This window comes from Prionailurus viverrinus, chromosome C1, assembly GCF_022837055.1.
Source record: "Prionailurus viverrinus isolate Anna chromosome C1, UM_Priviv_1.0, whole genome shotgun sequence".
NCBI classification, from domain to species: domain Eukaryota; kingdom Metazoa; phylum Chordata; class Mammalia; order Carnivora; family Felidae; genus Prionailurus; species Prionailurus viverrinus.
The window spans coordinates 213,221,499-213,343,394 of NC_062568.1; the positions used below are offsets into that span (position 1 = coordinate 213,221,499).

At 66.5% G+C, this 121,896-nt stretch overlaps 4 protein-coding genes across 8 annotated transcripts in view; 2 read left to right on the forward strand and 2 right to left on the reverse strand.

The window, feature by feature from the left end:
- Positions 1-4,026, reverse strand: part of TNFRSF14 (TNF receptor superfamily member 14) — a 5,592-nt gene extending 1,566 nt beyond the window's left edge. The window contains exons 1-6 of the mRNA XM_047872210.1: positions 3,855-4,026; positions 3,036-3,144; positions 2,516-2,641; positions 1,197-1,352; positions 957-1,047; positions 1-174 (exon numbers count right to left, since the gene is read on the reverse strand). The exon at positions 1-174 is cut by the window's left edge and continues 5 nt beyond it. Coding sequence (XP_047728166.1) covers positions 1-174; positions 957-1,047; positions 1,197-1,352; positions 2,516-2,641; positions 3,036-3,144; positions 3,855-3,863 — 665 coding nt within the window. The 5' untranslated portion in view covers positions 3,864-4,026. The remainder of the gene's footprint in view (positions 175-956; positions 1,048-1,196; positions 1,353-2,515; positions 2,642-3,035; positions 3,145-3,854) is intronic.
- A 23,885-nt stretch (positions 4,027-27,911) lies between these two features.
- HES5 (hes family bHLH transcription factor 5) lies at positions 27,912-28,640 on the forward strand. The gene is made up of 3 exons (XM_047873730.1): positions 27,912-27,977; positions 28,063-28,228; positions 28,354-28,640. Exons 1-3 carry the CDS (start codon positions 27,924-27,926, stop codon positions 28,632-28,634), a joined length of 501 nt encoding a protein of 166 aa, XP_047729686.1. The 5' UTR covers positions 27,912-27,923; the 3' UTR covers positions 28,635-28,640.
- Positions 28,641-31,321: 2,681 nt separating this feature from the next.
- PANK4 (pantothenate kinase 4 (inactive)) lies at positions 31,322-48,022 on the forward strand. 3 transcript variants are annotated; one of them, XM_047872325.1, is made up of 19 exons: positions 31,322-31,460; positions 35,206-35,288; positions 37,570-37,784; positions 38,276-38,459; positions 38,664-38,756; positions 39,122-39,275; positions 39,388-39,569; positions 40,095-40,176; positions 40,756-40,856; positions 42,914-43,069; positions 43,651-43,763; positions 44,030-44,117; positions 44,750-44,901; positions 45,782-45,837; positions 45,912-45,961; positions 46,328-46,432; positions 46,738-46,838; positions 46,933-47,001; positions 47,562-48,022. In XM_047872325.1, the coding sequence occupies exons 1-19, from the start codon at positions 31,337-31,339 to the stop codon at positions 47,773-47,775; spliced, it is 2,322 nt and encodes a 773-aa protein (XP_047728281.1). In that variant the 5' UTR covers positions 31,322-31,336; the 3' UTR covers positions 47,776-48,022. The 3 variants fall into 3 exon arrangements, with proteins under 3 accessions (XP_047728281.1, XP_047728282.1, XP_047728284.1); XM_047872326.1 differs by having other exon boundaries at positions 40,756-40,841; XM_047872328.1 differs by lacking the exons at positions 31,322-31,460; positions 35,206-35,288 and having other exon boundaries at positions 37,652-37,784; positions 38,253-38,459.
- A 2,185-nt stretch (positions 48,023-50,207) lies between these two features.
- PLCH2 (phospholipase C eta 2) lies at positions 50,208-120,933 on the reverse strand. 3 transcript variants are annotated; one of them, XM_047871642.1, is made up of 24 exons: positions 120,887-120,933; positions 120,332-120,466; positions 118,869-119,130; positions 78,124-78,270; positions 75,956-76,199; positions 75,691-75,820; positions 71,825-71,995; positions 69,523-69,616; positions 69,128-69,331; positions 68,778-68,898; positions 66,842-67,013; positions 66,341-66,448; positions 65,040-65,198; positions 60,985-61,071; positions 60,603-60,685; positions 60,139-60,236; positions 59,864-60,046; positions 59,395-59,502; positions 58,690-58,814; positions 58,526-58,610; positions 58,167-58,313; positions 55,601-55,680; positions 52,677-53,457; positions 50,208-51,628 (listed from the first exon to the last, which is right to left on the reverse strand). In XM_047871642.1, exons 3-24 carry the CDS (start codon positions 118,945-118,947, stop codon positions 50,406-50,408), a joined length of 4,629 nt encoding a protein of 1,542 aa, XP_047727598.1. In that variant the 5' UTR covers positions 118,948-119,130; positions 120,332-120,466; positions 120,887-120,933; the 3' UTR covers positions 50,208-50,405. The 3 variants fall into 3 exon arrangements, with proteins under 3 accessions (XP_047727598.1, XP_047727600.1, XP_047727599.1); XM_047871644.1 differs by lacking the exon at positions 120,887-120,933 and having other exon boundaries at positions 53,160-53,457; XM_047871643.1 differs by lacking the exons at positions 120,332-120,466; positions 120,887-120,933 and adding an exon at positions 120,099-120,221.
- Positions 120,934-121,896: the final 963 nt, after the last annotated feature.

Here is a 121,896-nt window from a genome sequence, read left to right on the forward strand (position 1 = left end):
GACCGTCTGGTTTTCATCCTTCTCCTCAGTAGCCAGACGACTATGGGTATTGTGCCACCAAGCAGAAGTACGGAAAAGGTCAAGCCCACAAAAAGAGAAAGGCTCCAGGAGGAGCACTTGACATCGGAGCTGCTGGTCCCAGCATTTAAGAGGCTCTGAAAAGGGCCGTTGCACCTAGGAGACAGCAGTGTGGGGGCCTGATGCTCACTCGACCTGGGGGTGGGGGGTGTCCCCGAGGCGCCGCCAGGCTCCGCGAGGTGGAGGCAACCGCCCCGTGGCAAGGCGCTCGGCGGCTCTGGGTGTGAACTCGGGTCCCTCTGCCTTTCCAGGCCTCGCTGCTACGGGGAGACGGGTCGGGGGAGAGGGCCGGGGAGAGGCAGCAAGACAGAGAGGCACGGGGTCGGAGGAGACAGGGCAGAGAGACCCCTGGTCAGGGGGGCACGACCCTTAGAGCCGGCATGGCAGACAGACGGACAGACCCGAGGGAGGCAGGATGTCGCCCACCAGCAGCCACATCTGGTCACCCCAGCCCCCCCCACCCCCCCCCGGCCAGAGACACTGTGAGGGCCCAGGTTAGCTCTGGGCTCCGGGGATGGTCGCAGGAAGAATGGAGCCCTCACTTTGAGAACCTCCCTGACTCCAGATCCGCTGGGAGCCCCCATGGCCCCGATATCTGGGGACACCCCAGAACCACAGGGGACTGGGAATCTGGCGGCAGCATCCCTCCAGACCTGCCCCAGGGAAGAAGGTCCGTCCTTGGCTTCCAGGAAGCTCGCATCCACTGACTTTCAGTTCTCGGCTAATGTGATGGGGTGTGTGAGCCCCAGAGTCCAGGCAGGGGCTCGCCCGGAGGCTGGCGCACGATAGGGAACAGCAGGGTGGGGCCTCATCTGCCAGGGGAGCTGGAGGAGCCCCTCCCAGGGACACAGGGCTGAGACCACCCCGCGATCATCTACCTGGTCCAGGGCTGGCACTCCTCCAGGGTCCCACTGGGCGAGAAGGTCTCTGGAGGGCAGTCCTCACACACCCTATCCTGCCACTCGGTGCCTGAGAAATGACAGGGCCAGGCAGAGAGGATGCAGGGGATCAGGCCAGAGGGGCAGCTGGGCTCCCCCCACCCCGGGCTTGGGTCTGGGGTCCGTCTCTTAGAGGGTGCTGGGGACCAGGAGGCCGGCTGCCCGCAGTCTGCCGCTCACCTCTCTGCTGTACCCTCTGGCCCGGTCTGCAGGCCGTGTGGGGACGGCACTCCGCACAGTCGTCCCCCGACTCACTAACGCAGAAGTGGCCCTGGTCACAGACGCACACGGTGTTCTCTGTTCTGGAGCACTGTCGCCTGGTCACCAGGCCCATGGCTGGGACCCAAGAGAAGGAGCTAAGAGCAGCTGCCGCGGGCAGTGCTGAGCGCCCCGTCCCAGGAGGAGGCCAAGCAGAGGCCCGGACGGCACCGCGGGCCTGAGGGCTCCCGCCTGGGGACAGGTTGGCGACAGGCCCCCAGCCCAGTGGCGCAGCCTGGTGCGTGTGTCTGGGGCCAGCTCTGCTCCCGCCAGAGATCCCGCCGGGCGCACTGCCCTCTCAGCCCGAACCCAGCACCTGCCGGGGAGCCGGCCTGGTGGGGAAACGGAGATTGGTGGCAGCAGGCGCACACAGGAAGTAGGAACCACAGTCAGCCACCGGCCCCAGCCCCGGGGCAGTCCCAGGAAGCGGACCGGCCCGCAACACCCACACCTGAAGACCCCGCCCCTCAGGCGGTCTATCAGGCTGGTCAGATGGCAGCGACAGAGCAGTGAGAGCCCCCTCCCCCAGCTGGCAGTGGGGGGGAGGGGGGCGGGGATAGCGCTGGGCCTGGGCTCACCCCTGCACCCCTGCTGAGGGGCAGCCTCTGTGCCTCTGCACCCCAACCTCAGCCCGATAAGACAGGTGTTTTGTTCAGCGGCATCGCAGGATCTGTGGGTGAGCCCGAGGCTCCCAGCCCCTGACCCCACCTGGCTGGACCCAAATGCATTCCAGCCTCCACCTGTGCCCCTGTCTTTCCTCCTGGGGTCCCTCCACCCCAGACCACCTGGCAGGAAGAAGGTGAGGGTCAGAGCGCTGAGCCGCGAGTAGGGCCCGCCGCGGTGTGGTGTGGAGGCTGGGGGGGGGGGGGAGGGGGAGGTCGCGAGAACCCGCACGCTGCGAGTGGGCGAGGTCCAGACCCTCAGGACCCGCGCGCGGGGCAAGCAGTACAGGACCCTGGGGCTCCATCAGGGCTGGCCGCAGGCTCAGGTGTCCATGTGACCGACGCGGTCCCTGAGCTCTGGAGGGCCTGGCTAACGGGGTTACAAAGGCACTGACCCCACTCCGGGGAGAGACGGGGGTGGACAGAGGCCCAAGGCTCCCTGAAGGATGTGCCTGCAGACCTCTGCCCCGGAGGCAGACCGGCCTGGCCCAGCACCTGGTCCGGTCACGTGGGCACGCCCCCCACAGCGGGATGCGGGACGGGACAGAGGCGGGTAGCCTTTGGGGCCAGTGTTCTTACCTGGGTCACACACACGACACTGAAGACACTCGCTCAGGCCATTGAGGTGGGCCGTGTAGGTCCCCGGGTCGCAGGGGACACACAGCGTGCCGGTCAGCTCCCCGCAGGCCTCCTGCACCCGGTAACCTGCACCCCAGGGGCTCCGTGTCACTCGGGCCTGGGGAGGGCCCTGCGGGGGCTCACGCGTGCTGCCACCCAGAGGCCCCCAGCAGGTGTGACCACACCCCCAGGCCCGAAGGACACCCGAGCTGCTCCCCACGCCACACACGGTGCCCTGCTGCCTCTCACCAGCGAGCCTGCTCGGGGCCGGGTAGGAATGCTCTGGAAGGAGGTGTGGGCATGACTCTGGAAGGAGGTGTGGGCATGGCCCAGCTCCTGGCCATGAATGGGCTGGCTGGGGCCCCCGGGCCCCATCCCTGTGCAGGAAGGGACCCCAGGGTCTCGGGAAAAAGAGTGGAAGAGGGGCTGAGGGGGCTTCACCCGCCCCTGCCTGTCCCCCTGCCCCCAGGCCTGCACGTACCTGGGCCGCACTTCGGGCAGCACTCGGCCCCTACCGGATACTCCTCCTCTTTGCACGGGGCCGCAGCCAAGGAGCAGCGCAGGGGCCCCAGGAGGAGCAGGTACAGGGTCTGCGGAGACAGGGCACAGCTGGGGAGGCGAGGCGGGAGCTGCCAGGGCTGTCCCCGGGGCCCCGGGCTCACCCCCTGTGAAATGTGGGGGCAGCGGCCCTTGGGGAACCGCACGGACAGAGCAGGGACGCCCCGAGGAGTCACAGGCCGCGCAGGGGAGGCAGGGTTAGGGTTACAGGCGGCTCTGGGCAGGGGGTGGGGAGGAGGGCTATCTGGGGGGCCCCGGTTCCCGGGCTGACTCAGCCCACAGCGGCGGGGGTGGGGGCCCTCCTGAGGAGTAACTGCCCGGGGGGCTAGCCGCCAGCCGGGCCAAGTCCCGGGTCCCGCCCTCTCTGCACAAACAAGGACTTTATCACGGGGCACCGGGCTGTGGCTGGTGGGTGGGGAGGAGTCCGTTGCTGGAATCCTGCTTTCCGGGAGCAGCGCCCTCCAGTGGGGGCGGGGGGTGCTGGCCCTGAGGCCCAGGAAAGGGTGGTGGGGGAAGGTGGACGGAGAGGAACACTGCTGCTTGGGGGGATGGCTTCCTGCCAGTCTGTTCACCAACCGCTGGTAGCAGGGGCCGAGTGCCGGGGCCTGAGTCAGCCCAAGAGCTAGGGCAGCTGGGGAACAAAAGCCTACAGGAGACAGGAAGTGGCTGTGGCCCAGGGCAGGTCCCCGGAGAGGGCTGGGACACACACACGCACACACACGCACGGGCTCAGAGGACTCACCAGGCTCATGTCATCAGCCTCGGGTGCCCGGCTCCAGGGGGGCAGCCCCCAGCCTCAGGGAGGCTCTGTGCTCCCCCTCAGGACCCTTCATTCCCCAGCCGCGGCCCCAGGACCCCTGTCAGCAGATTCGACTTGCGCTCAGCTCAGCCCGGAACCAGCCCTTTCGAAAGTAAAAGAAAAGCTGTTGTGGGCCAATGAGGAGGCGTGTCGTCTCTTAGAACTTTCCTAACTGCCCCGGGGAGCAGGGACTGGAGCCCACAGTGGAGGCTGGAGTGGGGTGCAGGAGACGGGAGGTGACCAGGCCGAGTGATGAGGTTTTTGGGGTGACAGTGGGGTTCGCGGCCAAGAAAGAATTCTTGAAGCCGTCTTTGGTGCAAAAAAGGTGATTTTAGTAAAGACGGGGACCTGACCCCTGGGCAGGAAGCGCTGCCCCGGATTTAGGAGGAGACACTGGGCTCACAGCCAGCCCGGAGTCTGGAGTCAGGGGAGGTGAAGTCCAGGGGAAGTTTCCAGCGACACTTTCACATGCTAAAGACTCCCCGGGTCCTGGAGGCCTGGCTGCTGTCAGGCTAAGGTTGTTTTCCCAGCGGGGATTTTGTTCCGCCGGCCTAAGTATCTCTCCATGGGCTGCAGGTTAGAAGGAAATTTAGTTCTATCTGCCGTTGTCCCCACATCACCATGGAGGGCGACGGAGACTCAGGTCCTGCAGGACTGTGACCTCTGTCGGCTAACCCTTTCCTGTGGCACTGGGCAGCCGGGAGTGTAGAGGAGTATCACACACATGCCACCTGGGGGCAGGGGGCGCGGCCCGTCAGCCCCCTCATCGAGAGCAGAGGTAGAGGGGAGGGGGGGAGGGGTGTGCAAAGGCCGGAGGCAGGGCCACAGGGGCAGAGCCTGGGTGCCTTCCTCCTGCCTGCGCGCTGAGCGCGCCCTAAGTTCCGGCTGGGCAAGTTCCCCCTGCCCCTCCCCGGGCCGTTAGCAGCCCCCCTTGAGTTTCCTATAAAGGTGGGTGCCCACCCCCCAGCGTCTACCCGCCCTTCCTCCTCGCTGCTCTGCCACCCAGGGAGCCAGCTCGCCCCTTCCCTGCAACACCAGCACCGAGGCCACAAAAGGAGTCTTCCTGGTTTCCTGTCCCCTGTCTCAGCTTCTGCTGAAGCAGGGTGACCGTCCCCTCCGTCCCCTCCGTCCCCTCCGAAGGAACCCGTCTCCCACACAGGGCCCTGCAGGGCACATCCCCTCCTCCACCGGGGACTGGGGTTCCTGCTTTCCAAGTGCGTATTTCTGAGCACAGCTCTGCAGAAGGGTGTCTCCCCGGACCGCTGGAGCCTGGGTGTAGGGGGGAGCCCCCTGAGTCTCCCGTGGGGATGAGAGAGGGAGGCCACGCTTTGCTTTCCCTGAGCCCACCCACTGTGTCCACACCTCACCTGTCCCTGGGAAGGGGCTGGGCTGGTTCATTCTTGTTCCCATTTCACAGATAGATAGATGGGCTCGGAAAGCAACAGGTCTGGCCCAGGTTCTCTTGGTTTTCTTTTTTTTTTAATATTAAAAAAAATTGTTTTAATGTTTATTTATTATTGAGAGAGAGAGAGAGACAGCGCGAGCAGAGGAGGGGCAGAGAGAGGGGAGACAGAGGATCGAAAACGGGCTCTGTGCTTACAGCAGCGAGCCCATGCGGGGCTGGAACACATGAACTGTGAGATCATGACCTAAGCCCAAGTTGGGCGCTCAACCAACAGAGCCACCCAAGCGCCCCGGGCCCAGGGTCTCTTGGGTGCACACCGTGCTGGGACCCAAACCCCAACTTCCCGTCCAGAAGGGGCCCTCCCCACCCAGGCTTCCCAGCACCATGGCTGCCCCTGGAGCCGGTGGACGTGTGGACAGCTTAGGGGTGGGGGACCACCACATGCCCGGTGCCCTAAGAGGCCGGCGGGGGGCTGGTGCGAGGCACCCGGTGGTTAGCCCCACCCCACCCCCGCTGGCGCCTCGAATGGGAAGTATCTTGGGGAGTCTCCCCCGGAGCCCCATGACTCCCACATCGCTTCAGCCCATGGTCATGTGACAGGCATGACACCCTCTGACTTCCCTCGTCTCTGAGGCTGCAAATCAATGAGACCCATCCCGGCCCTGATGTCCAGCTCCACAGGCCCCGGGTAGGTTCCCCATCGCCACACCCAGGAACCACGCCCTCCACTGAGCTGATCGCTGGTCTCCCAGCCCAGACTGACCTTGGCACCAATGTCCCTGGGGTCGCTACCTCTTCCATTTCTCAGGGGACACTGAGGAGGACAGCCTGGGTGCCGGGAAAGGAAGCGGGCAGGGGTGAAGTCACAGGGATGGGGTGGGGGCTGCCGCTGTCCTGTTGTCAAAAGCCTCCCAGCGCTCAGAAGCGGGGTCCACCTCTGATCACCATCCCCCAGGACGGCGTCCTCCAAGGCTGGGGCCGGGGGGTGTCAGGTGGGACCCAGGGGCTGGGGAGCCCCCGCGAGGCCCCCCGTGAGCACAGGCTCGGCTCCCAGCCCTGAGCGGCTGTTGGAGGGAGCCCCCACCTGGACAGTCACCACAGGTCCCCTAACTGTCATCAGGAGCGCACCAGGACCGCTATATTTCTTCTTGGTTTCAACTCCATCACTGGAAATCATCTTACAAAGAAATCACCGAACAGGTCGGGTCACACGTTGGTGTGTGACGTTTTAACGGACACTCCCCAGCCTCTGGGACCCGGGCCGGGCAGGGAGGGGAGGGCTGAGCACCGTGTCCTCACGGGGGCCGGTGGCAACAGGGTTAACTGGGTGCCACATGCCAGCCGAGGCTCGTGGTTCCAAAGGTGTGGAAGCAGAGAGGTTAGGTGGCCCGTCCAGGGCCACTGGGACACGGGGCGTCCCCGGCAGCGCTATGCTCGAACCCCCAGCCTGACTCCACGTTGGGCCTCTGGGGTCTCCCAGCCGCCGTGGCCACCGCAGAGCCGGGCAGGGGGTCGGCAGGGAACTCAAGTCGCCCGTCCTGCGTGCACCGGGCTGAACTACCTGGGCAAGGACGGCCCCAGAGACAGTCTGGACCTGCCCGTCCTTGTTCAGAGGCTAGAGGACGTGGCTGATGCTCGCGGGGCTTGCTGGCTCTCCCCCAGCGTGCCCAGGCCGACCCGACGCCCGTGGGAGGGAAGAGCCCATGTGGGCAGAGTCCCGGAGCAAGGCAGGAGGACGTGGTCCTGTGTGCCTCCGACCTTGGACCCCGCCTGTGCGTGACAGCCGGGCTCTGCAGCGGGCACGCTGACGCCCACGCATGTGGAGAGGCTGGGACTCCAGGGGTGGCGGTGGGGGCCGCTCTCCTGCTCATCGCTCGGGAAAAGCCCCAGGCCTCAGTCACCGTTGTCAATTAAGCCCGGGCGCCAGGCGGCCCGCTGTTTTCTCCTTGTCCCTCAGCTGGCCAACCGCCCCCCCGGTCTGGGGCCACAGCACCAGGAGCCCTGGGGGGCGATGCAGAGGACACAGGAGAGGAGCCCCTGACCTCACGTTCCTTCTTGTGAAGGTGTCTCTGGAATGTCTGCCTCCCTCACGGGACCCCGTCCTCGCAGAACCAGCCCTGGCGTCTGGGGCTGCAGGTCTCCCCTGTCCCCTTTCTGCTCTCCTTGCCTGCAGCGCCCCCAGATGAATGCTCTCTTTCTGCAGTGGTGATCACGGTCCCCCAGGACAACCGGCCCTGCCCCTGAGGCCAGGTGGGGGCTTGGGAGGCCCCGGGGGACAGCCACCAGTACAGGCCATGTCCCCACACCGGAAGCCTGCTAGAGGGTACCTCCATGCTGCTATTCATGTGGGCGTGTACACCCTCCTGCCTGTAGGCCATCTGGGGGTTTCCAACGAAGGGGAAGGGGCACGCTCCACTCAGCCCTCATTTGCATCGGGAATGTTCTAGAATGTTCTAGGAACCCCAGCAGCACACAGGGGCCTCAGAGCACGCTCAAGGTAGGGTCTGGGGGTGCCGGCAACCACTGTGCCTCCTGTCACACCCCCACTGACCTTCCAACTCCTGCCATGCTCCTCAGGATAGGGGTGGCTGAGGGTCCCACTGGCAGCCGCCAATGCCCTCATGGTCACTACCTAATTCCATTTCTAAGGGACCCTGGGGAGGAGATCCTGGGAAGCAGGGAAGGACCAGGCAGGGGCACCTGACTCATCATTGAGGAGGTGAGACAGAAGGAGGAGGCTGGAGACAGGGCCCTCCGCTCCCCCGTTGCTGGCTGTCACCTGCCAGGTGTGGCCCTCCCCTTCCTCAGTGCTAGGCACCCAGGAATCAGCACGTCTGTGGCTCCCACACCCCATCTTTCCTGGGAGATGAGGTGGAGCCCACCCCCACCCCAGGCGTCTTCTCCCATAACCCCCTGAGACCTGGGTCCTGGGACCCCTGCCCCTCCCCCGTTTCAGCCGGAGCCTGTGCCCAGAGACCCACAGGGCTCACGCCGGGTGCCTCACCCTGAGGGCCCTGCCCGGGCCAGGCTGCCTGTTCCCTCTGCATCACAGTGACCTCCCGGTCAGGACACTGCACAGGGACTCCGGGAATCCCCCAATCACATTTCCCCTTTCTTCTTAAGACAGAGATCTCCAGGGTCTCTGGAGGGTAGGAGAGAGGTGGTGTGAACCACGGTGCTTGAGCCGGACTTCGGAGAGTGGGAGGCGGGGGCATCCTGACGCTCCACTACAGAAGCTCCCCCACCTCTCCCCTGCATTCTGGCCACCCTCAGCTTCCCCTGCTCTGTGCCAGCCCCAGGCTGGACAATGTGCTCACAGGCAAAGCAGCCTGGTCCTCGACCTCCTGGGGCTCAGGGTCTCAGGAGGGAGCCACATCTAAAAGCCAGAAAAAGAGGGGCACCTGGGTGGCTCAGTCGGTGAAGCGTCCGACTTCGGCTCAGGTCATGATCTCGCAGTTTGTGAGTTTGAGCCCCACGTGGGGCTCTGTGGTGACAGCTCAGAGCTGGAGCTGCTTCGGATTCTGTGTCTCCCTCTCTCTCTCTGCCCCTCCCCTGCTCTCTCACAAAAATAAATAAACATTGAAAAAATTTTTAGTAAATAAAAATAAAAGCCAGAAATAGAGTCATGTGGTGAGCACCCACTTGGGCGGGGGTTGGGCAGGGGCCAGGCGGGGCTCTGAAGGATGAATACGAGCCCTGGTGGGGGACGAGGTAGGGAAGGGCGTCTCTGAGAAAGAACCTAAGATAGGTTGGGCCATGCAGCTGGGAAGGCTTGCTGCTCGCGGGGCTTGCTGGCTCTCCCCCAGCGTGCTGGCGTCCGCTGTCGGTGAGGCAGGGGCTGGCCACGGGTGCTGGCCGAGGCCCGGTCCTACGCAGAGACGGGAGATTCCGGTACGTCCCGTGCCGTGAAGGCTGTGCAGTGTTCCGGCTGGTGTGCAGGGTGGACCGAGGGGACAGGAGCTTGACGAGGAGGCTCCAGTGGTTGTCCAGGTGGGAACTGGGGGTGGGGGGGGCAGGCTGCAGAGCTGGAGGGCGCCGAGAGAGGGACGTGGGTGATGCCCAGAGGCAGGGAGCCTCCAGGGGTCACGGTCATGGTGTGGAGGAGGGTGAATGGAACGCACTGCGGGGCCTCACACCTGCGGCAGAGGGAAGGACAAGGGGGTGAGGGCTCAGCCGAGGGCCAGAGGGTGCTCGGGTGGCCTGGGACTTCCCAGAGGTCGAGGGGCAGAACTGGGAGGTTGTCCTCTGCCCAGACGCCTGTCCCCCCCCACCCCAGCTCCAGAGCCAGCTGCTGACCCCCATCTGCCTGCGTCCCAAGCCTGGTGTGCCCGGCACCCCCACGCCTTCCCACTCCTCCCCGGCACTGGGTAGGGCCTTCTCCTCCCCCCCCAAAACCAGACCCGACCCCTGGGAGTGGCTGTGCTCCACTCTTCACAGCCCCACACCCTACGCCCCGCCCCTTCTGGGCTTGGAGACACTGCTCGGAACATCCTCACCCCTCCCTCCCCAGGCACACAGCACCACCCGCAGCCCTGTCTCTGGGCTGCCCAGAGCAGCCGCTGCCCAGGCTGGGCACCCAGAGCAGCCGCTGCCCAGGCTGGGGCACCGTTTCCAGCTCTAACTCGGGCCGGGTTTGCCCCTCCCCACACCCTCTGGTGCCTCTGACCAGAGCCCCTCAGTGCCCCGCACAGTCAGGCCCTGGCTGCCTCTCCAACTCCTCACCTGCGCCCCCTGCCCCCTCCCCGTCCTCCAGCCGCACCGACCCTCAGGTCCCGCATATTCCAAGTCCTCGTGTCCTGGAGCCTCATGCTCACTCACCCCCCACGGTTCCTCCCGGGCCCCGCAGGAAGGACAGCAGTTCGCCTGCACCCTGTCCCTGGTGCAGGCCTCATGCTCACCGCAGCCCTGTGCTGAACAGGGTCGGCACCCTGGGGACCATCACTTTACAGACAAGGAAACCGAGGCAGAGAGCAGGCCAGGCAAGGAGGCCCCACAGCTCTGGAGGAGCCAGCGAGCGCGGGCAGAGGAAGCATTCCCAGCCCTGGTCACCACTCGGCACTGCCTCTCGGCTTTCAGCTCAGGGAGAGAGTTCTGGAAGGCGGAGGGCTCCCCTGTTTCTGTTCTGTTCAGAATCGGACAATCCGGAGCACGACTAGCACTCGGGGGGGCGGGGAGCTTCAGGCAGCTGCACCTGACATCTTGGGGACCATCGGGCGCCTGGAGCATCCTCACTGAGGCTCACGGACGTGCTGAGGGAGAGGCCAGTGCTGCCAGAGCCACGGTGGGATGGCCATTCTGGAACAGGCGGCTCTAACCTGGAGGAAGTGGGTCAGGGGGGCCCGGGCCAGGGGTGGGCTCACATCGGGCAGTCACTGGGGCTGTCAAGACCGCATGCCCCGGGTGGGCGGCTCAAACAACACACTTCTATGTCTCCCGGTTCTGGAGGAGGGAAGTCCGAGATCAAGGCGCCAGCGAGGTGGTTCTGAGGCCTCTCTCCCCGGACGGTGGACACTGCCGTGTCCCTGGGCCCCCACACCACCCTCCTCTGTGCACACGCGGCGATAGAGACCTCGGATGTCTCCTCCTCCGAAGGACACCGGACCTGTGGGGTCAGGCTCTGCCCTTATGACCTCATATGACCCTAACGACCCCCTGAAAGCCTTGTGTCCAAATGCAGTCAAGTTCGAGTCAGGGCTTCAACTCATGAATTTGGGGGACACACAGTTCAGGGCAGTGTCCAAGCAGAATGTGAGTTCCTGGGGACAGGGAGCTGTGTCCCCAGCGCCTGGCACAAATGCCCCGGGCACACGTGAGGTGGAGGAGGGCCGCCGTCCGAGGAGAGCTGGCCCGCACCGGGAGCCGGGGTTGCGCTGTCCTGCTGCGTCACGTGACGTCGTGGTGCGTCGGCATCCACAAGGACACGGACCGGGTGTGCGCTCAGACAAAACAGAATCACGGTCAGGCCACGACAAGACCGGCTAATCCTGGCGGCTGGTCTCACGCACCGCCCCTGCCTCGATCCAGGCTGCTCACGACGGCGGCGAGGGGCGTTAAGACCCCCGGTCCCGGAGGTCCCTGCTCCTGGCCGCACTCAGGCGCAGCACAGCCCAGACCCGGTCCCGCCGACCAGCGCCCGCGGGAGTGTCCCTGGCTGTCACAGGCAATCCCCCGACCTCACGGCTCGGGCATGTGCCTGGCAGTCCGGCTGCAGGACGACGACCTGTGTTCTCGTTCTTCTGGTCGAGGGGCCACAAGAGGCAAGAAGCGTGGTTTCTCAGGCTAGCGCTGGTCACCTGGAGGGAACTCCGGCAGGCCGGTCCCGACAGCCACACGCAGACGGCCGCCAGCACCTAGGGCGTCCATGAAAACAACTCGTTCCCGCGCCCCGAGAAACGTCAGGCATCTTTCCGCTGGGGGCGTGGGGACAGCTCCCCCGAAGGGCCAACTTCCGCTTTCTGCTTTGTTCTCTCCTGCACCGTGTGGGTTTCACTTCTGCAAGAAAAAAGCTGAGTGAGAGATGTAGCGGCATCCACGGCGGGGGGAAGGCCGGGCCACCAGGCCAGCCTCAAGGGAGCCCACGCTTTCCCCAGAAGAGACGCCTTCCGGACAGTCAGGACGGTTCCGGTCTGCCACACACTCCACACCCCACCTCCTCTCCGGCCCCCGCACTCCCTGCCGTCCAGCCCTCAGCCCTGCACCGAGGGGTTCGGAGACGAATCAGGTGCAGGTCCTGCCGGCAGGGGCCGCCTCCAGGGCCTGCACGCCCGTGTTCACAGCAGCATAATTCACACGGCCCCGGGTGTCTGTCACACATGAACGGACCCATCAGGGGAGCGTCACTGGAGCTGGGACGTGCGCTGCGGCACGGCTGACCTAAAGGATCCCGTGCTCGGTGAACTAAGCCGGCCACAAGGACAGAGTCCCCCCGAATCCACTGGAACGAGGGGCCTGGCGTCACCGAGTGCCTGGAGAGAGTGGGCCCCAGGGTCTGGGGGCGGGGGGAGCGTCAGTTTGGGAAGACGGAAAGTTCTGGAGATGGACGGTGGGCCTGGCCTCAGTGTGGATGTGCTTAACGCCCCCGAGCTGTGCACTTACCAATGGTTAGGACGGCAAATCTTACGTATATTTCGCCACAATTTTTTAAAAGCAAATCAAGAAAATTGTAAAAAGAAAGACGGAGGGATCCTTGTGTTGACTGAACGTGCTGTGTCGTGACCATGTCGGCCGTAAACCCCGAACATAGTTTTGTAAGACGTTACCCATGGGGGACGTCAGGCAAAGGGCGCACGGAGTCTGTATGATTTCTTACAATTCCTGTGAATTACATCAAAATAAACAGAGATGCGCCCTGAGCTGACGTGTTGCACGTGGGGTAGCATGTGAAGCCCCAAGGCCACGGCCTCCGAGGGTCCTGCACCGTCCGGAGCCCGGCCCCAGCCGCACACGGCAAGCCCCCGCTGCAGGCGGCAGGTGCACCCCCTCCCCCCGCCCCCTGCCAGCGGAGAGGATGCGCCTGCGTTTGGGAGCAGTGGTTCTGTTTTCAGGACATTCCGTAACCTGTTTTCCCCTGAGCTGTCGTCATGAGACGAACAGTGTGCCTCTAGTTTCCTTTCTCTTTTGTTTAAACAAGGTCACTGGATGTCATTTTCTTTTAAGTTTATTTATTTATTCTGAGAGGGAAAGACAGAATCCCCAGCAGACGTCAGGCTCAGCGCAGAGCCCGCCGCGAGGCTCCATCACACAAACCGTGAGATCGTGAGCTGAGCAGAGGCCGAGAGTTGGACGTTCGGCCGACCGAGCCGCCCGGGGGGCCCCCGCGCCCCCACGCCTGACGTTCTGACACCCACCCGCCCGCGGGGAGCCAGACCGGGACCTGCCGGGGCACAGACTGCTCGTCCCCCAGTAAGCATCTCCAGGCCTGTGTCTCCGTGTCCCCTTCTGAGGGACCGAAGACCCTCGGACACAAGTGGGCTCGATCGGCCCCCAGATAAGGTAGGGAATCCGGAGACCCCGATTCCAATGCTGCCATATGTGGCACAAGACAGACGGGCTCCCTGGAATCACGATCCAGAAAGCAGGAAGTCAAGCCTGCAGCCCAGGCCCGCCCTGGGTTAGGCCCTGAGACAGGCCTGGGCCCCGTGAGGAGGGGCGGTCGCCCACGGCTGAGGGGCTCCGCCCAGCCCTGATAGGGAAGCTGGGAGGGTCCGGAGCCCTTGGGGCCTTGCCCTGACTCCAGAGCTGCCCCTGCCTCCAGGAGGCCACGGTCTGTTTAGCCCACAGTAACTAAGCGCCTGCTGCATGCCGTCCAGGCTGTCCCGCCCACACAGGAAAGATCTGCTGACCGATGGGGTAGCTCGAACCCTGACTGTGAGGTTGGGGAGCACCAAGGGGTCACCACGAATGGGGGCGGGCAGCTTGGGGCCCCACAAGCCGGAGCTGCACCTGGTGCGGAAGCCGCGACGGCATTAGGGAGGCGGGCTGGCGGCCCCCGTGGTCACCGTCCCCCCAGTGACCCGTCGTCTCTCTGGGTCCCTGTCTGTACGAGGGCAGCTTAGGTCAGAGCCGGTGCTTCCCCAGGAGACAGCTTCCCGGCTGGGCCGGCGTCTCCCCACCCCCTTTCCTGGAACCTACCAGAAGACCCGCCCAGACCTCGGCATTCCCGCGCCGCCACTGGGGCTGGGTTTGGGGCGGCCGTGCATCCCCAGGGATGCTCTCCTCCACTAGGGGGACACCTGGAGGCCAAGGAGCCAGGCTGCGCCCACGGTCAGGTCACAGGACACCAGGGGGCAGCAAACCCCAGACCCTGTGCTGGCGTCTGCTGGAGGCATCCGCTGCCCTCACACCGCCTGGTCAGGGACCCGGAGTGTGGTTCTCCGGCCTCACCCCCCTAAGACCGTGCCCCCGGCCCCGGCGCAGGCAAGGACGTCCAGCGTGGGTTCCGGGAAGGACGCTGGGTTGGGCCCAGGACAAAGCAATTTCTCAGCCGTGGTGCCGCCACGGAGAAGGCAGCGCTTGTCCTGGGAATAAGTGGGGGGCGACACTTGGAGGACCAGCCGGAAGATCGCTGCATGAGGCGCACTCCCTGCTCTGCTGAGTCCTTGTGGGGCCGGGGCGGCCACGGCAGGGCCGGCCACGGCCTCCCTGTGTGTCCTGTGTGCCCCAACTCTGCAGGCTGTCAGTGTGCTCATGTGTGAAATGGGGGGCAGTGAGGCTCCCGCCTCCAGGCTGCTGGGAAGGTGACTCGGGAACCCGTGACTTGGGCGGCTGGCACACGGCCCGTCCCACGGCAGACCCCAAGGTAAACGGGGGGAACCCCAGGAGCCACCCCGGTTCAGACCCGAGGGTCTACCTTGTCATTAGGAGCCAGGGGAGCAGGCCGGGCCTCAACCACGGTTCCAGAGAAGAGGCCACCAGCCCAGGATGCCCTTGACACAGGGCCCCGTCCCAGGAGGTCCCAGATCCCTCCCCATACCCCGGCAGTGGCCCTGCATCAGCCAACCTTGGGGGAAGGGGCAGAGACCCACCTTTACCCAAGCTCCGTGGTGGTCCCACTGGGAGGCACGCTCTGTGTGTGCCCCCACACACATCGCCATGGGCCAACAGATACACCTGCGCCCCGTGGGATGCCGCCAGGGGCCCACGCCCCCCTGCTGTCCCGCACACGGCATTCCGCACTCCCTCTCTCCTTGAACATAAAGCATCCGGTCCTTTGTCCTCATGGAAGAAACAAGTCCCCCTGCAGGGCTCACACACCTACACCCCCCTCCCCACCGTCAGCACCGCCCCCAGCTCCCTCTGTCACTGGCAGCCGTGGCCGTTTACAGCCTTCGAGAGGCACAAAGCCCTTGCCCCCGGGACCCCTGCTTCAAGCTGACGACGGGAGGCACGGCCTGCAGGAGAGGGTCCCACCAGTCCCCCCTGTCCGGGGGCCGGGCTGCTCAGCTGGGCAGGACACAGAATTCCCTGCTGTGAGAGCAGCGCTGTGCCCAGCCAGCCCCGCCCCCTCCGCTGGGTCCAAGAAGCCTGGCAGAGTCACCCCCACAGGCCACCTTGTGAACGGGGGCTGTACCCGCTCACGGTGCAGCAGGTGTGCGGGGAGGATCACGGCCCCTGAAGTGTCGGGGCTCAGGGGCCGCGGGAAGTAAGCCCAGTGGAGAGCGGGCTGGGGGAGCCGGCCATGGGTGGGGGCCCTGCCCCAGGGGCACCCCTCCGCCGCCCCCAGCCCAGCGGGTTGCGGTGCCCACCATGCCCCTTCCCCAGCCGCAAACCTCTCCAACAAAAGGGAGGCCGGAGAGGTGGGGGCTGCCAGCCCCGCCCCCCCGACCCTGGCGCCCCACATGCCGGCCCATCTTCACTTTGGGGTGCGGCCAGGCACGGGGCAGGAGGGTGGTCACAGGCAGCGGAGGCGGCTGGGTGCTGGGGCCTCGGGCTCGCGTGCCTTCCCGCGCTCCGCCACCGATCAGCAGCCCAGCTGGGCGACAAAGGGCGGGGGGCCGGGGGGGGCGCTCCAGACCGGGATGATGCCCCCACCCCCGGCAGGTGGGGGTGTGGGCGGTGGCAGGGGACACGTGGGGCCGTGCCCAGGACGTGCCCCGCGACCAAGTCCTGCTGTCGGATCCTCACGGCGCAGCCGCCCGCGGTCCAGCTGCCTGCCCAGGGGCGCAGAGGCCGGTGGGAGCGGCCGTCCCTGTGGCTCAGTGTCCGGAGCGGCTCTGAGCACACCCCACCTTGCCATCCATCCAGGCACCGTTCAAAGGTCCTCTCTGGCCCCCCTCTGACCGCCGCCTGCCCGCAGGAGCTGTGCTCGCTCTACTCCGGGCCTCTCACACCGGTGCAGTGCTCCCCGCCAGGCACCTGCTGGCCCCGACCAAGCTCCCCGGGGGTGAGGCGAGGCTCCGCAGGGGCAGCGGAGATGCGGCGTCAGAGACGGGGTGCTCGCCGGCGGAGGAGCACGGCGGCCCTGCCCCTGGAAAAACCCTAGCCTGCATCTCACTTTCCAGCTGTCACCTCCTCCCTCCCCCAGGCTGGTCCTCATATTATAAGGTCATCTCCGGAGGCGCTCTGGACAGCTCGTTCCCAGGGGGCAGGAGACGCAAGCTGGCCTCACCCTGGCTTCCCCAGGACCTGGTCTTTTTAAACCGCTGGTCTTAGGAGGCTCGTCCACCAGCCCGGGGAGGAGGCCTTGCCCAGCCCTGTGCCCCTACCACGTCACTGCCCTGTCACCCGCTCTGCATGTGGCGGAGCAGGGGTGGGGATGCGAGCCGGGCACAGGCCAGGGCCGGGAGCAGGGGTGCCGGGAGGGGATGAGGAGTGGCCAGGGTGTGTGACGTGGAGAAGGGGTGACCATGCCCGGCATCGCAGCAGGAGAGTGACGGGTCCCCCTGAGAGGCCCTGTGCCCCAGGTGACGGGGGTGAGTGACAGACCCGGGCACCGAGCCAGCCTCGGGCAACGCGGGGGGTGGGGGTGGGGTGGGGGAGCAGGCGCGTGGCTGGCCCGGGTGGCCGCGCAGGCTGCCCCCAAGCCCCGGCCCTGGGGACCTCCCAGCCCTTTGATGGTCAGCAGGCGGGCGCTGCCCCTGCGGATGCGGCCGGCTTGGGGGTGGCCAGGTAGGCCTCTGCCGCCCCTCGGCCGCCCCGCCTGCCTGCAGGCCCTGAATGGCTGGGAGCCTTTTGTGGGAGAGCAGCTGGCGGCCGGCCCTTTATGTGGGGCTGTGGGAAAGTCGGCGGGCAGCCTCTCACACCCTCTCCAAAGCCCGGATTATCTCGGGGCCAGCAGGACACCCTCTCAAGGATGGCCCCCCCAGCGGGGGTGGGGGTAGGGGTCCCCACAGAGGTCCTGTCTGCCGAGCACTGGCCCCAGAAGTCCCCCAGCAAGGAAGGGCCCCTGCGTGGAGAGCCCCTCAGACTGTCCCTGCCCCCACCCGTCCAGCTGCCCAGACTCAGAACTGCCCCCACACCAGGCGGGACTTTCAAGGAGCCCCCTCCGGCCCTGTCCCCCCCCCCCCCCGGGGCCCTCCCTCCTGACCGTCCGGGCCTCTGGCCTTCTTGGGCGGTGGTCAGCCAGGGCGTTTCCTTGGGGCTGGCAGACCCTACCCTTTGCACTGCCCGCTACGCCCACAGCGGGCCACGAGGCGGGCCCGGGGCTGAGGTCAGACTCGGGGGTGCTCAGGGGCATGGACGGGGAGGGTGTGGCAAGGAACTGCACGCTTATTTAGCACCGACTGCATACAGGCTGAGCAAGACACGTGTCTTCCTGGACCTGCTCAGGATCCCGAGGGGGAGGCAGGACTACACCTGCCACACTGGGCAGGGCACTGACCCCAGCTCCCCACCTGAGGTCACGCAGTCCCCGGTGCACTTTGGCCCCTGAAGCCCAGCCTTCCCCTGCTCCATCGGCCGCTCCCGGGCGGCCCAGGACTGGGGCCGGGGTCGTGCACCAAGTGGGTGGAGTGAGCCAAAGTCAGGGCAGAGCCTAGGGCCGGGGCCCCAGATGACGGTGACGGCCATGCCAGCCGCTGTGCTGTGAGGCCACCTGAAGGCTCCGCCTTTATTCGCTCGCTTCCTCCTCAGCGCGTGACTCAGGTGGACCGTTATTAACCTCATTTTACAGATGGAGAAACTGAGGTCCAGAGAGCCCAGCGAGCGGTGGCGGTCTGGATTAGAGCCCTGAGCCCACAGCCCTACTGGGCTGGGCTGACTGGGCTGGGGGGGGGGGGGGGGCGGGGGCGGGGCAGCAGTCGGCAGGCAGAGCCCGGGTGCGCGGGGGACAGCCAGGGGCCATGGAAATGGGAAGGCACCAGCCCGGCCAGATGTGCAACCTTCCAGCCTGTGCCTCAGGAGCTGCCGCTGCTTCCCCAACCTTCAAAGGCAGCCGGGGGAGCCCCGCCTTGCTCAGAGTGCTCCCCAGATGGCCTCTGGGCCCGCAGCTCGGCACACAAAGCCAGCACGCGCCTTCTGTGCAGGATGAATGTCCCCAGGAAGCCACCCGGAGAGGCCCTCCCGCCCAAATTCCCCTCTGGGCTGGGGGCGGGCCGCGTGCCTGACGCACCCCTGGGCCTCCTTGCGTGGCATCAGACTGGCAGGGGTCCATGGGGCCCGTGAGGCCACCGAGACCCCTCACACCCCATTTCACACACAGAGCAGCAGGTCCGAGGGGGCGGGCGGGGGCTGTCCTCTCCTTCCCGAGAGTGAGCTCCAGGGCGGCCGGGGACGGCTCCATGCGGCCCAGAGCCCAGTGGACAGGTGGTCCCTCACCAGAGCCTCCCGGTTGAGGCCAGGAGCCATCCCAGTCCTTGGGGGGGGTGGGGCAGGGGACCGCACATGAGGTCACCGCCAGACCCGGGGACAGCCAGAGGAGGAAGGGCCAGACTGTGAAGCCCCCGCCCACCTCCCCCACACCCTGCCCCACGCCCGGGCTCCGGGCGCCCTGCCTGGCATCTGGCAGCCGCTGAAAGTGGGTAATTGTTGCCTGGCTGGGGGTGGGCGAGCTTCTTGCTTCCACCCCTAAGTTTGAGGCCAACCAGGATCCCGGGACTGGCTTGAGCTCTCTGGGCTCCATCTGTGACCTGGGGTGCTGTGTCCTGGTAGGTGTGAGCGTCACTGAGGGGTCCCCATGCCAGGCTGGAGCCCTGAGCCCCTGACAGCTGGCCCAGACTACCGGTTATTTTTTTTAATTCTTTCTTTTTTAAGTTTATTTATTTTGAGAGAGAGAGAGAGAGAGAGAGAGAGAACTTGTGGGAGGGGCAGAGAGAAGGAGAGAAGATCCCCAGCAGGCTCTGTGCTGTCAGTGCAGAGCCCGGTGCGGGGCTTGAACCCACGAACCGTGAGATCACGAGCTGAGCCGAAATCAAGAGTCGGAGGCTCACCCGACCGAGCCCCCTAGGCGCCCCCAAACTACCAGTTATAAGGGGTGGAGTCTGTGGTATGTGGGTACCCAAAAGGACCGTTGGTGAAGTTGTTTAGAGTCAGGACAGGGCTCCCGTAGGAGGTTGGAGAGGAGCTGGGGGGTCCAGGGATCAGCTAGGAGCCAACACGGGAGGCGTGGAGCTCGAACCCCGATCTGTGACCCGTTGGGTCTCCACGATGCCTGGGAAGCAGGGGCTCCCAGCTAGGATAGCGGTGGCCAAACTGGAGTTCTTGGCCCCTTCAGCCATCACAGGATGAGGGGCATCTGAGTCACTATGTCACTTTGTGGGGCAAAGAGAAGGGACTTCCAAATCCCAGGGCTGCCCAGGCCCCCTCTGCCCCCACCTCAGCATCGCAGGTAACTGATCCACCAGTGGGTGGCCCCCAACCCTGCCCGGGTCACTGTCCTCTCTGTTCCAACAGTCACGTGCAAATTAGTTGCCGTCCCTCCAAGCCCTGTGCCTCGGGGTTGCTGCTGCCCTGCAGCTCCCACCCACCCGGCACTCCCACCCCCTGCTTGTGTCGGGACCCCCGGGGACTTGGCCAGGCAGCAGGGGAGCTCTTTAAAGACCAGCCAGGCCAAGCCTTCGGCAATCGGATGGGGGGCACAAGGCCCGGGGACGGCCAGCCAGGTCTCCTGCAGGCCCCCCACCCCAGGAGCATGGAGCAAGGGGGCGGGAGCAGCCAGCCCCCGACCCCAGTGAGCAGGACCCCAATGAGCAAACAGGGTCAGATTGTGCGGGAAGAGAACTTAGCTAGGGAGAGGGAGCTGGGGCGCTTTTAGAGCAAAACGGGTCTTCGTCGGGTGTAGAGTACGCTGAGAGCACGGAACCGCCGGGAGGGCGTGAGGGGAAGGTTCCCCCCCAGATTCCGGAAGGCGCGCAAGTGGTCGAGGTAGGGGCTGAGTGGCCAAAGTAGAAACCGAGCCAGGACGCCACTCTGGTCCTTTCCGTGAGGAGAAGGGGACCCCAACTGCCCTCACCCAGGGTCCAGTCCGGACTCAACTACCAACCGGCAGCTTGGCCTTGGGGACAAACCGGTCCTCAGTTTGCCTGCCTGTGCAAATGGGCGTGATGACGCTCGGCCCTGGCAAGGTGGCCGCTCCCCAGCGGGGTCCCACACGGGCCCCCAGATGCCAAGGGCGGGTGGGGCCGCCCCCCGGGGCGGGAGCCAGGACGGAAGTTCACAGACGGAGGGTGGAGCGTCCATCCCGCGCAGGTGCAACACAGGGTGTGGGGCGGTGTGTGCCCCCCTGCTCACTTCCGCCTTGTGTCAGGGAGGCAGCTCCCCTCCCCCGACCCCCCCCCGGCGCAGGAGTGTGCCTGGCCAGCTCCCAGCCCTCAGATTGAAGTTCCATCTCATTTTCATGCGTCACGAGATATTTTTCTCCCTTGGATGTTTTTGTCACCCTTGGGAGGGCACAGGCACGGACGAGGCTCTATCTCCCCAAACCTCAGGCCGCCCCGTCGGCACCCCCGTCCTACAGCCGAGGAGACTAAGGCTCGGGAGGGTTAAGAGCCCTACTTCCGGTCGCCCAGCGGGGAGACACCTGGGAGGGTCCTCTGGGAGCGTGGCTTCCGAGAGCCGGGGCTGGGGGCCGGGGGCCGGGCTCCCCCCCCCCCCCCCCCCCGCCCCCGGGTCCTGGATGCGCAGGGCTGTGGGTTCGCGCTGGCCTGTGGTTCCCACACTGCGGCGGCGGCCACGGAAGCGTGCCTGGGCCCCCCGCGGCATTAGTGCTGGGCTCTGCCTCTGAATGAATGGGGGCGGCCACGGGGGGCGGCGGAGGGGGGGGCAGCTCCCAAAAGGCCATCTGGCTCCGCGTTATAATAGAGCAATAAAGGCTTGTCTGCCTTTCAGAGGTTGGGAGCGAGCTGCTCTCTGACACCGCAGGGTTTTAACCAGCTTGGGACTGCGACCTGGGCCTGCCCCCGGCGGTGGGGGTGGGGGGGGCACGTGGGCCGGAGAGGCCCCTAATCCGGAGGGGGCCCCCATGAGACTCAAGGGCTCCGCACTTTCCCACACCACCCGCCCCTGCACGTCCACCCTAGCCCCTCTTTACACTGGGGAAACTGAGGCCCCGAAGGCCGGGGCCGGTCGGGCCCGGGGTCCGTGCCCTCCCTCAATGGTGACTAGAGCACATCCCGCCTGGGAACGGGGGGTCTGGTTTGGCCTGCAAAAGCTGGGGTCCCCAAATCTGACCTGGGAACTTAATGGGGCCACCGTCCACGTGTGATCCCCCTCGACGAAGGGCAGGAGCCCCTAAGAGCGTGAACCCCCCGGCCCACCCCACAGTCAGGTTGCTGGGTGGCACCTACCCTCGATCAGTGGCGAGAAGGGGCGGGTACAGAGGCTGCAGTCAGCACCCCTACTCTCCAGGTGGGGAACCAGCCCACCCCAGGCCCCCTGGAGAAAGAGGTGAACCCCTGAACCCCTGACTCGGTGACCCTGACTCAGTGTACTGGCCTCTGTTCAGGTGAGAATCACAGGCAGTCCCAAGCAGTCAGCCCCAGCAAGGGGGTCTCCTTCCGGGTCAGGGGCCAAGGGGGCCGGGTGGGGTGGGCACTACCCTCTTCTCAGCAATGCCCCACCCCCCCTTGGCCACCCTTGGTCATCTCCAGGAACCTAGAACCAGCCTTCCATCAGCTGGTCCGGCAGGGGAAGCCCATGGTACACAGGTAAACTGAGGCATAGAAAGGACCAGCATGAGTTCAACAGAACACAGACCCGCAGCCTGGACTTGCCCCTGCATTCCCCAACCTAGTGCCCGCGGTGCTCAGAGAGCAACCTCCAGGGTCTGGTTGCACCCTAGTCTGGGGGCTACTGGAATGCACAGCACAGCCATCTTTGGGGAGGACCCCAGACTCTGTGGGAGCTGGGCCGGAGCCACCATGGGCATGTCACAGAGGGCAGGGCACTAACCCCCCAGACGGTGCAGGAGAGGAGCTGCTGATGCGGCCTGTCCCCCACGCTCCCCCCCAGGCCCCGCAAGGTGGCGCAGAGCACCGCTCAGCCCAACCGGGACAATCTTCCATCTGGGGGGTTCTGACAGCCGGGCAGCGGGACAGGACCAGGAAGGGGTGACGCCCGAGCTGCATCCACACACTGACCCGCCAGGGGAGGGGGCCAGGCCGAGGGGCTAGGGAGCCAGTGCCAGGCTCTTTATTCCCGGGGCCCAGGGCACACGCACAGGCACACAGGCACAGGTGCCCACGCATGGGGAGCACACACAGGTGAGCACACACACTCGGGGGAGCACACACACGGGTGAGCACACAAGGGGAGCACACACGGGGGAGCAGGCACAGGCACACATGCAGGGATACCTCCTCCGGCCAGACTTGCAGACTCTGGTCCCCACTTCAACCGCCCCCCGAGCCCAGTTCCCACCCTCCCTTGGCCTGGAGCACACCCACCATCCCTCCAAACACTCCTCAGCCATCTCCTCCTCTAGGAAGCCCTCCCTTGGCGTTCTTGTCTTCCCCTCCATCCCCCCCAAGTCCACGGCTCTTCGGAAAAGCATCAGCGTCTCAGCACCCCCAAAGATGGCAAGCCTAAATGCATATGTGGCCCTTCAGAAACGACAGCAACAGTGGATGCTCGCTCGAGGGAATCTGGAAAATAGACATAATGAAAACTAACCAAACTGACGCCCCCAAACCGTTGGCATTTGGGGGGCTTCCCTCCACTTCTCTGCCAACGTCAAGCACGCATCCCGTTGGCCCGTCTTCGATGGAAGTCCATGGTGGGCCCGATCTACACCCCGCCGAGTTGCCCCCTACTGGTAAGGGTTTCCCCACTCCCCACCCACCCCCAGGTAGGGGCCAGGCCTCGGGACCCACCAGCCCAGCGTGCCCAGGCGTCTGTGCCTCCGTGAGGGGAGGCGGCCCCCAGTGGGGAGGGAGGAGCAAGAGGTCCCATCTCTGTATCCAATTCTCCGGTCTGGGGCAGGGGGTGCAGGGAGCTAGGGCAGAGGGGGCTGGGGTTCCCCCTGGCCTGGTGGTGGCCACTGCCCCCAGAGCGCCCCCAATGGGATTGGGGCCACACGGCCGGCAGTTCCCACTCTGCACCTTCACGGCAACAAAGGCAGAGCGTGCACCCCCCTGCGGTCCAGGCACGACCCAGGCGCTGACCTGACGGCCCGAGTGGCACACGGGTCCCGGAGGGAGGGCCGGCGCTGGGGTCCGTCCTCTGCCCTCCAGCCCCTTTCTAAGCTGGCTTCCAGCTGGCCGTGCAGACAGACGGACAGACGGGGCCAAAGGAGGAGGACCGCGTCCAGGAGGGGGTGGGCTCAGGCTGCAGCCACAGGGCGGCCTCAGGGCCCTCACTCGCAGCTGCCCAGGACGCCTTTCGGACCGCCACAGAGTCCTCGCACAGTCTGGCGTCGGGCCTGGCCGATGAGGAAGGCGCGGTCCAGCGCGGGCCTCTCCGGGTGTAGGGACACCTCCCGCCCGACCTCTGACCTCCGGGCATCAGGAGTCACCCGGTGATCGGTAGACACGGAGCCGCCGCAGGGAGCGGGGCGCCACCCCAAGGCGCGTCTCCCGTGAGGGTGTGGGCGACCCCCTGGGGCCTCGCAGGGAAGGAGTCGGCCCTCTTGAAAACGATCTGTGTATCTCGTGAGATACCCCTGACCTGAAACGTACCGTCTTAACCACCGAGCGTGAAGTTCGGAGGTATCAAGCACGTTCACACAGTTGCGCGGCCGTCCCCGCCGCCATTTCCAGAACCTTCCACCTTCCCAAACGGACGCTCCACCCCATGAAACACTGGCGCCCACCCCGCCACTCTCTCTGTGGATTTGACCCCCGCGTGTACTGCGCGTCCCCGGAGTCCTACGGGGTCTGTCCTGTGGGGACGGGCCGCTGTCACGGAGCACGGTGTCCCCGAGGGCATCTGTGCTCCTCCCTCTTAAGGGCCGGATGATCCTCCACGGCGTGGAGGGACCACGGCGTGGAGGGACCACGGCGTGTTCGTGCCTCCGTCGGTGGGCACCAGGGTGGCTCCCACCCCTCGGCTCCTCGAGCGCCTGCTGCCGTGCGCGTGGGGGGGGGGGGCGCCCAGCCCTCACAGGGCCTGCGCCCAGCTCTGCGGGCGTGGACCCACCACGCGGACCATCCTCTGGCATTAAGAGCAGATGCCCCTGGAGCCCTACCCGCCCCCCGTGGTGCCATGTGCTCTGCAGTCAGCCTGGGAGGGGCCGTGGGGGTGGGAGTCATTCAGGAGTTGGTTACCATCCCGGATCCCCGAATCCTAGCATCATCACGTCCAGCTAGGGGAGCCCCGCACATCCACAGGAAGACACGTGGCCTCACCCCAACCCGCCACCCCTCAGACTCGCGGGGGCTCTCCGGGGTGGGGGGCGCAGGACAAACTCTGAGCCTGGGCGGAGGGAGGACTCCCCTCCCCACTGCTGGGGGCAGCCCAGGCGGAGGATCCCGCCATCCCCTGCATTCTGGGATGCCTCTGGGCAGAACCCGCCCGCCTGGAGCCCGGCCTCGGCCCTCCCCCACCCCGCCCCTCCACGGCCCGCTCCCCCAGGCCTGGCGGGCCAGCCCCCCTCCGATGGTGTGAGCCAGGAGCCCAAGGAGTTTCCCACACTTTGGCCCCATTCACAGTGTTAAACGGCCCACAAAGGCCGGGCGTGTGCCTCGGAGGCCACAGAACTGCCATCTGGCCCGCACGCAGGGAGGGAGCGAGCCTCTCATCCGGCCTGGCTGGGATTTAACACTGTTCATTTCATATTTCCCACCACTGAAAAATGGACCAAAGCCGCTCCAGGTCGGGGGGAGGAGGGAAGAAGGAGGCAGCCCCCTCGGGCCCGCCACGGCCCAGCCGCCACCCTCACCTCGGGCAGGCCACCCTGGCCCACTGCGGGTGGGCGGGCAGCTGGGGCGGGGGCGGGGTGGGGGGGAGAAGCTGGACCACGTCTCCTGCACGTGTCTCATCTGGACCAAGAGCCGGCTTGGGGGAGGGGGGAGGGGGCCGGCAGGACGCAAGCCCCGGCCAACTGCCCCCCTCCGAAGCAGAGGAGGGGTGAGGCAGTGAGCAGGAGGGCTTGGCTGGAGCGCTGCCCTCACTTCTGGTCAGAGTCCTGCCCCCCTCCCCACCCCCACCGCCTCCCATTAGCAGCCAGGCAGTTAGGGCACACGTGGGCGTGAGTGGAGGCCATGGCCAGGGCCAGGGTGGGCTTGGGGCTTGCTCCTGGCCCTGCGTCCCCTCAGCCCCAGCGAAGCGCTTCCTTGGTGCTGGGTCCCCAGCTGGTAGGACGTGGGCAAAGGGGACACAGGTGACGAAGGCATCCTGTCCCTCCCCACCCCACCCCCCGGAGCCCATAAGCAGGCAAGGGGCACGACAGACTATGCCGGCTGTCCAGCACGAGCCCCATTCTGGCTCCAAAAATGGCCCCACTGAACATCACTGCCAGCCCACATCAAAGCCACTAGCCACTGTCAGCATCCCGGGCCACGGAGCAGAGCGGTGAGCACAGGGCCTCGACATGCCCGTCCCCAGCTGGCCCCAGTGCCCCCTGCCCTTTTGCGGCAAACTGGAGTCCAATAACCGTGGTGGGGTCCTATCTGCCCAGACGGGAGCCCCCGCTCGGGGTCACCGCCTCCCACCGCCACCCCAGGGGCCGTGTCCTCTTTAAGAGAGGTGCCGGGGGGCGCCTGGGTGGCTCAGTCGGTTGAGCGTCCGACTTCAGCCAGGTCATGATCTCGCGGTCCGTGAGTTCAAGCCCCGCGCCAGGCTCTGGGCTGATGGCTCAGAGCCTGGAGCCTGCCTTCCGATTCTGTGTCTCCCTCTCTCTCTGCCCCTCCCCCATTCATGCTCTGTCTCTGTCTCAAAAATAAATAAAAATGTTTAAAAAAAATCAAAAAAAAAAAAAAGAGAGGTGCCTGTAGGAGGAAGGAGCAGGTGCCAGAGGGGTGAGTAGGGGCTGCCTACCCTCACCCTCCAAAGCCACCTGAAGGTCCCACCCCGGGAGCTCCCCCAGCCTAACCCACCCCGGCGGGTGACCAGCTGGCCCACGGGGCACTCCTCAGCTGGCTCTGAGCCAAGCCTGCCCTGGCTGTCTTGACACTATCCTGCATGCCTCCCGGCTGAGCCCATTGCCGGGAGACCAAAGACTCCTTGTATGCGATGGGAGGGGGGGGAGGGGCGATTTCTGGAGCGGGCCCACCAAACGGGCCAGTCGTAGCCGTGGGTCACTGCTAAGACCCACGAGAGGGGGAAAGATCTGACCGGACCCTTGTTAAAGCCCCGCAATTCCCAGCCACACCTGGACGTGCTCCCGGATTCAAACTCGGGCTAACGTGCCCTGATGTCAGCTGCCGGCCCCCAGGGCAGAGGCCCTGCCTGCCTCTTGAACCTGGCTGGGTCCTGCCCTGCCCCAGGAGGAGGCCCCGGTGCCCCCGCCCCCCTCAGTGCCTGCAGGATTCCCGGTCCCGGTGAACCAGGGCAGGGCTGGCGGCGCCAAAGCAGCTGCGGGCCCTCAGCTTGGCTGGCCAGACACCAGGATCACCAGTCCTCCCATGCCGCCCTCGGGGCCGCCGTCTGAGCTTGCGCAGCGTCCACGTGGGCCCCAAGCCTGCCCTGCTCTGACCCTCACGTCTGCCACCTGGCACCCTGCCTCCCCACCCACTGGCAAGGTGCCCAAGCAAAGCAAACCCTGCGAGCGCCCGGCAGGATGGGCAGAGGGTGGCCCGCAACAGAGCTTCCCCCCGAATCTCACAGGTGCAGCGACCACACGTCTGTGCACCTGGAACCAGGTGCCCTCCCGTGTTCCCCAGACGGCCATGGTGGTACTTCCCGCCAGGTGGGGGTCGGGTGCGGCCCCGAGAAGCACCTGCCGGTGCAGAGCACCCCGGATGCTACTGCCTGGCGTGCTGCTCCCCCGAGGATGGGTGCAGCAGCTCCTGGGGGGACTGCCCAGGTGTCGGGCTCCAAGCTGGGCATTTCACGAACTCCGGTTCCCTGGAGCTACCCGAAGCTGAGCCAGGGAAGCACCACAGCCAAGTTTTTCTAGCTCTCGAGAAGTCAGTGAGTCCCAGGTGACAGCCAGTAGGTCTGATCCTAAGAGCTCGGGTCGCTCCTGCACTCTCCACCTGTTCCCCGGGGAAGGCCGAGGTGCCTGTTCTGGGCAAGTGTAGGCTCCTCTGTTCCACCCGCCCTGGGGGGGGGGCGCAGCAGGTCCCTGTCTAGGAGGTGCCCAAACCACTGGAAGCCGCGGCACTAATTCACTCTAAAGCTTTTCCCCCACCTAGTCTCCGCCAGCCAGCGGCAGCGGGGAGCCACCGGGGAGGGGAAGGAGAGGGGAGAGAGGGGCCGGGGAGGGGCACTACTCTTTCCTGCCCCCCCCCCCCATCCCCGAGGCCTGGGAAAAGGCAGCATATTGAGGCGCGGGGCTTCTAGCATCAGGCCCCGGGATGCTAATGAGGGCGAGCGCGTTCCCACAGCCCGGACATTGTGCGGGCGGCCCACCTGCTCCTCGGGGAGCACCCATTGTGCCCGCGCCAATTCACAGGCAATTTAGCGTGCGCTAATGGGCCGGCGCCTTTGTGCGGCCCGCGAGGCCATTGGCCGCCGAGTGTGGGAACGGCCGCGGCGCCCGGGCCCCAGGCGCCTGCCCGCCGCCGCGCCTATATAGGGCCCGCCGGCCCGCCGCCCGCCACTCCCCGCTCGCCAGCCGCCTCTCTGCGCCAGGCATGGCCCCCAGCACCGTGGCCGTGGAGCTGCTCAGCCCCAAAGAGAAAAACCGAGTAAGTGCGCCGCCCGCCCCGCGCCCCCGCGCCCCCCGCGGCCCCCGCGCCCTGGCCGCCGGCTGACGCCCGTGTCCCCCCGCAGCTCCGCAAGCCAGTGGTGGAGAAGATGCGCCGCGACCGCATCAACAGCAGCATCGAGCAGCTTAAGCTGCTGCTGGAGCAGGAGTTCGCGCGGCACCAGCCCAACTCCAAGCTGGAGAAGGCCGACATCCTGGAGATGGCCGTCAGCTACCTAAAGCACAGCAAAGGTGAGCCGCTGGCCGCGCTCCCCGCCGCCCCCGCGCCCGCCCGGCCCCAGCCCTGCGCCCCCTGTGCCCCTGCGCTCCCCGCGCCCCCGCGCCCGCCCCAATCACCGCTGCGCCTCTCCCTGCAGCTTTCGCCGCCGCCGCCGCCGGCCCCAAAAGCCTGCACCAGGACTACAGCGAGGGCTACTCCTGGTGCCTGCAGGAGGCCGTGCAGTTCCTGACGCTGCATGCGGCCAGCGACACGCAGATGAAGCTGCTCCACCATTTCCAGCGTCCCCCAGCCGCGGCCGCCGTGCCCGCTAAGGAACCCAAGGCGACCAGCAGCGCGCCCACGCCCGTGCTCACTCCCGCCAAGGCCACTGCAGTGACCGCGCGCCAGCCCACCTGCGGCCTCTGGCGGCCCTGGTGACCCGGCAGGACGTGCGGGTGGCCACCCCGAGGACCAGAGGCCAGCCTGCACCTCTGGCCATTCGTCTGTCCCTCTGGGGGCTTGGACAGGCCCCCTTCTCCGGAAGGCTCACTCTCCAGGCTGGCGGGCCAGCAGGAGGGTCCTTCTGGAGAGAAGGCGGTCACAGAGCCCTGGTCACTCAGGACAGTCGGGGCCGCCTTCGCACAAGTGTCTGACTCCACGGGGTTGTTCTGTGTTTGCATTTCAGCAAGTGACTTCTGGGAAGTCCCCGCTGCCCGGGGTTCTATGATATTTGTAGGCGTCAGGGGCTCGGTCAGCCGGTGCCTCCACGTGTAGAGGACTTTCTTCAGGGCCTGCTGCTGCCGGGCCAGGGGGCCCGGCGGACGGGCCGTGCCGTGGGCACATTTGCCTTTTGTGAAGGCGGAACTCAAGGTGTATCCTCATAGGAAAGAGTGTCAGCCTAGATGGGCACTGAAGGACCATGCAGAGCTGTGGCCGAAAGGCCCCTGCGTGCACGTGGTTGTCTAGTTGGGGCTCATAGTGGGCTTTGTGGGGAGGGTGGGCGTCTCCACCATGATCCTCAAAGGATCCCTCTGTGTGGGCGAGTGCGTGTGGTCATGACTTTGTACTCAGAATTTGAACCCTCGGTCATGTGGGAGCCCACGGGACTGCTCTGCAGACTTCCAATAAAATCTGACTAAGCAGCCCTCTGGGGTTTGTCTCTCGTGCCTGACATGTGTCCTCGGCAGCCACGCGGTGGGCGGGTCTGCGCGGGGGGGGGGGGGGGGGGAAGGGGGACAGACGCTATGGTGGTACTCCAGCATGGGTGGGAGGTGTCTTTGCCGGTGACCTTCTGCACAGGGAAGGAAGGGCTGGTCCTGGCTGAAGGAAGGAGGGAGGGAGGCCAGGAGGCAGGCGAGCAGGGGAGAGGCAGGCTGGAAGGAAGACAGGCCCAGACAACACATACCCCCGTGCGGAGCAGGAAGCAGTACAGTGGGAGACTGGGCTCTCTGTCCCGGGGCTTCTCAGCAGCTCCCTGCAGGTGGGAGGTGGGGGAGGGGGGGGAAGTGACAGCTCCAGGACCTTCGGGCTCTGTTCACCTGAGGGGGGTGAGACGACTACAGCCTGCGGGGGTGGGGGGCTCTTGCTGCAGCAAAAGGGGGTTCGCAGGGCCAAAGGCACAGGAGGCGTCTGCCTCCCCTGGCCGTCTTGCGTGGCCAGCGGGCCCTGCCCCTGGGTGAGCTCCTGGATGCACCCGCTTGGCTAGCCCACACTCGGGTGGCTGCCCGGCCCTCCCTGCAGGCCGACCGCTCGCCAGGGCCGAAACAGGTGGACCACCAGGTGTTGACTGAGTCTGCAAGGACCTAGGAGGGCCCTGGCTCCCCAAAGGACAAGTCCGCCCATGGGCAGTGGAACCAAAAGGCCTTCCCGTTTCTTCGGAGCGAGGGGGCCCGGCCGGGCCATCCTCCCTCTGGAGCTCGCCTCTCCCCTCTGCCCTCTGGAATCCCTTTCTGTCCAGCCTGACAGGAACATCTGAGGCGCCCCCTCCAGGCCGGCCCAGCGCTACATCCCACACGCTTACTGCATGTGGGGCAGGCATGTCAATGCACGGGGAGGGGGCTGTGCCTCCTGGTCAGGCCCACAGTGCCCCCCCTCCCCCGGCCCAGAGTCCTCGGCGCTCGAGGCCTGTGTGCTCTAGGAGCAGACCCCCTGCCCTCTTCCACCCAGCACACCCACCCCTTAGACGATGCTGGCAAGTCGGCCTCTTCCCAAGGCACAGGGGCCCCCTTCCGATCACCCCGGGGGCATGGGGTTCGTGCTGCTCTACAGGCCCGTGCTCCGGAGGCCTTGCCAGGCAGCTGGTAACATGCTCAGAGGCCGAGGTCCAGAGACAAGAAGTAACTGGCCCAGGGTCACCTGGGAGTCAGCTGCCCTAGGGACCGTCTGTCCACTGCCAGCACTGGGCTCTTTCCCGAAGCGTCCGGTGCCTCTGAGGTCTCATCCCTCAAGGGTCTTCTGGCCAGCAGGAGCTTCTCAGGGACTGGCCCTGCCTACCACCATTCGTGTCCATGCTCCAGCTTCAGGAATATTTTTCAGATGGTCCCCTACAAACTCCCATAGACTCCCCGTTTTGCCCAAAGGCAGCCTCCTCCAGGCGGGTTGTCCTGTTTTCCCCTGCACTGTCTGCAGATCTCACCATCAGGGTGAGTGTCTTCCCCACCTGCAGGTGCATCGTCCACCCCAGGCTGGGGCGCCTGGAAGGCAGGGTCCCTGACACCCCCATTTTGCATGTGGCTTTTAGAACTGTCCTTGGTCCCTAGAGACCCGGGCTGGTGGGTCACATGCGCCCTGGGAACAGCTGCACTCACTGAAAGAGGCAGGTCTCTGGGGGTCTGCAAGCCCCAGGTGCCTTCTCTGCACTAGCTCAGAGCACTGGAGGTCAGCATCTGGCCAGCTCGGTGAGGGAACAACAAAGACAACAGTCCAGACGTTTCGTGTTGGGCCAACGGCCGCGGGGACCCCGGCGCGCGGGCAGGCCAGTGGTCCTCCAGCTGCCGGGACCACAGAGGCGGGCTGGGGGGGGAGGGGGGGGGGCGGGCCCGGGTGCCTCATTAGCATAATATATGCGCGGGAGGCGTTTAGCAGTCAAATATATGCGCATATATCTCCATGGCTGATGAGGCTGGCCGGGCACATTCAAAATGGCGGAGTGCGGAGCGAGCGGCAGCGGGAGCAGCGGGGACAGCTTGGACAAGAGCATCACGCTGCCCCCCGACGAGATCTTCCGCAACCTGGAGAACGCCAAGCGCTTCGCCATTGACATAGGTAGCCGCGGACGGGCGCCGGGAGCTGAGCGGCGCGCGGCGGGCGTGGGCGCGGGCGGCGGAGCCGGCGGGCCGGGGGCGGTGGCAAGGACGAAGGGCGGGGCGCGGGCCGCCGGCGCGCACAGCCTGCCGGGCCTTGTAGTCCGCGGGCCGTCGGCGCCTACGCTGGCCGCGGCAGCCGGACTACAGCTCCCGGCAGGCGCCGCGGGGCCGGAGCGGGGCACGCCGGCCCTCGTAGTCCCGCGCGGAGAGGCGGGCGGCCCGGCGGCCCCTCGTTAGTCCACCCGGGTAGGGTCGGCCGCCGGGCGGGGCCTGTCCGAGCCACGAGAGCGATCTGGGGCCCGCCGTCTGGGGCGGCGCCGAGGGCGGGCAGCGGCCCGGCCTGGGGCCGCGGGAACCCTCGGCGGGCTGCCCGTCTGGGCCCAGCCCGAAGCCCTCCTCCCGCTGCCGCCCTCGGCTTCTGGACCGCTGACATTTGGCGGGAGTTTGGAGGACCTGGACGTGGACCTTGGGACCCTTGCCGGCATCTTTCAGAAGCCTCCCTGCCCCGTGCAGGCCGCAGGGGTGACCCCAGGACCTCGCCCAGGCTCTACCCGACCTTCTTGCTCTAGGCCCGTTCTAGACCCTCATCCCACGCTGGCGCCGGCCGCCTCCCAGCAGCCCCCTTTCGTAGATGAGGACGCTGAGGTCAGATAGGTGAACTAAGTTGTTTGAGGTCGGCTGGTAAGCGGCCAGGTGGGGCCTGAAATCTGGTCAAGCCTCGGCACTTGGCTGCTCTGTCCCCGTCGGCAGGGGATGAAGGTTTCCTGGGGGCAGCTTCACTGGGCGAGGCGCCCGGAGTAGGCATGGTGGCCTCACACGGCTCCCTTCTCAGCTGGCTCTCCGCTGGGGCCTAGGTTTGCTTGGGCCTGCCACTAGCCGAGTGTAGGCGGCTAAGCAGCCGGGCAGCGGGGCAGCCCTGCCTGACCTGTTGAAGCTGGCCAGTGATGCTAGAAGGGACAGGCATGCTTCTGTCCCCGCCCCGGGCTCTTCCTCTTGGAGCCATTTGCTTGTGATGGTCTTGTCTCTCCCCTGCTGCTGAGAGTCACTGAGGTGTCTCCGGCTTGGGTGGGGGAGGGTGTCCTCCGGGAGAGTGGAAAGTGGGCTGGACCCTCAGTGTCCTCAGTGCTCACCTTGCAGGCCAGTGGGGGTTGTGAGGGGCGGTGCCTTAGGGTACTGACCTGGTGGCAGGTGTGAGATGCCCGGAGGCCTGGTGGGGGGTGGGGACCCCAGCGTACAGCAGGATGTATTATGAGCGGGGGACCCGATTAAACTTGGCGCCTGACTGCACGCTGGGCTGGCAGTGGGAAGCTTGGAGGCCCTGCTCTGCCCGTCTTCTGAGACCTACCCGTGCCTTGATGTGACAGGGGCCCGGGCAGGTGTGTGCCCTGACGTTTCCGACTTTGTTTGGCTGCACTTAAACCTGGGTTCTGCGCCCTGGGAACAGGTTGGCACTTAACGTTCCTGAAAGTGCAGCTGAGAAATGGCTCGCCCGGGGTTACCCTGAGATGTTCTTTGCGGCTCCCAGGGGTCAGCTCGTAGCCACAGGGTGAAGGAAGTCGAGAGAGGAGCGCCGTGGCTCCAAGGGGCCCTGCAGTGGCCTGCCCTCCAGCGCCAAACCCAGGTGGGGTTCCTGGGCGGAAGGACACTCAAAGGGATATCTTCAGTGGCAGTGTTCCCTTCCCCTCTTTGAAGATTCCCCCTGGGTCTGAGTCCTGTGTTTGTTCTTAAGGACAGACCACGTGTTTGTGCGGCTGGTGGGAGATCACAGCTCGGACGTGGGTCCTCACCCCGGAAACCCACAAGTGCATGTGCTTGTCAGCAGTTGGCTTTAAAAACAGGCTTCTCCCATTTCCTCTTCCCTCACCCAAGCCTCCTGCTCCAGGAGAGCTCAGCTGCTCTGTGTCCTTGGCAAGCTTCTTCCTCTCTCGGACACTCGTGTCAGCCAAGCAGACTCCCTGCTTCGAAAGCATCAGGGACATTTTGTCTACGAACACATGCTTAAAGCTGACTTGACTTCAAGTCTCTGCTGGGCAGCAGACGGGTCCCTCGGGTGAAGAGCAAGGGCGAGGGGGCAGTGACCCGGTGCCCACGGTGGAAGGACTGGCCAAGAAGGCGGAGGAGAGGGTGGCCCTGCGCCCGGCCCTGTGGGTCTGGATGGACTGGGGGTGGGGGGGTCCCGGCTCAGGTGCTGGTGGAGGGACACGGGCGGGGTGATGTCAGTCCGGGTACCGTTGGCCCTGGAGTGGGGTGCGGGCTGGACTGGAGCGTCCTTGATGTCCACCACTGTGTGCACCCACCAGCGTGGTCACTGCACTTAGCGGGTGTGACATGCCAGGACCTGTGGCCGGCAGTCACTAAATCCAAGGGATCCTGCGAGCAGACGGGCTCCCCTGCTCTCCCCGGGCACCCGCCATCCTGCTCTGTGAGCTCACGATCTGAAACTGGACCTTCTGTGATCCGGGGTCTCGTTCACAGTAACTTTTGACAAGTCTCAAAATATATCTTCTTCCCTTTGCGTCGCCTGTTTAAGGTTTATCGTGTTTATTCACGGAGTGAAAGCTGCTCCGGGCCAGGCGGGGATTGAGGGCAGGGAGGAGGGATAAGGAGGCTTAGACCAAGTCCTGCTTCTTAAAGCCCATGGTCTGGGGATGAGAGGAAGCCTGTGAGCGGGCGTGCTGACCGTGGCCCGACAAGGGCAGGTCACGGGGCACCCTGGGAGGCCCTGTCCACGCTGCCTGGCAGGCTCCGGGCGGCCGCTCTCAGATTGAGATTTGTTACCTGGACGAGTTGCGGCCCTCTGATACCTGCCTTTTCCAGATGTTTCCTGACTTGAGCGCTTGTCACATGCTCCCTGGGGACAGCATCACAAAACAACTCTCAGAGATCGCCTCCAGCCTCGTCCTCACACAGGGCGTCCTGCTGGCTGCGCTGGCCACACGAACCCGTTCTGTGGCTGTGGCGACAAGCCTTTTGCTGCCCCCCCACCACCACCATCGCGGGCCTTGCGGGAATCCACCTGACGCCTCCCCAAAGCCACCTCTGACTCCCCAGAGCTTACCCTTGAAAGTGACTGCTCGGGTGTCTCTCTAACTGGCCCTGAACGTGTTTCAGGCAAATAAAGGCCTCTTCTGCTCCCTGGTGTTGGGGCTTCCTGGTGGTATTCACGAGATCCGGTCCGAGGGGAGGAGACCCCGCTGCCCCCGTGAGGCCCCCAGCCCCGAGCTTGGAGAGGGTGGGCGGCTAGAACGTTCCCGGTGAGACAGCCCCCTCCTCTGCCGGTGCACTCTGGGAAAATACCCTCGTAGTGGTTCCGCCCCGACCCGTGTTACCACGGACAGTCAAGCGTACTTGTCGGCGAAAGCCGTGCCCTTCTTAGCTTTGTCCTTTGGGTCATTTTCAAGACCACGGTTTGAAACAACTTTTCGAGACCCCTAGCGATCTCCAGGGCCTCCCGGAAACAGGACGCTCTCCTTTCTCCTCGAGGACTTGGTGCGCAGGGGAAGCGGGCAGTCTCAGGCCCGGTTTGAAAGACGGCCGCGTGCTTGGGCCCCACGGTTCCTTCCCTTCGTCCGGTCGGTGGCCCGCGGGGTTTTCGCACCAAGCGACGGCAGGCACGGGAGCTGGTGTGGCGGGGAGGCCGCGTGGACGACGAGCCTGGGCCCCCGTCCGCCGGCTCCTGACTGCTGCCCCGCGTCTCCCTGCAGGCGGGTCGCTCACCAAGCTGGCCTACTACTCCACCGTGCAGCACAAGGTTGCCAGAGTGCGCTCCTTCGAGTCCTCGGGCAGGGTGAGCCTCCGGGGGGCCCTGGGCGGGCGCTGTCACTGCCCGGCTGCCCTCCCTCTGCTGCTCGTGCACATCGGCCTAGCTTCCAGGGGGATTCCTCGCCCGACACCCCTCCCCGCCGCCAGTCAGGCCCCCCTCCGTCCAGGACCCCGTCAGGAGGCACCTGACACCCCTCCTGCCCCCGACACCCCTCCCTGCCCCCCAGCTCAGCTCCCCCCTCCATCCAGGACCCCGTCAGGAGGCACCCGACACCCCTCCTGCCCCCGACACCCCTCCCTGCCCCCCAGCCCGGCCCCCCTCCATCCAGGACCCCGTCAGGAGGCACCCGACAACCCTCCTGCCCTCGACACCCCTCCCTACCCCCCAGCTCAGCCCCCCTCCATCCAGGACCCCATCAGGAGGCACCCGACACCCCTCCCTGCCTTCAACACCCCTCCCTGACCCCCAGCTCAGCTCCCCCCTCCGTCCAGGACCCCATCAGGAGGCACCCAACACCCTCCCTGAACCCCAGCCTGGCCCCCCTCCGTCCAGGACCCCGTCAGGAGGCACCCGACACCCCTTCCTGCCCCCAACACCCCTCCCTGCCACCCAGGTCAGCCCCCTCCTCCATCCAGGACCCCGTCAGGAGGCACCCGACACCCCTCCCTGCCCCTGACACCTTTCCCTGCCCCCCAGCTCGACCCCCCTCCATCCAGGACCCCGTCAGGAGGCACCCGACACCCCTCCTGCCCTCGACACCCCTCCCTACCCCTCAGCTCGACCCCCCTCCATCCAGGACCCCGTCAGGAGGCACCCGACACCCCTCCTGCCCCCGACACCCCTCCCTGCCCCCCAGCTCAGCTCCCCCCTCCATCCAGGACACTGTCAGGAGGCACCCGACACCCCTCCCCGCCCCCCAGCTCAGCCCCCCCTCCGTCCAGGACCCCGTCAGGAGTCGCCCGACACCCCTCCCTGTCCCCGACACCCCTCCCTGCCCCCCAGCCCGGCCCCCCTCCATCCAGGACCCCGTCAGGAGGCACCCGACACCCCTCCCCGCCCCCCAGCTCAGCCCCCCCTCCGTCCAGGACCCCATCAGGAGTCGCCCAACACCCCTCCGTGCCCCCAACACCCCTCCCTGCCCCCCAGCTCGGCCCCCGCTCCATCCAGGACCCCGTCAGGAGGCACCCGACACCCCTCCTGCCCCCGACACCCCTCCCTGCCCCCCAGCTCAGCTCCCCCCTCCATCCAGGACCCTGTCAGGAGGCACCCGACACCCCTCCCCGCCCCCCAGCTCAGCGCCCCCTCCGTCCAGGACCCCATCAGGAGTCGCCCGACACCCCTCCCTGTCCCCGACACCCCTCCCTGCCCCCCAGCCCGGCCCCCCTCCATCCAGGACCCCGTCAGGAGGCACCCGACACCCTTCCCTGCCCCTGACACCTTTCCCTGCCCCCCAGCTCGACCCCCCTCCATCCAGGACCCCGTCAGGAGGCACCCGACACCCCTCCTGCCCCCGACACCCCTCCCTACCCCCCAGCTCAGCCCCCCTCCATCCAGGACCCCATCAGGAGGCACCCGACACCCCTCCCTGCTTTCAACACCCCTCCCTGACCCCCAGCTCAGCTCCCCCCTCCGTCCAGGACCCCATCAGGAGGCACCCAACACCCTCCCTGAACCCCAGCCTGGCCCCCCTCCGTCCAGGACCCCGTCAGGAGGCACCCGACACCCCTCCCTGCCCCCAACACCCCTCCCTGCCACCCAGGTCATCCCCCTCCTCCATCCAGGACCCCATCAGGAGGCACCCGACACCCCTCCCTGCCTCCAACACCCCTCCCTGCCCCCCAGGTCAGCCCCCTCCTCCATCCAGGACCCCATCAGGAGGCACCCGACACCCCTCCCTGCCTCCAACACCCCTCCCGGCCCCCCTCCTTCCAGGATCCCGTCACAGGCACCCGACACCCTTCCCTGCCTCCGACACCCCTCCCTGCCCCCCAGGTCAGCTCCCCCCTCCATCCAGGACCCCTTCAGGAGGCACCCAACACCCCTCCCTGCCTCCAACACCCCTCCCTGCCCCCCAGCTCAGCCCCCCCCCCCCACCGTCCAGGACCCTTCAGGAGGCACTTCCGGCCGCTTCCTGTTGCCTGGGAAGCCGGCTCCTTCCCCGCCCCTGCCCTGGCGCTGCCTCTGGCCTGAACTTAGCGTTAAGGGTGGCGTTGCTCATGGTCCCGGGGCCTCATCCCCGCGTCTTCCCCCTCCCCCTCCCGCCAAGGGCAGCAGGCACACACAGACCCCCAACCTGTATCCCCAGGACACAGAGCAGGACCACGAGCCGCCCTACGAGATCTCAGTCCAGGAGGAGGTCACTGCCCGGCTGCACTTCGTCAAGTTCGAGAACACCTACATAGAAGCTTGTCTGGACTTCATCAAAGACCACCTCGTCAACACTGAGACCAAGGTCATCCAGGCCACCGGGGGCGGGGCGTACAAATTCAAGGACCTCATTGAAGAAAAACTGCGGCTGAAGTAAGTGGGGGGCGCCGGCCGGTTCTCGGGGGCGGGCTCTGAAGGGGCCGCACCCGCCCCGCCCTGTGCTGGGACTAGACTCAGGGGCCGGGCCGGTGGGAGGGTTCTGGCGGCCGGACCCCGGGGGGCGGGGGGGTGGGGGGGCTGGGGGGGGAGCCGAGGGGGCACAAGGAAGGAAGGGGGCCGGGCTGTGCAGCACAGCTCCCTGTCGTGCTGGCGCAGAGGTCCGCGCGGGCTTAGCCGCCTGCGCACGGAGCCGGCAGAGGGCCGGCCGCTCAGGCGATGACGGTGGCCGCCGTGGCTGCGGGGCGGGGGGAGGGAGGTGCCTTCGGAGCGGCCGGGCCGGTTGGCTTCTGAGGGCCGGGTGCGTCCGAGTGGCAAGCTGAGCGCGGCCAGGCCGGGGCGGCGTGTCCACGAGGGACCCCGCGCTGCAGCAGAGGCGCCTTCTGTGGCCCGTGCTGTTTTCAGTGGCCGGGCTCCTTCCGTTGCAGAGTGGACAAGGAGGACGTGATGACCTGCTTGATAAAGGGCTGCAACTTCGTGCTGAGGAACATCCCACACGAGGCCTTCGCGTATCAGAAAGATTCCGACCCCGAGTTCCGATTCCAGACCAATCACCCCGACATTTTCCCGTACCTTCTGGTCAACATCGGCTCTGGAGTGTCCATTGTGAAGGTGAGGTGGGCTCCCCGGACCACGCGTGACGGCCGGGCAGGGAGCACCCGTGCAGCGTCGGTGGGGGCTGCCGTGGGGAGGCGGCCCAGGCTCGGCCTGCTGGATGGCGCCCCCCCCCCCCCCCGCCCCCGCGTCTGGGGCGTCCCCAGGACCGGTGGGCGGTGGCCGGCCCCCCTCGGCAGCTCGCCTGCCCTGCCGCCACAGGTGGAGACGGAGGACAGGTTCGAGTGGGTTGGCGGCAGCTCCATCGGAGGTGGCACCTTCTGGGGACTCGGGGCTCTGCTCACCAAAACAAAGGTATCCCGTCGGCCGCGGGAAGACGCTCCCGGCTCTGCGTCGAGTCCCGCTTCCCACGCCTTCTCAGGAGAGGGTCGGCGGCCAGGGGACCCGAGGCGGCCGGTGTCGCTGTGGAAGCGGCTCCTTCCGCGGCCCAGTCCTGGCCGTGTGCCTGGTCCTTGCGGGAGGCAGCCTGGGCGCCCAGAGTCTCCCCCCCACCGCCCCCCCGCCGCTTCCCCCCTCCCGGGTGGGTGGCCGTGGAGCCCTGCCCGCCGCACCCCCACCCCGGCCCACCGCCGGCTCCTCGGCGCGGGGCTGGTTCCTGGGCTGTGGGGACGCCGCCAGCTCCCGCACCCCACCCCCTTCCGTCCGCCCTGTCCCCCCAGAAGTTTGACGAGCTGCTGCATCTGGCCTCCAAGGGCCAGCACACGAGTGTGGACATGCTGGTGCAGGACGTGTATGGGGGTGCCCACCAGACCCTGGGGCTGAGCGGCGACCTCATCGCCAGTAGCTTCGGGAAGTCGGCCGCTGCTGACAAAGGTGCGCCGCCCCCCCCCCCCCCCCCGCCGCCGTCCCCCTCCCCCCGCCGCCGCCCCCCTCCCCCCGCCCTGCGGCCCCCTCGCGCAGCGGCGCCCTGCCTCTGCCCTCCCAGAGTTCTCCAAGGAGGACATGGCCAAGAGCCTGCTGCACATGATCAGCAACGACATCGGGCAGCTCGCCTGCCTGTACGCGAAGCTGCACTGCTTGGACAGGGTGTACTTCGGCGGCTTCTTCATCCGGGGCCACCCCGTCACCATGCGCACCATCACCTACAGCATTAACTTCTTCTCCAAGGTGCGGGGCCCCCTCCCTCCCTCCCTCCCTCCCTCCCTGTGCCGGCACCCTGGGCTCCGCTCTTCCCGGGTACTCGGCTTGGCCCCTCGGCTCTTCAAAACCAGCCGACCCAGGGGCCGGGGCGCCCCGGGGCAGGCAGCCAAGAAGCGGGGCGCCCCCGCCAGCTTCTCCTGGGCTCCTGCCTCCCTTCCTCTGGCCAGTTCCCGCGTCCCGCGCCTGGGGCGCTACGGCCCTCCCTGGGCTGGGCGTGATGCCAGCGGCGAGCCTCTGGGGCCGTCTCCACCGTGCGCGGGCTGCAGACGAGCTTTGAGACGCGTGTCGTTCGAGTGGGGTGACCGGGGTGGGTGTTAATTTGCGGAAGGAGTTACTCGCAAATGCCAAGCGTCTGGGTTCCACACCGAGTGCGGTTTTGTTGACGAGTGCGTCGCAGACTGTCCAGGAAACCTCCACCGCTACAGAGACCGCCTGTGTGGGCCGCCCAGGTGTCGCTTGGAGGTCAGCTCAGGCGGGGTTTTGCCACGGCAGGGGGAAGTCCAGGCGCTGTTCTTGAGACACGAAGGCTACCTGGGAGCCATTGGAGCGTTTCTCAAAGGAGCAGAACAAGACAGTGAGTGGAGCAGCCGTGGGGGGACCCGTGCTCGCTTCAGGGCGGGGCAGGGCCTGTGCCGCGAGGGGTGGGGGTGAGAGGCCACTGGGGCCCTGGGAGTGGGTCTCTAACCTTCGGGGAGAGGCCCCGCCCACCAGCTTCACCGTCCCTCGGAATCACGAGCCTGAGGGGCCAGCCCTTCCGAGGGGTCGGTGGGAGGCGACACCTGTGGGTTCACGTGCCACGTGATTGACCCTGGGTTGGCGGGGGGAGGGTTTTGGTGGGTGAAAAGGGCTCCAAGCGGGGGCCAGGGGCACATGGCCCTCCTCTGCCTGCCTCTCGCCTTGCTGTCTGCCAAGCTGCGTCTCTTCGGCCGGGCCATGCTTTTTCAAGGACGCTTGCAGGATGTGATGGGGCAGGGCGGGGCAGGCCGCTTTAAGAGGCCGCGAAGGGTACGGGTGTCATCTCACGGGGTTTCAGTGCCAGTGCGAGGGACTACGGTAGCGTAGCACGAAACCCCAGGCCACCTGTGCTGTGGAGACCTCCCAGGGTGGTCGGGCCACCTGGGGTCTGAGTGACACCCGGTCCCTCCCTCCCTAGACCCTAACCAGTACAGCTGGGGAGAAAACTATGCCGGCAGCTCCGGGCTGATGAGCTCATCCCCGGAGCTCTGCCCGACACAGCGGGTGAGGAGCGGCACTGTGAGTATGGGGTCCTCGGTGGGGTCGTCAGGTTCCGAGAGACCCTCTCCCGGTGCAGACCGGCCACTGAGCAGGCCGAGACTCTGGGACAAAAGACAGGCAGCGGGGCTTGCTTCCCTCCTCCTCTTAGCATTTTCCACACGTCCCTCTGGAGCCTCCGAGACTGTGCAGTCCAGCCCCCGTGTCTGCAGGCAGAATACAGAGTGTGTTTCCCCAGAATTGTGGCACCATTCACAACCCAGAGCCACAGAACCCCCCACGGGCCCTTCCCTAGACCGCGTTCTCTGCCCGATGGTTTCGAGCGGTAGAACAGGACAGAGTCCGCGGTCCCTGCTGGTTTCCTGCCCGTCCCTCGGTCCCCACTTGGAGAGGCCTGTGTGACCAGTTGTCAGCCAGACAGAGGACGCTACCATCACGGCCCCATCCTGGGAGACGTCGCACGCTTATCGAGGACACCCCCCAGATGGCATATGTCGCTCTGGTAACTCACTGAGCAGTTACCAGAACTCGGGCGCCCTGTTGGAGAGCCAGCTGGACGAGTGCGGACAGCTAGTCTGGGCACACGAGTCGGAATGTCTCCGTCAGGACCAGGCTGCTGGCCTTTTGGACGCAAAAAGTTGATATTCCGTCACGGACGCAGATTCTCATACTAGTTAGCGTAAGCCTCGTGGGGACGCGTGTGATCTAATCGTAGCCTCCCCGGAGAGAAAGCTCCCACACCCCGGGCCTGGTCGGAGCAGCGACTGGCTCGCAAGGAGTCTCTGCGTCTTGATTTGTAGAGGGGCGATGTGGATTCCCGCCGTAGGGATCGTAAAACCAAATGGATAAGCGAGCACGAAATCCCCGCGTCAGACCTGATGTGGATGCCGGTCGTCCCCACGCGGCACGTGCTTGGCGCCTCGCATGCCTGTTGTGCTGGGTCTCTGTGGCCCTGCGAGGCGGGGACAGAGACCCCCATTCGCAGAGGGAGAGGCCGAAGCGCGGAGGGGCCAGGTCATCTCTTTGGGTTTGCGGAGGCTACGCAAGGCCAGGATGAGGCGTGAGCTCCCGGGTCCAGGTAGCGGGAGGGCCCGCGAAGCCCGGGCCGAGGCCCTGAGGTCGGTGACCGTCCACTTTCTTTCCTCGCGTGGAAAATGCCAGCTGTTTCCACGCTGAACTTGTCACTCGGGACATCCTGAAAGTCCCCACGTGGCGGCCCTTCCTGTGCGGAAGCCCCGGCACAGAGCACGCCTGCCGGTCACCCCCCAGGCTTGCCGGGCCGAAGGCCGCCGGCAGACCAGAGCCGCGTCCCGGTGTGCGGCGATGTGGTGGGTCACTCCCTAGAGGCGGGGACAGGGCCGCTAGGCGTGTGCCGGGTTCTCGCGTGTACGGGAGAGCACCAGCTTGGGTCTTGACCACGTAAGCCAAAACCCTGGCTGGCTGAGTGACCGCTCCTCCAGAAACCGCTGGGGCACTGGCCTGCTCGTCGCTGGCGGCCACAGGTAGCACGTTGGGCATAAAGGGCCCCCTCGGCGATGCCGGCGGAACTGGCATCAGACTCGTGCTGCGGAGACAAAGGAGCAAGTGTGGGGCCTGGACCGCCTGCCCCACGGGGTCCCGGTGGCCTTGCCGTGGACCCCATACGGGGGAGTTACGGGTCCAGGGCCTGCGGGGCAGCGAGTGGGACAACGCGTGCAAGTAGCATACGTGGGGACCCACGAGCACAGCCGGCGTGTCTGGGGGTCGTGTGTGAGGTTGGGCTCAGGCTGGTGTGGGAGCCCCCGCCGCAGGGGTCCCAGGAAACTCCACGGGGGAGGGAGGGAGGGAGGGGGCCGGGCAGACTTGGGATCTGGGGTGCGTGGCTCAGGCCACCGGCCAGATGGAGGGCGCCGTGGCTGAGCGGGGCCACGGGCGGGGTCTGGGGACGGGAAGAAGGGGCTTGTCCGCTTGCACCCGCAGCGGTCTCCTCCCCGCGCCCCTTCCGATCTCGCCGAGGAGCTGGTTCTCAGGCTGGCGGGAGGCGCCTCGGTCTTCTAGAACTTCGCGGCTGACGCGTCCGCCGCCTCTCGTCCTTCCAGTTCGACCTTCTGGAGATGGACCGGCTGGAGAGGCCGCTGGCCAACCTGCCACTCCTTCTGGACCCGTCTTCCTACGTGCCCGACACGGTCGACCTCACGGACGACGCCCTGGCCCGCAAGTACTGGCTCACCTGCTTCGAGGAGGCCCTGGACGGGGTGAGGGCTCGGGGCGGGCCGGGCGCCCCTGGGGTCGAGACGGGCGGCTCGGAGTTCGTAGGCGCCGGAGGCCCCGGGCGCCCATGCAGCAAGCGACAGGTGTGGTGAAGGAGGAGGGGGCGTCTCCCGGAAGCCGCCGGAGGCGTGTGTGAGCCTGAGGGGGTGAATCACGTTTCCCAGGTAAAAACGTGGCTCCTAGTGGCTCGTCGGCGAGCTGGGACGTGTCCTCGGCGAGGGCGTATGAACGCGCCCCGCCTCCGTGCCGGCTACCGCGTCTCTCCAGAGCGCAAACAGTCCGCGCGGGGGTCAGGGGACAGCTGCGATCGGGCTCCGGGCTCCAAAGAGTCGTGACTCGAGCCCTTCGGGGCCCCCCAGGAGCACGTGTCCCTCCTACAGCCCCTCGGGCCCCTGGGGTCCTCAGAGGGAGGGGTCCTGCCCTGCCCCAGACCCCCGCAGCCTGCAGGGACGGCCCCCCGAGCCACCCATCCCCCTGGCACGGCGGGAGCTCGGGTGGCCCCGTTGCCACCCGGGAGACGGCTCGGCGGCAGCGCGTGCCCGTGCTGACCGCCCCGTGCTCGCAGGTGGTGAAACGCGCCGTGGCCAGCCAGCCGGGCTCCGTGGACGCAGCCGAGCGGGCGGAGAAGTTCCGGCAGAAATACTGGCGCAAGCTGCAGACGCTGCGACACCAGCCGTTGTGAGTGTCCCCTGCCCGGGGCCGCCTCGCGGTGCGCCGGGGGCCCGGCCTGGGAACGTGTGCTCGCGAGGGCCGGGGCTCCCGACGGCCGCTCCTGGGGCCACACGTGCGGCGGTGCACGCCCCCCTGCCCGCCCGCTCGGCCGCCCGGCGGGGCCAGGCCGCCTCGGTTCCCCCGTGACGACGCTCTCGGGGGCGGAGGGGGTGGCGGGCAGCGTGCGTGGCCGTCAGATCCGCTCAGCCGCCCTTCCCCTGCCCCGTCCCCAGTGCTTACGGAACGCTGACCGTGCGCAGCCTTCTGGACACGAGGGAGCACTGTTTGAATGAGTTCAACTTCCCGGACCCCTACTCCAAAGTGAGTTCCGCCTTCCCGCGCAGGACTGGCGCCCGCGATGGGGACACGGGCAGCGGGGAGTAGGGGCGTGGCCCGGCTGTTCCCCGGGAGCGCGGGGTGGACGCGGGCGGCGACACCTGTCAGAGCCGAGGTTTGGAGGCCCCGCCTCTCCGGCCCCGGGAGCTCGCCGCCTCAGAGCGTTCGTGGACACCAGTCGTGCCCTCGCGGGCGACAAGCCGGCCGGAGCCTGGTGGGCGGCCTAGACGGGCCACGCTGACCAGAAGGCCGCGTGCGCGGGCCCGTGCCGCACACCGCTTCCCGCCCCCTGCCCTCGGGTGGAGCGTCTCGGGACGGGGCGCCGGGTGCCTGTGGGGGTCCACGTCTTCCACCGCGGCCCTCCCCGGCCCTGCCCTGGGCCACGCCGTGACCTTGCACGGCTCCGAATCTGCGGTTTCTAACGGCTTGGTTGGCGTAAACTCCCGTGGTAGCGCGTTGAGCACGCGACCCCTCGGCGCCGGTTCACAGCGATGTTCCCGGTGACGCTCTCCGCGGCGTCCCCAGCCGGGCGCCCTCCCTCTGCCCGGTCCGCCGAAGGCCTGCGGGAGGCAGGGCCGCGCCGTCGCTCCCGACCAGCCGCCCGCCTGTCCCCACAGGTCAAGCAGAAGGAAAACGGGGTCGCGCTGAAGTGTTTCCCGAGGGTGATCCGCTGTCTGGACGCCTTGGGCTGGGAGGAGAGGCAGCTGGCCCTGGTGAAAGGCTTGCTGGCGGGGAACGTCTTCGACTGGGGAGCGAAGGCCGTCTCTGAGTAGGTGCCGCCCTCCGGCCTCCCGTCAGCCCCACCCCTGCCTGCTCGGTCCAGCTTGGGCCCAGGACCACGGCCCGACTGCCCGTCCTGTCCCACCCCCCCCCACCCCCTCACCCGGTCACGTGTGGCCCTGGGAATGACAGGCGGTTCTGTGGGCTGTGCTCCCGCGAGCACAGCCGCGGGGGCCGGCTCACTGGCATCTACCAGGCGTGGGCTTGCGCCCTGAGGCAGAGATGCAGACCCTTGGTGCACCAGAGTCAGAGTTAACACTTGACGTTTGGAAGTGAGAAACGGAGGCGCCTCGTGAAGGAGTCCGCAGACTCGGGTGGGGGCACATGCCCCGGCCCCCAGAGCACCCCGGGCTCTCGGTCTGGGGTCACCGTCAAAACCCAGCCTTCCAGCGTGATTTCCCGGGGCTCCCGAAGGGGCAGGCATGCCTGTCCCCCGCCTCGCCCTGTGCCCGGCGCCCTGTCTCCCGCCCGCTGTCCCCTCTGCGTGGCTCTCGCTGGTCGCACCCGCGGCGTCCTTTCCAACTTTGAGAAGAGTCACCGCCTCTCCCCTCACCCTTGTCCCCGTCCTTCCCTTTGGGTGGCACGTCGAGGCGTGTGCTGGGCGGGGCTGGGAGCCGGCGCCGACCCAGGGCCTTGCCCGAGGTCGCCCCCGACTCAGGACCTCACCCCGCCCCCCGGCACCGCCGTTCACGTTGCCGAGCGGGTCCCCGACCCAGGGCCCGTGCGCTTTGCCGACAACCGACGGCGGAACGTCGCCGCTCCGGTCACGGCAACGCTCGCCGGTTTGGGAAGGGCTTCGCTCAGGGTCTCCGTGGATGCTGTGAGCTGAGGTTTGGGTGTTTTGTGATTTCGTTCTCTTCCCCGTGCAGCGTCCTTGAATCTGACCCCCAGTTCGGCTTTGAGGAGGCCAAGTCGAAGCTGCAAGGTAGGCTGCCCGGGGCCGGGCGGGGGAGGGGGCCTGCCCGCGAGCGCGCGGCTGACCGTGTCCCTGCCCCGCAGAGCGGCCGTGGCTTGTGGACTCCTACGGCAAGTGGCTTCAGAGACTGAAGGTACAGCTGTCCCCACCTCTGCCCTGGGAGGCGGGAGGGGCCCTGGAGACAGCGCGGGGCTGCCCCGGGGCAGTGCACTGAGGGCCCCTGCCCGCTCCCCCCGCCGCCGAGCTGCGGGTCTCAGCTAACCGCCCCCTGCTCCAGCCTGAGTCCCGCAGGCTCTACTGGTCAGGTCGGCCGGCCTCGGCTCGCAGGTCACGGGGGCCGCAGTCCTGGAAGAGGCACGGGCGCCCTGCCCCCAACACCCCAGCGCCCGCGGGACCCAGCAGCCCTCGGCCTCGGCCTTCGGGGAGTGTGGAGTACGGAGGTGTCTGGAATGCTTGGACGCGCCTGTTCCCAACTGAACGTCCTGGTTTTGTCTTACAGGGGCCCCCTCACAAATGTGCCTTAATTTTCGCAGATAACAGTGGAATAGACGTCATTTTGGGAGTCTTCCCCTTTGTCAGGGAGCTTCTCTCTAGAGGGACGGAGGTGAGCGTCTGGGCTGAGTCGGGACCCCTGCCCTGGGCCCTCCACTCGCGGTGGGGGTTGGCGTCGGCGTGGCCTCCGTGCGGGCCAGGTAGGTTCAGGTGAGGCTTGTCACGGACCTCGGGTCTGCCCGTTCCGGGGCCGTCCGTGTCCCGACCGGGAGCCGGCCCTCCTGGAGACCACCGAGCAGCGAGGTCACCGGGGCTGCGCCTCCCAGCCGGCAGCCCCGGGTGGGCGGGCGAGCAGAGGCTGGCTCGGTGCCGGGCGGTGGCCGAGGTCCCTACAAAGCTCGGGGCGTCCCGCCGTAGGTCATCCTGGCGTGCAACTCGGGACCCGCCTTGAATGACGTGACGTACTGTGAGTCCCTCATCGTGGCTGAGCGCATCGCGGCCATGGACCCCGTCGTCCAGTAAGCAGGGCAGACGCCCGGGGGGCCCTGCCCGGAGAAGCTGGGGCATGGTGGGAGCTTCCCAGGGCACCAACCGGCCCCTTGTGCTCCGCAGCTCGGCGCTCAAAGAGGAGAGGCTACTGCTGATGCAGACGGGCTCCAGCTCCCCGTGTCTGGACCTCAGGTACCCCCGAGGCACCCCCTCGCCCACCCCGGCCCCCGGCGCGCGAGCTGGGCAGCAGGGGTCACCAGTGCGGCCGGAGCCCTCGGTCTGGGCAGCCTTCTTCCCTCGGGGACCCGGGAGGGTGGGCTCGGGACCGTCCGCGGCCCGGCCGCGCCGTGGGCTGGTGGGTCGGATGCCCCGCGGCTGGGGCCGCGGGCACCCCACGTGCCCTTAGACGCCTGGGTCTCCGCCTTGCTGCTTTCTGCCCCGGGGGACCCTACGTGAGAGAACCCGGCCTTCGGGAGCCAGCCCCGGGGGAGGGACGTTGCTCGAGGATCGCCCTCCTCCCTGTTCTGGGCCCGTCGTGAACCACGCGGGAAGGGGGAGTTCGCGTGACGCGGAAAGGAGTTAGAGCCTCTGGAGTGCTGCACATAGAAAAGCGTTCTCAGGCCCGGTTTTCACAAGTTGCCCGCCACAGGCCCCGGAGGGCGGGGATGCCCTTGTGGGGAGGGCGCGGCGGCCGCTCGGTGCAGGGGCAGAGGGCCCGCCACCCCGCCTCACCGCCCCTCTCCTCCCTGAAGCCGCCTGGACAAGGGGCTGGCCGTGCTGGTCCGGGAGCGAGGCGCAGACCTGGTGGTGATCGAGGGCATGGGCCGCGCCGTGCACACCAACTACTACGCGGCCCTGCGCTGCGAGAGCCTCAAGCTGGCCGTGATCAAGAACTCCTGGCTGGCCGAGCGCCTGGGCGGCCGGCTCTTCAGCGTTATCTTCAAGTACGAGGTCCCGGCCGAGTGAGGCGCCCGCCCCGCCACCCTCCTCCGCTCGTCGGGAACGTACTTCGACCACAACAGGGAGACCGAGTTCCGATCGGAATATTTATGTCGCGCGCCTGTGACTGAGAGCCGGGTGCTCCCGGGTGGGAGCGTGGGCGCGTGTGGCGTCGGGGACGCTGCCGCGTCCGTGGCGGGAGACGCAACTCTGTCCAGTGAGACATTCGTATTGGAATATATTTAACTGTTAAATAATCTTTTATATATATATATACATATGTACGTATAGATATAAATATATGCACATGTCTCCAACGGGTCACCAGAGGCTCGGGGTCCGCACCAAATAGAACGTGTAGAGCGGGCCCGGCCCCCTGCCTGTGCTGTGTGGTTGCAGAGAGGGGTGCGGGCAGGGGTCCTGAGAGCCCGTCCCCGGGGCGGCCGAGAGCGGGCCCTTCCCTTCAGTTACTCCCCGAGCCCCTGGGCTGGCTGTGGCCTGTGGGCCGTGGCCCACACCCACCCCAGCCCGGGGCCAGGAGACTCCCCCCCCCGGTGTGTCTGTATAGACAAGGTTGCCCTCTGCGGCCCCAGCCCCACTGGGCACAAGGGGGACAGGGCGGGCGGCGCTCCCAACTCGACTGGCATCCAGGGAGGACCTTTGAGAGCCCTCGGGGGCCCGTGCACACTCCTTCTTAGAGCCGATCACGCCGCGTGGCCTTGGGCCACCCACGGTGGGTGCCTCTGGGCTGGGCCCCGGGGGGATGCCGGTGAGATGACCCTTCTATCAGGGTGTGCGGGGCTCCCGCCTTGGAGGGTGGCCTGCCCCGTCTCCCACCCTCCACGCTCAGGGGCCGTGACCACCCCACTGTTCCAGGCGCCCCTGGTGACCCCCAGACGTGTCACCCCCAGCCCCACGTGCAAGCGGCTCCCAGCCGTTCCTCTGCTAAAGCCGAGACTGTGGCCCCACAGGCTTCCAGCCTCCGGGTCCCCCCGGGCCAGTAGGTGGTCCCCATGAACCCCCATCCCCCACAAGGGTCCCCCGGCCTCGACCCCACCACAGTCCAGCCCTGCACCTCCCCGCCGGCACCCCTGCAGCAGGCTGTGGCCACCTCTGTGTGGCTTCCCCCGTCCCCTCGGCCCAACTGCCCTTTGTCCCCTGCTTCCCGGTGGAGGTGCAGTGCCAGCCTGCCTGGTGCAGGGGGCCCAGCGCAGACACCTGGGAGGCCTCCAGACGTCCGGCCAGAGCCCGGCTCGGCCTGACGTCAGGACGCCCCCACGGGCCCTCCCGCCCACCCAGCCTGGCCCTCAGGAGGGGCACCGGGGGCACCTGCCCCCCTCCTGGGCTTCCCGGGGACTGAGCCCGGCACCCGGACGGTAGCCGTGTGCGGCAGGCAGGGCCCACCCGGGGCTGGACAAGGCTTGGCCCCCGCTTCTCGTGAGCAGGTGGGACACCAGCTCCAGGAACCCCAGCAGCCGACCCACCCCACCCCTGGTCCAGAACCGCCTTCGCTGCACCCCGGATTCTAGGGGCCCCGAAGGCCAGGCACACCTGAGTGCCCTGCCTCGGTGCTGCTTCTCGCCGTGGGGCGCACTTCCCACGAAAACACACCCCATGCCTGAGCGGGGGCAGGGTTCCCAGGGGTCTGGTGGATCTGGGGAGGTGTGTGGGGTCCTGGGGCCTACAGACACCTCGAGGGAGAGCGTGCACACCCACCTTCCCGAGGGTTTGCTCGGGAAGACGGCAAGACTTATCCTGGTGGTGGGTCGCGAGGCCTCCAGCCAAGCCCACGGCCTGCTGCTTCAAGGGCACTGCCTGTCACAGCGATCCTTGCTGGCCCCAGCACCCAGGTGGCTTCTTTAGGGGCCAGATGCAGGGGTGGGGGGCCAGCCCAGGCACGGATCCCCTGGGACCTAGCCAGCATCCGGCTTCTCCAGGGAAGGGGCAGTGCCTGTATCTCCCCTTCTGGGCAGGGCAGCCCCCACAGCCAGGGGGTCCTCTGGCCTGGGGTCCCTGTCCAAGAGTGGGACTGGAGGCACGGGAGGGAGCAGGGCTTACGTCTTGGAGCCTCGAGGCCCCTGCCCTAGGGTGCCAGTCTGCGAAGCCCTCTGTGGACAGAGGTGGGGGTGTTCTCGCACAGACCACGGCCCGGGAACACTTGGCTCACGGTCACGGGGGCGGTGGGCCACCCTACACCGAGCAGGCGTGGGCGTGGAGTTGTGTCCGCGAGTTTAGAGTCTAGGGTGTCCAGAGGAGGCTTTGTGCAGAGCGAGCCCGCCACCGTCGGGCAGGGAACCAGCAGCTCTGGGCACAGGAGCATTCCCTGGAGCCACACCCGCGCCCCTGCACCAGGGGCCCCGCGCGTCCGCTCCCCCTGTGCCCGTGCTCACCTACACCTCCCGCGCCCCTGTGCACCCCCCCCCCACCCCCGCACTGCAGAAAACCAGGTACAAGTGGAAGAGGACTGGGCACCATTTTAATGCAGTAGAAGCTTTGTCTCTTAAATTTTAAATACCTCTGTTGTGTATCTTAACGTCAGGAAACATGCCCCCAGACCCTGAGGCCAGGAGGCCGCTTCCTCCCCAGGGAGGGGGGTGGGGAGGGGTGGCAGACGGAGGGCCAAGGCGAGGGCAGCTGCGACCCGCCCTGAGCCTCCGTCAGAGTCTGAGCAGGAGGCCGGTGGCCGCGGAGCCCCTGCAGGGGGCCGGCACGTCCCCGCAGCCCCCTTGGCCCCCGGAGCAGGCACCCTCCGGGGTGCCCCGCTCCTCCCCTGGGGGTCCCCTGGGGCCCTGCAGCCGCTGCTGCCGTTCGTGGGCCTGCCGGGCCCGGCTGGCGATGGCGCGCACGCGGCTCTGGCTGCGGGAGGACGAGCGCCGCAGGAAGCCGGGGGCACCGGGCACCCCTTCCCCGGCGCCACTCAGGCTGGTGGGCGAGGTGATGTCACCGGCCTGCTGGAAGCCCGTGAGCCAGCGCAGCTGCTCGGTCAGGGCGTCCCGTCGCGCCCCCCGCACCGCCCGCCCCTCCCTCGCCAGGCCCAGGCTTCGGCCCAGGATCTCCACTTGAGGGGCAAAGTCGTCAGCAGTCAGGTCCCCCAGGCTCTTGGACTTGGCGGCTGCAGGGCAGTCCCGGAGGCCTACCAGGGGGAGGCGGCCCCAGGGTGGCCTAGGGGCCAGCGGACGGGGCTGAAGCCCTTCCGGCGCCGTGGGCGGCTGGCTGGCAGCCCGCAGGTTAGGGCTGGATTTGCTCTTGGTCACAGCAGGCAGGTCCAGGCGGACGGCCGTGGCCGAGCAGGGTCGCAGGGGCAGGCGTCCTGCTGGAGCCCCGGAGACGCTCTCACGGCCCAGGCCCAGGCCCGGCAGGGAGAGGTCGATGACCGTGTCGCTGGAGGACACGCTGGAGGATGAAGACACGCTGTCTCGGTGCCCGCCCGGTTCCAGCCGCCGCCATAGCCGGTCTCCAGCCGTGGCGTCCGAGTACACGGTGGGGCAGGGCCCGGCCAGGGGCCGCCATCCGCCCGGGATCTCCGGGGGCACCTTCCCGTCGCCGTCAGCCCTTCTGACCGTCTGGCTGCCGGGGGCCCCCTCGCAGGCTCCCCCTGGGCCCCCACCGTTGTACACCCGCTGATGGCTTTCTGGGGCTTGCTCCGTGTCCCCTCTGCTCTGGGTCCTGAGTTGGAAGGGCGTGGGAGCTCCCAGAGCCACCACAGGGGGGCTGGCCACTTCGGCGGCAGGTCCCGACGGGCACGGCAGCCCTCCCGGGGAGGGGCTGGGGGGGGCAGCCACCAGAGGTGGGGGGCCGGGGCCCGGGGCTGGCTCCTCGGCAATGGTTTCCAGGCCACGGAGGGAGGAGCCCGGCCTCTGCGCGGAGAAAGGGCGGGTGTCTGTGGACGAGAGGAGAGGAGCGTGTCGGGCTCATCCCCCAGGGACGGTGCCCGCAGGACCCCCAACAGCCAGGCCCCTCGGTGGGCACGCAGCTGCCCCCCACCCTGCCCTCCGGCTCTGCTGCTGCTGGGGCTGGGGGGGGGGGTGGGGTGGTGGGCTGACGGGCCTGTGTCCACGGGCAGGGTCCACGGGGCCCGGCCGACAAGCCAGGCCGGGGACGGCACAGGGTGCACGGGGGACCGGGGGACCGGGCCCCATTACCTGGCACTCGGCTGCTCTCAGTCCCTAACTACAGAGGCAGCGTGGGGACAGAAAGGAGAACAGGGTGGTCAGCATAGGGGTGGGGCTGCCCGGTGGACAAACATCGAGGCTGGGCGGGTGCAGGGATGGGGGGGAGGGGACAGCTCAGCTTTCAGCCCCTCCACAGGCCGGGGTCCAGTCACAGCCGGTGCTCAACGCGGCTCAGGCCATAAATGAATCCCCAGGGCCGAGCAGGTGCCGTCTACTCCACTCGACACCCTGGGCACCGTCCGGGGGTCTCGGGGGCGTCGGGGGCCGCTCTGCAGGGCACCACCGACCCACGCCGGACTCGCCGGAGGCCTTCGGTGCAGAGTCAGGGGCCGGACACCCGCGGCCCGGCCCCGGAGGGAGACGAGGGGGGCTGGAAGCTCCCCCGGGTCTTAGGAAGGGCATCCAGGGCAGCCGGGTCATGGGGGCACTGGGGGGGGGGGGAGGGGGGCAACCTCAGCCCCCGAGGCAGCTGTGGTCAGACCTGCTCTCGCTTCCCTGGCCCCTTAGGGGCTGGGGGGGAGGGGGGTGGGGGTGGGGGTGGGGATCTGCGCGGGCAGGCCGCAGTCAGCTGGGGAAGGGGTGCTGGGGGCTACGGGGGGCCCCCGGGCAAGCAGGGAGCAGCGGGAAGTAAAGCCACGACGAGCACACGGAGGCGGCGGTTTGGGCGCGGCAGCGCAGCAGACTCCGGGCCCGGCCATGCCGAGGGGCGGAGTGGGGGCAGCACAGAGGACGCCGCGGAGGAGCGTCGGGTCTTACCGGCGGAGGGCGTGGAGGATTTACTCCTAATCTCCTCCAGCTTTTGAACGAACAAGGCATTCATCTCCCGCTGCAGGGCCCCTGCCTGCCTGCGGGCGCCCTCGGGCCAGCGGGGGGCCACCTCGGGGCCGCCCAGGCTGCCGGAGTCCGAGGACACAGAGCCGCCGCCGCCGCCGCCGCCGCCGCCGCCGCCCGGACCCTGCCACCGGGCCCCTCTGCCTCTCCCCGCGGCGGTGGGGGGCGCCCCCAGCGAGTCCGCACGGGCCCGGGGCTGCTGGCTGACGGGCTCGCGTCCGGCCCCAGACCCCGGGCCGGGCAGCCGTCCCGGCCGCGGGCCCTCGGCGTCCTCACCGGCGCAGGAGCCGACCACACACTTCATGCAGGCGGCGGCCATCCCGGCGGGCCCGGGGCCCTCGGGCGCACCAGGGGGCCGCCCCTGGGCCAGACTCCCGCGCGCCGGGCTCCTCCCCACCGGCGCCTTACCTCGGGGGCTGCGGTTGCCCTGCTCCTCCGGGGCCGAGGCCTCCAGAGCGGGGCCGGGGCCGGGGGCCGCCACGTCACGGGCCTCCCCCTCGGAGCCGGGGTCCTGCGTGCCCAGGACCAGCTCCGGGAAGGCCTCGCGACTCGGCTTCTGGCTCTTGGTCGGGGCGCTGGCCGTGCGCCGCAGGAGCCGCTGGCTAACGGAAGGCCGAGGCGGGGGCCGACCAGCAGCATGGCTGTCCAGGGAGCCGGGCTTTGGGCCTCTGAGGAACAGGCCTTTTAGGCCCAGAGCCTGCTTGACCTGCAAGAGAAGGAGCCCACGTAGCCAGCGGCCGGGCACCGGGCACCGGGGACCGCCGGCCCGGCCCCCGGCACGCTCCGGCAGGCGGTGACGGGCCCGAGCCTGCCGCAGCCCAAGAGCCAGCCCGACGAGGGCACCGGTGAGCGTGTCGGGCTCGTGCCGCTCAGGGCTGTGGGTGCGGGAGAGGGTGTCCAGGGCGCCCCTTCCGGGGACGGCAGCTGCCACGGCCTTGGCGCAGACCAGGAGGCCCCGCCGGAGGGTGGACGGGTCCCAGGACAGGCGGGCCCGGCGACGGCCAGACGGAGAGGCCCCCCCAGGGTTCTCCCCGGACCCTGGATCCTGCGCCCACACCGTGTGCCCCTCACGGAGCCCCCGGCTGTGGCGGAGCAGGCCGGCCCAGGGCCCGCGGGGTGGGCCTGACACGGGGAGAAAACCCCACGGGAGCAGACACCGCCAGGCTCACGTCCGCCCCCACCTTCGGGCGCCACAGGCTGAGGAAGCAAGCAAAGCCGGGTGCGGGCCAGCGGTCTGCTCTCCCGGGGCCCTGCCCGGCCCACTCCTCGGACGTGCTGCCTCCTCCGGGAAGCCTTCCTGCCCCGCTGCCAGCCTCCCCCTGCTCTCGGTTCACACAGCCCTAAGGGCAGGCCCCGTGCCGGCTCGGCGTTCCCTGAACTGCCGCTGGCTTCGGGCCTTCCCGGACAGCCGGGCCCCGGAAGTCCCCGCGAGGCCTCTCCCGACAGCCTCCCCGCCCGAGGAGGGCAGCTGGGGGCCCCCGGGACCAGCCGGCAAGTACCCGAGTCAACGCCGGAGAGGCCGGCGGCTGCGTGTCGAGAGTGCAGAGGCCAGAGGGGTCCTCGCATGCAGAGGCCCCGACAACAGCCACCACTCCCCAGTGACACAGGGGCACGTCTGGGCGGAGGCGTTAAAGTGGCCAGCACTTGAATCAGCTTCCCGATTCAAGATCCCAAATCTAGTGCAATTTGGGCGAAGTTGCCCGCAAAGCCATTTAGAAGGAGGTCCAGGATTCAAGCTCCGAGCTCCTGGTCCCTGGGGCCTCCCCACCCCACCCCACCCCAGACGTGACGGGCGCACGGAGTCAGGGAGCACGTGGGGGGTGGGGGCGGAGAGGAAAGGCGAGGGCAGGGAGGGTGACGGGGGCAGGGGGCAGGGCGCTCAAAGCCAGAGGACCAGACACGGAGGTAGGCGGGGGACACGGGGCGGCGGACGGAGGACAGAGGAGGGAACGGAAGGCCGGGAGGGGTCCACGCACAGGAGGCCTCGCTGAAGTCCTGGACCTGCCTCGTAAATGCTGCTCTGTGGCTGAACATGGCCCAAGGGACCCCAGAGCCGCGGCACGATCCATGTCGCATGAGCTGACAGTCTCCAAAATGCTATCGGGAATCACGGATGCTAATGGGGGCGGCCTGAGCATGCAGTGGGGGGCGGGCGGGCTCCGCCGCCCCGGCGCTGGGGTACCTTCGAGCTCCTAACGGGACTGTCCTTCTAAAAGTAGACTTTAGACATAGGCAAGCTCACTGCAAGACCAAAGAGACAGAGTGAAGGCTGTGAGACGCCGACAGCCGGGCGCGGGGCCCGCGGAGACAGGCAGACACGCCACAGACGGACGGGGTGACGACGGGCGAGAGCCAGGCGGCCCGTGGTGCCGCGGGGCCACGCAGGTGGCAGGAGAGAGACAGCGCCGGGACCACGCAGGCCCCCCACGCACACCGGACGGACCGCCACACACACGCCCTGCCTGGGCCCGGAGCACAGAACGGGGCCGCCCTGGGTTCCACGACCTGGGGCGATGGAGTGAGAGCCCCGTCCGGGGATGCGGGGTGGGGGGCAGGGCCAGGCAGACACCCTCCAGAGAGGGACGGAGAAGCGGGGACCCTGAGACGTAGGAGTGAGGAGGTTTAGGAGAGTCGGGGGGTGGGGGGCAGGGGTGCCCAGGAGGGGCCAGGGTGTCCGGTTCCTGGTGCCTGCAGCGGCCCCGGGACACCGGGGTCGGGTGTCCCTACTGCCCAGTTTGCAGGCGGAGACACAGACCCAGAGGAGTAGGCACCAGGCCCGACGGCCCGGCAACGGGGCCGGGGTGGGAGCAGGGGTGGGCCGGGTAGATGGCCCTGCGGGTGGCACTCACCTTACCGCTGACGTCACTGATGGCCACATGGACAAAGATAGAGGCCTCTTCCATCCCCTCCAGGTGCACGTGCCGGTAGCCTGAAACGGCCAGGCCACGGTCACCCCGCCCCGCGCTCTACCCAAAGGTCCCGGGCCCCGAGTACAACCCCTGAGCCCAGTTCTGGGGGCTCCTTCTCCGGGAAGCCCTCCGGTATCACTCAGTCCTGCAACGACCTCTTCCTCTTCCTGGGGCCTGGGGGACCCCACAGACTGGGCTCCCCTCCCCCATCCCGCCCACAAAGTGCCCCTGGCCTTATACCTGCCTCCTCACCTCCCTGTTGTGTCTCCAGGCCCACCCACGGCAGGGACCGACTCACAGAAAGAAGCTCAGTCCTGGCTTCAGCTGACCTACAGGGGACTCTGGCCTGTGGGGGACGCTGGCCTGTCGGGGGGACCGGTCTCTGTGGGATGCTAGTCTGTGGGGGGGACCGGTCTCTATGGGAGATGCTGGACTGCGGGGGGACACTGGCCTGTGGGCACGACCGGTCTCTATGGGGGACGCTGGCCTGTGGGGGGACCGGTCTCTATGGGGGAGCACTGGCCTGTGGGGGGACCGGTCTCTATGGGGGATGCTGGACTGTGGGGGGACTGGTCTCTATGGGGGACACTGGCCTATAGGGGGACCAGTCTCTATGGGGGACGCTGGCCTGTGGGGGGACCGGTCTCTATAGGGAACGCTGGACTGTGGGGGGAACCGGTCTCTATGGGGGACACTGGCCTGTGGGGGGACCGGTCTCAATGGGGGACGCTGGCCTGTGGGGGGGACCGGTCTCTGTGGGGGACACTGGCCTGTGGGCGGGACCAGTCTCTATGGGGGACGCTGGCCTGTGGGGGGGACCGGTCTCTGTGGGAGATGCTGGACTGCGGGGGGACACTGGCCTGTGGGCATGACCGGTCTCTATGGGGGACGCTGGCCTGTGGGGGGACCGGTCTCTATGGGGGACACTGGCCTGTGGGTGGGACCGGTCTCTATGAGGGACGCTGGACTGTGGGGGGACCGGTCTCTATGGGGGATGCTGGCCTATAGGGGGACCGGTCTCTATGGGGGATGCTGGCCTGTGGGGGGGACCGGTCTCTGTGGGAGACACTGGCCTGTGGGCGGGACCAGTCTCTATGGGGGACACTGGCCTGTGGGCGGGACCAGTCTCTATGGGGGACGCTGGCCTGTGGGGGGGACCAGTCTCTATGGGAGACGCCGGACTGCGGGGGGACACTGGCCTGTGGGCACGACCGGTCTCTATGGGGGACGCTGGCCTGTGGAGGGACCGGTCTCTATGGGGGACGCTGGCCTGTGGGGGGGACCGGTCTCTATGGGGGACGCTGGCCTGTGGGGGGGACCGGTCTCTGTGGGATGCTAGTCTGTGGGGGGGACCGGTCTCTATGGGAGATGCCGGACTGCGGGGGGACACTGGCCTGTGGGCACGACCGGTCTCTATGGGGGACGCTGGCCTGTGGGGGGACTGGTCTCTATGGGGGATGCTGGACTGTGGGGGGACTGGTCTCTATGGGGGACACTGACCTATAGGGGGACCAGTCTCTATGGGGGACGCTGGCCTGTGGGGGGACCGGTCTCTATAGGGAACGCTGGACTGTGGGGGGGACCGGTCTCTATGGGGGACACTGGCCTGTGGGTGGGACCGGTCTCTATGGAGGATGCTGGACTGTGGGGGGACACTGGCCTGTGGGCGGGACCGGTCTATAGGGAGGATGCTGGACTGTGGGGGGACACTGGCCTGTGGGCAGGACCGGTCTCTATGGGGGATGCTGGACTGTGGGGGGACACTGGACTGTGGGCACGACCGGTCTCTATGGGGGACGCTGGCCTGTGGGGGGACACTGGCCTGTGGGCACGACCAGTCTCTATAGGGGACACTGGACTGTGGGGGGACTGGCCTCTATGGGGGATGCTGGCCTATGGGGGGACCGGTCTCTATGGGGAACGCTGGACTGTGGGGGGTCCGGTCTCTATGGGGGACACTGGCCTGTGGGGGGGAGTGGTCTTTATGGGGGATGCTGGACTGTGGAGGGACCAGTCTCTATGGGGGATGCTGGCCTATAGGGGGACTGGTCTCTATGGGGAACGCTGGACTGTGGGGGGGACTGGTCTCTATGGGGGATGCTGGCCTATAGGGGGACCAGTCTCTACGGGGGATGCTGGCCTGTGGGGGGACCGGTCTCTCTGGGGGACGCTGGACTGTGGGGGGACACTGGCCTGTGGGCAGGACCAGTCTCTATGGGGGACGCTGGCCTGTTGGGGGGACCAGTCTTTAGGGGGAGCGCTGGACTGTGGGGGGGACCGGTCTCTATGGGGGACACTGGCCTGTGGGGGGAACCGGTCTTTATGGGGGATGCTGGGCTGTGGGGGGACCGGTCTCTATGGAGGGTGGTGGCCTGTGGGGGAACACTGGCCTGAGGGGATGCTTGTCTTTATGGGGGACACTGGGCTCTGCAGGAGATGCTGGTCTCTATACCAGGGGGCCCTGGCCCGGGCTCTGCCCTCCCTGCCCTGCCAGCCCCCTGCGCACCTGGCATCATGCTGCTGAAGGCCAGTGTCCTCTGGCCAATGAAGTCACGCCCGATGGGGTCATGGTCCCAGACGAGGAAGCGCACCAGCGCGATCTCAGGCATGTGCACCGTGAACACCAGGGTCTCCTCCCACATGGGGTTGAATCCTAGAGGCCACCGGGAGGAGGTGTCACCTCCCACCCCAGGTCCAGCCCGGAGGCCACCTGGGCCCTCGCCCTCTTCCGGTGCCTCCTTCGGGGGCTGGCGGCCTGGCCCGGGGAACCTGGGGACTGGGCTCTGGGCCCAGGCCCAGCCGGGGGGCTGCCTGGGTCACAGGGGCGCCCCGCCCAGCCCTCCCCTGTGGCCCCCGGGGCCTCACCGTTGTCGTCCACCACACGCGTCTGCTCCTTGTTGCAGTCCACGGGGAGCCCGATGACCTCCACCTCCACGAAGGGGTCGATGATCTGGGCGCGGAGGGCAGGGCTGGCACCTGGCCTGGCGTGGTGCCCCAGCCCCGCCCACCCGGGCCCGGGCCCCTCCTACCTCGCCCCGGTCCCCCAGCATCGAGTCCCTCGGCTTGGGGAGCTGTTGCCCACTGATGATGCGAAGCACCAGCTGCTTCTTGAGCTGCCCGGGCAGAGGGTCCTCGGAGTTGGGGTTGAAGACGCCTGGGGGGTGCGGGGGTGCCAGGCTGAGGGGGAGCGGGGCCGGCCTCCACCCTCTCGCCCGGCTGGCTGGGCACCCCACCGCACCCTCCTGCTGGACGGGAGCGCCAGGCCCGGGGGGCGGGAGGCGGCGTTCCGGCACGGGGGTCCCAGGGGTCCGCGTGCTGGCCGCCCCCGTGACCACCCTGTGACCGGGCACGGCTCGTCTCCCCTCTCGGCACACGGCCTCCGGGTGCGGGGCCAGGTGCGGGGTTCCCTGGGTGGGGCTCTGCGGGCACGTCACCCGAGGAGGTGGCAGTTGCAAGCTGGGGAGCAGGAAGACTTTAAAATGGGGAGAAAGCCACACGTGGTTGGGGGTGTCTCGGCCTGAGTCCTTGGCCAGTCCCCTCAGGCTTGTCACGCCGGGGAACCTCATGGGGGGCCAAGCGTGGGGAGGGGCTCCCTAGCGCACCCCTCGCGGATTCCTGGCAGGGTGGGGGTCCTCCCCCGCACACCCCCTTCTGGCATCCTGGGGGCCGTGTCCCTGGCTGACCCACCGGGTGGCCCTGCTGAAGCTCCGTGTCCCTGGGCCCCCGGGCCTCACCCTGGCACATGCACTGGGGCTTGAGCACGTAGCCGCAGTTGCCATTGAGGCTGAACTTGGCCCGGTTCAGCTGCAGCATCCGGCCCTCCGACTGGTAGTTCAGGGCGACTACGGGCAGGGAGGCGACGTGGCCCGGTCAGCGCCTGGCCGCCCGCCGCCCCGCCTCCCCCCCCACGGCTGCCCGAGTCCAGGGCTCACCTATGTGAGCGGGGACCCTGGGCTCACAGCCCTGTGCGTGAGCGGGGCGTGTGTGCGCGTCCCGGCAGAACGTCCCCGGGGCCCTGCCCCGCCAGCCCCCGTCCACCCCCGGGGACGCGGGCGGACGTGCCTCCGTCTCTCCCTCCTCGTCCTGGGGTCCCGGGCCCCCCCCCCGCCCCGCAGGGCCGGCCGGGCGACACCGGCAGGGGGTGATAGAGGCTCCCCAAAGCCAGCGGCCAGGGAGCAAGGCCGGCCGCCCCGTGGCGCGCACCCATCTGGCAACCGGCGTTCCAGAAGGGCTGAGGGTTGTAGTTGCTGGAGTCCACGCGGTACGGGGAGGGGTAGACGCGGGACAGCTGGTGCTGGTTGAAGCGCAGGTACTGGGCCGGCTTCTGCTGCAGGATCTGCTGGGCCCTGGTCTCGCTGAAGGACGACACCTGCCAGCTGGACGCCACTGCGGTGCAGGGGGGCGGCATCAGGGGCGCAGGCAGGCCAGCGCCCCGCCGCCCCCTCCCCGCCCCCCCCGGGGGGCCCCGGTCCCCTCACCCTCCGCCTCCACGTCGTGGATGCCCACAGACTTGGTGTACTTGACCAGGTCCGAGAGGGCGCGAGACAGCTTCACGGTCTTCTTCTGCCGGCTCGCCCTGCGGACACGGCGGGGGACGGGGGGTCAGGGCCTCCCGACTCGGGCCGGCCTGCGCACCCCAGTTTGGGAGGCAGGCTCCAGGCCTCGGCCGGCTCCACCCAGGAGCGACGTGGGGGAGGGGCGGGTGCCGGCGCGGACCCCACCGAAGGATGCCTCCCCAGCCGCATCGGGCGCTGGAAGCGAGCGCAGGGGGCGACGCTGGCCAGTCCGGCCCCCTCGAGGTCCGCGCCCAGGGGCCCCCGCTCCCCCAGCCCACCGCGCGGTCCCCCCGCCACCCAGGGCCCGCGCATCCAACTCCCGCTGCCGCGCAGACGGGGGCCTGGGCGCCTCCCACTGCCAAGGTCCGTTCGGGCAGGGCACTGACCCTCGGCCCTGGCTGCCTTGGGACTCCAGGTCCTCGCCCCCCTCCTCCATGCTGGCCGCTTTCTTTAGTTTGCTGCTCTTTTTCTGTGTGGAAGGACAGCGGAGTGAGGCCCCGTGGGGCCCCCCAGTGACCCAGGGGCGTCGGCCGGTGTGCCCGGTTGGGGGGGTTGGCCATCGAGGCACCTGCTGCGTCCAGCCCCAGCCAGGTGCTGAGGCCGGCTCCGAACCCCAGCCCCAGTGGGACGATGGAGCTAGGGGGGATTCTGGAAGCCAGGTCAGGGGTCCCGGGAGCTGAAGGGGGCTCTCCGGCTGGCCGGCCCAGGGACCCCCGGGGGGCACAGGAACGGGGAGCCGGCCGCCCCTGCCGGGGAGCCCCGCCAGACCTTGCGCTTGGAGAAGCTGCTCATGAGGGTCCGGTTGTTCCGTCTGCTGCCGCCGGTGTCCTCCCCGGACTCCACGCCGTCCTCAGCCTAGGGGACGGAGAGACAGCGGTGAAGGGGGCGCCCAGGCTCAGGGCCCCAGGCTCCGAGGCTCCGGGCACCCTTCCGCAGCCCGCCCCGGGGGCGCAGAGGCAGGGGTCTGAGAGGGAGTGTGGAGGCCCCACGGGCTCCTCCAGAAGTGTTTTGAACTCATTAAGGCCCCAGTTCTGAATTCTTTTCCCGTGGAGGGCGAGTGTACGGTAAGTGCTGTTTGTGTGTCTGGAACGTTCCTCGGCCGAGCATGCTTATGTAAGGCTTTTATGAAGACCCCTGCAGCTCTGACGTCCTGTCCTGCTTCTTGCAGAGACCAAAGTATTACCTAATTAGACAGATGCGGTCTGTGCCCCCGAAGCGGCCGTTTCACATCACCCTCGGGGCTTCTGGGAGCTTCTGGGAGCTTCTGGGAGCTTCCGCACCATTGTCTATGGAGCACCTTCCCTGCTCCCCCCCAGCCCCCCACCCCAGCCCCGGTCCCGTACGTGCGTCTGCACACACGCAACTCCCCGCCAACCGTGCCCCGGCCTGGACCGCCGGCCTCTCGGCCAGGAGGCAAGTAAGGCCCCTGGTCAGGAGCTCAAGCTGGGCCCCACTGGGCCCGAGGGGGGAGGACACGAGGGTCAGCTCCACCCCAGGGGCACAGGGGACGGGACCTCATGCCGCAGAGAGCCCACTGTGGCGCCCGCGCCCTCGGCCCCCCACCTGAGCCCCGTGCACCGTGGCTCACACGTCGGGAAAGGAGCGTGCGGCCCAAGACGCTGCCCGCAGCCGCCCCCGAGCTCCAGCCCCCGCCCTGCCCCTGCCCACTCCTGCTCCGCGGAGAAGCCCGGGCCCGGGGGGGGTCAGGACAGGCGCCTCTCCGGCTCCCGGCTCCCACCCGCGTCTGCTCTACTCGTGCCAATGAGGGTCAGGGGGCGGCACGGAAGGCGCTTGTGCCGACCCCGGGGCGCAGACCCGCCGCAGCAGAGGCCCTGGGCGTCAGCCCCGCCCCAGACTGCGCTTACAGGTGTCTCTCCCTCCCCTGGCCTGGCCACACCAGCCCCTGTCCCTCCTGACTAGTTGATGGCTCCGCGGCCCGCGGGCAGAGGCGCCGGCAGCCAGACGCCGGGCGTATGCAACCGCTTGAGGCCGACGCGCTTCACGGCTCTGTAAACACGGCCTGAAACGCCGCGCACACGCGCCTCTGAATCTGCGCACAACCAGGGAGGGGCACCGGTTGGCCCAGCATCCGGAGAGGGGCCGCTGCCTCGGCCAGAACCTGCTGTCGCCACCCCACCCCCGTACGCGGCACCCCCGCACCCGCGCCCCTGTACCTCTGCGCACCGCACCCCTGCACACCCACACCCCCGCACCCCTGCACCCGCACACCCTGTGCCCCTACGCACCGCACCCCTGCACACCCACACCCCGCACCCCTGCACCCGCACACCCTGTACCTCTGCGCACCGCACCCCTGCACACCCACACACCCTGCAGTCCCGCATGCCTGCACACCCTGCACCCCAGCATGCCCGCACCGCACATACCCTACACACTTGCACCCCACACCCCTGCATACCTATACATACTGCACACCCAAACACCAGCACTCTGCGCTCCCCCACACCCTGCACACCTGAACACCCACACCCCTGCATACCCACACATCCACACCCCCTCAGCTCCCACACACCTACATGACCACACCCCCCCCCACACCGCACCCTCCCACACCTTGCACACCCACGCACCTACAACCCCTGTACACCCAGCACCCCTGTACCCCCACACACCTGCACACCCACACCCTCTGCACACACACCCCTCACCCCTGCACACCCTCACGCCCGCAACACTGCACGCCCGCGCCCCCGCACCCCCAATCTTGGCAGAGGTTACAGCACCGGCCTGAGCACCACCCTCAGGGAGGCCATGGGAAGCGGAGGGCCCGCAGTGGGGCCGCTCCTGCCCCTTGACACCGCCTGACACGAGAGCTCGGCCTGGTGGGCGGGGCCGCCGGGAAGGCAGGTGGAGGAGTGCGGGCTGCAGGGCCCTTCCGAGCAGGAACCTCCAGTCCTGGCCACTCGGGATGTCGAGGGGACCGGCCCCCTCACAGAAGATCAGGCCTGCCCTCGGCCAGCACCCGTGCCCATTAGACTTGCACCCGGCACTGAAGACGGGGGTCCCCTCCTCGCCCCTCTGCTTCTTCCCCACCAGTCTGCCCACCCTACGTCTGCCTACTGCCTCCCAGGGAGCGGGGGCCACAGCCTCTGGCCGCTCGGCAAAGGGGACAGAGAGGCATGTGGGAGCAGGTGCATGACCACACTGCCCAGCCCCCCCCACACACACAGTTCTGTGCCCTGCATCCCCACTGCTCTCCTGCGCGTGCCCCAGCCGGGAGGGCCTAATGCTGCTGGGGGCGGGGGGTCCTCCCTGACGTCCCCTCCAAGCTCCACGCCTGGCAGCTCAGCCTAAGCTGCCACAACTTCTCCTCCTCCAGGAAGCCTTCCCTGAGTACCTGCTCCCCCTCAAAAGTCACACGGACATTAGTTCCCCAGGTCCAAGCTGCCATCCTGCACGTCCCCAAGCCCCCACCTAGAAATCTGGGCACTGGAAATAAGCAATGCCCTGTCCGCATGGGACCTGCGGGGGTCACCTGCACAGAGAGGGACCCCCAGTGTCCGGGGGCACCGGCTGTACCACGTGCCCTGTGGGTGCGACAGACACTTGTATCTAAACACACTGCCCGGGAAGCCCAGCCCCCCACCTGCCTTCCCACCTTCCCCGGGGCCCAGACAGTGGTGAGCTCTGCAGGGGGCAGGGGGCAGGGGGCAGGGGGCAGGGCAGGGCTCTCTCCAAACGGGTAGACACCACCTCCACCACCTGCCCTGCAGCCCTGCTCACTGTGAAACAGGGTCTGTAGGGCTGACCCACACCCGGCCCGGCCCCAAACCAGCCGCGCTGCCCACCACAGCCCCTGGGGGATCAGCTGCACTTGAGCCTCTCAGCTGATGCACCTGAACTTCGAGGTTCGCGGCCCCTCTCCAGCCGGTCCCCAGACTGTTCAGCCTCACCGACCCGGCCTAGCGCCCCCCAACACATGCTTCGCGCCCGCCATTCTCCCCATGAGACACCTCGAAGAGCCCAGCCCTGCTTCCCCGTGAGGCTGTCGGGGACTCCAGGCCTGGACCAGCTAGATAGCTCCCCGAGACTGTCTGGGCTCTGAGACGCTGTGTGCCCCTCTCTGTCACTCACAAGACCCTTCAGCAGGAGGTGCCTGGCCTTCCAGCCCCCAGGCAATGCTCAAGTGCCCTTCCACAAAGAGCTGCAAATCCCCGGGGTGGGGGGTGGGGGGTGGGGGGTGGCAGCTCCCCTGGGGACCTCAAGGAAACAGCCACGCAAATGGGGCCACCCCTTCACCCTGGCCAGCCGCCCTGTGACACAGGGAAGGCTGCAAGTCCCTTATGATCAGAATCAAAACAGCTTGAGGTGACCTCCTAGAGAAGCCGGGGTCGAGAGGCAGGCCGGCAGGCAGCAGGGCCAGCGGGCAGAGGTATGAGTGCACACGCAGGCTTGTGTGTGCAGGTGTGTGCACAGGTGTGCATAACTAGGTGTGTAGGTGTGTGCACGGGCGTGCGTGCGTGCACAACTAGGTATGTAGGTGTGTGCGCGCACAAGTAGGTCTGTGCAGGTGTGTGCACAGAGGTGCGTGTGTGCGTGAGTAGGTGTGTGCAGGTGTGTGCACGGCCGTGCGTGTGCACAACTAGGTAACTAGGGGTATGCACGGGTGTGCGTGTGCACAAGTAGGTGTGTGCAGGTGTGTGCGCAGAGGTGCGTGTGTGCACGCGTAGGTGTGTGCGGGTGTGTGCACGCATTCGGGGGCGTGTGTGTATGCACACACATGTGCACCGGTGTGCACAGACCTCGTGCTCCAGGCCCTTGACCCGGCTGCAGGCTGACGTCACCGGCCGTCGGGCTCTCACCTTTTTGCCCTCTGCCTTGTGCCCAAGCTTCCCGGACGGGGGCAGCGTGGACACGGTGAAGTCGTTTGCGTCCTCACAGTCCCGAATCTTCGACTCCTTCATGAGGGAATCCAGTTTCCTCTTGGCGATGTTTTCCACACGCTTCCGGTTGGTGGCGGCCTGCCAGAGCCACACGGTCGCCCCTTGCCATCAGCCCCCAGCCCCACGGCAGCAGCGGTGACAGCCCCCAGGGTCTCGGGCAGGGCCGCGGGGGCCTGCTGGAGCCGGGGAGCCCGAACCCCGTCTTGGCTTCTCACACCCCTGGCCGCACACTCACCCCCGCATTGCGTCGCCTACCCCCACACCTCCCAGCTCCTGGGGCGCACCTCAGGCCTACGATCTGCCCCAGGGCCACAGCTCTGAACCAGGCCTCTCAGATTTTAACACCTGCACCCCTTTAGCTGCACGCCGCCGCCCCAGGGATTCCGGTGTCTGGCCAGTGGGGGAGGCAGTCGGTGTGCCCGGTGGCCACGCTGGGCTCCAAGAGCCCGAAGCAGCTCGGGATCTGGGATCCCACCAGTGGCTATGATGTCCCTCAGGAGATGGGCAGGGGGCAGGGATGGGCGGCCCGGCCGCCAGCACCCGGGGCATAGCCTCTAGGTGCCCTCTCTGTCCGAAGCAGCCCCCATCATAGCCCTAACAAACTCGGGCCCCTCCAGGGCAGCGCCTGGGCCGTGGGCACCTGGGTGCCCCGGAGCCCAGGCTGGAGGGGTGCACCCTAGGTGTCAGAGAACACGGGGTGCCCTGTCACCCGGAGCCAGAGAAATATGCGGGCACATCCAAGCGGAGAATTCCGCTGCCTCGGGGCTTTCTCAAACAATTAGCCAGCATGGCTGGGAAGGCTCCTGCACAATTATTTTCCCATCCGATGGCCCCTCAGGGAGAAATAATGCCTTCCCGCCTCGGAGCAGCGGCTTAGAACAGTGCCCAGAGGAGAAAAGATGCTAATTACAGAGTCCCCCCAGCCCCCCTCTGCCAAGCCCTTTTTCACTCCTCCTTCCCGTGCAGCCAGCCCCCAGCCCCAGCACCTCTGCCAGCTGGGAGTGCAGGGCCACGTCTTGGGTGAAGGGGCAGGCAGGGAAGGCCCCCCACCTCGGCTGAGTGTGTGCCCAGTTGTCTAACTGCCGTGCAAAGCACCCTCACGTCTGCCCGATGTCCCTCTCTCAGCCACTGCCTTCTCACAGCAAGGCCGTGAGCCTGCTCTTCAGGACTGCGGCTCCCCCGCCCCCCAAGAAGGGAAGGGCCTCCCAGCCCCTACTCACATCCCCATTGAGGAGTTTGCAATCCTCATCGATCTCGTCTGCACTGTCTTCATCAGACACCTCGCCCTCCTCAGCATCCTCACTGATGTTGGCAGGGAGCTTCTTGCCCTGGGGGGAGGTGGCGGACCATGGGAGGGGTTCTGCAGGAAGTACTGGGAGGCCAGTAGCCACAGGAGCAGCAGCAAAGGGAAGGAGCCTTTCTCAAGCTTGCTTGTGGACCTCAGGCCACAGGGCAGAAGCCAGTCTGGCACTTCCTTGCAGCAGCAGTGTGGGAGGGAAACGCCTGGGTGTGCACACAGAGGTCCCTAGATTGAATGGCCACCATGGAGGGAGACCGAGGCCAGGTTGGGCACAGGGCCTACCCTGACTCCTCAAATCTGCCACAGATGGTGTGGAGCCCTGTACTGTCCAGAGCAGGGCAACTGCCCCTCACCTGGTCACAGATCAGAGGCCAGAGGCCCAGCAGGATGCTGGCCCTAGAAGGGGCAGGGAGGGGCTTACCTTCACCAGGATCTTGCCCTTGAGCATCTGCGGAGAAGGAAGCATGGTGGCATCCTCACCGCTCACTGATGACAAGTCCAGCTTATCCCCAAGAATATCCGTCAGATACTGAGCCATCTTCTTTTGTTGGATAACACTGCAGTGGTTCTCAATGGACAGGATCACTGGGTACCTGTGGCCCCAAGGTGGAAGGAGCAGAGTAAGCCAGGGGAGGGCTAGGCCCCCAAATGTGTAAGACCTCAAGTCACCTGCACCAGTGAATGAAAAGAGACCTTCACCAGCAGCCAGGATAGATGGAACTGACAGCCACTCTGAGAAGGGGCCCATCGATGGCTTTGAAAAGCAACTGCATGGGTGTGAAAGGATCTGGGAGATGTTACGGACAGGTAAAGAAGGCATGCAATTCATAGCCCAATAAGAAAAAACAAAGGCAATTAGAAACTCCAGGAAAACAAAAGGAAACATGCAAGCAAGTCAGCCAGTCATGGTTTAAAAATAATGTGAACTAAACAGGTGCAATATGGAACAATGACTAGACTGAGAAAAATAATCTCATTGACCTAGATACTGGAGACACCGTCCTGTGAATGGCTCTGGGGTCCCAACATCGGCCCCATAAGAAAAGGAGACATAAGCCTGGCACATTCCATCTGGTAGAACATTGTTATTACCTTCATAGTGCAGAATGGGGAGTGTAGCATGGGCATTTTCATTACACGTTCCTCAGTTGTTTGATTTATTTATTAATTTTTTTTAACGTTTATTTATTTTTGAGAGAGGAGAGAGAACGTGAGTAGAGGAGGGGCAGAGGGAGAGGGAGACAGAGGATCCAACGTGGGCTCTGTGCGCAGAAAGCCCGACACGGGGCTTGAACCCACGAACCGTGAGATCATGACCCGAGCCAAAGTTGGACTTAACCGACTGGCCACCCAGGTGCCCCTGTTTGATTTATTTTTTTAACCGTGTGCACATTTTACTTGGATTTTTGTCGAAAGGCAACATGATCCTTTTAGAAAATGTAGGTGACCCAGACCTAGATGGCGTGAATCAGAGCAAGAGATGGGCGAGTCCTGTGGTGCAGAGAGGGCAAACAGGACTTGGCGGGAAGGTATTCTCCCTACTTCTCAGGCAAGGGACTGAAGCCTGTGGCACAAGGGCCTAGGGAAGAACCCTATGTCTGCAAAGATTATTCTGGCACATGAGAGGCAAGCCCCGTCCTGGGACCCTAGCACGTCCCTGGGTCCTCGGCAGCTACAGGACATCTGTCTGCCTCAGCCCCCCTACCCTGAGATGCCTCTCTCACCTGCAAGTCTAGGCACCAGGCCACCACTCCTCACTCCCACTCCCTCCTGACAGCCCGAGACAGAGCTCGGGCAAGCTCTTTCAGGAGGGGCCCCTCTATTTCTATGTCCTCAATCAATCTGGCTTCTCTTCCCCTCCCTCATTAAATTAGCTCTTTCCTTACCTCTGAGCCTTGTTTAACCAGGACTTGAAGGTGACTGGGGTGGGGGGGGCGGCAGGGGAGCGGTCTTCTATTTCCAGAAACTAAATAGGATTCTGTTCAACGGTGTCTGTAGCTACAGCTGAGTGACAGCAAATTGAGTTTGGACGCAGAGTAGCTTCTCGGGGGTAATTAGTGCCAGAGCCACCACGGCTGAGGGCGGCTGACAGCAGGGGTCGCCAAGTGTGTGTGGACGGGGGCTGCTCGCACACGCACCCTGCTCAGCCAATCCGTTGTCCCCTTCCTGCGCCCGCTGCCCTCCCTCTCCCTGGAGCTGCAGCTCCACTCCCTTCCCTGACCCTCAGCCTCAACGAGGGACCCCCAGATCAGCCCCTTGGCCTCTGCAAACACTGCCCCCAAGAAAGGATGTGGGGGAGTAGCAGGAAGGGCCGCACGAGCCCCTCCCCCACCCCCGCCGCCGTCCCAGCCACTCACTCATTCTTGACGAAAGCATATTTGTTGATGGTCTCGATGACATCTTTGAAGAGAATCTTGGAGGTCAGAGTGTAGCCATGGTGTACAATGGGCTCCCCGTCGGGCCCGTCCCAGCAGTCCACTGAGGGAAGGCAGACGTCAGTCAGCTCCAGGAGCTTGGCCGCCGATGCCCAGAGACCCGCGGCTCGTGGACTGACTGGGGTCAGTCCTCTCGCTCAGCAATTAACACCAGGAGAGGCCTATCACAGCCCCTGCCCGGAAGGAGGGCAGACACCCTGCTCAGAGACCCCCGGAGCCCAAGGCCCCCGGGCCCGAGGGGGGCTCGGACTCCCACGGCCCCCGCCGCTCACCCTCCACACAACGGCAGCCGGCCTGCAGGACCCAGGCGTACATGTCCACCCGGGACTGGGACATGAGCTGGTCACCCACGAGGTAGGTGTTGTGGGACGAGGTGATGAAATAGTGGCTCAGTGGCCGTGTCATGTCCTGGTGCACACCGTGGTGCTCTGGGTTGAAGATGTCGCCGGCGGGGCTCCGAGTGTAGTTGGTGAAGCCTGCGTGGGGAGCGTGGGAGGGTGCTTAGCGCCTGCGTGCCAGCTCCCCCCCCCCCATGGGGCTCATCTCAGGACCGCCCCCCACCCCCGCCACGTGGAACCGTAAACTCTCTGCCCAGGCCACTTGTCCTGGCCCCCAGGTTGCCCATCAGCCCGCCGGGACAGCCGGACCGCAGCGATGCCCCGCTCACCGTCAATGCCCAGCACCGCCTTGCTCTTGTTTTCTGGGCAGGGCTCAAACTGCTGGATGATGTCCCGGCAGCTCTCAAGGGTCACCCCCGTCATCTAGGCCAGAGTAGGGGCTTCAGCCCAGGCTAGCCCGTCATTGGCCCCGGGCTAGCCTCAGGCAGCTCCCCCCCCCTCCTCCTCCTGCACCACCGCCGCCTCCCTGGCTGCCTCTGATTGTCGCATCAAGACTGCCCACGGTGGGCGTCAGGGGGAGGCTCGGGCGCCTGCAGGGTGCTTCCCTGACTGGGCGGCACACCGGCTACCCTCAGTGTCGTGAGACTTGGGACTCTGGCCGGAGGACTACTGGTGGATCACATGGCTTTGGAAGAGCTGTGTCGGACAGGATCCTTGATGCAGGGGAGGGGTCTTTGGTCCCATCAGCTGGCCCACCCCTCATTCCCACCCTGTCGGGGTCTCAAGAGCTGTAGACCAGGGCAGGCCTGGCAGGGAGCCCTATGTGTGAGAAGGTGCAGGAGAACCAGTCCCACCTTGGAGGAGCCCCAGGGGCACGGGGAGCCTCCCCTACCTGGCTCCCCCTGCTGCCTAACCCACATCCCTCTCGGGAAAGCTGCACACGGAAGCCGAGCCCAAGCGGCCCTGGGCATCGATGCCGCCCCCCACCCCCGCCACCCTGCCCTGGTCAGAGGCTGAGTGCTCTCCCAGGGCCCTGCCATGCAGCCCAGGCCGAGAGCCCTCAGTTCCCGGAAGCAAGTTCACCAGCAGGGCTTCTAGGAAGTCCCGTGTAGGCGGGGGTAGGGGAGGGATATCAGTGATAGTGGGGAAGTGGGACAAATGGGGTCAGAGCCCAGAGTAGTTGTGGACCTTGGGAGGCCCAGAGTCTGGGGGCTGGGTCCGGGCTCAAACCACCCACCTGGTGGACAGCTTTGGCCCCAGATATAGGGAAAAGCTTCTGGAAAGCTTAGGGCAAAGGGTAGGGAATAATGAGTCAGTACTGCCCTTCCCAGACAGGGCCACTTTCCCACCCTCCACCCCCACGTACACCGGCAACAGGGACAGAGAACCCATGGCCTCATCCCAATGCTGCCCACAGTGGCTGGGCTGGGAGCGAGTTGCCTGGGGCATCAGCATCCAGCCAGGCTGGTGCCAGCCTCTCCTGCCTGGGTCAGACCCCAGGGCTTCCCCTAGGAGGACAGGAGAGGAGGCAGGCACACTTCCACGAGGATGGAACCCCAGCAAACTGTGTGAGTAGCGGGGAGGGGTCCTGGGAGCACAGCCCCGAGGACGGCCGCGTGGGGTAAGGTGGGGCAGACACCAACCCAGGACAGCCGTGGGGGGTGGGGGGAAATCCTGGGTAGATAGATACGTGTAGACCCAGCCTGGGTGCCACAGCTGCTCCAGCCACCCAGCCCCCGGCCCTGCCCAGCAGCCTCTGCCCGTGGCCTCTAACCTAAGTCTGACTGCCCCTCCCACTCTCTGCCCCAAACTGGGTCCCTGAGGATCCCAGGAAGTTATAAGTGTGGACGCTGGTCCTCACGGCCGCCTCCCACCAGCCCTTAGGGTGGGAGATATACACTGCCTGGGCCCCACCACGGGGACACTCTTTCCTCAGGGGACACTGGCCTTCCCCTCTCCCACTATGGATTTCCAGCCTCCTGCCCACCACAGCAGGTGACATCCAGCCCCTTCCTGGGCCAACGTTGAGGGGCCCACATCCCTAAGCCTCCAGACACTGGGCCCCCAGTCAGCAGGGCAGTGCCCAGGAAGCAGTAGGCCTCTTGGTATAGACAAGAAGGCCTAGAGTCAAGAGAAATGAGTGGGTAGCCCCCCTGGCACTTGGAGGCATCTGGGCATCTGCTGGACAAATGGGTCAAAGGTGGTGGTAATGGGCCTGGGGCTCAGGGGGTACAAGTTAGTCAGACCCGTGGCTGGAACAGGTGGGAAGGTTGGGTCATGGAACCCCAGTTCTATGAGGTGCTCCATGCTAAAGGTGCTGTGGTCAAGTGCAGGGTCCCTTGAGGAGGCTCAGGGTATCTGTGGTCATGGCTGAGCCGCTCAGAGGCCCACCGAGGAGCCACCCACTCAGGGCCTCCATGGGACACACCCTGAAATATGCTGGGATGGCCCATGATGGGAATCAAAGCAGGTTCACTAAGTGGAGGCAGGTTTGAGGACCCTGAGTGTCAGGCTGTGGCCCATCTTTCCAGACTGAAGGATTCTCAGTCACAGTGAACTGGTTCAAGTGCCCTGGGAGCCAAAGGTGAGGCCATGTACGCCAGGACCCTGCTCCTGCTGTCGTCCCCTCACCTTTTGCTCCACCTCCAGGAAGCGCTGGAGGTCAGCGGCATCCAGGTAGTCCTTGTGGTCGCTGTAGGTCAGCATGAGCAGATAGAGGTCCCGGCGGGTGGACATCATCTTGTAGAAGGCACAGAACTCCTCAAAGCTCAGTGTACCCTGGTGGTCATCTGTGTCTGCCTCCTGCAAGCCAAAGCCTCTGGGTCCCCCAGTGTCCCACCCCGATAGCTCCCTGGGATCCTTGCAGCAGTGAACTTACTGGGATCTCGCTCCAACTCTCCCACCAAGAAGCCACTGAGCGATCCTTTCACACAGATCTGACCCTGCCCTCCCAGTCCCAGTCTTTCATGGTCAACTTGCACCTACACCTGGCACAGTCACCCCACATTGAGAGCCAACATCCAACATTGGGGTCAAAACCCCACTATGGGAGTTAATGCCCCTCCTGGGAACCAACACTCTAAACTGGGAGCCAACACCCTGCCCTGGAGTCAACACCCCACATTGGAGCCAACACCCCACTCTGGGAGCCTACACCCTACATTGGAGCTAACACCTTACCCTAGAGTCAACACCCCACCGTGGAGCCAACACCCTACCCTGGAGTCAGCACCCCACATTGGAGCCAACACCCCACTCTGGGAGCCTACACCCTACATTGGAGCTAACACCTTACCCTAGAGTCAACACCCCACCCTGGAGCCAACATCTCACCTGGGAGTCAACACTCTACCCTGAGATCCAACACCCTATTCAGGAAGCCAACATCCCATCCTGGGGGTCAACACCTCACTTTGGAATCAACACGGCACTCTGGGAGCTAACACCCCACCCTGGAGTTAATGCCCACCCTGGGCTGCGAGCCTGTAATTACAATTGATGCCCATTGATTAGAAAAGCACAAGGCCCCAGGGTGCACAGGAGTGTCCAGGCTTCAGTCTCCACAGCAGAGATGAGAGGACCTGGCCACTGTCTTTCTCTTGCGGACAGGGCAGCTCACACGACTCCTGCAGGAACCGCCGGGGGCAAACCCACCGAGACCTCAGTGAGACCATGAACTTCTTCATGAACCCACTTACTCAGGGAGCATCTACTGAAGTGTCAGACCCTGGGAACACCAAACGCCAAGGCCAGGGACAGACACAGAGGACAAGGGCACCCAGCGACTGGAGGCCAGGCTGCCCAGAGGAGCCTGAGGTGCCCTGGGGCCACGGTGATCCCTGGGAATGGACAAGAAAGGTCCCGTAGAAGGTGCTGATCCAGAGCCCCAGTTCTTAGGGCTGGTGGGGTGGGGGTGGGGTGTGAGAAGGACCTGTCTGGAGGTTGACTGCACAGCAGGCATTGACATTGGGTCAGCACCATGGACAGCAGCGCTTCCGGCTCTGAGTGCCATCTGGAGTCTTTCCTTATGTGGTGACACAATCTGGGGTGGCTGGGGGGTGGGTGCCACGTCCCTGAGGCCCTCTCTGAACCAGAAGCATCACCAGAGAATCAAGTGGCCACAGCCACCCCCGTGTCCCTGTCCCCAGGGAGAGTACTGCTCTTGGGAAGGCCAGTCCTGGCTCGGCACTGAAGTGGACACCCAGCAAGGTCCCAGCATCCCACCCCAGGACCCCAGCGTCTGTGCCAAGGCTGGGACAGGACCAGAGCCTAGAGCCACATGCGCAGGGGCCCAGAAGATACCAGACAAAGACCTCATTGTTCCTGGAGCTCGGTTTGAGGACAGCCCTGGGTCTGAGAGCTGGCAGGCTCAGCCAGGCTCTGGCTGCAGGCTCTGGCTCACACTACAGACCAAAGGACCCCCCTAGGACAGAGCCTGGCCAGCAGCCCTCCCCAGGGTGTGGCTGGAGCCAGGCAGAGATTCCCAGTGTGTCGCGTGTCCAGCCCGCAGGGCGATTTGGCCTCCCCCCATCCCCAAGTTCTGTGCTGGGCGGTCCAGCCGGGAGCCCAGCGCGGGGTGGCTGCCTGCTCTCTGTCCAGCTGCCAGCCCGCGGGGTGAATGAGAATATTTTATGAGGATGAAGCCCTCGGGAAACCCTTAAGGACAGACCCGGCCCCTGAGCCCCAGAATTGCCTCCCGATGTAATTCCTCGGCCCCTCTTTCCACAGACCGTGACTGCAGCAGGTGAAGGCACGCTCGGCTGGAGCTGCTCTGTGGCCCGAGGCCCACACTGGGCCTGCACTCCACTGTTATCTCAGACTTAATGAAACTATGTTCAAGGTGCTCTTTACCCACCACACAGATCTTTCCTTTGATCAGGCACTTCCAGGTGGTGGAAACAATACAGAGACTCCTCGACCACCGGACTGATGCTAATTATCAGAGCTGCTCTGCCTGGCTGGAGGCCAGCCCTCCTTCTCTGGGGTCCAGAGCCCTGCAAGGTCGGCCGCAAAGATGGCCAGGGAGGCCCAGGCACTCAGGGACTACCGTGGACAAGGCTGCTGGGGTCTGAGCTACCCAGGGCCTGGGGTCCCCAGCTCTAGGCCAACATCAGTCTCCCACCCCTGTTGCTCACTCCCCCCTCAGAGCCAACCCGGAGTCCGCCCCACCTGCAGGCCCCACAGATAGGCCGCAGGGTCTGTCCCCACTGCTCTGGGATTCCTCAAGGGGATCTGGTTGGAGCCCAGACACAGCCAGGCCGAGGGCTGGTCAGAGGGCTCTGTGGGGAGCCCCTGTGCCCAGAGAGCACGTGAGAGGCCCAGTGTCCCTAGAAGAGGGGCAGGTGGGCATGGGCTCCCCAGAGCTCCCAGCATGGTGCATCTTCAAGCCAGGACTTTGCACTGGACCTTTCTGTGCGCGCTCACCCCATTCTGTGAGGGTACACTCCTCTCCTCCCACCTCACCGGCCAAGCTGGACCCCAAGTTCTAAGCCAGCCTACTGCCTGGCCCCTGACAGCCTCACCATTCCAGAAGGGCTTCTCAGCCCAGAGCTGTCCCTGGAGGTAGGGTAGGCAGGGTACAGGTAGGGGGCTGATCTTCAGGCCTGAGCCATCTGACAGCTCCTCACTGCCCGGGCAGGGGTCCTGTGAGCCCCCCTAGTCCCTGACCAGCAGCCCGAGAGCATCCCACTCGCCCCTTCATTCATGCACAGACCCTTGTGCTCTGAGCTTCGGGGTCCCCACCCCCGCTCTGGCCAAGAACCACCAGCTGTCTATGGCGAGAGCACAAGTGAAGCCACCGGGGGCCGTGCCTGGTGGAGCAGCTGGCTCTGTGCGTGTGCGTGTGTGTGTGTGTGTGTGTGTGCCCGCGCGTGAGAGACAGAGAGAGACAGAGAGAGAGAGCGCCCTCCTCCTGGGTCTGCTCGCCCATCAACTCCACAAACCGGGACCCAATGATGCCACGTTTCCTCCCCGCTGCTCCAGCAGGAGTTCCGGAAAGAGAGAAACTAATTACAGACAATAAAGGCCGCCTCCCAGCTGACAGATGCATTTTCATAACTTCTAACACCGGGGTGGTTGCAACCGGGAGGCTGCAGGGGGCAGGGAGCCAGAGCTGAGGCCGCAACACGGGCCAGTGTGCACCCTGGACCCCGCCAGGCCGGCGTGCCTCATCAAGGCTGGGGAGTCGGCGGGGGGGAGTGGAGAGGGGGTGCAGCCTCCTTTGGGTGGTTTCCCTCAGGGACCCACACCTGCCCCAAATACCTAGGCTGCCAGGGAGGACCCCGCACAGCTGCAGAGAGAGAGGCGGCCACTTGGGGCATCTCAGCAGACGCAGGGCGCGCGGGGCGAGGGGCAAGCCGCTTCCTGGCCTCCCACTGACTGCGGGCCCAGAGAACCCGCCCAGGACTTCCCGCCGCTCGGGCAGGGCCCCTCCTCTCCGGACGCAGCCTCAGCCCCACAGAGCCTGTGCCCGGGGTGCCCGAGGCAGGGGACCCCACCTGGAACATCTGCTTCACCCTCTGCCGGGGCAAGTTCACGTTCAGCTTGTGCAGCAGCTGCAGAACCTCGCCGATGCTCAGGCTGCCGTCCCCGTTCTTGTCCGCCTCGTCGAATGTCTGCTTCAGCCACTTTAGGGCCGAGTCAGGGACCAACACGGGTCCAGCAGGCCCAGCGCGCCCCCCCCCCCCCTTCCCCCAAACGTGTGACCCGGCCAGGGGCGGGAGAGCCCCACCCAGGGACCCGCCCCCCCGAGACCAAGGATATTGGTCCCTAGTGCGCTGGCGCCGGGCCAGGCTGTCCTCGTCGCTGATGCCGGCCATGAGGTAGCGCAGGCCCGTGACCCAGGTGCGCGCCTCGTCCCCGCTGGGCGAGACCAGGTCCAGCGACTCACGGTGGCTGCCGTGATAGATGCTGAAGCAGCAGTTGGGGTCGAAGCTGCCGTCTGGGTAGCGCTGGAAAATCTCGGACTGCCGCCCTTCACTCACCTCCTGGATGGAGTCGATGGAGACTGCGGGCAGGCAGGGGCGGCCGCCGGTCACAGCCTGTCCCCAGGGGCTGGCGCCCCCGCCCGCCGCAGCAGCTTGCCCCGCTCGGCCCGCGAGAGACAAGGCCGGTACCTTTGTGGGTCCCCTTCCCATCTGAGGCTGGGGGAGCCGGGGAAGGGGTGTTTCAAGGGACCGTCAGGGTGGGGAAAAGAGAAAGTACACATGTGCCGAGGCTGGGGAGCCCACCCCTCCCTGCTCTGCTCTGACCCTGAGGGCTGCTCCCCACTCCCCCGGGGTGTGAGAAAGGCTCGTGCTCCCGGGGGCAGCCCCCTCCCCCTAGTTAGCAACCCCAGGCGCGTGGCTTCTGCGCTAGCCGAGGCTGCAGGCTGAGGGAGCCCAGACAGGCCAATTCTGTCCGTCAGGCTCCAGCCAGCTCGCGTCTCCACTCTGACAGGGCGACTGGCCCGATCCCGCGCCGCCTCCCTAGGAGGCTCTGGCTCCAGCAGGCCGCGGGGCCGGGGTGCGGCGGGGTCCTGCCCAGCGGGCACCAGCTCCGGGTCCACCAAGGATTTCATTACTGGCCACAGCACCCGGGGCTCCACGGGGCCTCCGTTCCAAAGCTGAATTACCACGAGGAGATGAGTTCTCAGGTCTGTTCCTGCACAGGCGGCAGGGCCCCTCCCAGCCGTGCAGGGCACAGGCATCCCCTCTGGGAGCCCGGCCCCCTGGGCTGGGCCCCGACCACCGCACCCTCCTGCCAGCTCTCACCACCTCCCAACACCACCCGCCCATCTCCTGCAGCCCTGCCTGGCGGGCTCCGTGCCCTTCTGGGAGCTATCCTGGGCAGGGCAGTGATGGTGGGGAGACTCGTGCCCTTCTGGGAGTTATCCTGGGCAGAGCTGTGATGGAGGGGGGGCTTCGTCCGTGCAGTGAGGGGGGTGTCCCTCCTGTCCTCTGCTCCCACCCCCTGAGCTCCCGGGAGTACAGAGCCCGCCTACAGGGCGGGGGGCCTGCCCACCTCTCTTCTCCAGTTCCCTGCATGCATGCGTGTGCATGGCAGGGGCGGGGGTCCCGGGTCCTAGACTAGGGGGTGCTGGCAGGGGACAGCTGCCCCCCATTCCTCCCTCCTCAGGATCCTCCAAGGCTAGAGTCAGGTCTGAGTACCGCACACGGCCTCCCCCAGTCCCGGCCTGCCCACCCCTGCCTTATCACCCGCTCCCACACGATGCCCAGTACGGGGAGCAGTGCCGGGCCCAGAGGAGGGGCCCCATCTGAGCATCATGGGCCCAGAGGGCAGCCCCACGCACCACCCCCCCACCACCACCACCAGGATGCCTCCCAGGGGCTCCGCGCCAAGGCTCCCAGGCCCCATGGCGGCAGCCGTGCCCTTGGCAACTGCGGGGCTGAGGCCCTGCCCTGGTGCAGCTGGGTCTCTCCGGGCCTGGGAGGACCCTGACGTGTCCCTTCCTGCCTCCAGCCTGGTCCCTGACAGGCCCTGCTCCGACGTCCACCTCGCCCTTCCACCCCTGCAAGAACCCTCCAGCCCAGGCCCCCTCCTACCCCGGGCGGCCCTGCAGCCCCCACGCCCCATGCCAGTCCTCATGCCCCAGGTCGCCCGAGCTAACATGTGGCACTGAAGCCCTGCCCTCCATGTGCCCCGCAAGGGTCTCTCTCTCTGTTCATGGCAGGTCTAGACCCGGCTACACTGAAGGAAGGGCCTTTTTTTTTTGCTCCTCAGACCATCCCAGATGGGCTCTCAGTCCCCACAGTCCTACAGGCCCTGATCCCTCTGCGCCTGACGCCCAGAGATCACCTCGAAACTGCAAGGCCAACCAGATGCCTGTGTCGGGCCCGGAGGCCCCTGGAGACTTCCCCGGCTGCCTCGTGGCCGCCCGCTCCCCCCCAGGGCAGCTCCCAGCTCCCCCGCCCCCAAGGCCGCCTGCTCACTCTTGGCCTTCTCGTTCTTGCGCGAGGGCCGCCAGCGGATGCAGGAGCGATGCTCGTCCAGGAAGTAGAAGCGGACCAGGCCCTTGGAGCTGCCGCGGAGCTTCACCATCTGGGTCCCCGCCTGCATGGCGCTCATGCATCTCTCCACTGGGCGTCATGGACACGGCGGGCAGAAGACAACCGACACAAAGACAGACGGGGCGCCGTGAGAGCCGGGCCAGCCCTACCGCCCACCACCCCGTGCACAAGGGGTGCAGAGACCGTCCGCCCGTCCGCCCGCCCGCCCGCCGGCCCTCCGCGGGGGCGGGTTCATACCCCCAGGCGCTGGCCCGGGCCACAGGCCCACGCTCAGAAACAGACCGAGCCACCCAGCCCCGGCCACGGCCACCCTCCCCGACTGCCCCGGGCCAGGCGGGGTCCCAGGCAGGACCCTGTTCCTCTGCAGCTTGGTTTCACTTCACTCCAGCCACCGTGTCCATCCCACCCCCAGTGACTGCCGTGACCTGCCCCAATGCCTATGACACACGAGGGGCTGTGGTGGCTGAGGCCGCGCTCAGGAGCTGCCGTGCACAAGGGCCTCTGTGGGTGGCCAGGCCGTGGTCTAACCTGGGAGCCTGCACCTGCTTTCGGTGCCACTGGGGAAAGCCGGCCTCCTCCTCCTCCCTGCAGGAAGGGTGAGGGTCTGTCCCTAGAGGCCACAGAGCGGGGCCCCGGGAGGTCAAGGCAGCACCAGGCTTCAGCTCCAGAACACAAACCCTCCTCCCAGCACCCCTCCCCGCCCTCCCTTCCCCTCCTCTGTCCACTTGGCCTCCTGTCTGCAGCTCTCACGTCTCCCAGGTCCTGAGGGGAGGGGGTCCCAGCCAGGCCAGCAGCCCCCCAGGGCTGGAGAGGCTGCAGGCTCTGGGGCTCCAGGCGGGGGATGGGTCAGCCCCAGCCCCCCGGGCCCTTCACACCTACTTACAGAAAGCCCAGGACTGCTGCAGCATCGATAATTCCACCCCACATGACCCACCCACTAAGGGACCCCCTGGAGGCAAATGCCACCCGAGGAGACCAGCCAGTGGGACTCCTCACACTCCAGGGTGGTGGTGGGAGGGCCCACAGGGAGGCTGAGCTCCACAGAGACACCGAGTGATGAGGACACAGGTGAGGCTGCTGGTGCACAGGCACCAAGAGGGGAGGGATAAGGCAGGACAGGGGGAGAGGGGCGGGCGCAGAGGCCAGAACAGGTTCCAGAAGGGGCACCCAGACCAGGCCCCAGGGGCGCGGGACACAGTCCCAAGTGGAGCCTTCCGTGGGCCGGCCCAGCCAGAACAGACACAACCTTCCCATCACCGGCCGGGCAGGCCTCCACCCCACCCCTGTCTCACACCAGTGAGGGGCATTCTGCCCCCCTCTAGGCGCGGTCTCGTCCCTCACCAGCACGCTAGCCCCAGCGCATCCCGGCTGAAGGTGCCACCCCCACCCCTGCAAAGTGCCAGGGACCCCTCAGCAAAAGTTTTATAGCCACCTGAGTGCCCAGCCAGCATGCCCACCACAGCCCTGTCCCTGATCCCCGAACCCCCACCCTCCCCGCTGCCTGCCTGGCGCCCTGGGGTCAGACAGGTGGGCCGGGGGTGCAGCGGGAGCCCCATGACCCCCAGAGGGAGACCCGAGGGGCAGGAGGTCATAGGTTTGCTTTGGAGGAGGGGGGCCTTTTGCACGCCCAGAAGCAGCCCCCACCCTCCTGGCCCCTGTGGCTCTGGGGCGGGGCTCCCGCCGAGGAGGGCCAGGCCTGCCCCCTTACCTAGCGGGCCTAGCTGCCAGGGCGGGGACACGGCCACACTCGCTCCGACCCAGAGGAGGGCCTCTGCCAGGCAGGCCACTGTTCCCCCGGTCCGGCTGGGGGTAGACGGCCAGGGGACAGACATGCTAGGACGATGGCCAGGGGTGGCTCTCGGAGGCCAAAGGACGCCCGCGTCCCCCACCCCGCCTCAGCAGCAGGTCAGGCAATGGCAGGTGGCACAGGGGCTCCACGGGCCCTCCTTCTCTCTTCCTCCTCTTCCTCCTCCTGCTTAGAGCCTTGCGAGGCCCCCGCGGGGCTGCTCCCAGGTCCCTCTGGCATTGGCCCAACCGTCACCTGCCGTCCTAGATGGCCCCCAGGTCAGCCTGCCCATCCGCCAGGGCCACGAAGGGATCCCCAAAGAAGCAGCGTCCCAGAGTCTGAGGGCAGGGCAGCTGCAGGGCCTCTGCAAGCCCCGCCCACCCCCTGCCCAATCCCCTGTGCTAATCCAAGCCCGGGTCCAGCCCAGCTGGCCAGAGGATTTAGGCCAAGGGAACTCCCAGCTGGAGACCAGGAGGGCAGCGGGCAGCCCCCACGTCCCGGCTGAGCGACAACAGGCAAGACAGAGAGGCCACCCCAGGACCCAAAGAACACCGCTGTAAGGCCTGGGGTGATGGTCCTCACGGGACCGTCCACTGTCCCCCCACTGCCCTCCCTGCTGCCCCTTCTCTGTCCCAGCCTGAGCCCCAGAATCGCCAGCTCCCAAGCCCACGTCCCTGGTACTTGCCAGGGGCTCTGAGGGGCTCCTGTGGTCCCCGGGGTGGGGGTGAGGGGTGACAGGAGCAGCAGAACCCCACCCTCAGTGTCCAGCCCTCCGTGGGCCGCAACCAGGAGCCGAGCTGGGCGGGCTGCCTGCCCAGGCCTGTCTGGCCCGGGGAGGGCCTGGGACACGGGGGCCCCTTTCTGCTTCGACTCCTAGCCCTGGAGGGACAGTTGCCGGTCCCCAAGCCTGGGTCCCGTGCTCCCAGACGTCTCATCCTGCTCCGGGCCCCCGGCTGTGCCGCCTCAGCTCCCAAGGACCAGCCCCTGGAGAGAGCTCCGGGAGGCGGCCCACTGCCCTGGGCGCATTCGTCGCCGAGCTCTGCCCCCAGAGGCTGCCCTCCCTTGGTGGGCCCGGCCTGGTGGGGGAGAGCCGGGCCCAGGGAGGATCTGCTTGCACATCTGCTGACCGGACACGCCCACTCACAGCCACACCAGCGAAGGCCCAGACGAGGACAGCCCTTTGGGGCGGGCAGCTCTGGACACGAGGAGGAGAGCTGGGCAAAGACAGACAGACGGTGGCACGCCCCCCTCTTCCAGGGCACGAGGCCCGAGGGGCAGAGCCCCACCTCACGGTCACACCGACCAGCGGCCGCGAGGACTGGTCCCAAGGACCTCGGAGCCCGTCTGCCGCTGAGCCCCCGAGCCCCTGGTCCCCCGCGTGCCCCCTACCCAGGCATACCTGGGCTGTCACCCTTCCGTCCCCAGCACAGAGGCGAGTGGCTGGGGCCTGGGCCACAGAGCTGGGCACAGCCCGGTCCGAGGTCGGAGCGGGGGGGCGGGGGAGGCGGCAGGCCATGAGGAGCTAGTGATGGGTGTCCCAGGCTGACCACAGGGAACAGGGCCCCACCTGACCAGAGCCAACGCAGTCGACTCAAAGCCAAATGCCAGAACCCAGTTAGGAGCCTTTGCCAGAGCGGCTCCGAGTCAGTCCCTTCAGGAGGCGGTGCTATGTGGAATCAGGTTAGGAAGCCACCAGCCTCTAGAAAGAGAAAGGGTCCTGGGTCTCCTCCAGGAGACGCGGCTGCGGAGCCCTGACAGCATCTGTGTGTTCGGGGGGCAGCTGGAGCGGGGCAGAGGGACCAGAGCAGGAGGCCGGGAGGCGGGTCCGAGGCTGGCTCCCCAGGCCACACCTGCCGGTCCTGTGTCACGGCCCCATTCCATCGGCGGGCCCTCCCTGACGCTGGGGCATCCCCTCCTGCCTCAAAGCCTGCGGCTCTTCAAACCCAGGTTACACCTGGTCACACCTGCGCCTCTTTCCTCCCCCACGCCTGGCCCCTTTCTGGGGTCTTCTCACCTCCACCCGGACAAAAGCTCCCTGAGCCAGCCACACCCTGCCATCCTCGGGTCAGGCCCCGGGACTCTCAGCCCAAATCAATGGTCTCCTGCCATCAGCCAGGGGCGCTCTGGTGCCCTAATCTCCCTGGGCAGGGGGCCCAGGAGGGGGCCCACACTGAGTGGCCCTGCACCCCTGAGTCCTCCTCAGCCAGCCCAGGGTGGTCCTCACTGACCCGGCGGAGGACGGTCCAATCAGTCCAGCCTGATGCAGGGCTCTGCCACCAAAGCCCCTCTGTTGCCCGCAAGACCCTGGTGACCCCCACCTGAGCTCTGACACTCTGACCAGGGTCTGAGGACACCGTGAGGGGGGTGCTCCTGACTCTGGGGACACCATGTTGCCCCCACAGTGCCGCTGAGCATGCTGGGTACCTGCGAAGGCCATGCCCCAGGCGATTGCCAAGCTGGGCTTGAACCCAGGACAGGCCCCGAACCCCAATGGCTCAGCCCCCCAAAGCGGGGGCAAGGTTCCTCCCTTCCCACCCTCCGCAACAGGGGCTGAGCCCCAGGCCTCTAAGGGAGGGGCAGCAGAGCCCAGAAGAACCAAGCACAGAGCAGGGGCACCTACCATTGACCAGGTCCCCAAACGCGTGAGCCGGGCCCCCGTGTCCACAGGTGGTCACCGGAGCCAGCCCCCCCCCTCTCAGGGTCACAGAAGGGAACAGGTCCCAGGACCGGAGAAAACCCCCACCCCAGGTGCTGCGTGGGAGCAGACCCAGGCCAACACCGGGAGGGATAGGAGCCCAGCCCACCCCACCCATGGGCTCACTCCCTCTGCACCCAGGACACTCGCCACCACCCCGCCTGGCCTGCGAGCACCAGCCGCCCAGAGCGTCCGGGGGAGACTGACATCCCAGCACCCTGACCCCAGCCAGAGTCCACTCCCTGGTCGGTCCCCACCTCCAGCCCCAACAGTCCCATAGATGTGGCCGCCAGAGCAGCCACGTGTCACCAGCCCTGCGGGGGCTCAGTCTCCACACTTGGCCTCCAGAGCCTGGAACCAGTCTACACTTGACCTACCCGGGTCAGCCAGGAGCCTCGCCAGGAAGGGGCAGGAGGGCTCCAGGGGGCACAAGGGGTCCCTCGAGCCCCTTCCTCCTCACGCCTGCCCCACACACCTCTCCTGGCCCTCAGTCCTGTGACCTGAGTTGCTCCTCTGAGCATCCTCCCGCCTGCCCTGTGGCTTCCGGACGAGACCGCACACATTCATCTGCACACTGCCTGATCCCCCAGGGCACCGCCGGGCAGGGACCACCCTGTCCTGTCCTGCTCTGTCCCTGTGCCATTCGGGACTGGCCCACAGCAGAAGCACAGGCTGGGCCCCTGGTGCCAAGGCCGCCAAGCCAGCCCCACGAGGTGACACGAGTCAGCGCCCGGCATGGCCGTCACTGGTCATCTGGTGGCCGTCCAGCCTCCAGGGCTTGGCCACCGCCAGCCAGTGCCGGCACCTCCGGCTGCCGTCCCCGAGGAGGCTGGCGCCTGGACGCGCTCAGCACAGATGAACGGGTGGCATCCCCCCCAGGTGGGGCGAGGGCACAGAGAGGGCTCCCCCCACACTGACACCCCAGAGGAAAGGTCCCCATGACCTTCCTCAGCTCGGCCCTGCACCGTGGCTGAACCGCTGACTCGGACGGCCTGCCTGTCTCCATGCCTCAGTTTCCCTGTCTGTCAGAGGATGCCCCACAAGCTCTCCCTCCTCGATTCCTCCAGTGGCCACGGGACACGGTGGCAGCTTCCCCAAGGGGGAAAGGTCTTTGCCATCAGAAGCTGGCCAGCAGTGGCTTTTTCTTTTTTACACCGGAGGCTGAGCCGCCCTCACACGGGAGGGGGCAAGAGGCCAGGGGCGATCAGCACCCCCGCCTCTTCCCTGGGAGGGCTGGAAAGCGCAACAAAGCCCACAAACGATGCCCAGAGGCTCCCCTGTGCGAGCACGCGCACTCACCGGCACTCTTGAGGTGTCACGGGCCCCCCGTCCACGATGGGTGTGCGCACGGGTCAGGCCCTCCCTTGCCCCTTCACTGAGCAAATGAGCGGAGGGGTCGGGGTGTGGGGCGCGTTCCTCCCCTCTCCCTGAGGGCACTGGCCCTGGGTCCCAGGCTGGGCAGCACCCCCCCCCCGCCGCCAGCCCCTCTCCCCTCCGACATTTCTCTGCCTTTTCGAAGGATCTTCAAGGGAGCCCTTCCGTGTCCACTTGACTCAGAACAGACAGCAACGGCCGGACACACGGAGCCCGAGGCTCCCGACTGGCGCGGACGCTGGCCTGTCCCTGCCACAGCCCTCACGGGTCCTCAGCCCCCGCCTGTCGCCCCGAGCCGCATCTCTGCTCTCCACCGGGGCCGGTTCCGCACACAGCGGGCACTCAGGCTGTGCTTGGGTGGAGAAGAAGAGGAAGAGGTCAGCAGGCCCCAGCTGCTGCACCGGGCTCCCGCGCGCACCCACGGGGGATCGGCCCGGCCCCTGGCCAGCGCCTCACAGGAGGGAGGGACAGGCCCACACACATATGGCGGAGATTATTTAAACGTCTGAGAAGCAGCTCGCGCCCCCCTCCCCCTGCCCGTCTGGGCGCCTCCTCCCAACTATTTTTATTTTATCAGGGAGTGCGAGTCGGCTCCCTCAAGCCCCCCCTCCCCGCCCCAGGCAGGACTCCAGGGTGACTGTGCCCAGCGCCCAGGGGGCACAGGAGCCAGGGCTGGCCCGAGGGTCTGCACGAGGGCAGCAGACCCTGGGGGGGGGGGGGTGGTTGGCCAGGCCAGCGAGGCCCAGGGCTGGCCCCAGACAAGACTGGGGGAGGGCGGGGGAAAGGGGAGCAGCCGGGGATGGGGCTTCATGCTGGACACTCCACCTGCCAGGATGTGCCTTTCTCCTCCCGCAGCATCCTCGCCGTGGGGCCAGAGGCTCAGCCTTCTAGCAAGAGCCAGGAGAGAGTTTTGTGGGCAGGGGGGCCTAGCCCCGCGGCATCACCTGGCTCAAAAGCAAGGGGGCCCGAGGGCATCGTGGGGGTGGACCAGCCAGACTTTGCTCTGCCCCTCTGGGCTGCTTCAGGCCACCCCACCCTTTCCCGAGAGTGCCATGGGGTGGAGACGGGCTCTGGCAGCCAGCGATGTCCCGCCCCCCCTGCCGACTGACCAGCCCCGGGCCCGGGCCCGCACCTGCCACCCACGGAGGCCCTGGGTGCCTGCGCTTCTGGGCAGGGGACGGCAGCAGCCTGGCCCATTCCTAGCCGGTGACACAGGATCCTGCCAGGACCAGCCCTGAGGGAAGGCCAGCGGGAACTTTCTGTCTGTCACCCGGTAGGGTGTGAGGGGCCAGGAGTCCACAGCTGTCCAGGCTCCTGAAGCAGTGGGTATCCGGTGCCCAGTGCCCTTCCGCTGCAGAAACCCCTTCCCATGCAATGGGCCACCACACTGTCACCGAGGCTGCTGGGCACCACGGGGACATGGGTCTTCAACACAGGGTGGGGTCCCAATATCCTGCTTTCCTCTGCCTGCCCAGCAGAGCCCAGGGCCTGCTCACACCGGTAAGGGTCTTTCCCGCAGTGGCTCTCCCTTTGCCTCCTCCTGTCTTGGTGGCCCCCAGCTCAGCCACAGCAGTGGCATTAATCACACTGGACAGTCGTGTGGGGAGAGGACTCTATTTATAGCCTGTTCTCACAGGTGCCCTGGTTCATGGGCTCTGGGGGCTCCTGTCCCAGACCCCGGCCCTCATCTCCCAGGCACTGGCTGAGCAGAGGCCGGGAGGGGGCAGGACAGCCATCACACAGCCACATCGGCCTGGCCTCCCTGGAGGCAGGTGCCCAGCTTTGTCGGCTTTGTCTGATGGGCCTACCCCCGGGAGCCCCCGGGAGTGGCTGGAGAAGCAGAGAGAGACTTCCAGCGGCTCTGGGGGTGGGGGCATGTTCCTGAAAAGTCACCAGATGGACTGGGCCTGCCTGCTGGGAGGAGAGGAAACTCCCGCAGGTTGGGGGGGTTGGGGTCCTCCCTTCACTGGCAGAACCGGCCGTCCCCACCCCACACCCACCTGGGCCTGCGCAGGAGGCAGGCGGCAGCTGGCGGGGCTGGACGGCTGCCGGCAGAGTGGGCACGGAGCCACGGAGGCAATAGGAAACAGAAGAAGGCTGAGCCCGTGGACTGATCCCTGGGCCCCGCCGCTCCTGCCAGCCAGGGCAGCTTCCTCGAGAGCCCTGGGGCCTCAGGCACCTTGAGGACTCTCCGGAAGCAGCTGGGCTCTCCCAACTTGACTTCCTAAAGTCCCCTCTATCTTGTCCCCGTGTGGCTGGGGATGGGACCTCCCTGAGCGTCACCCTGACTTCCCTCGATTCCGTCCCCCCACATGCCCACCGTGGACCTGGGAGGGGGTGCAGGAGGGGCCGCTCACACCCGGCCCATGGTCAGTGCCACCACAGGGGCCTGAACAACAGGCAGTTTCCAAAGGTCAGCAGCTCAGCTGACCGGGGCCAGGGCCCGATCACTGTGAACCCAGGACCAACACGAGTCACTGGGACTGAGAACAGCTTCCTCCTCTCTTCACCCGATCGTCCGGCACCCGAGGCCCCAGCCTGGAGTCTTCAAGGGCCAGCTGTCCCTGGCTGGCACACCGACCCGTTCGGGACGGGCAGCGTCCTCTCCCTCCAGCTCTCAAGAGCCGGACAAAACATCCCGTCCTGGAAAGGGTGTCCGTCACCCTGCCCGAGGGGCCTTTTCCACACAGGAAGTCTGTCCAGCCGGCAGAAGCCCACGTAAGCCGTGCTGGGAGCAAAGTCCCAGAAGAAACAGGCACTTCTGATTACTCCTCCCTCCTCGATGCCTCTGCCCCCGACAGCCTGCAAGGAGCATGGAGCTGGCCTCTGCGCCCCTCGCTCGCACCCTGTCCTGGCTTCTGTGCCCCTCGCTCACGCCCTGCCCGTCCCCCGGCTTTCCAGGAGAAAGGTGCCAGGAGCTTGGAAGCTAAGCCATCAGCTCATTAGCTGTGCAGATGGGGGGCCGGACCCAAGACTCCAGCCCATCTGCTCTGTCCTCAGCTGCACATTTGAGACTGTTCTCTCCCGGGGTGTGGGGGGAGGGGCGCAGCACACTCCTCCCAGCAGACAAGGGCCAGGCCACATGTCTCCCCCTCGAGGCCAGCTGAGACCCTGACCCAGGCAATGGGGGCACGAGGGGCCTCAGGCCCTGCTGCTGCCCTCCTCCTCCCCTCCCAGGACCAGGGCTCTTCCCTTCCTGGCTGCAGAGCCTGGGTGTGTCAGGCCTCCCTGGACCCTGGGGGCAGCCGGTCGCCCCCTTGGTTCGCAGGCAGGCATCCCGCACCCCGGAACCCTTGGTTCTGACCAAGGTTGACCAAGGCTGGCTGCTGATTCCATGGATCTCTCTGCAGGCCAGATAGGCAGGGATGTGCTGGGCCAGGCTCTCCCCAAGGACCAGCCACTATGGGACCCCTGCCCCACACTGGCATGGGGGCTGTGGTCATCCAGGGGTGTCCCGACGAGCGGCCCAAGCACACAGCCAAGCCAGGAGTGTCTGCACCACCAGCCCTCTACTGCCATGCTGTCCTCCACTCATAAAGGGCATCTCAGCAAGAGAAGGGGGTGGTGAGGGGACAGGCATCCTGGAGCATCACACACACAGGGCGCACTCTGCTCACAGACACTCTACCAAGGCAACTCCACGCCATTGCTGTCTTCCACAAGAGACTCAGAGAGGGTTGGCATCTGCCTGTGGTCACACAGCTCATCAAAGGCACCGCCAGGGTCTCGCCCTCCGACGACCTGGCAGTAATGTCCCCACTCCCCCGCCTGCTCTCCGAGGCTCCACAGTCCCTCCTGTGTGTCCACACCAATCAGAGGGAAGAATTAATTAAGTCCAGAACAACTGGGATCCAGACAAATGGCCACAAGGCAAGCTCAACTCTCCTTGGGGGGTCTCAGCCCTTAGTCAGGAAGTTCTGCTGACTCCAGTCCCTCCAGCTACAGCTGTGGTGGCTCTGGGCCCTCTCCCCTCTCTGCTTCTCCCCATTCCTGGACGGGAGCAAATGCTGCCTGAGAAGTGCTACCCCATCTGGTCCCTGCGGGGACGGGCCCTGACACCCTGCACCTAAGCTCCTTGGTGCTGGGCAGCTCCCGGCAGCCTTGGAGGGCGCCTGCCACCCCTGTTGATCTATGCTGTCTGCCCAGGGCAGTGCCCGGGGCCGCAGGTCAGGACTGAGTGACAGATCTGAGCAAGAAATCTCCCACGGAGGGGGGAGGGGGGGGAGCCTGGCGGAACCCTGAGGGCTCAGCAAACCACCGCAGGCGCCTCAGGGAGAAGCAGCTGCTGCCCTGTCCATGGTGCTGACGAGGCTCGGGGCGCCCGCGCTGCCCTGGGTGAAGGGGGCGGGAGGGGGTTGGACCAGGCGAGCCCCCGGGTCCCACAGGTCAGGATACCCCAGATCCGACCCCCCCCCCGCACTGAGGCTGGTGCCCCACGGGGGCAAACTGGAGGTCAGGTGTCCGTCAGCTCCGCGGGGGCACCTCCTCCCCCCCCCCCCCCCCCCCCCCCCGCCCATGGGGTTGTCTCCACTTTTTGCAGAGATGCTGGCACAGTGGCGGACGATGCGGGGGACAGGGGTGTGCAGGTGCTTATGGGATGGGGTCGTCCCGGAGACCCCTGGGGGAAGGGGTCAAGCCCTGCCCAAGCGGGCACAGTGGGTCACCGATGGGCAGTTCAGCGTCTGACCCTGGCTCCCTGCAGGGCAGTTACAGCCTCTTCCTTGAGCCCCTACTGCTCCCTCTTACCTTCGTCCAGGCTGAGCCCACCGGGGTCCACAGGCTCTTCCATGGCCCACGGGTACCACCCCTACCGCTACCGGCGTGGCCCAAGGGGCCTCGGGCGGTGTGCCGGCCCCGCGTGTCCCTGCGCCTGAGCGCGCGCCCATGGCCGATCACCGAGCGCTCAGCCCGCCGCTGCCGGGACCGCCCCTCCCGCCAGAGCCCCGCCCGCCTTAACCCTTCACAGCCCAGCCCCGCAGTGGGCGGGGGAGGAGGCGCGTGCGGGGTGGGGGTGGGGTCTCAGTTGGGCGCGCCTGCTCTTTCAGCACTGGCTCCGAAGGCCACCCTCAGCTGGCTCCGACCTCCCTCCCTCCAGGCCAGCTCCCCCCAGGAATGGAATGCCGTCCGGTTGGCTGCCCCCGCCCCCGGACCACGGGGTCCCTCTGATCATTACAGACGACCTTCCCCCCACCCCGTGGGGCTCCCCCAAATGCCCAGTGCTTGCAGGATGGCTAGGGTGACATTTCACTGGCTGCCTGGTTAGGGGTGTGTGCGCAGCATGACGATGAGGGTCCGGGAGCCCCTGGTGGCAGCCCCTGCCCCTTGGCATCCCAGCCCCTCCTGTGCCCCATCTCTGCCTCTCCCTACATGTCCCTCAGTGAGCATCCTGAGAAGATCCTGGGGTCTAGGGTCCTGCCTGGGCCAAGCAGGGAGCCGTCTGGGGGTGGGGTGTGTGCGGAGCAGCCCCCACCCCTGCTCCAGCACCGCCTGCCTCTTCTTGGGGTGTGTTCTGGTTCAACCTGTGGCATCCAGCATCCAAGAGAAATGACGTTCCCCACATCAGCCACAGAGACCGGCTGCCCCGAGCCGCTGCTCTGCTCATGCCTCAGGTGCTGTTTCCAAAGCCACCACTTCTGCCCACAGCCCTGAGGGTGGCCTGGAGAGGTCGACGGAGATGTGGGCGAAGGTGCTGAGGCAGCAGGCAGGGAGGCAGGCGGCAGGCCAGAGCAGGAGGACCTGGGGCTCCTCGGGGCTCCCTGAGCTGCCGCCACCCCAGGGTGTGACTGCCTCCTGCCAGGCCGGGCCCCCAGGTGTGGAGGGAGTGAGACACATGAGCCACCACCTGGATCCTGCCCAGGGAAGGCCACAGGGCTGCCGCCTGGCTCCCTTAAAGGGGCAGCCACCTCCTTTGCCGCTCCTGGTGGAGCCCAGCCCCTCAGTCTCTAGGGATCTGCCCTCATGAGCTTGACACCTTGACCTTCCTGTCCACAGTGGTCACTCGTGCACTGGGCAGGGTCAGGATCCCCGGGCCCGTGCGCACTGCGGTGGCACATCCTCCCTCCAGCGCCAGGTGTGACTGAGGTTCTCTGCTGGCCACACCGGGAGGGGGTCCTGCAGCCGAGTGTGGAGGGCTGAGGTGGGGTCTGTGGGGCCAAGAAGAGGGGACCAGGCCGAGCAAGGCACCAGCGCAAATGTGCATAGACGACCTGTGGCCAGGAGCAAAAGCGGGGAGGGGCCGCTCCGGCATCACCACACCTGCGCTTTGCAAGTCCCCTCACACAGTCCCCACTGGGAAAGTGCCAGCAACCCCAAAGTCTCAGAAGAGGGGAAACTGAGGCAGGGAGAGGCGACAGGCAAAACCCAAGGAGGAAGGGAGAGTGGGGGGTGGAGAGGGGCGGGCAGACACAGGCTCCCGGCGAGGGGCCGGCTCCCTGGAGTGGGCAAAATGAGGTTGTGGTTCAAGTTCAGGTTCTGATGAATAATCCAACGGCAGGGCCGGCCCCACCCCCTCACAGCCTGGAGCTGATTTCCCCCAAGGGGCGGGGCGGGTGGGTGATTACCGGCGGTGATTAAAAGCCGCCTGCCGCACATGTTAATTTGCTTAAGATTCTGATCTCCTAAATCTCCTTTCTGGGCATTTAAGCAAAATTCTGTCTTTGAGAGCATTTGGCCTGGCTGGCAGTGGGTGGGGATGCACGTCTGGAAGAAGGGCCTGCCAGGCCCCCAGGAGTCTAATTTTCTTCTTGTTTGAAGAGGAGACCGGAATAAACAAATACTGACAGGGGGGCGGTGGGGGGAGGACAGTGAGCCTGGGGCCCCAGCCTGACCCCTTGGCTCTTGGGGAGAGGGGAGAGCTCATGCTCTGGAGCCCCAATCCTGCTCCCCGCCCCCAGGCCCACTGCCCTGAGCCGCCCCTGCCCACCCCCGCCCCCCTCCCTGCCTCCCTGCTACCTGCCCACGTAGCATGGACACCCACATCAGCCCAGACCCACTTCCTGTCTGGAGCCGAGGGGTCGTACAGAGGGAGCTGGGGTTGCAAGGGCAGGGCCTCCTCACCCCTGGAGACAGAGCCTGGGCCCGGATGCCAGGATGCCAGCTCAGGGGGTCTGCGTGTCAGGCCCAGAACTGCCATCCGCCCACCCCCACTCCCTGGAACTTCCAGATCTAAACCACCGGGCAAGGGCCAGTCTGAGGCTCAATCTGGCCATGAGCTCCAGCTGGGTCCATCCCTTGGCTCTCAAGCGTGGCCAGGAGGAGGCCACTCCAGGCCTTAACACATGGGGGGCAGCCTGGACCTTGGGCCCAGAGTCCCTGGGTTCCCAGCCAGTCCTGTCGGTAGTCAGAGCTCGTCCCCCTCCGTGCCTCAGTTTCCTCATCTGCACACATGTTCTCAGGACTGGGGTCTACACAGGCAGGCAGCCACTCACAATCTGATCCTGATAGCCACAGACACACTGGGGTCTGCCGAGCCCCCTCCCCCCCATCACGGTGCTGAGCTTCCCCACCCAAAGCTGACCCTGAGGGTCCACACGTGTTCCGTGAGCTTGCCTCGTGCACTATGCACCCTGACCCTTCAGCGTGTTCATCTAGCTGTGCCCCACCTGGCGGGGGCAGAAGGCAGGCCCACCGTCCACCAGCCAGCACTGCCCGTGCTCTCACGCTGGGAGTCCTATGGTTCCCTGGGACAGCTGTGACACGGTCTAGTCCCTGGTCATCTCGCAGGGGAGGCTCCCACACCTCTGACCCTCCAAAAGCACTGTTTGGGTCGCCCCTGTCATGGGGCAGCGTGCACTGACCAGGGCTCCTCCTGGCGTGCGGGGACCCCCAGAGGCCTGCGTGTACACGTGCGTGTGCCCAGGGGCTGGTGGGAGCGCACAGCCTGTGTCGGGATGAACAAAATGATATTTGGAAAGGAAAACAGCCCCGAAGAGAGACGGTGGAGCCCCAGAGACACAGGGGGTGGCCGGGGCACGGGCAGAGCAGAGGCAGGAAGGAGGAGTGTTGCCCTAGTCATTCCCAGCGTGGGGTGCCTGCAGCCACAGGACCCCGAGCCCCAGAGGCCCCCTCCAGCCAGGGGAACAGTCGGGGCAGCCGCCTGGGGACAGCAAAACCCAGCACACGCGAGCCCAGCACTGTGTGCCCTAGGCTGACCTGAGAGCGTCCCAGGAAGCACCGTGCCCAGGGAGGGGCTGGGAAGACCATTGGAGATGGGAGGAGGCATACACAGGGCAGTGCCCTGCTGGCCGTGGGGGACCCTGGTTCCAGTCCTGCTCCGTCCCGCCCGTGTGCCCAGGGGAACCCACACCCCCTCGGGCCTGCATTTCCCAGTCTGTGACCAAGGGAGAGCAAGCAGTTCTGAGGGGCCTGGACAGCCATGGAGGAAGGTCTGGAGAGCAGTAAGGGGCAGGGGGCACAAGGTGGGGGCACACCCGGGGCCAGGCCTTCTTGTACCAAAGATCCCACTGCAATGTCCCCTTTGGTGGCCACTGTGTGACACGGGGCCTAAGGACACTGCCTCGCTATTCTCAGGGTCACGGGCCCTGACCAGTGCCTGGGTGGCAGCCTCCGGGAACAAGAGGCTACGTGCCATCGTCTCCCCACGAGTGCAGTAGAGCAGATGTGCAGCTGCAGAAAACCTCCACGGGGCACCTTGGATTTCGTATTCGGACTTGTGTCCTACATAAATCTCCAAGGAAACGCTTCCCCGATGGCCTGCTGCAGTAAACCAGCCCAACTACAGGCGGGCTCGGCCTCGAGTCTCCCTGCACCGGGGATCCAGGGACACGGGGGGCCTCGGCGTGTCCCCTCTGCTCCTCAGAGTGCCTGAGTCAGAAGGACCCCCGGAGGCCACCGCGTTCAACCTCTTTGCTTTTAAGACTGGGAAACTGAGGCAGACGGTTCATAGCCAAGCGGAGGCAGACCCAAGACCAGGACTCAGACCCCGACCCCAGGAGTGAGTTCCAGAGGGGACCTCCGGGGAGATGGCTGGAAAAAGTGCACCCAAGCAGACCGCAGACGCAGATAAACCCCAAGCACAGAGGCCCTGGGTGGCAGGGGCTGCTGCTAAAACCTAGCATTCCCACTGCCCCCAGGACCCCCGTGCCCACCCCAAACAGGGCACGAATCTGCCTCACGGTCCCCCAAGCCCGGCTGAGCCAGCAAATAGCTCCGAAAGAAACAGCACTGAACTCCCAGGCAGAAGAACAGAGCACGCAAATACAGCACAACAGGAAGGCCGGATGGATTTGGGGTCCGTGGGACGGGGCAGTCGGGAGGGCAGAGTCCCTCTGGCCAGGGTGGTCAGGATCAACACAGCAGCCCCCAGGTTGCTGGAGCAGAAGGGGAGATGGGCTCCAGTCCTCGGGCGAAGCAGAATGTGGCCAGGGCCCTGGGGCTGCAGACAGACCCGTGGGAGGAGGCAGGGAGAATGGGGTGATCCGCCAATGAAGGGATGGGCTGGCAGGAAATGGAGGCCACAGACAGCTGGAAGGACGGGGGCTTCTGGAAGGCTCTGCCTGAAGAGCCACAGCCACGCCCACATGTCCAGGCCCCCAGGGGCACACGCGGCATTCGCCCCCCGCATCGTGACACCCTCAGCCACAACACCTTTCCACTCGAAGCCCTCCTCGCCCCCACAGGACTGAAGCACCCTCAGCCCTCCCCCGCTCCGCCAAGGTCATCAGGTCAGGGCCCTGCCCTGGGCCGTTGTGGTCCCACCGGACGGCCCTGCCTCTCTGCACCAGCCTGACCTAGATTCTGTGCCTGCAAGCAGCAGCCAGGCAGAGCCACAGCCGGCCTGGCACGAAGACAAGGCGGCCGGATTCCAGGGCCAACAGCCACACAGCCCCACGGCCACAGGCCCAGCCCACCCAGAGTCACCCCCAAGTCCCTGGCGAGGTCTGTCAGGAGCTGCCCACCGCCCGCCCCACCCCCTCCCACAGCCGTGGCCCGCAGCAGGCCGGGCCAGCCGCCAGGGCCTGGAAACGTCCCATCAGCCTCACCGGCCCCTGAGCTGTGCCACCCTGGACCCAGGGATGGGAAGCCACTTGGCCACTTGCATCGATTAAAAACACAAAACTCCTCGAAATTAGAAGCATGTTCGTGCAGATGCAAATACATGCAAATCAGCCCGTCTCTGGCTATCAGGCCTGCATGCAGAGGGCACGTTTCTGGGTCAGAGGGAGCCACAGCCTGGAGCCCCCACCCCAGGGCCAGGTTAGGCTGCCCGTGCGCGCCCCACCACCCTTCCCTGCCCTTCTCCCTCCTCCGCGTCTGCACCCCCAGCCGTCAGTCCAGGTCTATTAAGCACCTGCCGTGCGTCAAGGAAGTAGGGAGCAAACCAGAGCACCTCCACCCTCAGAGAAAGGCAGAGCAGCAGGAATGCGCCCCGCTCCTTGGGGCAGCCCTGGGTGGGGGCGTGCAGAGGAGCCCCCCCGAGTGCCGTACCTTCACAAAGCCCAGAGAAGACCGGGCCACCTCACTGCAGAGCAGGAGTTGAGGGGGCCAGGGGCACCAAGAGAGGGCAGGGGCCAGAGCGTGCCGGCTGGGGTGCACTTACACTTGCCGTGAGCACAAGGCTGTTGGCCCCGGACCCGGCTCAGGCCACAGAGGAGCAGGAGCGGCAGCCCCCTCGCCGGCCACCAGCACCCACCCGTCTCGCTGAGCCCAGGATGGACAGCGCCGGCACAGGGCACGCTCCTGAAGCCATCCTCTGAATGCTGCCCCCCACAACCCCTCCGCACCGGGTCCTTCCACGACGCGCCCTGCTGTGTATGAATTGCAGCCGGACTGACTCCGTCACCACGTTCAGGTGCCCGTTCGAGGAGGGTTCGTTGGCAGAATGGAAACCCTTTAAAAATTCTGGGTGGTAGCACATGCTTCTCCAACAGCAAAAGTGGATAAACACCTCGGAGAGGGCTGGGGTTGGTGCAGAACTTGTCATGATGTCTCCCCCGGGGGGAAAGCGGGGAGGCCCTGGGAGGCTGCAGCTCACGGGGCCCCCGGCACGTGGAGAGAGCCACGCTAACTGCCTGGCACCTGCAGGTTCTAGGAGCCCCACCCTCAAATGGGGACCAGGGCTTGGAGCCTGGGAGGGGGCTTCTGGGCTGACTGCTCACAAGAGGGCTGGGTGGCTCCACGGGAACCTGGGACACCCTGGGTGTCATGTGATCTCACCAAATAAGCTGAGTGCCGCGCGCACCCATCGAGAGAGGCAGCCCCCGTGCAGGAAGACGGCCAGCCCACGTTACCACACACGCTGCGACAGCCCCAGATCAGGCCACCCTTTGCACCAGAGGAGCAACGGTTGTGTAATGGTTGTGTAAGCACACATTAAAAGCCAGTGAGACTTGGAACACAAGAGGCTGCCCAGGGAGTCAAACTTGGCCTCAACACCATTTGCATGGTGACAGGTCTATGTGGAGGGTGTACCCACGTGGGAAGTGGGTCTGGGCTGGGGGCCTCCCTGGGGGCAGGGCCGTGCCACCCACTGCTAACCCCAGTGTCGAGAGTCAGCCGTGCCCGGCACACAACCTCTTGCTAGGTATTTGTCGAGTAGCCGCCCCAAATACAGTAGGAGGGCCAGGCTGGGGAGGTGGCAATGCCCAGCAACACCCCCACCCAAGCCATCTCTCCTGGGAGATTCAGCTGCTGGCCTGCCAAGAGCAGCCATAGTGTGCTACCTGGCGAGAGTACAAGGTCTGCCCGAGAGGCCTCAGCCAGCTTCCCACTCAGAGTGACTGTCCCTCCAACCCCCAAGGCATTGGGGTCAGAGCCAGGATCTAGTCCCACCTCTGCACCTTCTAAGACGGGCAATGCCTTGGTCAAATAGCAGGTAGAGGGCGAACTCCCAGGGAGGCTGACACAGCCCAGGCAAGAGGTGTGAGCACACAGCTCAAGACGCTGGGGGTGTGAACACACAGCTCGGGGAGGGGAGGCTGGGGAGGCTGGGGTGTGAACACACAGCTCAGGGAGGGGAGGCTGGGGAGGCTGGGGTGTGAACACACAGCTTGGGGAGGGGAGGCTGGGGTGTGAACACACAGCTCAGGGAGGGGAGGCTGGGGAGGCTGGGGTGTGAACACACAGCTTGGGGAGGGGAGGCTGGGGAGGCTGGGGTGTGAACACACAGCTCGGGGAGGGGAGGCTGGGGTGTGAACACACAGCTCAGGGAGGGGAGGCTGGGGAGGCTGGGGTGTGAACACACAGCTTGGGGAGGGGAGGCTGGGGTGTGAACACACAGCTCAGGGAGGGGAGGCTGGGGAGGCTGGGGTGTGAACACACAGCTTGGGGAGGGGAGGCTGGGGAGGCTGGGGTGTGAACACACAGCTCGGGGAGGGGAGGCTGGGGTGTGAACACACAGCTCAGGGAGGGGAGGCTGGGGAGGCTGGGGTGTGAACACACAGCTTGGGGAGGGGAGGCTGGGGTGTGAACACACAGCTCAGGGAGGGGAGGCTGGGGAGGCTGGGGTGTGAACACACAGCTTGGGGAGGGGAGGCTGGGGAGGCTGGGGTGTGAACACACAGCTCGGGGAGGGGAGGCTGGGGTGTGAACACACAGCTCAGGGAGGGGAGGCTGGGGAGGCTGGGGTGTGAACACACAGCTTGGGGAGGGGAGGCTGGGGTGTGAACACACAGCTCGGGGAGGGGAGGCTGGGGAGGCTGGGGTGTGAACACACAGCTCAGGGAGGGGAGGCTAGGAGTGTGAACACACAGCTAGGGAAACTTAAAGTGAGAACACACAGCTCAGGGAGAGGAGGCTGGGGGTGTGAACACACTGCTTGGGAGGGGAGGCTGGGAGTATGAACACACAGCTCGGGGAGGGAAGGCTGGGGAAGCTGGGGTGTGAACACACAGCTTGGGGAGAGAAGGCTGGGGAGGCTGGGGTGTGAACACACAGCTTGGGGAGAGAAGGCTGGGGAGGCTGGGGTGTGAACACACAGCTTGGGGAGGGGAGGCTGAGGAGGCTGGGGTGTGAACACACAGCTCAGGGAGGGGAGGCTGGGGTGTGAACACACAGCTTGGGGAGAGAAGGCTGGGGAGGCCGGGGTGTGAACACACAGCTCGGGGAGGGGAGGCCGGGAGTGTGAACACACAACTAGAGAAACTTAAAGTGAGAACACACAGCTTGGGGCCAGAGTGTGAACCGGTAACTCAAGACCAGGAAACCTGGGAGACGCATTTTCCTTCCAGCCCGGAGAGAGGCCCCGAGATCCTACTGACCCAGGTGTTTGCCCACCAGACAGCTAAGGGTCTTCACGGCCTGGTGGGAGGTGCAAGGGAGGCCCCTCCGGGGGCCCCGATCAAGCACACAGGATGGCGGGCTCGGAACCACAGCAGCTCCCCAGGCAGCGGGCACTGCCCACGAGGGGTCGGTCCTGGGCATCTTGTCTCCATAAGCCCTCTGCTCAGCTGCCCTGAGGCCCTCAGCCCTACCCAGTCATCAGTCCTTTGCTTTCAGGGCCCTCAAAGACCCCGGGCGCCCTGGGGTGACAACAGGTCACACGCCCTGCCACACGGTGACTGTACCCCCAACACACACCCCCACAGCCTGGGACGAGGCAAGCCAGAGGCGGACACAGTGCAGGGATCCCGGGGCACCGTGTTCCTGGCCTGCCTGCCCTGCTCCTCACCCTCTGCCCCCCAGTCTCCTGCCTACGGACTGCGTGGGCCCCCGCAGCCAAGTGCTACGCACACAAATGTTTATTTTTCTCTCTAGAGCAGAAAAAAGAAAAGACAAGAAAGAAGGATGGCTTATCCGGAGGGTGAGTCACTGGGGACGTTCAAGCAAACTGCAGACGGCTCAGCCCCAGCACCCCCTGGGCAGGGCCAGAACTGCCCCCACTCCTCCTGAAGCGCAGGGGGTGCCCGCTGGCCTCCGGGATGGCAGCCTCCTGCGGCCAGCGCTCCAAGGACAGCCACTTCCTCGGGGGGTCCTCGCTGACCACCTTGTCCTTCTAGGCCCTTCAGGAGCGGGCAGCTGTCCAACAGCCTTGGCCCCCATCACACCCCTGGGAGAAGGGGCTACCCCTATTGGCAAATCCGGCTTGTCTGGGTGTCTGAGCCACCTCATTCATCTCGTGGTGACCAACCAAGAGAGCCAGCGGCACAGACAGTAGCCACTGTCAGCCGGCAACCAGGACAGAGGGTGACCCTGTCTCACAGTCCATGAGGCTGCTGAGGGGCACAGTCCCCGAGACCTCTGGTCCCTCGCAGCCCCCCCTCCATGACCAGGCTACCCCCCAACCCCAGAGAAGGCAGGGGCAGGTGGGAGTCCTGAATGCCACTCAAGGCCAGATCTCATGCCTCCCCCAACCAGGACGGAGCCTCCAGCTGGTCAGTACGGGCCGGCTCCTCAAGAGCAGCAATGACACCCTGGGAGCCCCCAGTGCCCCCCTGGATAAGGGCTGGCCCTTATCCCATCAAGGCACGATGGAAAAGCCACTCTGGCCAGACATGGGCACCCGAGGGCTAGAGAGGGCCAGACCCAGGGGTCTAGAGACAGCTCCCCACTCCTGAGGAAAGGGGCCAGCGTCCCAAGCCGGACAAGGAGGACCTGAACCAAAGGCTGAGAGAAGGTGCCGTCCACCCTGGCTGTGTCCCTGTTGTGGGAGCAAATCTGGCCCGGGGGTTTCAAGAAAACAGAACTGCTCCGGCGACCTCGTGTGTCTCCAGGAACAGCGCCCAGTGGTGACGGCTGAGTCACCGCCCGGGTCTTTTTAAGGCATAGCTAAGCACAAGGGGGCAATTTAGGTCTTTTTGAGAAGACAGGACGGCGTGTGGTGGAGAACGCCAGGTCAGAGCCGAGCGAAGAGCTGCGTGCCCACCAGCGTGATGCCCTCCGGGCCCTGAACGGTGGGGGGCCCCAAGCTGCGGCAGGAGGGACTCGGGTCGGACCGGAGTGAGGTGCCCCCGTAAGCGGGACGTGCATGGGCCTCCGCTCGCTGGCTTGGGGGTAGGCCTGCCTTGCTGTATGGCTGGGCCGTCACGTCCGTGAGGGGTTGTGGCCCTTTGAGGGACTTCCCAGGAGGGAGGACCTACAGTCCCTGCCCCATCCCGACCTCCTGTCCCGGGAAGCAGCCAGAGGAGGGGCGAGTAGATAAAGGCTGTGTGCTGGGGTCAGGGAGATTGGCTGTCCTGAGCTCTGGTTCTAGAAGCTTGAAGACCCCAACTGCGTCCAGGAGCCCTGGGGGTGTGGGCAGGGAGGCTCTGGGTCTCTGTCACTTCCCACCCATCCGCCTGTGTGTCTGCTGTCCTGAGAACACCCCCCGGAGCCTCTCTTTGCTGCCCCTCCTCGCTACTCCTGGGTCGAGCAGCTGAAGCCAGCAGGCCTCTGCAGAGCACGGCCACTGGACCGAGGGGAGGGGACAAGCAGCGTGTGGCAGCCCCCGGGAGGTGCCCGTCCTGCCTCGGGGCGGCCGGGGCCTTCCGCCGTCACAGCCCCCACGTCGCCCTGGGCCCCGCATCCCGAACCACATCCCGGACCCCCCACCTCCGCCCGATGATCCCCGTGCGGTGGCACCGGTTTCTTACAGACGCAGAACATAATAATCCCCAATGATGCCAAGCCCAAAATAACCCCACAATGCGCCGCGTGCCGAGCTCCCACAGGAGAACGTAACTGAGTCAAGCACAGCTGTAGAACCGCTTTAAAAATACACAAAATGCACAAACACGAGGGCGCCCGCTTCCGCCCACCGTGCCTCCACAGGTAGGGGGTGAAGGTGGGGGCATGCGGGGAGGGGGCCCTGCCCCACACCTGGGGCCGACGGGAGGCCCCGGGGCGGCAGGCAGGGTGGAGGGGCGGACGGGCTCCCCGAAAGTGCTCTCAGGCCCTCTGCCTGCCACCCTGTGTTTGGCAAGCCCCCTGGGAGCTCCGAAACCCCAGCCCTCCCCGGCCCTGCCCCCAAGACCGCACGGACAACTGCTCCCCCTGGTCTCGCCCAGTGCTGGGCCTGCAGAAAAGTGGAGCAGCCCAGGCCTCTACCTTCCCCTACCCACTCTCCTGGGCTCCCTGCCCACACTGGGGGTAGCAGATGGGCCACTGCGTTGTGGGGACCTGCCCAGAAAGGGCAAACGTGGGCCTGCAGGGTGGCCAGTCCTCCACACCCGTCAGCCCAGTCCTCTTGGGGGGGCATCCCTGTGGGCATCCCTGGCCCCTGCCCCGGGCAGGTAGACAAGGGGCCTCGTGGGCCTCCTGCGCCTCCAGCCCTGGGACAGCCAGCACCCAGTGCCAGGTCCCCGGGCCTCGGCTGCCACAGCATAGGGCCTAGGAACGGGCTAGCTCTCCGCACCCCACGGCACCAGGGGCTCTTCCTCCTGCAGAGGTCGACCCAGCCCTCATGAATGGCTAGAGAAGCCCACAGGTGACCACACCCTCCCCCACACTCAGGAGCCTCATCCACAAGGGCAGCTCCAAGGGCCCGACTGGGCCCTACACCCCAGGACCCTGGTCAGGAGGGCTGAGGTCGGCATCAGGCCACCCCCTTCCAGTAAAGGGACTGGGCCCACACAGGTGCAGCCCAAAGAACGTAGATCCGTGGCCTTGGACAGCCGGCCTCCACTGAATGACGTCAGTGCTCAGCAGACCCTCCACCGCAGCCCACCCACCCGGAAGGTAGCCACGCCAGGCCACACACACCAGGCCACCCCACTCCAGGCCACACTGCCCCCCTTCACTGCCTGCTGGCTGAGGCAGGCAGCCCCCTGATGCTCCAGGGTTCTGCTGCGGCCCGGAGGAAGTGGGCCAGAGCCTGGTTGCTCAGGAACTGGTCTGGCAGTCACAGGATCTGCTCTGCAGCAGGCGGCCTGCGGATAGCTGCACAGCGCAGGAGGCCTCGGCTCCAGCCTGGGGCCGAGCGCATGGGGAGCACCGCCGCCCAGACCTGGGGAGCCCCCCGGGAGCCCAGACCCCCTGCCCGCCCCCAGCGAGGCTCAGACACGGTGCTGGGTGAGGAGGTGTTTGATCTTTGGGCTCTCGAGAGCGTCCCTCGCTGAGGAATGCAGGAAGGGCTTTTCCGCCAGGCTCTTCCCTGATGCCGGCCGCAATCCTGGGGACACGTGGAGCACAGCAGCCTACTGCAACGGGGGACACTGGGACCCACTGCTGGGGTCTGCCGGAGTGTAGACAGGGCATCCCAGGGGACTGTCCAGGGGCACGAGGACCCCGGATGGCGGCAGTGGCACATGGACATTGGGCCTGGCTTTTCTGTGCTGCGCGGACAAAGGGTGGTGCCCAGCAGGGCCTGGAGGACCGGCCCTGGGGGCCCACGGACGAGGTCGGGGAGCTGTCCTCTCCTCAGTGCTGAGATGAGGAGTCAAGTCCCCCACAGCATGGTCAGCGTGTCCGGGCCCCCATGACCCCCCTCCCTGAGGGAAGGAGGGACCAGCACCAGACGAGCTCCTGCCTGCTCTGTGCACAGATGCTCCTGTTTAAGCAGACAGCACAGGTTGTCACCTGCTCCACTGCCTGCTGGCAGGTCGCCACCCCCAGCCTCAACGTCCTCATACTTAAAACAGGGCAATAACAAGACCAACACTGGGAAGGCTGAAAATAAAACGCAAAAGGGGGGTCTCCCAAGATCAGGCCGATAGGCCAGGCCCCCGGAAAGGGTGGCTTGCACCTGTTCCTGGCCGGGAGTCCCAGTCAAGCCTCTATCCCAACCACCTGGGAACCATTTAGGTACCTCCCCAGGCCCGCCTGCTCTCCTAGGCAGAAAGGGCTGGGTGAGTGACCTATAAGCTCTGGGGAGGGGGGTGGACCCTGCCCGGCCCCCCGCTGCTCAGGGTGGCTGCTCTGAAGACCAGGGGGCAGGCAGAGGGCAGCAGCAAGGGCTCCCCGTCCTAAACAGCCCCTCTCTCCCGGGCTCACTCTAGGCCAGCGGCTGCTGCATTCGAGCCAAGAGGAAATACTTCGCCAGCTGCTCTCCTGCAGGCAAGACCAGCCCTGGGTGTCTGCCCCCTCCTCCTGTAAACCCGGGTGGCTCCCACGAGGCAGGACAGAGTGACACCAGGTCCCGGTAGGGGGACACTGGAGGCCGGCGACCCTTCCCCTAGGATGCCGGAGGGGTGAGGCACGGTCCCCAGGCCCTCTCACCCGCCTGCCACAGGCCTGAGGCAGAGCAAAAACCCCACTTTGCCGGCTTGGCATTTCTGAAGGGTGACACAGATGCCGGGGCCTTTTTGTGTGAACAAACACTCCCGCACCAGCGTGCGGGCTGACAGCATCTCCCCACAGCTCTGGCTGCCAGCGCAGGCAGAAGGCAGAGCTGGGGGCCCAGAGCACGCCATGGTCTGGCCTGTGGAACAGTGGGATGGTGGGACGCCTCTGACCTGACCTTCACCGGCCCCTTCCCCCTCTGTGATGTGCTGGCCCAGCGCCCCCCTCCCCCCCCAGGAAAGAGACTGACCCGGAGTTACTGGGGCAACACCCTCTGCTCCCCCAGGGCAACTGGCCCTTTCAGAGCTGTGCAGTCAGGGGGGTCCTGCCACTGGGCAGGGGTCCCGGCCTGCCTATGTCCCCCCATAGGGCTGCCATAGGGCTCCTGCACAGAAATATGGGGACTGTGGCCTTAGAGCCAGAGGGGCTGGAGGGGGGCCGAGGGCAGGGGAAAGGAGTCCGCGTGGGAAGCAGGGTCCACGTGAGACCCCCTCCAGCTCCCAGAGTTAACTGGGCCTCCTGAGATCCATTTTTATTAACCACATTCTCCCTGATGGTTTCTGGCCTGTCGCAGCTCTGGGCTCCAGGCCTCATGCTGCGGACCCCCCAACCCTCACCTCGGAGGCAGTGGGGCCTGGGGAGTGTGGTGGTGCCCTGGCCTTGCTCTTGGTACACGGGGCCCACGGCCGCCCCGCCTGGGCTGTCCTAAGTTGTACCTAAGTCCTGCTTCCAGATGGCCCAGCAAGGGCCCCCCAGAGCCCACCTCCTGGGAGCTGGCGAGAAGCCCCTGTCTCGGTGGAGGAAACACAGCTGGCACGTCCCTCACATTCCCTATGGGATGAGGGCCTGGCACTCGGAGAGGCCACTGTCTGGCCTAGGAGCCCACAGCCCAGGGAGTGGCAGGGGTTTGGAACAGGCCTCGGCCCCACCCTTGGCCTCTGGTGGGTCCCCAGGGGGAACCAGGTGGGGGTGAAGGCCTTGAGCAGGACCAGGCTTGTGAATTAGCCCTCTTTCTATTCTCTGGAGGCTGCAGGAACATTCCACAAGGTCCACATCTTGGTTCTGCCCAGGGGGCCAATCAGAGGCTCTGAGAGCAGTGGGGCACTTTGTGAAGGAGGTCCCCGATACCACTGCCACACACGGCCTCCAGGCTCGGCCACAGAAAGGAGACAGCAGAGAGAGCTTGGCCCCCGCTGGCCTGTCCCCTAGGAACCCTGGGGTGCACAGCCCAGCGGGTGGGCACCCTGGCTCCCCAGCTTCTCTCAGGAAAGCCCAGCGGAGTCGCTGAGGCCCCAGGTGCGAACAAGCGACCCTGCTCGCGCTGTCCCAGGGAGCATCAGCCCAGGGAAACTGAGGCCTGCAGGCCAGAGGCTGAGCCAGCCGCATGACTGCACATGAAAGCTGCCAGCAGCTGCCCTCAGCTCTGGGCTCCCCAAATGGAAGCGTGAGAAGCAGAAGACGGCTGGCTCTCCAGGGAACAGCTGGGTCCTGGAGAGCACCAGGGCGGGCTGGGGGGAGGCTCAGCCCCTTCGGCCACCGCCCGGGGAGCGGGGGAGGGCAGCGGTCACCAACGGCGGCCGGGCCAGACCACTCACGTGCTGCCCACGGCACACTGCTATTAGCCCATTTCACAGGTGAGATGTTCAGGCGAGGCCCCCTGCCCAAGACCACACAGGGGCTGGTGGCAGAACTGGGAGCTGACCCAAGTCTGCCCCTGCTCTGGGTGTCCTCCCAGCCCTGGACCGGGCCTGGGCTTCACCGACCAGCCAAAGCCAGCCTGCAAGAGTGGGACCCCTCATGGACCTGATCTCCACTACCCACCCACCCTGACACCTGAGTTTCCTTGAGCGTGGTTCTCCAGACGGCAGAATCACCCGGGAGCCTGTTTAAAAGGGCCACTTCGGTGGAAACGGCCCAAACCCTCTCAAGTCTGCATTTTCCACACTCCCAGGCAACACATAAAGCCTACTAGACCTGGAGAGCTGCTCAGGGCCACGCTGGGGCCTGGGGTGCCTCCTTGGAGAAGCTCTCGGGTGCCCCAGGGGGCTGTCAGATCCACTTTGGTACAGAGATGCAGTTGAGGCCCCAAGATACAGGCAGCAGGCCTCAGCCCACCAAAGCTGCCCCACCCCAGCAAAGTAGCCAGTCTTGATGAAAGGGGCATTTGGGAGACCCCCCCCCCCCCTTGAGGTGGCCATGACCAGTGGCTGGCAGGACCCGGGAGCAGCCGTTCACTGAAGGAGGGCCCATCCAGGACCTACCTGGCCTCCACATCCCCCTGGAGGCCAGGACCCCCAGGCCCCCTCCCCTCCTTCCCCTGGGAGCCTCTGGAGGCTGTGCCCAGCCCAAGGAGAGCCTGGGGTCCTGCGGACCCAGGAGGCAGGCCAGTCAGGGGCTCCGGGGAGAGCAGCTCTCATGCACTTAGCACATCCTCAGCCCGTGGGGCCCAGGGTGTGAGATCCGGGCCCCTGCCTCTGGCCTGCAGGTGTTTGGGTACGGGGTGGGGCGCGTGCACAGCACAACTATTGTGGAGGGCTGAATGGTGGCCCCTATGAGATGCATCCACACCCCAGAACTTATGCAGAGAAAGGTCTTTGCAGGCGTAACCAAGTTAAGCGTCTTGAGATGAGCTCATCCTGGATCGCTCCAGGTGGGTCTTAAGTCCAATGACAAGTGTCCTTAGAAGAAAAGGGGAGGACGCACAGGGGGCCGAGCCATGTGAACACAGAGGCAGAGGTTGGAGGGGAGCAGCCACAAGTCCAGGGATGCCAGGGACCCCAGGGTCTGGAACAGGCAGGAAGGATCCTCCCTTAGAGCCCCACAGGAGTGCAGCGCCGGGCACCCTGGTCTGGGGCTCCCAGCCTCCAGACCAGGATGGAGGTTTGTGGTCATTTGTCCTGGACGCCGCAGGCACCGAGCAGCTCTCAGGCTGGGCTGGAGGGGCGTCTCACACGGGGTTCGTGGAGAAATCAGCCTTTCTGATAAGGTGGGTGCCTCTGCTGGTCTAGCTGCCAGGGGGGGCGGGGCACCCAGACAAGGTCCACTAAGGCCCAGGGCCCCGGAGCCCCCAGCGCTGGCAGGGAGCTCCGAGCTCTGCACGAATGACTTGGTCAGGACCCCAAGCTCCTTAGAGAAGGACCCAGGGGAACAGCCGGTTAGGTGACCATCACGGGTAAGGAGAGCTGGGGAGGTGGGGCTGGGGGAACCAGGTGCCTAGCCTGGGTCAGAGGCCTCCCTGGGCTCGTCCTGTGAGACGGACCAGAGGCACGTTTGGGATTCTGCACCCCCACTTCCCTGCCTTTCTGTCTCCCCCGGGTTGGCAGCTCAGGCCACGCCGTCTCTGGCATCCCCATCACGCCTGCGTCTCCCCACGCCCCTCACGCTGGCCTGGCTGCCGAGCCCCATCAGCTGGCGGGAAGGGCCCCTCTCTGAGGAGGGCAAAGTCTCTGGACCCGATACGCCAGCCAGCTCGCCTCCTTCCCCTGGGCAGCCTGGGATTAAGTGTATGTGCACAGGCAGTGCCAGGGTACACAGGCGTCAGCGGGGACAGGGGGGAGGTGGCGCAGCGGGTGCCGACCCCACAGGTGAGTTGAGCGTTCGGGGCCTTTCCCATGCAGATTCTGGGCTGATCGGACAGCCCTGCCCCAGACCTTCCCAGACCCGGCTGGTTTGCCCTTGAGTGCCTCCCGCCCCCCGCCCCGAGCCTCCCACCCACGGGGGGCTGATGCACAGTAGGAGCTGAGGAGACAGGTGAGGAGCCTGCTCTGTGGGGGCGGAGACCCCGGCATCGATGCCCCAGAGGCTGCTGGGAGCACGGAGGGGGTGGAAAGAAGGCAGGAAGAAGAGCCTCGAGGGGCCGGTGGGGACAGGGGTGGGCACCCTTCCCAGACCACGGTGCCTGGGAGAACACACATCCACACCCACAGGGGCCTGGGCCAGGCTCAGCGGCCGGGAGCCCAGGGGCTCTGCTGACCTCAGGCCCCCTCTCCACAGCCCAGGCTGCCAGTTCCTTGCTGAGCTAGGTGACCAGGCAGCCTCCTTTGTCCCCTGTGCCGGGCGGGCGGAAGGGACAGAAAGCTCCATTCGTAGCTGGCTGGCTGCTGCCGCTGGAGCCAGCTCCCCGAGCCCTTCCTCCCTGAGCTGTGCCTGTTACACAACAGACCTAAGAATAATCCAGAGGGCGGGCAGTGCAGGGGGGACGGAGCTGTCCTGCCTCCCGGGACCCCTCAAGCTGGGGGTGGGGGGGAGGGCCGATGGCACAGCAGCCCTGCTTCCGCCCAGGGCCTGAGGCCATCTGGAGGCGCGAGGGGCACCGGGGTTGCACCGACCCCCAGCACCTGGGAGACCGGGTAGTACACAGGGTCCTGGTGCCCAGGGGCTGGCCGGGCCCCAAAGGCTCAGGGCCATCCGTACCCAGCGGTCCTTGGGGTCAAAAGGCCCGACCAGGCCTGCAGCAGAAGCTGCTTTTCCGGTGGGTGTGATCCCGAGCCCCCGATGGCTGCGCCCTCCCGGCGCACAGGACCCGGGGGGCTTCGGTGGACACGAACGCAGAACGGGGCGGGGTGGGGGGAAGGCGGCCCGGCAGGGACAGGGGCGCCCACCGGCAGCCCAGCCCGTGCCCTGCCCTTCTCTGGAGCAGGTGGCAGGCAGCCTGTCAGTCAGGCCAGACTCCCTCCCTTCTGGGGAGCAGGCTGCGGGCGGGTGGGACAGGTCCCAGCTAATGAAGTAACAGAATGTGTACAAATGGGCCCATAGTTCTTCATCTACTGCAGACGTTAAAAATTAAAATCCAATTACAGCTTCCACTGTCAAACCTGGCTCCTGCCACGTAAACCAATCCGTGCGCGTGGAGGGAGGGGGAGGTTATGTAACCTGAACTCCCGGCTTCAGGGAGGGCCCGGGTGGGCCTGACCTCCCCCCCTCCACCCCACTAGGAGGGTCCTGCAGGGGGTCAAAAGTCCCTCTGGTACCTGTGGGACTCCACAGACCCGGCTCAGACACCGGAGGGGGAGGTCCCTGCCCGATCACCTTCAGGAGGGAGCACTTCCAGCCCGCCGGATACCCTCCCTATGCTCCTAACTGTCCCCTGACGGCAGCCCCAACAGCTCTGCTGGCGGCCGGATGACAGACACCACCCCAGCTCCGTGCACACTTCATAGCTCAGGTGGGCCAGGGTCCAAGACGTCCAGGCCACCCGGCCCACCCTCTGGGAAGCCCCAGGTACGGTAGGCCTGCCCACACGTGCTCAGGCCGAGTCCCCCCACCTCAACCCCAAGAAGTAGCCGCTCTCTCGCCTCCCGGGGCGAGCCACAGCTTTGGGCCAGGACAGGGTTACTGACATGCTCAGCCTCGGGGAAGGGGACTGTGAGGGCCCCTCCGTCAGCCAACGGCACACACCCCGCCTGCCACACGCCGGCCTCCTCTCCGGAACCCCCGGACTCTCTCCATAGGGCCCCGCACAGGATGTGGCTCTGGGTTAAGTACAGACGAGGGGGTTGCTGGGGGCCCCAGAGCCACCTCTTCCGTTACACCCAGCGGGGGACCAGAGCTGGGTCCTGGGGCAGACAGGCAGGCTCCTGACCCCACTTCTGACCCGCCCCCCAGTCTGTAGCGCCTGAACTCCCCTCCACGGCTACAGCTGCCTGATTAAGTCTTTGGGCTCAAAAGACCCTGCTAGGACTCAAACGGGCTCATGACAGAAGCGTTTCGGCACGGTGGCCCAGGTGTCAGGAGAGCTGAGCATCACCTCTTAGAGATCAGGGCATAGGGCACAGGGAGGACACAAATGAGGTACAGTTCCAGGGATGAGGGGTGGAGACAGCCATGGGAGAAAGGCCCCCCGGGTGGGGAGTCAGTGGTCATTCTGTCTGCCTCAAGGGTCACTGGGTGTGTGGCGGGGGGGAGGCCTCTTGTTCCCCCGGCATCTTCCCTCCGCCGGCTCCCAGAAGCATCCACCTCCCCTAAGAAACGCCCCGTCGCTCTTCCAGCAGGCCCTGAACTCCAGAGCAAGTACTGCTTCCCCAGCACCAGTGCCAGCACCCTTCGGACAGCCTGGGTAGGGCCATCCCAGAGCCCAGCTGGGTCCCCTGTGGGGGCAGGTCCCCCACACCCCAGCCCCTGCTGGTCAAGGGCCAGAGAGTCACCTGCAGCCAAGCGGACGTACCCACTCCAGGGAACCACATCCCACCCAGCACCTCACCACAGACCCAAATGTCTGGGGTGCTTGGGCTCCATCCACATCCAGTGAGGGGACAGGGCGCCCTCTCCGGGCTCAGCAGGGCGCAGTCTGAGCACAGGGTCACAGCCCCAGCGCGGTATCCACCCTAAACCTGGAGAGCAAAGTTCGCAGGGCGGTAGCCCCAGATGCCTCCGCGCCCACCTGCGGCCCCCAAGAGAGCCCAGGACCCCTCACCTGCCCCCGCGATCCCACCCCGCCCCCTCCAAGATCGGAGCCCTCCCTCCCGGGTCCGGAGCTCGGAGGCCCCTGGCTCCACCGCGGGCGGGCCGAGGCAGCGGGGCGCCCCCTCTCCGCGCGGTCCCGACCCGCCCCGAGCAGCGGCGCCCCCGCGCGTCCACCGAGCCCGGGCGCAGCACCAGGGGCGGCGCGGCACCTACTGTGCTTCCGCGGGGCGGCTCCCGCGTCCATTGTCTCCGCGGCGGCTGCGGCTGCGGCTGCGGGGGGCAGCTGCGGCGGGGGCGCCTTCAGCAGCCGGCCTCGGGCTGGGGCTCGGGCGGCATCGCCCCGCAGGCTGGGCGGCCCGCGGCGGGCTGTGCGCGCTGACACTGCGCCCCGTGGAGGCGCCGCGCGCGAGGAGAGCGCTGTCACTCGTGCCGCCCGCACCACACCCCCTGCCCGCCCCGCGCGGGGAGGGGGCCGGGGGCGCGGGCTCGGCGGCGGGCGCTGAGCCGGGCGCGGGGCGCAGAGTCGAGGGGCGCGGGGCGCAGAGCTGGGCGCGGGGCAGATCGGGGCGCACGGGGGGGGGGGGGGCAGCAGGCTTTCCCCGCAGAGATGCGGCCTCGTCGCTCCCCCTACCTCCCCCTACACGCCCCTCCGCTTGGCCCCAGGCGGTGGGACCGGGAAGGGGGCCGGACCAGACCGAGAGCGCTTCCCCATCCAGGGGCCGGGCGCTTGCGGAGCAGGTGGCTCGGCGCAGCAGCGAGACAGGGGTGTTTGCCGGGCTCTACCCCTCCCCCAAGACGTAAGGTGGCAAGCGCAGAAACCTGCGTAAGTATCTGGACCCGGTGGGCAGATCCTCGGCCGGGCACTAGGCGCCCCTCAGTTCACACCAGCGGGCAGCACCCTGGGTGGGGGGAGGGGCGCTTAGCGCTGTCTTGGAAATGTGACCCCCATGCTAGAAACAGCACCAAGGGCAAAGTGGGGGCTGGCCCACTGCCCCCCCTCCCCAAACTGGCCTCGTGCCCCGAGGGGGCCACGACCTCAGCATATGTCCCCCTCACGCAGCTCCAGGTCTCGGAGGGCCCCAAAACCTGCCGCAGAGACAAACCCCGAACGCTTGGGGGCCCTCCCTCATGGGACCTTCCCATCAGACCCGGTTTCCTGGGATTCCCCCACCTCTGCCCCCACCCCCCACTCCCTCCTGCAGCAGGTGGCAGTGGAGGAGGGGGGAGGCAGGTCAAGAGAACGTGTCCAGCTGGGCAACGGTGTGCAGAGGCCGAGACTCCCAGCAGCTGGCCCTGGGCTACCTGACAGCAGGAGACAAGATGCAGAATCACGTCCAGCCCCCCAGAGACCCCCAGTTACCCTAAGTTAGCCTCAGCCCCCCCACAGACCCCCAGTTAGCCTCAGCCGAACCCCTCTCTTCTCCGGGCTTCAGTGGCCCCGGGTATAGGACCCTCTGGTTTCTAAGGTTCTCTGCACGACCCCCCCCTCGACAGCCCCAGGCTAGGGGCTGCTGCTGCGGCCTCGTCCCCGCCCCCACCCCTGACAGCAAGAGCTGGGCTGAGTGAGAGGGCAGACCCACATCACACGGATGGGTGACGGAGCGTCTTGGAGCCTGCAGGAGCCACACTCAGGCCAGGACGAGACTCCCGCTTAGGGCCCCGTGACCTTCTGTGACCACACCGTGGGTACCCACACTCCTCAGCCTCAGACACATCACCGCAGCGGCCGAGCCGGGCCTCCTTCCGCCCTTGGCTCATCCCCGGGCTCTCCAAGGCTTCCCCAGACGGACAGCCCTGAGTGCCCCCACCGTCCCTGCCCGGCTGAGAGCCCTGGCTGGGTGCAGGCCAGAGTGGGCAGCACCTCCAGCCATACCCACCTGCACACCTCCCCCACAGCGTGGGGCTCAGCCGGGGGGAGGAGGTGGCTCGCCTCTTGGGGACACAGACGTCAGTCCTGGGGGCAAGGCTGCCTGGGCCACGGCAGGATCCCAGCAGGCCTTGGGGATGCGGCCCCAGGAGGAAGGAAGGGCACCCACACCATCTGTGCCCGGAGAACAAGGCCCAGGGACAGACAGAGATGGAAACCAAGGGTGACAACGAGAACAGACAAACGACACTGGGCTCCTCTCCCTCAGAGCCAAAATTGAGATGCAAATTGGAAACCACCAGGAAAGAAACCTCCATTCTGAGCCAGAGACACCAAGCATTTCAAGAAGGAGGGCGAGGGATGCGTGGGCAGGCGGGGCTCAGGGCCTCCGGGCCGGCCGGCCACGCAGCCGGAGAGAGGCCGTTGCACACGGTGGATGATGTGTACACGTGCCCACTGTGACCACCAGGTCCTCTGGAAGTCGCCCCGGCAGCCAGGACGGCCCGCCTGCCCCCATAGCCCTCCATCGCCCCCACGGAGCACAGTCCTAGCCAGTCTCCCAGACCCACTCTGGCCCCCGCCTCCCCCAGGCTCACCCCACCCGTGCTCCTGGAACACAGGCCTGACCAGGCGGTTCCGGACTCCAAACCTTCAAGGGCTCCACTCTCGGGTCATGCAACATCAGACCCTCCAGCCTGGCACCCAGGGGGCCCAACTGCGTGGTTTCCAGGACCTAGAGCAAGGGTGCCTCTCTCAGGAAGCCTTCCCTGCTTGCCCTGACCCTCGAGCTCGCCCGCTCTGAGACCGCACCATCCACGGTCTGAGCCAGAGAACTTCACACGCCTTGTCACAAGGGCCTTGCCCTTGTTTTGAGTCTCGCCGCCCAGATCATGAGGTCCCTGCAGGCAGGGCAGGGACCACGTGCCCACTGTACACACGCCGTGTGTACACACGCCAGCTGGGCCCAGCTTTGGGCAGCTCAGGCGTGTGTCTGCTTGGCCTTGGCGGAGAGGACTCCAGCCAGACTGACCAGCTGCCCCATGTACACGAACACTGTCCCCACGAGTGGCGCTGCCCGTCTCCAGCAGTAACAGGCGCCGGGGGACAGCAAGGACACACGGGCCCAGAGAGGCGTGCATGCAGCAAGCCAGCGGCACAGCGAGTGTGGCCCGCGGGGGGGGGGGGGGGGGGGGGGGCAAGCGCGTACGCGCCGAATCAATAAGCCTAATTAGGTAAATGTGCAATTCTCGACCGGCTAAATTTAGGAAGTGTGTGTTTCATTTTTCAGCAGCATCTGGTCTTAAGACGTCCCGTTCTCAATCAGAACTCAAGACAGTGTACGGGGATCAGACCTCCGCTCCCCCCGGCTCCTGCTTCTCAGGGAACACACAGCCTGGAGCCTGGGGACAGCCCTGGTGCCACCAGGCATCTCCTATCAGCACGGGGTTGGGGGGGCGGGGGGAAGGTGTGGGCAGCCTGGCCCCCGGCGCAGGGCCGGGCTGAGCCACCAAGACACCCCCCCCCCCAGGCATTTTCCTGTCTAGGTGGTGCCCACCGGAGGAGGGGTGAGGACCCATCCCTGATGAACCAGAGGCCTTGAAAGGCACTGCCAGCCCTCAGGGATCATTGCCTCCCAATACCACCTTTTCTTTGAGGGGGACACTGAGGCACAGAGAGACAGCCCCAGGTCCCGGAAGACCAGGTATCCGGCCCCCAAAAGGCCTCTCTCACTGGACAGGGGTGGGTATTTCCATCTAACTCTGGTAGGACAGGGAAGGGCCCATAAGCTGGGTCAGGGCTGGGTCGAGCCACGTCTAGTATGACCATCCACACGGTCAGAGTCTCAGCTCCTCCAGGCCAGCCCAGACCCCCCGGCAGGGCAGCCCAGGTCTAGAGGGTGGGGGGTGGGAATGCTCCATGATGCCGCGGCCCCCGCGGGGCAAACCCACCGCAAGGTACCCAAGACAAGAGAAGGGTGGAGGCAGGTGGCGGGAAGCACGCAGGGGGTTGGGGAGAAAGTGGTCTCCGAGCCCCGCAGTCGGCAGGCCGCGGGGAGGTCCCAGGGGAGCTTGGGAAGGAGTGGGGTCTGGACACCGTGAATGGGGGTGACCCCAGGTGAGAGGGGACCTCCCGTCTCTGGGGCCAGTGGCCACACTCAGAGAAGAACACGCCCGCCCGGCCGGGTGCCGCGCTGCCTGGCCACTGCCCGTCTACTCTTTCGTGGCCGGCTGGAAAGAAAGGCCCGGAAGACCATTTCACCCCACGGGCCGGGGCCGGCTCGCGCTGTTCCCTCCCTGACTGCTCCGGGCACAGAGGCCTTTGCCAGCGCATGCCGAGTGCGGGCACACGGGGCCAGATGGGCTCACCCCCACGCCTTTCCTCGGCCTGCCACAGGGATAGGGCCGGGATGCTCCCCTGGCCCCAGCGGGAGGGAGGGAGGAGGGGCCCTCACCTTGGTCCCTCTGAGCCCAGCAGACAGTAAATTCAACCCCGCGCTGGGCACAGCAGGAGCCCCAGGGTCAGGCGGTGCCCGGACCCGGCCTCCTTCCTGGAATCGGCAGGTGTAGAGCCCCCTTGCCCTCAGGCCCTACAGCGAGGAAGCTGCTCCCAGCGCTGCCCTCCCCAGGCCCCCGAAGCAGGGAGCCCTGTCAGGGGACCCCCTTCACAAACTGGGCCCCTCCCAGTCCCTGCACAGCGTGTCCCCCACCTGACACACACCTGCCCAGCGTCCGGTCCCAGAGAAACCCACGACAGCTTCTGTTCGGCTTGATGTCGGCTGGGCTGGCTCCCTCTGGCCGGCCAGGGTGCTCAAAGAGCCAGCCCCCAGCCCGGAGGAGTCCCAGGCCCAGAGCCCCCAGGCTGTGGGCTCCCCGGGCCTCACTGAGGAAATGCCCCAAGACCGGGTTCCTCCCTGCAGGACCCCCCAGCCATGGCACCCCCGTGGCCTGTCCACCGGCCTCCAGACAACCTGTGGACCACGCCCGGCTCCATCCCTGCCTTTAACCAGTGACCCCTTCCCTTCTCCCTGATGTGGAGCCCCCCTTCCTGGCCCAGCCCTGGACCCCTTGCTTCCCCGCGGACTGGGCAGGAAGGTCTCAGTCCGTCTGCCAGCAAAGCCAGGTCTCTGTCCCAGGGCCCAGCACAGCCCTGGCACATGCTGGACTCCAGGCACGGGGTGGGCGCCCAGGACGTAACAACTCATGGCTGCGTTCACCCAGCCTGGCCAGGACTCGTGACAAGAAGAGACTCCTGAGGGGAGCGTGTCCCTGCCCAGGGAGTGACGAGCCCAGAGCTGTCATTGTCCAGGGAGCTGGGCCACTTCCCCCAGCCCCAGGTGGCCCTGAAGGTGAGCACACGTCCAGCCGGCCTGGGAAGACCCTCCCTCCTGCTCCAGGCAGGACTGATTCTGGAAAGGCAGCAGGGAAGCCACGGCGTCCTACCCGCCCCGCTCCTCCCTCCTCCTGGCGCTCGGCAGCAGGCTGAAGGCGGGAGCTTCAAAGAGTTTGGCGAACACGGCAGATGCCATTGCACGCAGCGGGAAAGACACGCGCCTCCAAGGAAACAGCCAGGGGCTCAGACCCAGACGCGTGCGCAGGAGGCTTGCCCGCGACATTATTTATGACAGCGAGCACTCACAGGTTTCCTAGACGCTCGTGGCGGCTGCAGCGGCCACATTCATCGGACCGGGAGGCAGCCATAAAATTCAGGCTCCAGGGGCGCCTGGGGGGGGCTCGGTCGGTGAAGAGGCCGACTTGGGCTCAGGTCACGACCTCGCGGTTCGTGAGTTCGAGCCCTGCGTCGGGCTCTGTGCTGACAGCTCAGAGCCTGGAGCCTGCTTCGGATTCTGCCTCCCTATCTGTCTGCCCTCCCTCCCCCCACCACTCACGCTCTGTCTCTCAAATACACGTTAAAGAAATTAATTTAAAAAAATCAGACTCCAGAGGAAAAGGCAGGGGTTTGGGGGGAAGGTAGACCAAGCCCCGGGGAAGGGCTCCTCGGGGTCGGCGCAGCGTCTGGAGCACAGAGCCCCGCACACGCAAAGCCCCCACGGAAGGTGCCGGCAGGGGTGACAGATTCCGTCTCTTCTCCACATTGTCCCGTATTTTCCAAATCATCTCCTCTGACCAAGTTTTGCTTCTTGCTTTCATATTCAGGCAGGAAAACAAGAATTAAAGCAAGGTTACCAGCACAGAGCTGGCGGGAGGTCCCAGGAGCAGGGGCAGTGCATCCAAACACACTTTCAAGTGGGAAGGCGCCCGCGTCCGCACATCCTGCCCTGGCCTCGTGGACACACATTGGCTTCCCCGCACCCCCCCCCACCCCCCCACCCCGCCACGGCCTCTCCAGCCCCAGCTCTGTAAAGACACAGGCCTGGATGCACACCCTCGGGGGCAGGGGAGCACCAGGACTCCTCTGCTCCAAGCCCCGCTGAGCCTCAGCAGCCCCAGCCGGGCACTGGGGATGCCCTGGCTTGCTGGCCCCGCCCACACAGACAGGTGCCCGGCAGGGCTGGCTGGCCCTCAAAGGCCTGGGGACGCAGGAGACCAGCAGCTCCCGGTGCACACACGCCCGTCCACCCGAGGGACCTGGCCATCTCTGCACCCTTGGCCCGTCGGGTCCAACCCTAGGACCTCGCACACCCAGCAGCGTCCTGGCCCTCCTGCTGATCCTCCCCAGCCTGAGCCCTGTCTCTGGGAATCTTGCTGTGTGAGCTTGAGTTAGTGACTGAGTGTCTCTGAGCGTCACTGAGCTGCATTAGCTCCTCAGCACACGCTGGCCCCGCCAGGGACCCAGGCTGGGCGGGGCCCACGGAAAGGAGGGAGCCGTCCTCAGCATCGATGGCTCAGCATCCCGGGTCCAGTGTCCCTCCCCCTCCCCCCCGCCCCTAGCGAGCTGCCCGGCTGCTCCAGATGGCCCGTCCTCACAGACGTGAGCGCACAGAACACTGGGGCTCTCCCACCTCAGCCTCATCTGTGCACCAGGTGGAGAAAGGGCGCCACGGCTTGGGACTCCCCGCAAAAGAGAAGGGAGCTGCCACCACAGCCCCTCCTCACTGGCTGAACGTGTTGCATCTCGCAGGGGCATCCAGGCGGCTCAGCAACCCGGGGAGGCATCCATGACACAGCCCCCAAGTCGGCAAGCGTCCCCGGGATGTCCCTTAGCGCCAGGCCTGCCCCCACCACCCCGGCTCCTTTAAATTTTTTTTTTTAACGTTTATTTATTTTTGAGACAGAGACAGAGCATGAACGGGGGAGCAGCAGAGAGAAAGGGAGAAACAGGCTCCAGGCTGCGAGCCGTCGGCACAGAGCCCGACGTCGGGCTCGAACTCATGGCCTGCGAGATCATGACCTGAGCCAAAGTGGGACGCTTAACCGACTGAGCCACCCAGGCGCCCCTATCCCAGGCTCCTTTAGAGAAGCCCTTTGTGGATCTCTTCTCCGTGTACGCCACATGGGAGCATGGATGAACCTGATGCCCCAGGCCCCTTGCACCTCCCAAAGCACAGACCCCAGCCTCCAAAGCCCTGGAGAGAGTGCCAGTCTGTGACCAGGTGGCCACGCCCACAGCCCCCACAGGAGCCTAGCCGCCCCCTCACCCCCCCCCCCCCCCGGAGAGGCCCTTTGTGTCTGTCCAGCCCAACTCTGCCTGTCTGGCTCCATCCCTTCCTGGCTGGCATCCACGACCCTAGAGGCGTGAAGAGGCCGACTGCTCCCCAAACCTGGGAGCTCAAGTCTCCACCTCACCCCACTCTCTGGGTGTGGCAGGCACGGTGCCCGGCACCCCCAGCCCTTTACCTGTGGGAGGGGATTAACTGGCTCTCAACGAGACCCGTTACCACGGACACACGAGAAGTGGGGTAAGCAATCTGCCGTGGGCGCTGCCACATTTCCTGACACCGTCCCACTGGCTCTGGCTCTGGGGCTGGGCCCCATACGGCCCACCCCGCCCCCAGCTCCGGCGGGTAGCTGGGTCTTCTCCCCCTCCAGAGTGGATTAAACCGGAACTTGGGGGCCTGCACCTCATCGTGGGCACGGTGGCCGTGAGTCCCAGTGAGAGCGGCCCAGAGCAGGTGCTGGGTGACGACACAGGCTCCGTGCAAGCCACCGACCCAGGTCCCGAAGCCCAAGAGGCCAGGGCCCCAGAGCAGGCCCGAGGCACGCCCCTCCTGGGCACTGCTCCCCCCCACCACCCCACCCCCACCTGGGACAGAGCTGGCATCAGCCAAGCCAGGCGCCATGGCTCAAGGGAACCCGGACATACTTCAGTCCAAAGCCAGAAGGAGCCTCCCGAAAGTCAGGGAGACACAGCCTGCAGCTGCCGACTGTCCCCAAACAGCCTCCAGGACAGGCTGACCTGCTTCACAGGCTTTGAGGCTATCTCCTGCCCTCTTGGCTGGAAAACCTCTCTTGTTCGGTGAGGCTGCCTCGGGGAGCCTTCTGGAAGGACCTCCAGGGCCAGACGGAGCACCGCCACCCCGGCCCTCGGCCCAGAGCCAAGCACGGGGCCTTGTGTCACACACCAGCATCAGCAAGTCAGGCGTGGAGGGGACAGAGAGCACAGGGAGCACCTCGAGGAGAGCACGAGGTGGGGACGGCAGGCCACGGGTGGGGGCCCCCTCCTCCGCCCCGCGGCCCTGCCCGGGCTCGGCAGCCTGCTCTGCGGCCACCGCCCTCTCCGGGCGTCCGTTCCAGACTGAGCTGAGCAGCAGGGCCCAGAGCCTGGGCAGGGGGCAGTGGGCCTCGAGCAGACATGTCCCCTCGGCGGAGGAGACCCGTTGGGGCACGTCTGGGGAATGTGGGAGAACGGGCCAGGTCCGGCTCTTCGGGGCGCACAGAGCACATGCACACAACCCACTTCACACACACACACACACGCACGTGCACACGCGTGCACAGACCCTCGCGGGCGGGCGTGCCAATTCCCGCCCACGCTCACTCCCACCACTGCTGTCCCGAGGGGCAGCCCCAGGGCAAGCAGCAGCCGGCCTCAGGGAGAGCGGGTCCGCGTGGGCACGCACCACCTCCCTGAGCCACAGGCCTCTCGGGGGTGAGGGTGTGCTCTCCTCCTGACCTCCCAGGAGAGCTGAGTCAGGGTCCGCCGCGGACTGTGTCTGCCCAGGAGGAGACAGAAGGAGCCGGAAGGAGGCAGGGCCCCCACACGTGCGGGCAGAGGCTGCGCTGCTGGGACAGGGGACAGGCGCAGGGAGAGGACCGGCCGCACGCCTGGGCTCTGTCACACCAGTGGATGCCAGCAGCCTCCGGGCACCCCCGTACCCTGGAGCAGTGGCTGCCGAGTCCGCGGCCGGCAGGGAGCAGCTGAGGCCAGGCCCAGGGCCCGGGGCTGGGGCCGGACACTCCCTGGTGGCCGCAGCTCAGCCCACCATGCCGGGTACTCAGGACACCGCGGCCAACGGTTCTGGGCCCCAAAGGGAGAAGCCCCCACCTCCCGGGGAGCCCGGGCCCAGCCTGCAGCTCACAGCCAGCAGATCCCTGGCGGAACACGGAGCAAATTATACAGCGGGAGAGACGCCGGAGCCACGTCTACGGGTGCAGCCGGCTCCCACCCTTCCCTCGGGCAAGGGGCTCTCACACCTGGCCAGGCTCACCTGTGCACCTGTGCACCTGCGTAAATCCAAACGCCGGAAGCGGAAACGCCTCGAACGGATACATGGTGGTGGTCGCGTGGCCAGATCCTTATCCGGCCACCCACCCAAGATGCGAGCACTTCACAGCGTCTGCACCACTATCCCATCTTCCCGAAGCCAAGAGGCAGAGACGGTAGGCGCCAAAGCATCATCGCCCCGCTCCAGAGACCACGAATGTCACTGCCAGCAGGCCACAGGAAGGCACCCCGAGGTGCCCAGAGCCTCCCTGGGGTGCGCAGCCCAGCTGTGCTGAGAAGCCCCAAGTCGGCCCAGGTTCCCAGGGGTCTGACCGAGATGGACGGGGCTGGTGGGCCGGCCGGCAGCCCCAAAGCGGTCTTCCTAAAAGGAAGTCTGTCCCATCTGCCGCCCCTTGCCCTGGCCCTTGAGGGGAGGGACCAGGGGAGCGGGCTTGCTCTGGCCCCTGTCCCCCACCCCCAGCCCTGGAGCTGCTTGCAACTTGCCTTTGCCTGAAGCCACTGGGAGCCGCCCCCTAGACCCACCCGAGGTGCCACAGTCCCCATTCAACTAGAAGCAGCCAGGGACCTCGGGTGGGGCCACCTCAGCCCCCATCTCGGACAAAGACCACCAAAGACATGTCAACCTCGTGCACTGGGGACAGGTGCACACCAGCCACTCTTGCCATCACGCACGGGGCCCCCACCCACGGCAGCCCGCCTGTTCCGAGGGAGCAGGCAGAGCTCGCTCTCCCGGGCGGAAGGCGGGGACTCAGAACCACCTCACTCACCCACAGGCAGAATATTGATGTTCAGGAAAAACTGTCCACTCTCCGGATTGGGCCCTGGGTCCTCCAGCGGGGGAGCCATCACGGACGGGTGCGGGGCTCTCGGCAGTGAGGGCAGCAGGGGAGAGGTGTGGCTGGCCTGGGTCACCAGCTGGGGCCAGCCACCCGAGGGAGACAGGGAGATGCTGTTCTGAGGTCCCTCTGCCCCGGGGGCCCCTGGCGTCCCCCTCCGGAGTGGGGACTGGGCCTGTGGCTCATCACACACCTAGAGAGAGCAGGGTGGCGGGTGGGTGGGCGAAGCCTGGCCAGGCATCCAGGCCAATGCCAGGGTGGGGTTGCAGGGCACCGCTGTATGGCCGTCCTGCTCACCACCCCTCAGGGATAAACGGCCCCCCTGGTGAGGAGTGGGTGAAGCCAGGGGGCTGGTGACCGTAGCAATGGCTCCATCACTAAAGAGTGACTGTTGTTCTGTGCTAGGACTTTTCCTGAACTCGATGAAGTTCAAAGGCAAAACAGGCAGCATTTCACAGACGCCAGCCAGCCCTTTCTGCCACGATGGTGCTGGGGGGTGCTCGCCAGCCCTGGGCCTCAGAGGTGTGGCCCCGGGCCACAGGAGCGGCCCGAGGAGGCTGCCCCTGGACCCTTTCCACAGCCCTCGGCTCCCACGGCACCGTCACCCCCAGCCCGGCGGCTCAGGCCACCTGTGGGTCTATGCAGCAGATCGAGCCACTTTGGTGTCCGAGCCCCTGAGTGGCCCAGGCTCCACCTGCCTCCTGGCGCCCCCTCCCCAAGTCTTAGTCCCGCCGGCCTGTGCGCAGGCTCCTCTCCTACTCGGAGCCCCCACTCCATCCATCCACCTCCCCCACACACGCCGGACCAGCTCCTTCCAGAGACTTCTTCCTCCCTGGGAGCTAGAGAAAGGCCGCAGAGGCCGAGGTGGGAGGCCACTGGGCCCAGGACAGAGCTTCTGGGCTTGGCCCCCGGGTGGACATCAGGATCCCTGGCCCCTCCAGCCACCCAGAGCCACATGCTCTGCCCGAGTAGGCAAATGAGCCAAAGGTGGGCAGGCCCTCTCCCGAGGTCCCCGTGGGTCAGGCTTAGCGCGTGACTCTCCTGAAGCCCAGGCCTCTGGGGCTCCCTCCGCCCCCCCGGGGGTCTATCCCTCCCTCACCCCCGCCTACTTCAGCCCCTCGGCCTCCACCCGGCCTACCCCATCCAAGACCAGCAACTGACCTAGAACTAGCCGGCCAGGAGCTCTCTGGGGTCCTACGCCCCCGAAGAGCACGGGGCGTGGGCACCAGGCAGCCCGAAGGCCAGGGCGCCAGGACTCACGGGGCCCCTCCGGCCCCAGCCCTGCTGTGCCTGCCACAGCCTCTCACAGGCCCGCCCTCCACGCCCGGTCACCCCTCCAGACGCCCTGGCTCCAGGTTCACCCGAAGCTGTGGGGTCCCCCGGCCCAAGCTCACCCGAGGCCACCGGCCACACAGCCCACGAGGCCAGAGCGAGCTCCTGCCACCGTCTCAGCCGGCTACTGCCGGGTTCCGAGTAGGCACGGCGGCTTCCTGCTGCTACGGGAGCCCAGGATCCGTGCCTGAACACGTCTGCAAGCACAGGCCGGGCGTGGGGCTCGGCGGGACTGGCGCGGTAGAACCTAATTAGGCAACAGCACCACACCGCAAGCCGAGACAAGGCCGTTGAGGACCATGAGGTCAGCCGTTGGCACGGGCCCGGCTGCACCTTGCCGTGTGAGCTGAGCCCCTTACCACCCGCCCCTGCCCCTCAGACCACGCCAGGGCCCCTCGTGGCACCCCTCGGACACGCCCGGCCCCTACAGTCCACGGGCCTGCGGCGGGGTCAGTAGCCTTGTGGGGTGGGGGCCGTGGGCGGGAGGAGCCCCAGCTGATGGTGTTGTGGGGCTGTCCCCAGCCAGGCCTGCTCCTCCTCAAGGAGCTCCAGGCCGAGGAGGGGGGCCCTCTGGTGCCAGGCCTTCAGCTTGCTCAGACCCCCATCCAGATGCCAACCTCGAGTCCTGGGAACTGGCCACTGCCCACGGGTGACCGGTCATGGATGACATCGTTCAGTGCCAGGTTGGGTCCACTTGACCCCCGTCCTCCAGCGTCGGCCTGTTTAATCAAGACATACAGCCCAGGCCCAGAGAGGCCAGAGAGCGGCCCAGCCCCGAGCCCAAGTGCCAAGGGCACAGTGCTCATGCCCAGAGGTATGCCCACCTCCACAAAATGGCCAGCCCCCGCCCGCGAGGCCCCCAGAGGACAAAGTGGTTGCCGTTTGGCCTGCACGTGTCAGTCCGTAGTGCCCTGCCCACAGGGAGGGCTGGCATGGACCCTCAATGACTTCCACCCCTGACAACTCGCCTCCAATGTCCGCAGCGCCCCTGCCGTGCCCTGCACAGCGGCCGGCTGGCCAGAGGAGTTCCCCGGGGGCCACCGCAAGCCCCGACCTGCTCCCGACATCCTCTGTGTCACTCCATGGGCGTCCCCTGGCTCAGAAAGACCCCAGGGGTGGGAAGCCAGGCAGAGGTGGGAGCCCCGGCCTCTGGAGGTGGGGATGTAGCGATAGGGCGTCCACTCCTTCCCAGCCCCAGGCCCCACCGGCCACCAGACTCCAGACATCCCACCTGACTTTTTCTAGACCCACTGCCCACTTTCCCCCTGGGGTCCCACCCGGGCTGGACACCTAGTCTGAGGGCCTGAAAATCTCATACGATGAGGGACCTGGAAATCAAGGAGACGGTCTGCCTGCCCCCCAACCCCTTCCTCGTCTCGGGACCCAGTAGCCAGTGTCCTCCACTCCAGCCGTCCCTTCCTCCTGACCCCCTAGTGCTGCCTGACGGGTCTCCTCTCCAGCAGGGCACCTCGCTGCCCGCCAGCGCCCCCTGGCACTGGTTCCTACAACCCTGCCTCTCCAGCACAGCTTCCGATGGAGGGGCCCCAGTGACGGGGAGGCAGGTCAGGGCGCCCCCGTGGCTGGCCAGTCTGAAGCTGGACCCTCTACCCACCCCTGACTTAGCAGA

Bases quoted from the DNA above. Each gene is read 5' to 3' on its own strand.
- PANK4 (XM_047872325.1), top strand. From the start codon at position 31,337: ATGGCGGAGTGCGGAGCGAGCGGCAGCGGGAGCAGCGGGGACAGCTTG. The intron at 35,289-37,569 runs GTGAGCCTCCGG...CTGTATCCCCAG, and splicing joins CCTTCGAGTCCTCGGGCAGG to GACACAGAGCAGGACCACGA. The intron at 43,764-44,029 runs GTGAGTGTCCCC...CCCCGTCCCCAG, and splicing joins ACGCTGCGACACCAGCCGTT to TGCTTACGGAACGCTGACCG.
- PLCH2 (XM_047871642.1), bottom strand. From the start codon at position 118,947: ATGGCTCCCCCGCTGGAGGACCCAGGGCCCAATCCGGAGAGTGGACAG. The intron at 69,332-69,522 runs GTGAGCGGGGCA...CTCCCCACGCAG, and splicing joins GGCGGTGCTGGGCATTGACG to GCTTCACCAACTACACTCGG. The intron at 59,503-59,863 runs GTGCGCGCCACG...CCCTGCCCGTAG, and splicing joins GAACGCCGGTTGCCAGATGG to TCGCCCTGAACTACCAGTCG.
- HES5 (XM_047873730.1), top strand. From the start codon at position 27,924: ATGGCCCCCAGCACCGTGGCCGTGGAGCTGCTCAGCCCCAAAGAGAAA. The intron at 27,978-28,062 runs GTAAGTGCGCCG...GTCCCCCCGCAG, and splicing joins GCCCCAAAGAGAAAAACCGA to CTCCGCAAGCCAGTGGTGGA. The intron at 28,229-28,353 runs GTGAGCCGCTGG...CTCTCCCTGCAG, and splicing joins CTACCTAAAGCACAGCAAAG to CTTTCGCCGCCGCCGCCGCC.